The following is a 144,179-nucleotide window of genomic DNA, read 5'->3' on the forward strand; positions in this document are numbered from 1 at the left end:
GGAAGGCAACGAGTGGAGGTCACTAATATGACCTCCCACACACAGTAATGCACAGACTACGACAAAAGCATTCCATTGGCATCCTGTTAGTGATAGGTCTAGATAGGAACCACTGAGCACTCCAGTGTATGCAGCTGGCTAGTGGATCGGGAAAATGTTACGTTTCTCTGAGGCCTAACAACAATCAACTTGATGCAAGCGATTTAAATGTCTGGAGGCCGGCGCTGCTGTATGCTAAAATCAATGGCTGTGTCTTGAATCATCTACTGCCATACTTATCCATTTGCTGTTTTGAGAGAATAAGAGTGAATATTTTTCAGGTAGGCTACAGCTTTATGAAGTGTACCCAGAAGGTATACACAAAACAGTCAAACACTTCAGTATGAAACACTGTAAACTTTTCACAGTCAGCAGCTGCCATCTTCGCCACACATGGAAAGGGAGGGTCCACCAAAAAATATGTACCGGTATCCATCAGAAGTAGAATATATTGTCAGCATGAATGATGTCAACAGGTATCGAGCTAACAATGGCAGATTTTATATCACATTAAATGGGCTGTGACATATTTTAGTATTTACGTGTGTTAAACTGTCATCTAAATGTTAGAGGAAAAATTGTATTATGTGCGATCTGAGGCATGTTTTTGATAAGTTCATAACTTGTACATAGAGTATAGTACACAACATGGACATATAGCAACTAAACTATCTTAACTGAGGTAGTAAATATGACTTCTATACAGTCATTAGTCACTTTGTTAGGTACACTTGTTCACCTTCTGGTTAATGCAAATATTTAATCAGCCAATCACATTGCAGCAACTCAAAAGACAATAGCCAGGCTGCATTGAGCTGATATAGAAGAGCAACAAAAAGCTCAAATGGCCAGTCGTCACAACCAAGGTATGCAAAAGAGCATCTCCAGAACACAGACGTGCTACAGAAGCAGAAGGCCATATTGGGTAACACTCCTGCCGAGTAAGAACAGGAAACTGAGGCTCAATTTGCCCAACAAAATTGGACAATACAAGAAAATGTTTCCTGGTCTAATGAGTTTTGACTTACATTGCAACATCAACTTTTGTTAAACACAAAGTCAAAAATTATAGTTGTATAAAATCTGTATATAAGCATTAATCATTATAACATTAATCTAATCTAGAACATGAATGGACAGTTTCCTCTAGTCTTTAAAAATGACTTGTTTAATACCACATAAAATGAAGTAAGAAGGCGGGCATTTAGGGAAGGCAGAGATAAAATCCACCTCGGGTTACCTTATTACTTCCTGTCATAACAGCTGTCCCTCCGTCCTCACAGACACATATTTGTGTATTGCCATAAATGTGAACTAAAATGTATGTAACTGCACATCACATCGCAAAACACCACACATAAACATCCAACGTAACTGGATGAATGTAAGATTTTTAGTACTTTTTTGTCCACACTGAGAATACAGCAAAAGGGATTGTGAGCATTCATGGTTGTAGAAGCTAAACACAAGTATACAGCCACAGCATACTGACGCAACTGGATTCAAATTTAAAGGTTCCACTCTCACATCTGCACCAAATGGTCTTCACCAAACCTTCCTGCTCTCCCTTCACCTCTGCTGATAGCAACTCAAGGACTCTCAGCCAGCTGGCGGAACCGATGGAGGAAGAGACGGAGAAAATACCAAGAGGGTGTCTGTGTTGGAGAGGTAGGGTGGCAGGAATGATAAACTGCGACCTTCTCCTCATACTTGCAACATGCCTAATGGCTGTTCTGAGTGCCACAGCTCAAGGTGTCTGAGCCTCTAAATGGAGGGGTATTTTTATCCTCATCACACACTCACTCACATATTAACAAACACTGTGAATTGTGTGCATATCCATGGCTGATGTCCGGGTGCACCACAGGGTGAACGAGGACTGGCGAGTTGGCACGCAGTGCTGGCAGTACTCAAGTTCCTGATAGCTTTCAGGGGCCTTTGATGTTCTTTGCATCCCCCTTAACCGCTCCATCCCCTGGGCCTCCCCCTTGCAGGAAATTGCATTCTGTCCACTGCCATAGCAGATAAATGAGGCAGGAGAGGGTGCTGCACACTGTCACCAGCCGACCTGGCCTGTCTCACACCACACCGCAACCTGTGTGTTAGCCGCGTGTGCTCTTATTCAGCACCCATGGCAGTCCTTGGGGAAAGAGAATGTATTTAGACACATAAATGCAGTCCTGCACCTACACACTGAAACATACAAACTGCAGGCAAGCATGGCGGTGTATACAATACAAAACATTGTGAGTTTAACGTTTATGCTAGCAAGTGGATCTTTGCAGGCTTAAAACATACAGTATATTATTATTTTTACAGTACAAGGTCCCGATCACACCACAAGCACATGCTCACTTTGACTCTGTAAGATTAGCTTTAGCATCCAACAAGGATAACAATGCATTTCACACTTCAATCAAAAGTCAGTGATATGTGATTACATCATTGTTAGAGTCCTGTAATCCCCCCATTGACATTGTCTGGGAATGTCAAGAAATAATACAGCTAAAAAGGAGTGCTCACGCAATGGGGACCCCAGTGGTACTTAGAGGGATGGAGGCGGCTAGAAATTTATGACAGGTTGAACGTACTTGGATGTGTGAGATCATGCTTTTTGTTGTATGCAATGACGTGTAAGTGTGCACTTGCGAATATAGGTGCATGTCATGGGCGTATGTGCAAATATGTTTGATTAGTGTTTCACTACATACAGCACAGTTAGTGGTAACAGAATGAGTTAGAGCTATAAAATGATGTCAGTCCTATTGGTACCCAATGGTACAACCCCACCCTAAATCCTGTAGGTTTAGATTCCCTACACTTAACAACCACTATGTCAGAACGAAGAAAAAAACAAACTGCTGCACTGACATGCTTAAGCTGAACATGTACAGTGTTCATAGATGTGCATAGATTTCGCAACAGCTTTAGCCACCAAAATGATGTAAGAATCCTTTCAGAAATTGTGCCACAAATATTTTTATTTTTTGCACAGAGAACAGTACATAAAAAGGGGAAAATGGTATGACCATGATTAGCTGCGACACAGCACCAGTTATTTGAGGTGAACTTGAGTACAATGGCCAGTTATATGAGCACTTTGCTGAGTTTCTTCTGTGGATTTAGCCTGTCTCAGTTGCCTCTGTCCCTTGACTTATCTACAACCAAGTTAGGGCTCAGGACATCTGTGTTTTGGACTGCTTTGTATGTTGTTTCAGGAGACAATTCTTTATATTTCCTGATGTACAGTTTGGGATTTTGACATGGTTGCTGTGAAACCAACCAGATGCCTTCTGTATGGTGCTGTATATCCATCAGATACTTCACTGAAATTCCATTTTTAGGCCAGTTTCTAATTACTCTTATCTTCCTGAGGTTTTATCACAGTGTTTCAGGGTGAGTCGTTGTTATTACACTCTCCCACATCACACATTGTGCACATCAGTATTTACAGAATTACTTATATATTGTAGTTCATTTGTAACTTATAAAAAGTGAAGATCTCAAATACGTTTGGCTTATGTTCCCAACCATGTGTGGCCTAAAGCAAAACAGGAGGCTCCAGAGTTTTCAGTCATTCTACTCTCTGTGTTGTTTTCCTTTGATTGATCTCTGCCCACCATGTCAGCATTAAATAAACAGGAATGCGAAGTAGACCTCTGATCAAAGGTAGAGTTTTTCTTTCATTCTAAAACCCTATGCTGTACCCCACCCTGTTGTGTTTCTTTTCCATTTAACATGACAGTAAAAGCAACACCAAAATGTATTATACTACATGTCAGTTACAGTAAGAGTTACAATAAGCCTTACAGTAAGCCTTTTTTCTTCCCTACGTGTAGCTTCTGGTGTTTCTCAGGTTTTATGTTTGTAAGAAAGCAGGTGTCCGAATGACACAAGCACAAGTCATCTAACCTAAAAGAGCTGTGAGTAAGATAATGTAGATTTCATTGCTCATTTTTCAATGATTTGTGATCTTTTCAGTCCAGGTTAATTTGAAATTTTATTTTAAAATCTGAAAAAGAGCAACAAAGTCAAGATAGGTTAAGTCTATTCAACCAACATCTTTCCCTTTTTCCATGCCAGCAGCACGCTACTGTTGATGTGAGCGATCCTGCGTGTGGTGAGTGAGGAGAGCAAGGACACCATGTGGTTCTCTGCTGTGTAACACACATACCACATGCACACGCACACATTTATGTACACATCCACCCCATTACCCACCACCATCTCCACAAGTGCCCCATGTGACCCTTCATCCTATCCTGAGCTGTAGCAGAGCCCCCCTACACATCAGCAGGCTTCTGATTGACAGGCCGTGAAGATACACCAACATGGTCTCCATTTAGCTCAAGTACCACGCCACCATCACCTCAGACACCCCCACCCTGTCCTCCTCTTTGAGTCCCAGGAGAAAACACACTTGAGCCAAAGTGTTTCAGAGCAGGATGTTTCCTGGGGAGAAAAGGTTTCGTCTCAGGTCAGTGTGCACTGCTGTGATGGAGGGTGCTTTTTCACGAGGGTGTGGGGGAGCGGGGGAGGCGGCGCGTTGGGGGGGGGGGTCAGCTTACGATGAGAGGGAAACGAGGAAGAGGAGGCGCGGTGAGAATTAGAGACAAAACTTGTGGATGTTTGAAGAAGCAAACTGCAGCACAGGCAGGGTGGCAGAAGTTTGTGTGTGTTTGGAAAGGGCCAGAAGTGGAAGTTGGGTGATTGTGTGATGAAGTAGTGGGGTGTATGGAGGGGGGGTTACAGAGTTTGGAGAGGCGAGGTGGTGGCGAGGGGTGCTGAGGGTGTTCAGTCCTGAGAGGAAACATTAGCAAAGCGAAGAGGAAAAGCTGCCAAATTAACTTCTCACCCTTTCAATCACACCCCTGAGAATTCTTGCCCCACTTTACCTCTGCTGATCTGGCTCCACTTTTTGGATGAAGGAGTTTCTTTTTTACTCTTTTCCTTTTTCCTTTTTCTTTTTTTCCCCCCAGCTGCACACTGTGGAGAAACATCACACCCTCACACCAACCCAAGCGCAAACTTACCCCTCCCCATGCATCTTGTCTTGTTCCCTCAGTTGCAACCCTGTTTCATCCATTGGCCAAAACTACAAACATGAGTACCGCAGCCAATGAGTTCGCAGGACCTCCCTCTGCCTCCGTTCCCAATTCGGCAGCAGCAGAAGGGCTTCAAACATGTCCCCCCGGAATAAGACTAATGTATTAAGAATCAAACCCGTACCTTGTTAAGTATGTCCACTCCCAAACACCGGCCAATAGAATGAATCAAGCCCCAGAGAAAATCTTTAAAAAAATCACTCAGTGTATTGCATCATTCTGTGAAGAAAGAAAAAAAACTGCCTTTATGTAGGTTTAAAAGATCACCAGAGAAGTGGAGCAGATGGTCTGTCATGACTGGTGCTTTTGTAAAGCTATCCATGTACATTCAGCTCAACTAGCTCCAGCCTGTAGAGCAAGATCTGGAGTGCGGTAATAAAGTTCAGACCTCGGTCCTCCTCTCTGTCATTCCCTCCCACCCTCCCTGGCATTCCTACATAGAGCCATTCTGCTCTAATTTGTTTGTATTTGTGCATTTTCCCCCCCAATCATCTCCACTTTCTGTTTTGCCTCTTTCCTTTTCTCTCTCCCCCTCTATCATTTTGCATATTATGTGGTTGGTTCCTCCTCTTCAGGTCCTTTCAATCTAAAATAGATGATTAGAGTCATTCTGCAAGACAAATGTAACTTTTCTGGACGCTCTAAATCTGTTTAGGCACATTTAATAGTGTCAATTATTGTGGGGCCAGACAGGGGACTTGGGCCTTTCTGTAGTCAGGGCCCTTAATAACATTGGCTACAATGAGAAGCAGATGCTGACCCTCTTGGTCCCTTTGAAAAAAGACATTTGAGTAGCTCTGCTTCTAATTTATGAGCCCCCCTCCACATCTGGAATTCTTTATAATTAAAACATAAACCCCAAAGTTCTACTTCCACCTGTCAAATGTTGAGAAGATGAACATAGTAATAGGCTTCTCCTGCACTGGTTGAGAGATGGAAAGACTGGTTTTGCTTGTTCTTTCTTAAGGGAGGGGATTGGGCTGAAAAGGTGGTGCAAAGAGAGGCCTTCTTATGTGATTGTTTTGCTTTAAGCCCAGGTCTGGTGTGCCACATGACTTTTAACTCTACGAGTTTAACCCAAAGCAGCTACATATGCATTCAAAAGTGAGCTAGCAGTTAGCATATTAAATTACACTCTGGTTGCGGGAGTGCATAAAATCATATTAGTCAAATAATTTCCGGGTCAACAATGGGCAAAAAGAAACAACAACAAATGTTGAGCCATTTTTCTTCTACAGTCTTTTCCTCTGAAAGGTTCAAAGTGATGTGGGACAGACGTATTACAGCCAGACGGAAACACAGATTTCCGATCTCACACCCAAAGTGAACAGGAAGCATCACGTTCAAGCTTAATAGAGTTCCTTTCCATGTATTTGCAAGTAATAAAAGCAAAGGAATGGATTTGCCACGGCTTGCGAATAACATAATTGCCCATAATAGGTTTGTTCCAACAGATCAATAAGACCTACATGAGTGAGCGTTGAGTGTGTGTGTGTGCATGCGTACGTGTCCGAGGAAGTGTGTGAGCATAAAGCCTCTCAGACTTCAAGCTCCCTTCATTAAATCGAATTAAGATCTTGCACCCAGCAGATTAATTTTCTTTGTCTTTTTCTTCTTTCCTCTCCTCCCACCTCCTCACACCCTCCTTCTTTTGAGAGCAAGACAAAAGCAGCTGTGAGAGGGGCCGTCAAGCTTGTGGAGGTTGGAGAGTGCAGCTCGTGCAGTTAATCCTGCTGTGGGTACAGCCATGAGGACAGCATTCCTTCTGTTTTCTCCTCTATTGCCAGATCACCGTAATAAGGTTTTTGGTGTTAAAGGTGGAACACGCCCTGAAAACACAGCTGATCAACACCAGCCTCTTGTGCCTGCACACCTGTAACACCTACAGTAGATATAAAAGGCTGCATAGATAACACTTTCAATTCCCAAAGAGGGGTTTAGCATACTGCCGATTTTGTGCTCTTACAAGGGGTCCCTACAAATCTTCTTCAACACTCACTGAAATAAACTACTCTCTGTTTCTGCAGGTAACTCATGCCATCAGCTGTGATGAAGAGAGTCAACGTTATCTGCAGGTGTAAGGCAGTTAAAGTACTTCCCAACAACAAGCATAAAACGGAGAAGGAGGCGGGTGTTTTTAAAAAAAGAAGGAGGTTACGCTGCTGTCCTGAGGAAATGAAATGAGCACAGTGTGTGACAGGTTTGGGAAAACAGCAGGGCAGCAGGGAGGGGAAAATGAGCTAAACAAGGCAAACTTAGAGGAGAGGGTAGACTGCACCAGAAAAAAAAAAAGGGGGGGGGGGGTAAGTGGCAGAAAAATAGGGTGAGAGGAGAGCATGAGAGGGCAAGCTACTACACAGAGAGGAAGAGGGAGAGGGAGTAAGTGAGAGGAGGGCCTCTTTGTGGATCATTGGCAGATAATGGGCTCATTAGGCCAAACGTAGCTTTAAAAGGCTCTGGCTCTCTAAACAAACAGAGCAGGCGCTGAGGAGACGGACTTAAGGGCCCGACATGGAGAGAGATATAATGAGGCCCTCCGCCCCCATCCTGCAGAGCTTACCAACTGGCTGCCTGCTCAAATTCTCCAATGATCAGGCAACCTGCATCAACCCAAGTAGTCTTTACCTTCCACCTTCAGAAATTACCCTCTCCTGATTTAAGCTTGTCTGTACTTATTTCTTTCTCTGTTTCGGGTTTTAAAATGAGCATATTTTTCCTCTTCCTTTGGTTTTGGCATTCTGTCTACACTAAACTTTCCGTAATTAAGAAGTCTGGTGCATGTTTCCTGTAACATTGCTCTTTCTGGCTATGTTAGTCTATTGAAAAGGTTATGACTGAGCGCTGCGGAGATAACTGGTTTAGATTAAGGGTAGGCTGGATTGAGTACATGCATTACAGTAAATGACTGGTTTTGGTTAGGAAATAATTTGGGCTCAGGTTGAAGTAGAGGAAAACAGAAGTCTGTGTCGGAGCAGATTCCAACACAACAAAAACTGTGCTTTATTGGGCATGGGACAGTTTTGGAAAACTATGGCATCCACCAGCAGCCATGTGGCATTACACAAAAACTGGTTAATGGTTTTGCTTTGTTTTTTCACTTTTACACCCACCTCTGATCCTCTGTGTGATCACTTATTGTAAGCTAATGACACATCGTTATTGTTTACTTTACATTATTTCCATTTGTGTTTGTTCAAGTTAAGACGCATTTATGATGATAAACTGTTCACCTGGTTAACAGAGGTTAAATCAAATCAAATCAAATTTCAATAACTCTGTCACACAGAGAAAACCCGGATGAGTGGGAAAATTATTACGTGCTTTGACTGTGTTAAAAGAGGTGATCACATATATAAGTAGGTACTCATATCTGTATGGACAGAAGAAGAGACCGCCTATTAAAGTAGAGGTTGTTTCTAAAAATCAGAAAACACTAGTGTGGCTCATTTAGTGTGCCAGATCACCTGATCGCACTAACAGTCGACATACAGTAGTCTAAGGGTTTAGCTGATATGCTTTGACACATCTATTAGAGAATGTCATCTAGTGTGGACTCCGAAAGCCCCTTTGCAACCCGTCTCTTCCTTTTTCCACTATGTTTGACTTAGTTGTTAGTTGTAATTTCTGTCATCACCAATGCCTGTCCTTTTCTCAGACTTTCCATTATAAAAATGGAAGGGGGAAGAGTTTTCAAACCAGAGCCCTACCTCCAAATATAAATTGCTGCAGATGGAAATAACAGTTTTCTTTTGACCATGCTGGTCCTTACTGAAATAAACACTTTTCATCTCCTTTCACACCACTTAGCGGTTTGGCCCATGCACCATCCCCCCACTTGGTTTTACTCACCGTAAGCAGTTCGGTTTGTTGATGAGTGAGAACTACTCATATTGACTCATTGGTACTCAATTGCAAAACACATAGTTTCAGTCACCTTATAAAATGCAACAAACACCCCATGCTGTATTTTTCCCTCATTTAGCTTAGCAGTCCAGCACTATCCTCAAGCCCTCCCCGAGGACAATGCTGCAAAGAAAGAAAAAAAAACTCAAGCGATACAAATAAAAAGTTACTGAGAAGTCACAAGAAATGTGAGCTGGAGTGTTTAATGCTTGTGGTAAAAGAGTGCTGTTCCAACAAAGAGGTCTGTGGGAAAGTTGAATTCTTATTAAGCAATTGGGATGTGAGCTCCATTGCCGGGAGGGGATGGCCTTTAGTTGAGCTCATTTGGATGCCACTCATAGCAAAAACAAAAAAAACAACCTCTCTTCAGGAGTAGCTTTGGTGAATAACATATTCCCGTAGAGGTCCAAATTGATATTGTATGAGAGTGCATGCGATTGAAGTGCTTCACTGTAGCATATTATTAGGTACTGTGGCTGTAAGCAATAACAGAGCAGTTTTCCTTGAACTCCTTTGTAATCAACTGAGGGAAACAGTGCATGGCTATCCAACCATTGAAACTGCCACAAGATTTATAGTGAGAAAAACTAAAGAGACTGCCGTCTGGTTCTCCAGGAAACCAAAATATCTTCCTCTCCCATTACAGAATGTTTGCCTTTGTTTGCCTTTATTAATGCCAATATATTACAGTGTGAAAAGCAGGAGAACATTACTTGGAAGGACTGAAGTAGGGATTAAAAATGGAGGTATTGTTGGGGGCGAGAGGCGGTTTCTGTTCATCTCCAGCTGCTTCCCTGCTCATCATGCTGAGAACTAACATGAAACACACTCACGCTATGGCCTCCTCTCACACACATCTGACATCCATTAAAAATACTGTGATGGAGGACCAAGCCTCTGAGGGGACTTGCGGTCCCATCTCTCAGCTCTTCTCATAGAAAAGTAAAGAAAGGAAGGGGGAAGACGAAGGAGATTGAAAGAAGGGGGTATTTCTGACAACTGGAAACCAATCCAAACTTGGACTGTGTATGGGGTTTTTTTTCTGTCTCTCTCTCCTCTGAACAGGAATCCAACCAATTCAACATGTGCATATGTTTCCAAACCATGCTTAGATACCAAGATATGTACAATTCACATTCTTTGTATTGAAAACACCATTACTTACCATTAAGATAAACACTTTATCATATCATCATAAGCACAGACCATGAGACTAGGGGAAACGAATATTGTTTTGGCATGTCTTTTCAGCTTTACCAGCCATCACGCCAAGATTTGGTGGTCTGACTCTACTTGAGATTATCAGGTTAAATATTTAAATTGACAATTTAAAAAAAATGCCTGATAACTGAGAAAACGTGTGTAACACTTAAGAAACATCTTCTGGACAACACAACTCTTGCCCTGATTGTGATCCCCGTGCCATAGTAAAAACATTCCAAACCTTTCCAGAGGATATGTCTATTCCCTGGTTCTTTTTCCCTACTCAGATAAGTTAACCCTGACAGTGTGAAACATCATTTAAAAACACAGAGGTTGGTCAAACACATGTAGGTCTCCATGTAGGTCCACAGAGGTCCTAAGGGCAAAGTACTCACCTTGTAAATGACAGCCAGAGAAATTTTACTCATGGACTGTGTAATAGGCATCATTTTCTGCACTCATAGAGTCATAATCAGGGCTGGAGAAGAAAACAACAGGCACTTTCTTGGAAGTAACAAACCCTAAACTTTAATGCAGGTACAGACAGTAACAAAGAAAAAAAATGTGTTTGTGTTTGTAGCGATACACCCTGAAGTGTGCATTAGGGTGTATCGCTACAAGCACAAGTGAATTTGGAATACATATTCAATATATTCAATAAAGTATCATAGCAAAATATGAAATAATCACAAAAAAGCAGTATCGTGAAGAGGGTTTCAAAAAAAATTTTTCTTCAAACCTAACACAGTAGTTTTATTGCCTAATCCTAACCAGATTATTTCTAATTCTCAAACTAGAACTGCATTTGTGATTAATAATGTATTAAAAATAAATACATATGTAATATGAAGATCTGTTACATGTATGAACTGAATTGCCTGGTGTGAGTGATTAAATAATTCACTCCACCACCACTTCTTCACCCTCCAAATGTGACCTTTTTCACTCCATGTAAGTGGAAAATATAAATTTTGTGTGCACAGAGACAAATTGGTGCACATGAGACTGAAAAGATGAGCAATCACAAAAGAACACAAAAATAATAAACTATAGGTTGAGTATTTCATGATCTGCCACAATATTCTGTTGCCGCAGATTAATTACTGTGCTTTATTAAATGTACTTTATACAAAAAAGAGAGAAAAAAACATACATTGAAGCTGTAAATATATCAATATTTCACTGTTTCTATTGGACTGGCTGCTTGCTGTGGTATTTTGATTAACAGACATGTGCTACACCTGTTAGCAAGAGTAAAAATTAGCCCATTTTTGTCACGGTCCTTGGTCTTCGACCCTGTTTTTGAGTTTGTTCTGGACTCCTACTCACTTCTTTGGATTTATGAAAAGTTTACAATCATGTTTTGTATTACCTAGTCTTGAGTTTTGTGTTCTCTAGTGCATCTGAGTTTTGTTATCTCTAGTTCCTGGTTCCTTTTTATTACATTAGTTCGCCTTCGTGTCCAGTCTGTTCCTTGTCTCGTCTCTGTATCTTGTCATCTGTGTCTCCTGTTGTAGTCTGTCTGTTCTCCGTGTTTTGTTATCCTTTCTGTCTCCCCGGTCAGTCCCCTGTGTCTGTCTGGTCTCTCCCTGTCCTGTCTCTGTGGTTGTCTGGTTTGCCTGTCTTGTCATGTATATAGGTCTGTTGTCCTGGTCCCCGTCTTTCTCCCTTCCTGTTTCTGTAATCATCTATGTTTTATCCTTTTCTCACTCGTGTCTTCATGTCTGTTTATCTCCAACCGCCATATGAAGTTCACGTGTCTTAGTCCGGTCTCAGTGTGTGTTATTTCCTGTTTTGATTGTCTGTCTCCTGCATGTGCTGTTCAGATTTTGCTTCCCCTGTCTTATCAGTCAGATTCTGTTTAGCTGTCTTCCACAGGTGTGTCCACTCTGCCCTATTCTCCTCTTGTACATATATTGTGTGTGTGTGTGTTCTTTTGTTGTATTCTTCCTCATGGTGTGAGAGTTTTAGTCCGGCAGTCTTTTTATCTCTCAGTCTATTTGGCTTTCTTTCTTTTTTTTAAAGTCTGTTACAATCCTTCTCAGTTACTGTTACTGTTTGTTTTCTCTGCCTTTTTGCCAGCATAAATAAAGCTGTGATTTTAAGTATGCTTCCATCTGTTGAGTCCTGCCTGCCACACACCCAACTCAAGACAATTTTCCAAAATATTAAATTATTAATGTGCTAATTATTTAATTTGGGGAATAAATGTATTTGTCTGGTGAATACTAAACAGTTTTGTTATTGTTAGTCCAATAAATTAATGCATTACATCACTTACATTTCTACCCAACATTTTAATGACGTCAACTTTCTCCATTTAAATCTTCTTCACTTAACTAAACCTACACTAAGTGTGTAATAAGGTAGAATAGCGAGGGTGCAGATTGAAGATGCTACCACTTGGAAAAAATAAGCTAGAAAAGATGTCTAAACAAGGAAACACAAGCTTCTTGTTTGATGTGCATAGAGCTAAGTGAGAGAAACATCACCCTGCTGTCTTCGCTGCCTGTTTACTTCAGCACGTTACCCCTTACGGCCACCCTACATGGACCCCCACACACATCGACCCATGGCCTGCGCACTTAAACAGAGCGAATGAGCGAAAGGCACACCTCATTAATCTTCCTGGCACTTTCCTCTCTAAGGCTGTCTATTTTACCAGTAAGTTTACTTTTACATGGAGGTGAAAGTGACAGATACTCAAACGGCGGCCTTAAAACGCGAAATGTCCAACGTCACCCACAAGTAATAACTTACACGGTTTGTAATTTACCCGGCGTTCTTTTTTTCTGAATGCTTCCATTTCCTCTGCATTGTGCTTGTATCTTAAAATGGAATAAGGAATTCCAATATGTTTGGACACATAATCTATATTCTCTTGGCTTGGTAAGGAGTGAGGCTAGTCTCATGACATGCTTAAGAGAGTATATCCAAACTTTTCTTGATAAGTTTCATCGTCTAAAGACAGCCTCGGTGAAGTATGCTGACTCACCCACACCAAAAGGGTTCTGTCTGCAGACACAAACCAGGCAGGCTTGGACGTTCAAATATGTAAAAAGGTGCTTTCTGTAAAAGGAAAATGTTTAAGGAAGTGGTGGTCACTCGACATTTAAGGTAATATGTTCACTCTGTTTCTTAGCAATAGAATCCCTGCCCTTTATACATGTTAAGAGCCAGATTTCTTAACCTTTGTGTAGAACCAGGGTAGCTGTTTCCCCTCTTTCCTGCCTTTATAGAGAGCTAAGTTTTCCCTCTTTTTAAGCCACTTTGTTTCGGTTCCAACATAAATAATTTTGACTAGAGAGGAAGAAAGTATTTCTCAAATTGTCACACTGTTTCTTTAACGTTGCTTGCATTAAACTTACTTAAAGTTAAGCTTTGAACTAAGTTTTCCAAGTCAGATAACAAAAGTGACACCAGCACTGACACAACAACAAACAAGAGGCTTGAATATTAAAAGGTGTCACTGCTCTGTCATTGTAATTAAAATCACACATGATGTAAAGACGTCTTATTCTCGACAAGCTCACTTTGACTCACACAAGCAAACACAATGACAGAAGTCAGGTGACAGTGAACTGAGGCATCAGACTTATAAACTGCAGCAGGGAATTTGAATGACAGTGGACCCTAAAGAACCCCAGAGGAGAGAGATGTGCCTGCCGTGTGCTGGTCCTGAAACCTTGAGCCCAGACAACTGGGGGAAAGGTGGAGCCGCTGGCCTGACCTCATCTACAGGCTGCTTGGATGGAGAATCCCTGCCCAGAGAAAACAGCCTGTAGTATAATATGCAGCATCTCTGGCACAGATCTATTCCCAATAAATCATATTAGCACTAAGAGAGACCTCGAAGTTCTTTACCCATGAAAAGAATGATAAATGTAATGAAAAACAAAAACATCTTTGTTTAAAATAATACCTAAAAGAGGCTAACTACTCATTCCACGACTGTAATTGTTGCAGCACAGCATTAGCCTAACCTCCCTATTTGCAACCCTATTCAAATGTTAATTATGGTTCATGCTGTTAATAGAGGAGGAACCGTCATGCCAGAGAAAATCTCTTTTGTTTCAGGGTGTGGAAAGCAATTACCTGACCTGTGAACTCCCTTTGCATATGCAGTCTAAAAGACCATCACCACACCCATTCCCAGCTCATGATCCCAAATCTGCATGAATATGCATTTTTAGAAGAAATTCCAATTCACAGCAGAGAAAATTAATGTGTTTGAACTTTAACAGAACTACCTACCATTTTTTTTCTAATGCAAAAACTTAAGATACTGCTTAAATAACATTCTAGTTGAACTTGGGCTGAATTCCAAGAAGCATTTCGCCAAGACTGCTCGTATTTGTTTAAATTGACAGCAACTAGTGCAGCACCCAGTGTCACAGATGTCATTATGAGCTGACATTCTTGATAATGCACTACTTACTTTGATTCCTGCAATATGTCCGCCAGGTATGAAACGGATCAAATGAATAGTTCTTAAGACAAGCAAAGCACTTTGCAGTTTTTTAGGCAGATATCAGAGGATGCCAACTTTCTCAGAATTTCTGAAAATACTCTCAAACTGAGCCCAGGTCCTGCACTGTTGGTGACCTGCATGAGCCCACCTTTTCCATTATATTTACCCCAAATCAGCCCAGTTAAATTCCCTTCCATTTTGCTCATCTACTGCCAGCTCCACCTCAAACTGCTGGGCTCCAGTTTAATCACCTCTGTATGTGTGTGTGGAGGATGGTGGGGGTGGAGGCAAAAACCACACATTACATCATGTATTTACTTATCCAGGTTAGCTAGCGAGTGACATGGAGAGTGGAGCTGGGGGTGAAAGGTGAAGGATTCAGGAGTAAATGAGTCATGACCAAAACCAAAGGGTTGGATTCTGGGGACAAGGTTGCTTAAACACCAAAAGGCGCACAACACCGACACAAAGACTCTGGCGTATCTGCGGTTTGAGCGTAAGAGCGCTAAAACTTTTCACTTGAGCTTCATGTGATTGTTGCAGACAAATTTCTAAACTAATCCTCTGAGACTTCCCAGATGTACACATTTTCAACATAACCCCATAATGTTTCCCAGAATACAGAGTAAGCACTTTGAGATTATTTGCTATTAATGAGAACAATTAGGGGCTCAGGCTTTTGGTAGGATGCCAACTACTGTTTCAACATTTTTTCCTTCCTTGCAAGTGGAATTTGAGCTCTCCAAATTGCTTCCCTTTAGTAACAATGCAGTAAACACCCTCCAATCCTCTCTCAACCATCTGTGCATGGTCAACATCACCTCAGTAACTGCTCGTGACATGTGCTGAAGCTTGGCCTTGTAGCGCATCCAACTGCTCCGCTTTAGCGAGGTGGTGCAACTCAGAGAAACCGAGCAGATCCGGGGAGGGCAATCTGCAGACCGTTCCATTTAGTGTGAGTGTGGGAGTTCTTTATTTCAGTGGGGGGATCCATCATTATGATGCAGTTGGTGGCTAACAGTGTGAAACAGAGTTTAAAAGAAAGAGGGACGGGATGAAAAAAGTAAAAGAAAGAAAAAAAAATTAGGTCAAAAGTAGAGATCAGTGGACGAGCTTCCACTCATTTGTCTGCTATGTCCCAGAAACCTTTCCCTGTCTGTTGGAGTGGCGGTGTCCCCGCGCGGGAAACATCAAGCACATTCCAAGAGTAGGCCCAATTACGGGCAGATGAGGGGCAGTTCTCTTTGTTTAAGAACAAAGCCAGAAGTGACACAACTGATCTTTAAAGGGAGCTCTCGCAGCCATGGCTGGAGGGTTGTTGGGGGTGTGTGTGTGGGGGGGACATCAGTGGGTAGAGGAGGTGACCAGGTGGTTATAAATATCTATTTGGTCAGTTACTGGAAGGGAAAATGTGCAGTTTGTTTGTCATCCACTCATCCAGGTGGTGGGCCTGGTGGTTGCAAAACATCAAGACAGGGGGAGAGAGAGCAAGAGAGAGAGAGAGAAAGAGCAACCTGTTTAGACTAATTCTTATATGAAAGCCACATGTCATCCTCTAGTGTAAACCTGCAGTAAGAGAAAGCTCTTGGCAAGATCTGGTTGCATATTTAACCTGGTAATTATTCTGGTCATACACATTACCACAAAGGGAATTATCCTTGCACTTATGATTACGCAATGTTTGAGCAATTTTTAATGATTATTACCAATATGAGAATGCTCATGTGGAGTTGACTAGAATTTGGAAGGGGGGGGGGGGGGGGGCAATTTTCCATAATGCAATGTATAAGTAAGCAACAAAAATGACAGAAAGAAGTAAAACACATTTATGGTTTTATAAGACAATGTGTCGTGGCTCAAATAGTCTTCATATGCTCCTTTTATATGTCTCTATTGCACTCGGGAAATCCACAGTTCCTCCGGAAGCTGATTCTGTGCGGATGCCCCCCCTTTTACAACCACCTCTCAAGCCTATAGGGGTTGTTAATTTGATACTAAAAAGACAGGATTTGGGTGGAGTAACACTTTAATAACTCACATTGTGCAAGTAGTTGTTGATGGCCAGAAGAAAAGAGTGCAGAGGGGCGGGACGAGCTTAAAGTTTAATTCCCACTCTGCAGTAAATTAGAACACAGCAGGGTAATGTCTGTTTATTCCAAATACAGCTGCCTGGGCCTCTCTCCTATCTCTCTCTGTCTCTCTCTCTCTCTCTCGCTCGCTTCTCTCCCCACAAACCGCACCACGGCCCCAGGATCACCTGGACCAGCAGTATACACACACAAGTATTGCTAAACAAAACACACATTGTGCAAACACGCGCACTCTGCCTAAATAAACAGGCACATGCATACATGCACGCATAGGCAGATACAAACTCACACTGCACTGATGCACTCTCATACAAACACACCAGTTAGCACTATAACAGATATATTATAATCCATGTTGAGAAGTAGCCAGCAGTCCAAATAGTTCAACTCCTTTTTCTTTTTTTCTTTTTTTTGCTGTTTTCATGTAGTTAACCACTGAAATGAAAAGCTATTGTGGGCCATAAAATTATTATTATTATTTTTTATTTGCTTTAGCATTAATTCTCTGATGTAATCTAACTGTCTTTGACAACCCCCGCCCTCTCCGCCTGTTATGATACTGACCATAAAGGCATGAAGACATGCCCAGGCAGTGCATCTTGGCAGACACCACCACCCTATGTAGAACATGTGCAAAAGGGCAGGCACTAAACGTTCACATAGTGAAGATGTGGATGAATGGGTAAACTCCTCAAAAGTATTGCTTACTGCTGGGCTATTCATTAGCAAATGTTCAGAGAAGCCATTGAAGAGAAGTTACCTGGCTAGAAGGACATGCTTGCCTGATGGACATAGTACAGAAAACTAAAACTAGGATTCCTTTCGTGTTCCTATAAATAAATAGGTGTTTGATTTTATTTCTTTTGCATTTATTTCCCTGCAACATGGCCAGGGTGTGCCCCATCCCTTGGCTGGTGAAAGCAGGGATCCAGCCCACCAATTCCCCTGAATTGCATAAGCATTTTTAAAAAATGGATGAATTTATTTCAGGTTGTAATTTTGTTTGCCTCCACTCTGGTAACAGATGTGGCCAGAGGCCTTGTGCATTCATCTCATTCTCATCAGTGTGATATCTGTTTGTTTGTTTTTTTAAAGAAAAAGAATGCAGCTAAATTTAAAAAAAAACAAAAAAACAAAAAACTAAACTAACAGCATGGTACCAAGATTTCTGATTAGATACATTTAGCTTTAAGACTGACTTGAACTCAGGGATGAAGTGATTAGAACTGATGGTCAAAGGTCAGGATCACTGATACTTTATATTATTAAAAAGAGATATGAACACCATACCTCTAAAAGATATTCCCACATGCATTATTTTGAAGATGGTGGTGGAGATAGCTGTGGACACATTGATGCAAAAAAAAAAAAAAAAAAAAAATCATATATAGGTGTTCAAATGACTAGAGATCTGATGACTGAAAGGCAGTCAGCAGGCACCATTTTTGTTGTAATTACTTTATTAACCTATATTTTGCACAGACAACAAATAAGGCAACATCTGAACTCAGAGTCAGTGTAAATTAGCATAGACTTGTTCAGAGTGATGACCCGATGGTCCTCTTTCAGGATAACAATGGCCCCATCCACAAGGCACGAGGGGGGTACAGAATAGTCTGATGGATCTTAAAATTAGGTGACCTGCTATGTCCTTTTCAGTCACCAGATCTCAAGTCATTTGAACATCTATATATGATTTTTTTTTTTTTGCATTAATGTGTCATATGTGTCAGACATATGCTTTTAAAGGGCCTTCAACACTGTCAACTGTTTCTATTAATATGTCCCTATAATAGTTAATTGTGTATAGAAATGTGTTTTGAAAGTGTAAACTTGCAGTTCCTTAAACAGTTCCTAAAGCGGTGATATTAGGAATCTCTTTAAAATGAACAAGTCTTTACTGTCATCTAGTGGGAATTAGAGCATTGTCACGATCATTGCAATAGACTCGTGCCCAACGGCTATTATAGGTTTCTATCTCCATCTAGTGCACGATAAGAACAATTCAGTTTTTAAACAGAGGGCGGAGTGACGTAATGTTGTCACAGTTTCTACGTGCGCGTTCATGAATCTCGTGACCTGCTGTCAAGCACACGCATGCTAGCGCACTATGCGAGATTTGTTTGTCAACGAATGAATCGGAAATTCCACAGTGACCCGGAACACTCAAAGTATAGTGACGGTAATATTTACTCTTGTCAAGCAGCCTTACAGCAAGTCGATAACAGGAAAGTGGTTTGACATGTTTTTATTTCACTTAAAGGACAAGAAAACTAGTTTCTCGTTTTATCGCTGCAGATTCGCTAATACGCAATTCTCCGAGTTCTCCAGCCGGTATTAGCTTAGCCAGCTAGCAAGCTGGGCTAACAAGGTGATGTAGCGACAGCTGTGGTGCGCTCAGGAAATGTGATGGAAGTTGGTCTAGGCGTGTTTCTTTATGAAAGTTTCATTTTTGGACTAATATGAAGCCTGACGATAGCTGCCGCGGAGCAGTAACCGCTTTCTGAAGGTGCAGTGAGCACAGCGCTGAGGTCGGGTTTCTTGGATAGTTATGAGCAGCATCAACATTACAACCAAAATCCCTCAATTAAGCTCTTTTTATACTAAAAGGTCAGCGCTGACACTACCGGCAACAAAGAGTGGGTTTTGAGAAGCGATGTGTTTTCGTGCTGTCACGAGATGAGTCTCGACGATGAAACACTGCAGGCTGGGATGTCCTCAGTCCAGTCGGGACTGGAAGGGCAGCTGCCGCTTTTACACGCCAGACATCACAGCGCTCAAGGCGGTCTGGTGTTGGATCTGAACTCCCAGGAAGACTACCTCAGCAGCAGCTCTCCTGAGTATGACAACTATGGGAATAACACCGGTCCTCTGTTCGAGAGAAGAAAGAGATCTAGATCCAACAGCTCCAGACATAGATTCAACGAGGTGGTCACGGAGCTCGGTCCGGAGGAAGTGCGGTGGTTTTACAAAGAGGACAAAAAAACTTGGAAGCCCTTTTTGGGCCACGATTCACTTAATATTGAGCTAATGTTTCGGAAATACTGCGAGCTGAACCCCGGTGCAGCATGCCCCCAGGCCAGTGGAGGAGAGGAGGAGAGCGGCTCTAGAGAGCTGGAGAGCACAGGGATGAACGGTGCAGTGCCAGCAGAAACGAGGACCAGCAGTGTGCACGGAGGCCGCGGGTCCTTGGACACATCCACCGTGTCCTCTGATGAGAGGGACGCTGAAAGCATTGAACTCAATGTAGAGTCAGTGTGTGTGCGAGGAGGACTCTATCAGGTTGATATAATACAGAGACAATGCTATCCTGTCTACTGGAAACGTAAGTATAATCACCCCAATGCAACCCAAATTAAATCACCTCTGCATCAGTCACATGTAAAGTAGCTCCTGGTAGAGAATAAGAAACACAACTTCTATTAGTCAAACCTCACGTAGATGTTATGAAAACTACAGAGATCTGCAATATATTAGCTGCCAAAACACTTCATACTGTTCTGTAAAATGTTCTAGTTTAAATGTTAAACCTGTAGCTGAGTATACATTTTCTGTAGACTTTTACTGTAGACTGTATAGTTGTCTTTTTTTTTTTTTTTCTTGCAAGCTAAGTACTTCATCTGGCCTTTTTTTCTGGATGTCAGTGTATTGAGCTCAGCTGATCTGCATTAACTAATTCATGGATATTTCCAGGAAAAAGCAGGGAACAAAGGAAGGCAGTTGCTATAGAGCTTCGGAAAACCTGACCTGAATGAATAGGGTTCATGGCTAACTGGGTCTTTTGAAGCTTAATTTCAAATGACATTTACAGAAGAGGTTATTTTCACAGTTGTTGATGCTGTGGATGTATTGAGACCCTCTCTGTACTCTTTCAGTGTGGTCTGACGGCTACGTTAACAGTTAAGAATGTGAAATAGATACTAAAGGAGGACGTTTGAATAGTCATCCAAAGCATATCAGTTCACAAGTGAGAGATTAGTTTACACAACGGAACATGTATAAAGGTCATTGATATACTATAAGATAGAAAACATCAGAATATTTAGAAAATAAAAAAATAAAAATCAAGGTTGTGTTAAATAGTTCTTAGCTTTAGTTTGGCATATTGCCAACAAGCCTAACAAACTTACTTGACTGAACTGTACCTACTGTCAGTCTATGTGTCTACATTAGCTTTAGAACACTTTGTCTTTAAATAGAAATAGACAGACTTTGAACAGGCTCACTCTGTAGAGAGAGAGAGAAGTTCTCTTTCTAAGGCAGCCTAATTTAAGATCCTACACTCTTATTCACCACCAGAGAATTACTTAATGATGTCACTCAAGACTGTAATCAAACATGGCCTCTCTGCATTAACCACTGAGACTTTGCCCCCCAGGATTTGTCAGACTTGTTGAGTTACAACGAAAGGATTCAGTTTCCAGAAACCGACTTACTTTCATTTCTACTTGCTAAATAAAACAATACATTTATTCCTTGCCAAAAATTGAAATTCCATGATTCCCATCCATGCAGGAGCTATTTGTTTTGTTTTGGATTTGATACTAGATAATGGCTGTTGTCCTACAGAACAAGACCATATCCCAGTGATGAGAGGCCAGTGGTTTATCGATGGTACTTGGTTGCCATTAGATGAAGACGAAAGCGACCTCATCGAACGGGAGCACCTTAACCATTTCCGTGGGCAACACGTGCAGGATACCTTTGAGATGGATTTGGTTCCCAGGACCATTGATAGTAAAGATGGTGAGCTCTGGGGAAGGGCAAGGGCAGGACAGCCTTAACCTTGGTGCAGTAAATTCTGTAATATAAAGCGTTTAAAGACAAAAATGCGTTAAAGAACACAGCACTGAAGCATCCATTCTTATAACTAACACAGTAAATGAACTTATTAACTAGATCATAGCTTAATCTGATGCTGATTGTTGCAATAGCCAGAATGTCGTTGAGTAATAACCTTCCAATGCATCTACTGATGACTGCGAATGCAAGTGAGAAGATTAAATGCTCTCATAGCCATTGCTGGTTATAAATTCCTTTAAAAAGTAAGTCAGTGAAAAACGCACCAAATCTGTGAAACAGTGAAACTAGAATAAAAGTAACCAGAGTCATAAATGAGCAATTTTGAGACAGCTCAAAATTGCTAGTGTAGATGCACGTTCAGTTGAAATGAATGAGGCAGGTGTGTCCATTCATGTGGGTGTAGGTTTTGTCATGTCACCCTTCTAGTATATAGCAGGTGCAACTCGTACGTTCTGGCTGGTCCTCCTCTGAGGGCTGGCTCAAGCAAAATGTAGCAGCATTTAGCTGTGAAAGGCAATAAGAAAGGGGTTCTTTGATTCAGCAGTCTCCTTTACGCAGCCAGATCTACAGGACCTTCACTGGTGATAAGTGTGTGGGTGTGTGATAAATAGAGCAAAAGGCAGAGAGAAAAGCATGCAGCAGCTGATAAAGATGGTGGGAAAAGTTTAGTCTTTATTGTAAAAACAAGACTCACAATATCACCAAGGTAATCTGGGACTTGTGTACTACATTGCATACCTTGCTTCAATCTTAGTGACATTACATGTCACTATTTTTCTTCAATTTTTATTTAATCTCAAGACATATAAGAGAAAACGATATAAAGTCGCTCATGTTTGACACGCATTGTGTATACGGACGCTAAGAGATTTAGAAGTATATGGATGCAAGTGTATAAAGTCTTAGTGGAAAGAAGGCTCAAAGTCCAGTTATTTGCAAGGTGAGAGAAATAATGTACAAGGCCACACAAATTGGTTTTGTGACACTTGGCAGACTCTCCATTACTCAATGCGCAGATCATAAGACTTTAACTTGTCTAATGTACTATTGCAAGGGAGAATAACCTACTCACCCTTTGAAAGCCATACGTAAGATATATATGTTAATAAAACCTAAAGAACCATCATTTGCATGTGCATTCATGTAGTGCGTATCTTGGCAACGTTCAAGATCTGCATGGGGGGAAAAAAAAAGTATTTTCCTCTTATATTTGTAAAAGCATGAAGGGAAAGTGAATGGTAGCTCCTGATAATTCACCTTGTTTGAGTTCCTCCTTCAGGCAGCTTTTAAAGAAATATGTTTTATCTTGAAACTAATCATTTGAAGCCCTGACAACATTAAGGGCTAGCACCACGATCTATAAATGCGTCATTCAATAAGGCAGCAATCCCTGACAGTACTGCAGTAAATACATTCCCCAAGATATCACTGTCTCCTTTACCTATTGCTACTATTTTATTGTGTTCCCTAGCCTAGACTAAAGGTTAGTGCAGCAGAAGACATGGTAGGCATACCAGTATGCTCTGCAGGTACATTGTCATCAGTGTGGTGCAAGTGCAAAATATGGGCTGATATACTGCTTCTGCTGGTTCTTCTTAAATAATAAACAAGGAAGAGTTAAATCTGATGTGTCACCCATGCGTGATATGGTGTGTTTTATGAAGTGAAGATTCATTGTGATTTTTACTGTTATAGAAAATTAAACAATGGCGTCACCCCCTATTATTATTTTTTTTTATTGTTACCGTTTGACACTTTCTTCAAAGAGTGCCTGCTGTCATTTGAGTCTTAAGCTGACAGGAATCGCAGATGGTGATCACTGGTGTAAGCCAGTAGTAAAAACTATAGGGCGTGTCCAGTATGTCAGCCTTAAAAGACGTCAGGGAAAAAACAAAGCGTGCAGGCTGGACACTGTGTCATCTTTGAGCAATGCAGTGTGTGTCGTTTGACGTAGGCAAGCCTCATAAGTTAGTTTGTGTGCTGCATATTCTGCTACATTTTATTAAACACCAGAGTGTAGGAACACCATGGGATAATTGATGACTGATACATACTTAAAAGAAACAGAAAATTCACACTTAATAACATAGCGTACATTTGACAGATGTATGGTACTGACTTGTGCTTAGGATACAAACAAAGAAGTCATTTGGCAGGAAGAGTCAGTTTTACAGTGTTTACATTCACAGCCTACTGTAACAAAGAGTTGGTAAAGGGATTTGTTTTATCTTATCTGCAAAGATAGTTTTATATTATATGATGCAGAACAGATGAAGGTTATCAGTTCACTGTGACCTGTTTGGACTGCTTCCTCTCATACTCGGTATCTCAATCATAAGGAACCACTTAGTTATGAATGGATCCATCAGTGCTGTAATGCCCAAATGCACATTACTGGTAGCTTTTATAACAAAACCCTCCCATACACTCAGCAGTTCTGTCCTCCACAGCTTTTCACCTCTACCAGTATTTGCAAGTCTGATGTCTGTGTTGTCTTTGATTGAATGTTTTAGTGAGACATGTCTTGTGCACTTGCTGATTTGATTAACAAATTTGAGAAAGCCTACATGTTTGTGGAACTGATTTTGTCACGTAGCATTTTTCTTACTAATTAAAATACTAGCATAAATTTAGTAATAAAATCAATAGAGAAAAAATTACCCAGTCATGATAAAATATTATGAATAACCAAGTTTTCGTTTCTATCGAACAGTTGACATATGTGTGTGGTTTTACATGGTTGTTTTCACAAGCTGACACTCATTTATTGAAGGAGAAAATGAAATTAGATCAGTCGTCCAATAAGATATGGCAGTAAATTATCCTCATTCTCACCACTTCTAAGCGCTTGCAATTAAACTAAAACACCTACTTATCTCTAACTAATTAAATCATATAGAAAGCAATTAGATTATTCACAGTGGAAAGAAATACATCTTCTAATCTGTGCTCCTCCAGGTAAGAGAGGCATTGGAGATAATCTTCCAGATACTTATTCAGAGCTCTTTGTAAAAATGTAGTCAGTAGGTTGGTTTCAGCATCACCTCCTCAAAATGGTTATAAATAGGAACGTATGAATTATTCATTAAGTGAAATGGAAAAATAAGTACTGTTAATGCTGTTAGACATGAACTTATGTAGTACACGTAAACAAAAAGAAATAATGGGGATTTGTAGCCTGTATAGTCAGAGTCATGCCATGTGTAGATATTCTCTGTACTTCTTTGATAAGTGTAAAAATGTCGTCTATAGCACATGTCAAACAGTGCTGCATTTTCGGCCTGAAGACTCACAATAAGTTCGCGTTGTATCAGGACATTTCCTATAGCCACCAGGTCACTGCGGTAACCAGCGCAGACTCTTAGTCTGTCCTGGTTAAAGTGGTAACCTGACTGCAGCACTACTTGATAGAGCTACTTGTTCAAGAGTGATGACAGCAGTAGTCTGTGTGACACCAGGGTAATGGCCATTACTCACTCACTGTTGGTTGTTAGTTCTCTCCCACCTGCCCCCTTTCTACCTCCCTTTTCTGTTCAAATGGAGTGGATATCAGACGAGTACTAAACCTACATGTCACAAGCGCAAACGCTGCCAAGGTACTGTAAAATACAATTTTATTTTTTCTTCCCCCTAAAAAAATCTGGTGTATTAGATCTAGCTTGTATCCCCTTCTTATAGCAGCTTGGTCTCTTTGAAACTTGAGTTTTCTTTCTTGTGTGGTTCAAACTTTTGAAATAATTTGACTATTTAAAAACTAGACCTAGGCTCAGTTAGCAGTTGTTTTAAAGGGAATTTAGGCTGCTTTCTGTGCTGCAGCCTTAACTGGGCCTAGTTGCTAGAACATCTTCCTTTGTGCATATACTTAGAGTTTTGTGCTATAGTTGTTAGCATTGCTGCTTTTTGGGGAATCCTGCATATGTGTCTTTCATCTCCTTGCTGGAATAGTGAGTAGACAACAGGGTTCACTCAACTACCAGAGCAAGATCCCTAATGCCAGTAGACATGGAATAAATAAGCTAGTCTTCAAAAAAGCCTTTTGAAGGCTTCTGCTGTCTTTAAAAAACAAAACAAAAACAAAAACGAAAAAACTCCTTTCCTCTCCATTTCTTACTCACTCTTTCTTTGCTCTCTTTATCTCAGTCCTCTGGCAGTATGACTGTACCATTAATGAACCACCATCATAAGCTCCCACTTTAAGGGCCATGAACAAAGCTCTTTGTTGAGAGCCAAGCACAATTGATGAGCCAAACAGAGAAGCCATTTATGAACAGTTACTATTATAACCCTTAACAGCTTCTTTCAAGTCCATCACTGTCCTAGTTCTGGATTTATAGAGAAGTCCAGGGGTCTGTGTCCTCATCTTCTAGTAAATCCGAAGCAGCCGATCTAAAGCCTAGCTGCTATATTACATGAAAATTGGATTGTCTTTGCTGCTCTGAGGTGGCCCTGGATGAAAGGAATGTTATTTTTGTCAAGACATAGTCAAGAAAAAAGTTGAAACTTTTCGTCAGGAACAAATGTCACAGTCCCAGGCCAGTTTATTTCATTTTATTTCAATTTTGCCTTTTATTCTTATTCCCATTATTTATTTTTTACCTCTCTCCAGATTTGAGATTCTTGCATACATGAAGTTTCTTTCTTCAAGAGTTTCCCCAGTTCCTTCACTCCTTGCCCATCCCTGTATAACAAATACTCTCATCCTGTGTTTCTTGGTAATTCTTGACAGGCTGTTAGAGATCTAGCTCAGTGAGTTCTTTTTTTTGGGTTGTCTGTCTGTCCCTGTGTACATTTTGATCCCCTCCTCTTTTACCTTCATTTCCTTACCTGCTGCCTTTCACTGTAAAACAGGAAGTGTTATTTTACAGCACTAAACATCAGTCAACAATTTTCACTCAAACTTTTGATATTAATAAAACCAGTAAAGTGGAGAAGTTAGGCATACTTCCTAGTTTTTTCCTGTTATTATCTCCTGTTTTACTGTGGATTTGGCTACAGATAAGTCTCAACAGTTTGAGTTGGCCTCAAACTAGTTTGTTTAGAACTGTGCAGCTCTTATAGCAAATGCCACCCTCCTTTTCACCTGTATGGTGTCTTCTGAGTACAGAGATATGAGGTAAGGAGTCTGTTTGAGATGAAACCAGCCTGGTTGGCAAAAGGCGCTCTTCTAAGAAGAACTGCTCGTTTCCCTTTCATGTTGATTACTGTCAGTATTTGGTGATGCAGTTTTAAAATGACCGGAAATATATGTGACAGAGAAAACTTTCTAAGAATTGCCTCAAATGGAAAGAATGTCACAACAAACTATTTTTTATCTGCCAAATAAAAGTGACAACCTGTCACTTTGCCTGTTCTTTTCAACAAACATTTCTTTTTTCAATCTCTACAAGTTATCCTCATTTCTTAGAGGCATTCATTCAGCTTGGGACTGGTTACATTCAAAGTGAACAGGTCTTTAGTACAGTTTAATAAGGGCTTGTCATCACATTACCCATAAAGCAAACCTACCCACAGTGAAAGTATCCTGCCAAGCAACAGTAGACGAGTTTAACAGATGCATCAGCACATTTTAAATTCAGGTGTATTAGAAGGAGCTGATAAATTCTCAAATTTATTGACAGATGTCTTATTTACTATTTATCTTTCCATTTTGTTAGGAATGTTTAATTAATAAAAATATGGAAATGATGCATAGTTGTGACACATGTTCATTTTTTTCAGTACTCTGTTATTAAGTAAAAACTGCATTTAAACTTTAAGAAATTAGATTCTCTGCGTAATAGTAATTCAGTTCCATTTTTTCCCCAGGGTTTGTGTGACCATATTAAAGAGTTTGAAACTAGAGAACACAATCTGGAAAATGGCATTTTTCCAAGTACTATACTTTTTTGTTCTTAAGGGTTTTAATTCCCAGTTTGGTTCCGAGCAATGTGAAGAAATGTGACCTTCAGCTGCTGTACAATAGTGTGTGAACCAGACAATAGACTGTGCACTGGACCAGTGCATGAGTTTTCCACCAGTCTTGTTCAAATTAATTTGATTGCACAATGCACTTAAAGGACAGAGACATAAATAACTGTTGAGTGAACCAGTCTCACCTATTGCTCTTAGCTTCTGTAGCAAATGGTGCCTGCTCTCTAGTCTACCTCTGCTCTTACTTGCTCTAGTCACTGCATTACACTTTGAATTGAGAACCAGGAGGGAAAAAAAATAACAGTAAGAGAACTAAATGTAGATATCAGTACCAAATATATCTTCAGCTGATGATGCACAAGGAGGGCAACAAGCCAGAGCTGAAATCTGCAAACATAATTTGTGTTGGTTTGATGTGTTTTTCTGTCTGCAGATCAATGCTCTGTGCTGCATTTTATCAAGCCGTTAGACTAGTTTGTTCCTACTTTTGCTAATTTGCACCACATTCCTAATTACTGCTTTGTAAATTTGATTTATTTTGATTTTTCCTGTTACCTAAGTTTTCCTTCTATCCCCCCCCCCCCCCCCCCCCAAAAAAGAAAAAAAAAAAAACAATCTCCTTGTGTCCTGTCTTTCCTCTAACTGTTCATGCTGTTCATGTACTCACTCCTCTCTCTCACTGCCCCCTGCAGCCATCCATAGTCTAAAGCTGAGTCGATCACATGTGGATTGGCACAGCGTGGACGAGATCTACCTCTACAGCGATGCCACAACTTCCAAAATTGCAAGAACAGTCACCCAGAAACTGGGCTTCTCCAAAGGTCTGTAACCACTTAAGGTTTCCTTTATTTATTTACTAGCATTTCTGATGAAAGCACGGTACAGAAACCCATCATATCTGCTTAAATGATTTCAAACTACAATTACTAGGATCCCTTGACTTTACTTGCATGTGTTCTACTGTGTGGTATTCAGCCGACACTAGCTTGCTAACACATTGTTATGGTAAGCATATCTGCTAAAGGTTAGCATGAAGTAACTGACTCAAGCCTTACAGATTTCGACATGCACACTTGCATAGGTGGAGAAAAAATTTATTTCAATAAAGTTTATCCTCTTTGCTAAGGATATGCCTATAAAATGTGTGAAGCCAAGTGTTTAGTCAGAAAATCGAATTGATTTCCTATTTCGTGAGCTTGAACAAGCGTCCAGTGCACACAACGACCTGTATATTAATGCATTTGTAGTTTGCATCAGGTATTTAAACGCAGTGTCCTAACTGGATTAGCCCAGGAGGTCACTCTGTGTCCATCTGCCAAGTGCTTAAAGGGCCCATGTGCTACTGAAAAGATAACAAAAAGCAATTGATGTTTGATCCGGATGGATGACTCTATTCTGATCTACAGTCTTCAAGCCCTACAGCACATTAATGTCTCCTGCTTTCAGGTTATTGGACAAAATGGACCTGGTTATTTCAATTTTACCTGAGATGTTCATTTAGTGCTAACCAGGCAGCAGTCCAGTAGATTCTATTACCCTGCTGTGTAACACATGACTAGACTAGATTATAGATTCTAAATAAGGTGACACACTTGGCCCCATTGACACATTGGCAGCCACAATCACAGCAGGGTTCCCAGGTTTCACCTACTGGCCTCTTTGGACTCCATCACTGCAGCTTTTTATAGCTTTCTGGTGAACATAGTTGTAATGTGTTTTTAAATAATGTTCTACAGAAAACACTAAGTTTAAATAGCTGGGGGGTTTTTTCTTTTTAAAGCTTGCTTTTGTAAAATGAAACTCCAACCCCGTCCTTACTTGTCTTTTAGCCTCAAGCAGCGGTACGCGGCTCCATCGGGGTTATGTTGAGGAGGCCTCACCCGAGGACAGACCCCCTCAGACTACGCACATTGTCTTTGTGGTTCATGGCATTGGACAGAAGATGGACCAGGGGCGCATTATTAAAAACACTGGAATGTGAGTTGATACCTGTATGTTTGTTCTTTTTATGATAGCAGTACTTTCAATTTCATTCCAATGGAATCCGGAATAAAATTAAAACCTAGTATAGATGAAGTCAAAGGCATTGTAAGAAAAGTCTTCCTGGGACATACTGTGGTGTAATGTTGGAACTGTCACAGTTCATGTTCTCTCTGCTAAACACAAACAGTCTCACTTCTTGTTCCTCTTTCATAGATTCATAGTTTCTCTGTGTGTTAACGTTTCTGTGCTCCTAACTAAGCTTACATCGTTTTGTTGTGGTTTTTTTGTAATGTGATATGATGGATTTGACATAAACCTGACACATACCTGTCTGTCTTCTTTTGTTGCCAATTATGTAGCTAGTGCATTTCTGAAGTGTCAGAGTGCATAACTGAAGCACTGCTCATGCAACAGTATCCACTAAATCATTCAGTTTTCCCCCCTCCACTCCTGCAGACTCTGTTTTCTTCTCCTGCCTGATTTTCTCTACCCATCTTTCTCACTCTTGGTCTGCTCATGCCGTTCTGTTAATTTACACTTGCGTTGTTAATGTGTGATCACACAGTGTACCAAACCTTAAAAATAACACACATAGACACAACAGAACAGGGAAATGCAGTTCTATAAAAGTAAGTAAAGAAAAATGACAGGATTCATGTTGCAGAATAAAACCAGCTGTTTCCAGGACTGGAAACATAGGCAAAAATGTGGTTACAGTTTTTGCCCATGTTTCCAGTCCTAATCAGTTCCTAATCAAGTCGTGCCATTCTGTCTCAGTGTTTTATATACTCATTGGTTATATAACCTTCATCTGTCCAGATTTCATGCCAGTGGGAAGATGTATCTCTTTTATTTGGATCTTCTATAGAGCACTCGACACATAAAAACAAAACAGTCAGCTTGATGCTGTGTTGATACTTTACTTGAATAAACCTACTGAGTTTCTTTTGTCTTTCAAAAGTTACATCTTGTTATGAGGAACTTAGAAAATTGTAAATTATGTAGAGCTTAAAATGACAGTGCACAATAGACACTTCTGTCTATAGAAATCTGATAAAGTAAGTTATCACAGCATCAGTTTCTCTTTTAAACTTACTGGAGTTCAGCTGTGTATACAGTATTGATCATATGTTGCTTAAGCTAGATGCAGTCCTTTCATATGTCTGTTTTTATCTAAAGGAATAACTGAAATAGCCCTGGACCATAGGTGTGGAAGCTTTAATTACACTTGTGCAGAACTGTCACTGTGTCACAAACTAAGGAGTTAAAGCAGATAAAGTACACAGAGTCAAGCTGCAATGTAAATGTTTACTGTAAAGATACTGTAAACATTTCTTCTATCTTCATGTAGATTATAGCGCACACACTTTCTCAGCCAAGAGAAACAATCATCCTGAAAACTTGATGTATTTGTTTGATTTTTGGTTGCTTCTTTTTACCTGAAGTAATATTAGGTATTTGTCTTTTCAGTCTCTTACGTGTACAGTGGGGCAAAAAAGTATTTAGTCAGCCACCGATTGTGCAAGTTCCCCCACCTAAAATGATGACAGAGGTCAGTAATTTGCACCAGAGGTACACTTCAACTGTGAGAGACAGAATGTGAAAAAAAAATCCATGAATCCACATGGTAGGATTTGTAAAGAATTTATTCGTAAATTAGGGTGGAAAATAAGTATTTGGTCAATAACAAAAATACAACTCAATACTTTGTAACATAACCTTTGTTGGCAATAACAGAGGTCAAACGTTTACTATAGGTCTTTACCAGGTTTGCACACACAGTAGCTGGTATTTTGGCCCATTCCTCCATGCAGATCTTCTCGAGAGCAGTGATGTCTTGGGGCTGTCGCCGAGCAACACGGACTTTCAACTCCCGCCACAGATTTTCTATGGGGTTGAGGTTTGGAGACTGGCTAGGCCACTCCAGGACTTTCAAATGCTTCTTACGGAGCCACTCCTTTGTTGCCCGGGCGGTGTGTTTTGGATCATTGTCATGTTGGAAGACCCAGCCTCGTTTCATCTTCAAAGTTCTCACTGATGGAAGGAGGTTTTGGCTCAAAATCTCACGATACATGGCCCCATTCATTCTGTCCTTAACACGGATCAGTCGTCCTGTCCCCTTGGCAGAAAAACAGCCCCATAGCATGATGTTTCCACCCCCATGCTTCACAGTAGGTATGGTGTTCTTGGAATGCAACTCAGTATTCTTCTTCCTCCAAACACGACGAGTTGAGTTTATACCAAAAAGTTCTACTTTGGTTTCATCTGACCACATGACATTCTCCCAATCCTCTGCTGTATCATCCATGTGCTCTCTGGCAAACTTCAGACGGGCCTGGACATGCACTGGCTTCAGCAGCGGAACACGTCTGGCACTGCGGGATTTGATTCCCTGCCGTTGTAGTGTGTTACTGATGGTGACCTTTGTTACTTTGGTCCCAGCTCTCTGCAGGTCATTCACCAGGTCCCCCCGTGTGGTTCTGGGATCTTTGCTCACCGTTCTCATGATCATTTTGACCCCACGGGATGAGATCTTGCGTGGAGCCCCAGATCGAGGGAGATTATCAGTGGTCTTGTATGTCTTCCATTTTCTGATGATTGCTCCCACAGTTGATTTTTTCACACCAAGCTGTTTGCCTATTGTAGATTCACTCTTCCCAGTCTGGTGCAGGTCTACAATACTTTTCCTGGTGTCCTTCGAAAGCTCTTTGGTCTTGGCCATGGCGGAGTTTGGAGTCTGACTGTTTGAGGCTGTGGACAGGTGTCTTTTATACAGATGAGTTCAAACAGGTGGCATTCATACAGGTAACGAGTGGGGGACAGAAAAGCTTCTTACAGAAGACGTTACAGGTCTGTGAGAGCCAGAGATTTTCCTTGTTTGAGGTGACCAAATACTTATTTTCCACCCTAATTTACGAATAAATTCTTTACAAATCCTACCATGTGAATTCATGGATTTTTTTTTTTTTCACATTCTGTCTCTCACAGTTGAAGTGTACCTCTGGTGCAAATTACTGACCTCTGTCATCATTTTGAGTGGGGGAACTTGCACAATCGGTGGCTGACTAAATACTTTTTTGCCCCACTGTATATTGATGAAGCAAATTGTGGTGAGATGTTCCAGTTACAATGTCCTAAAACAAAATCAGACAGTGTAAACCTGCTAATCCTCAAATGCCAAACCTGACTGTCTTCATTAAAGCCAATCTAAAAGCAAGGAAAACCTTACAAAACTTGGGAAAGCTGTAAAGCAGCACTCAGACCTTTGAGCATTTCCCCTACACTGAAAGTCCTGTCAAAACCTGCATTAGGTGCTCTATTCACAGTGCAGTCATTTAAAAGCCTCTCCCAACCTCCATTTATCCATGTCAACAACTGCCTCACCCCTCTCTCTTTGTGTATTTAGTGTATCCTGCAAGCTAATGGTGTCCCATATAGGGCTAATAGCAGTGTAGCCTTTGTATGCATGCTGCACAAGGGAAGCAGCTGCATCAGTAAAATGGGCATCATTCTTTTCTGTCTGACAGTCGTATGACTAAGACTATATAGATTTAGACTTCGAATCTGTCGTTATAATAAACTGCTCCTGAGACAAAGTGACAATGACATGGTTACTAAACAGCATATTCCCAAATGCACTCTTAAGTCCTTCAGTTGTATATCTGCAATATTGTTGTTAAATACATTATATGCTGTTTTGGTATTGTATGTTTAGGCTGCGGGAAGGTGTGAGGAAGATGGAGGAGAAACATTTCTCAGAGCACAATGAGGAACATGTGGAGTTCCTGCCTGTCGAGTGGCGCTCCAAACTCACACTGGACGGAGGTGTGCATGCATGTTGTTGTCTTTTGTGGAAGAAATACATTTTTGATGACTGCATATATGAACAATAGTCTGTTGTCGTTAGCTCTTTTTTTTGTGCTCAGATGTGGGTATGTTTCTGCAGATACGGTAGACTCGATCACACCAGACAAAGTGAGAGGACTGAGAGACCTTCTCAACAGCAGTGCCATGGATATCATGTATTACAACAGCCCTCTTTACCGGGATGAAGTAAGAGTCATACAGATTCAGTAATTAGAGTCCCTTGTGCTCTCTCCTTCGTCTCTTCTCATTATTTCACATTCTCTCCCTCTCCAGATTACCAAGGGTCTAACAGAGGAGCTGAACAAGCTCTACTCACTTTTCTGTTCACGGAACCCTGATTTCGAGAAAAAGGGTGGCAAAGTGTCTATCGTGTCTCACTCTCTTGGCTGTGTCATCGCGTATGACATCATTACTGGCTGGGATCCCGTGCGGTTTTGTTTGCAGGAGCATCGCGTTGTGGAGGAGGACCTAGACCTTCGCTGGATGTCTTATGAAGAGAGGCACCTTTTAGAGCAGCAGAGGCAAACAAGGAACAGGTAGAGCTTTCCTTTGTAGGTTAATGACTCTCAGGGGCTGTATGTATAGTTGTGTTCAGTTCAGTTGTGTCTGTTTGGATCCTAAAAGATATGAGTTTAAAGCGGTTAATGTCAAGGAGCCTTGAGAATTGAGTTTTGATACTTTAATGGCAACCCCCTCCCCAATTCAGCTTTGTAGTCGAATTAGATAGGTTAAATTTAACATGTTTATTAAAATATTTTTAAAAAATAGCCACTCATACTGAATTTTAATGAAAAGCTCATAATTAAATGTTTATTTTGCCTCCAAAAATCTGATTAATTGAACTTTACTTTACTCCGAATGTTTCCCTTAATCATCTATGCCATAACATCAGTGGCTCAGTGTTACTGTCACTCAGTTTATATCCTTAAATTTAACATCAAGCCTAATATTTTTGTGTGTGTGCGTGCGTGTGTTGGGTGAGCAGTTATATATTTATTTAAAATAAATACGCCATGTGCTGCATGCTGCTCTTCTCGTGCCCTATTTTAAAGTTTTATTTTTGCTTGTTTGTTTTGTGTGTGTGTGTGTGTGTGTTTGTGTGTGTGTGTGTGTGTGTGTGTGTGGGCTGCAGAGTAATACATCAGCTGGCCACTGCCCATCACGCTGTGTGCACAGTGCCATTATTGTGTGCACCATTAACTTTGTAAGACAAGAAAATGCTGTAATAAGGTTTATTGATCTGACTGAAAAGGGGACTTTTTGATGACTGGCCTCTTTTGTTAATGGGGCAATGGGTATCAATATTGAAAGAGATTTTCACGCTGGAGTTTAGAAGTTTCAAATTTCTTTATAAGGTGTAGTTTGGGCTTCTTTACTTGCTTCTTGTTGCAGGTTACAAGAGCTGGAAAATCAACTCGCCACACTTGAGGCCTCTAAACCCTCAGCCCCCCCAGCCCTCAAATTTAAGGTACTATATTGCTTTGTAAAATATCACTACTGTAATGTGTAAGAATCTTTGACAAACTTTTAGGTGTTAAACTAATATGTTCTGTACTCCTAAAAATAAATGAATATATGTCCATATAGGAAATAAAACGGAAATTAAATGTGGCATTTACACAACAAATAAATCCTGTCTGTATAAATACGAAAGACTTCTACATTTACAGTAAATAATCTTGGCACCTTTCATTTCTCAGGTAGAGAATTTCTTCTGCATGGGTTCTCCTCTGGCAGTATTTTTGGCACTAAGAGGAATCCGCCCTGGTACCAGTGTCCACCAAGACCACATCTTGCCCACCTCAATCTGTAGCAGGCTCTTCAATGTCTTCCATCCCACAGACCCTGTGGTCAGTACTCTTACTGTACCCATCACTGTCTTGTCCTTTATAGATGAGCAGGAAAGGAAATCGAGAACCGGTTCCCAGTAGTTCAGTTCCTTGGAATTATCGGTCTGCTTACCTATCGCGTTGGCTTATCAGTTCCATTTACACTACAAACAGCTGATTTCAGTTCATGTGTCTGAGGAGGAAATTAGTGGCGCAGTTTACAGCATGGATATGGACGATACTTTAATTTTTATTTACATTCAGAGCAAAAACATCGGCATTATGCTGCTAACAGCACTTTGGGTCTTTGCAAGCATCTGCACAGACAGCATGCTAATGCTAAGCTAGCCAAAATCCCAGAGTGATGATAAAGCTTTTTTTTTTATAGCAGGTGCATTTTTCCCTTCCGATTAATCTGAATTGGCCTCCATTTGCTGTATTAATTATTAAAGTGAATATATTAGCTGATGAAATTGTTACATTTCAAGTTGATCAATGTACATACAGTCCTACAGCAGTCCATCTTGACACTTTGGCTGCTCTGTGTCTGGGAAAGTGCACTTAAAGGATAAAAGTTATCTGTGAGAGCAAACTTAAACTCTGCTGGTGAGCACACGTTTTTTCTGAATGCACATGAAATGTGGTGGATGTAATGTAACTGTGCTTAAGTCAAGATTTAGTTTTGTCTGCATGAATTTAGAGCGCGCTTTGTTCTGAAGAGTTTAGGTTTTTTGTTTTTTCCACTGTGCAATGTCAATAACTCCTGTTTTACTGCCTTTTTAGGCCTACAGATTGGAGCCACTCATCTTGAAACATTATAGCAACATTGCACCTGTTCAGATACACTGGTAACAATCTGAATTTTATCACCCTGCTATTCCTTGAATGGACTCTTAATATTTTATAAGTAATTATTCTCTGACTATTTGTGGTCTGTGTATTCATCAGGTGTAGCGCCACTAACCCCACACCTTATGATGAGATCAGGCCTACTTTTCTCAACCCTGTTAAAGATCCCACGTCGGATACAGAAAGCATCCCCAGCCCCAGTACATCACCTGTCCTACCCCGGAGGCACTATGGGGAGTCAATCACTAATTTGGGCAAGGCCAGCATATTGGGTAAGTCCAACACAAACTGAGCACATGTGTTTATGTTATTACAAGTGTTTGTTATCCAGCATCAGTTATACACTTTGAAAGAATTTAAAAATAGTCTGTAAGGAAGTTTAGAGTAATGACTGTTCAGGATCAAAGTGTCTGTGGTTGTTCACTACTTCAGGATAAGATTAGATGAACCTGAAGGAACAGACTACTGTGGTAAAAGGTAATTGATGTGTTAGTCTGAAAAAATGCTTAAGTGAGTTTTCGCTGTTGAATTAATAGCCATGTGAATGCGAGGATCCAAGGATTTCCAGCTGAACTTTGCATTGTACTGAGATAATTTTATACACTTCACTCGTCTATGTTCGTAATACTGTCGCTGATCAGTGCAGGTTGTTGACTGTTCTTTTAATTTCTGATGACAACTATGTGCTCAGAGTGAGAGCTGGGAAAAAAATCCCTGTGCTATTTGTACTCTGTAATTAATGAATCTATTTTATCCTAAGAGGTCGTTGTATGTAGGTAAGATGAGATTTTTTATTTTTATTTTTTTTTAATTTTTAAATCACAGTTTTAGCTCCACAGTGCCATCAAGTGGAAATGAGAGGAATATGCTCCTTTTATAATAATGAATGCATTTATACTTTGAAATCATAATATAGGCACTTTACCTTTATCTACTGTCTTATTCCGACACTACAGGAGCAGCAAGCATAGGAAAGGGCATTGGAGGAATCCTCTTCTCACGTTTTTCCCGCTCCAACAGCCAGCCTTCAGTGTCTCTGGGACTTGAGGGTGGAGCAAGTGTTGAAGAAGAGGAGCAAAAGCGCACAGAAAGTCAGTCAGCATACGGCCTCTCTATGTTGACTCGACCCACCTCACCCACTGCTGACACATCCTGTAAGTTCACTTATCCCTCGAGTAATGTTTATATTCTTTTTTTTTTTTTTTTTTTTTTTGTTTGTAAATAAGGCAAAAAAGTATATCATCCACATCCATCTGTTAACTTTCTTATTAAGTATTTTGTTTTTGAAATGGCACTGAGGTTCACTGTACTCAAGATTAGATTAAATCTAATTAAATTAGATTTAAAGATAAATAAATAAATAATGCAGTAACATAGTTATAGTATAGTGTAGTAATATAGTAATGTTTTTTGTTTTTATTTAAAAGAAAAGGATGTTTGTAGCCTCCAGAGAAAGTGACAAATGGCCTACACCTGCATTCTTTCTCATAGCCAGCAGGGGGCGACTGCTCTTTGCATAAAGGAGGAGGATAGAGTAGATGTCTATGAAAATAAACCTACTGTTCTCTTGATTCGTGATATTAATGAGTTTAGTCAAAAAATATGAAAATGTGAAAAAATACATAAATAAAAATGATGTCTTCAGGGTCATGGTAGTTCTTTTTAGAACTGAAGAAGCTTCGTGGATGAGAGGTGATATGTCTTTTAAGAAATGTAATGAAGTCCAGTCACTTTCTTTCCAAGCTCCTTAGACTAAATAAAAATGATTTTTTTATTTGTAGTAAGTGAAGTTAATGGATACTGGATAAAGCAGAGTAATCTAGGGCATGTCTGCTGTGTGATGAACAAGGCACTACTATCAGCATGATGTGCCCTTGGTTTCCAGGCAGTTTCACACTTTCACTCACTACGTGCTCGGTCGACTAGATGTCAGTGTGGCTATGGACATCTTTTATGTGCAGGCTATTGATGTCATGTGGTGTCTGTTTTTAATCATGTATTATTATGCATTTGTCTCGATACTTCCTGTTTTTACTCATTTGTTTTTCTGTCTTGCAGTGGAGCTTGAGCGTCGCATTGACTTTGAGCTCAGAGAGGGTCTGGTGGAGAGCCGCTACTGGTCAGCAGTGACCTCACACACAAGCTACTGGTGCTCACATGACATAGCTCTCTTCTTGTTGACCTTCATATATAAACAGAAGGCGACACCCTCTAACCCAGCAGATACCCCGGATCCAGAGTGAGGCAGCATGCTTTTTAAAACGGAACACAACACTGAAAGAGTGAAAGCATCTCTTGTGACACATAAAGTGACTTTGTTCATTACTTTTTCTTGCTTACAAACTTAAATACACTAAAAAAATCCTGTCTTTGTTTGGCTCCCAATCAAGCACTTTTAATACTTGGGAATCATTACTTACAGACTCAGAACTTTCTTCCAAACTTTTCATCTTTTTTGTTTGTTTTTTACGTTCTGCACAATTGCTTACCCTGATGGTGGATCCGGTGGACCAGGAACTCTTATTTAGGAACAAAAGCACTGATGCATAGGTGATTGTTGCACCCAGAGGAAGAGACTTCTAACTTCATTCCCAGTGTGAATTTCGACAGCTGAACTGTGTCTATCATGTCCATCGATTTCATGTAAAACAATACCTAAGTCAATTTGCTCAGCTACAGACTCGGTCTGAAACTTTGGGGCACATTTGACTAAGCCTCAGTCACGAAGGTGTCAAGTTATGTCTGATATTTTTGTTTGTTTGTTTTTCTCTGTTACACAAATGCGCGCGCACACACAAACATAAAGAAAAGAACATTTTTGGCAAAGTTCTCTTCTTCAAGTTGAATATTTAGCTACTGCATGCTAAGAAACCCATGGGAGCAAACAAAGGCAACGTGTAATATATAATATTTCTTTACTTTCCCACATAAAAGACACATAATGCATTATAATGAAATCATATTATTTTGGCAAATTATTATAATAATTATTATTTTGGTACTTTTTTCCCCCTCTATTTTTTTTAAATTTTCAATTATTTGAGTCTTGAAATAGAGTGCACCAAATAAAGCCCAAGTAAAACACTAGTTTTATACTGCACAAATAGAGTATAACATTCTCCTTTGTGTTTAATCGTCACTGATAAATAGTGCAGTACCAAGGGGGCAGATGTGTCTTACAAACACAGTGACTAAATTGTATTTACTTATTTTCTTACAGTGTAGAGATCTAAACCATAGTCTAAAATCTAAATCTTACATACTCACTCGAAACAATATCACTATTTCCTCCTCAATACAAGCTTCTATTTTGGGGATAACTTATGGAGATGATTTTTGCCCGCGTGGCTTTGTATTGATGAATCATTGGTACTAGATGTATTTTTACTTAAAACAAATACAGAAATATTTTTTCCTAGTAACTTTCGGACACTTTGGGGATCTTAAACTGGATGTTACCTCAGAAAAAAAAAAAGGGATTTGAGCTTGTGGCCAAATAACTTGTATGTGTCACCTTTTATTAGATGCCCTGCTCAATTAATGCTAAGGCAAAATTGTGGTTGGCCTGGAGTTAAAAAAGTAGAGTAGATTATTTAATTTTTAAACGTTACCTTCATTATAAAAACAAATGTCTTGTTTGCCTTTTTTTGTCCACAGTTCACACTTTGCTAGCTTGATCGTTCACTTACAAATTCAGTTGAAATAGAAAAGAAGGATGACAAATGATGGAAAATCATTAAATTTTATATATAAAAATATAATAGTAGTACTGATGGGGGTTATTGTAGCTATAATTCCAAGTACTGATTCAGCACAAGTTAGTGCTTACTCACTTTGCATGGTGTCAAATTAATAGTAAATGGATTGTTGGGACAAGAATAATGCTGCGTGCCAACACACATCTAAGAAACTTTATTCTGACTAAAAACGTGTGATTGCTTTTGGCTTTTCTAATGAATAGATTTTATTTGCTGTAGATTATGAAATGAAACTGTCCTCGTAAATATTTATGTGACAGACGAGCCTTTCTGTCATTGTCAACTTTAACTTGTGTTCTGCTTATTGTAATGTAGTAATCAGTTGTTTTTGAATTTGTTATGGTGCAAGCTGCAGCTTTACTGTGCCACACAAGGGCTGTCGCTGACTGTCGTTTCTTTAACTTCTGTGTTTTGTGTACAAAGGCCTACTGACTTAAACCAGGCTGCCTTGTGGAGATCACCTGATAGGTAACCAAGAAGTAGTGCAGAAGCTGGGTCTAATAAGGGAGGGGGGTAGTTAAGTGTTACTGTATTTGATCTGGTGGCTCTTGAACATTCATGGGCTATAAATTGCACAGAAACTATTTTAACACAGCCCGTTTTTGACTTTTTATTTATTCTTTACTTCCCGTCTGTTACGATGCATAAAACAATCTGGATATGTATTTCAAATACACAGTGCTGTTCTTGCTTTGCATTCATTCAGTCAAACATTGTGAGTTTCAACACAGCAAATACGTAGTTGTAACAATAACATTGTTTCTAAAACTTGTGTGAAAATTTGCACATTTTCATATTTAGGCTTATTTTCAAATGTGTCACAGGCAAGAAACTGGAGCGCATTAAAGATAATTTTGGTAAAATATGCTGTAAGTTTCACTGTATGAGATTTTGATGTACAACATTTTGAATGACAACAATACATTTTTTTTATTTTTTGTCAAAGATACCACAAGTATCAGGGAAATGTCTGCTTGTACATGTTTTGTAGGTTCAACACTCTTGTCAATACCAGATTAAAGCCATAATTAAACAGTTTAGCACAGGTGTCCACAGACTAAAGACCTTTATAAATGGCTTTCGGGGAAATGGATGTACATTAAACTGTGGGTGTGTTGAATGAAATGGGATGATGAGGGATATGGTGATCTGGAGAAATGTCCCAGGAGCTGTGCAATAACTCATGCCTGTATTGGATTCTAACTGCCATCCAAAACACTGTATAAATGTCCTTTTTATAAAGTATTCCAATTTGGATGTAATCAGTACTTCATTAACTGTCTTTTTTTTTTTTTCTTTCTTTCTTTTTTACTTTTAATAATCAGAGGAAAATATTGAGATTGGAAACTTTTTTTGTGGAGGAGGACGATGCTTTCATTTCTCATTTCCAGACTGAGGACAAAAGAAGCGTTTGTTCATCTGAAACTCAGACCAGATTCTTTCCGAGGCGCCCCCTGAAGTGAACAACAAAGCCGACTTATAGATTGTGAATAGCCTGCATTGTATTAAAGCTGTCGTGGCTTCCACTGGGGGCGAGTTTAATGCAGTTTAGCAACATCTGCAAAGGCGAGGCTCACAGATGGGACCAGTTAGAGGTGACTCACAAAAGGCCCTGTTGTTCTGTGTTTGACCACAAGAGGTCAGTCATTGGTCATCTAATGATAATACTCAAAAAAACAGGACCACAGTGACCAGCTGTCCAGTGTCCTTCCTCTTAAGTCATTTCCATCTATTGCTCTTACCTAGTTGAGCTATTTTTGGCAGTATTAATGTGCTTAAATATATTCATGACTGCTCTGTTGTGTTCACTTATATACCTTTAAGGAAAAATGGAATGTACTACAGCCATCTACAACCACAAATGCCAAAAAAACCCCAATAAATGTGAATCCCTGAGCACCCCGCTACCTCCTACCCTTACCTCCTTCACTGCTCCGCTTCCTCCACTATACCTCCTCTGTCCTCATCCACATCACCAGCAGCCAAGCCAGCTCTCCATCTGACTCTCCTGCTCTGCATCTGGCTGACTCAAATGTTTACTCTGCAATTAAAACACAGCCTATAAAAGGCAATGGGTCGACTGCCAGACACTGACGAGGGGGTCGGAGCTGCAAGGAGAGCGGTTATAAATCGCTTTGATGCCGACCGTAGTCTGAAGGCCCAGATTCCTGAGCTGGAGGATTGGAGCTCAGTGAGTTCATCAGAAGACAGAGCCAGAAACACTGATGATTCATGGCCCTTTACTGCATCTCACTTGGAGAGCGGGTATTGTTCTGCTGCTCTGGAGAGAAAGGAGATGGCTGACTTTCTGATTCCCCCCCCCACAAAGTTTTCATTTGATCACCTCACAGAAAGCATGTGTAAAAGCTCCCAGTGTTCCCTTTTCTCTGCAGTTACTGATGATTTATCAGCACTCAACATGTGATGCTTCTGTAATTCAATTAGTTTCTAATACAGTGTAATTAGTGGTTTAGAGACAGTTAAATATAGTTTACAAAAGATAATATGTGATGTGGAATTGGATAATCTAATTAAGATTATTTATTCACTACTGAACTATTTCTTCTTTTTTAGATTTCTTGTCTGGAGTTTTACGTCTTATGCTCTGGTATATTATTTTCTATTAGATAAAAATAAATATTTGTGAGGAAGTTTTCTTCACAGGCTCAAATTTTACAGCCAAATGTTTCAATGTCAGCAAAGAACAGAGGGATCTGCATTGCTTGGCTAATTTCCACACTTCATATTAATCGACTGGCTGAAATAGTGTTCACTTAAAGAAAATAACAGTATTTATGGCTATCAGTAAAGTGGGATTTTGGAAAAACACATTGGAAAAGTGATGAAACCAAAATTCCCTGTTATTCTGTCCACTTACTCCCATGAATAAAGAACCAAAGATCCCTGGATGCTGCTGCAAGGCTCAGCAGCACTATTGCCATAAAAGGTAGCTTGAGATCTTAACTGCATGTCTAATAACACTACCAGAAACGGATGAATTTCTTATTCCAGAAAGCAAAGCTGTAATAAAACAGCTTGCACATATAGCTCACATTCACACATGACTTATATTTTTAGATGGCGTGATTGTCAAATAAATGTATGGATTTGTCAGACAGCTTTTTAAAACCTGAGCCATTATGTTGGATTTTATGTCTCATATGCTGCATTTAAGATCTAGAATAAGGAAGATGATATATTTGTAGAAGTACATTTTTTTTCCCATTCCTGTTGCTTAAAGCTCCAATCTGTAGCTATATAAAGTAGGCAGAAATACATAATGAAAATCACATAGACACACGATTTTCTTCCATCATGGATTTACTAAAAATATTAAAATACTGTACTATATATATAGGGGATATACATTACTGGTATATCTATCAGCACCGCACTTTTAGTTTTGAGTTCATTTTGATGCTATTATTTTTACCTTTTTTAATGTCCTGTTTTATTGCATTTTAATTAAGTAATAGTTAAATGTCACGCTAATTATTATTTCTACAACGTCGCATAAAGTATCGGGAGGGAGGCGACTCTCTCTCACACACACAGAGGCACACAAATCATTTGAAAGCTTCGAGTGTTACGTGTGTGAGAGGCGACAAAGGGACCAGTACGCGACCAGAAAAGCTCCCAGTATGAAAGGAAAAGTGGGATTGGAGAAGTGACGGTGACGTTATACTGCTGGAAAGAGAGGGAGGGAGGAAAGGGGAAGGCTGGACTCCATTAAGCCGAAGCCTGCGGGAAAACAGTTTGGGATACTTCACTTCTTCAGCGAGTTCTTCGGGGATTTCTTTCTTCTTTTTTTTATTCCTTTTACAGACTTTCTACATGATTTAAGGACGGGGGACTTATTCTCTACCGTGTAGACGACTGCTTCAGCGTTTTTTCGTCTTTGTGAAGGTGAGTGTTCAGAGTTAAATGCTGACCTCAAAGCTGTGCCCGTTCTCTGCTGTGAAATACATAAAAAGAAAGCCTTTTTCTTTTTCCTCCTACAGCCTGTGCTGCGTTCAAGAAAACGTTCAATATTAATAACTTTTCCGGCTAATTTAAGAGGCTTGTCTGCTTTTAGAGACACTTTCTTCTGAACTTACCGCTTTACGGACCGACTCGGTGAATGTGCAACACGGGGCCGGGTAGTTTGTTGTACGAGCTCTGCTTACATAATTTCCCCCTCTCTCTGCCTATTTGTAAGGCTGCTTTTACCGTTATTTTTAACAGGTGAACCGGCACTTTTGTGGAAATAACCGCTGCCAAAGGCCTCTGGTTAACTTGTAGCCTCGGGACTATAGCCTTTGTTCTGTTTTTTATTGATTGGACGGCTGTTTTGATCTGTCGGACACTCTCCGATCAAGGAATGACAAATTGGCTATACTGTAACTTTTTGGCGGTCCTCCAACAGCAGAGCTCGTCTTCTTCCCAGCGAGAGATGTGGCGCGATGGAAAAACGGTTAATTCCGTCCTGCTTCACTTAATCATCCTCCAAGGGTCAAATGTTCACCACAACTGTCAGAACTACAGCTTTGCCATAAGCGTGGAAGTGTTTTCAAGAAGTAATTAAAAAGTGGCTGAATGGGGGTTAACTATTATACCAACATTCAGATATTTGTGGCGATCGGTAAACTCTTTAATCACAGAAGGTAACACTTCCCACAGTGACCTTGCACACTCCACTGGAAACACTGTATCCTGGATTTCCCCACAATGTGCACCAATTGTATCTCAAAATACCCCCTGTCCCTTGTAAATGCCTGTGTTGTTCACCCTAATGACATGATAATGTCATAATTGAAAGCACAGTAGGTTTGTGCTTTCAAGAACTGAGCAAGTAACATGTTTTTAGTAAACTACTAAAGTAAATGTACCCATGCTAAGGAAATCAGCCTTCTGTTTGAAGCATCTAACAGGCTTCTTACTCAAGGTCTTGAAAGCATGCATTGGGGGTTGCGACACATGCATTTACTTACAGTGGCCAAAATGCTTCTCTTCACATCAGTGTGACAAAGGTTAGATAAGACCTTTGCCCCCCTCTCTCTTTCAGTCCCTCAAACTTTGGCTCTGTTTGGCAGGATGGCGCTGGATGGGATCCGGATGCCCGATGGCTGCTATGCCGACGGGACGTGGGAGTTGAAGATTCATGTCACCGACCTCTACAGGGACGTGTCGCTGAGGGTCACTGGGGAAATCCACATCGGTGGAGTCATGCTCAAACTGGTGGAGAAGTTAGGTATGCGAGTGTGCTGCTTGCTGGAGTGGTTGTGACTATTTTAATCAGCTAATCTAAAGTGTAATAAACAGGCACCGCGTGGTCTTAACACAAGAAAGCAATCCACAGTCAATAAGCAGATACATAATTAGATGTATTCCTGTTGTAATAAACCTTTCCTTGTGTCATCCTGCCACTGGTGAATTTCTGACGTGTGGCTGATTTGTGTTATCTGTTCATGTTTGCTGGGCAGTAAATACTACTTCTCTTCAAATTAGATGTGAGCATCCACACAGAAACACAGCTCTTCTTGTGAAAGCACAAAGTCTATATGGGCAAAGCTTAAAAGTATGGATTTAGGAATCAGAAGGAAAGTCAGAGGAAGGGGATCAGTTTAGAGTCTGGACACAGTTTGCTATTGTTTTTGAAAATAAAGGGCAGCCTGTTGGTTTGCCTGTGCAAATTGCTTAATGAGAATAAAAGTTGCTTGCAACCAGCTCAAACGGGGCTTACTGTTGCTCTTTGTTACCCTGCAGCATATATGGGTCAGTAACCCAAAGTATAAAATGAACCATACACTGTTTCCCTCCCCCCACTCTTTCATGCACTGTTGTGTAGCTGCAGTTATGCACTTGACAAGTTTGGGTGAAAGTAAGCATAAGAGTCTTCTGTTCCAGCCACTTGAACACAGCCCTGTTTCATGCAGTCTGCAGAAAGGTCAGTAGCGGTGGTGGTGGTTGCAGTGCCATTTGGGAGTGACAGTTTGTTGTGTGTTGACGACGCTTGAATGCTCAGAATTCCTGCAGCGCTCCAAGGTTTTATTCCCTGCCCATGGTACTGTTTTTAGCTCTCCTGTTAGAGCTCCACATAATTGAGGTCTTTGTTCGCTGTGGTCGACTGTGCGGAGTGGCATCTCTGCTAGGAGAGGGAAGTGTTGCTGAGCGTGGGACGAGATGAATTCATTGGTCTTTCTGCTCCGACTCGACTCAAGGCATGGCTTTGTCGCTTTCTCTGAGTTAACTTTTCTTCACCTTCTTGGCCATGTAGTGTACGGAAAGCACATCAAACATTTGTTGGTGTTTGTGCGTCATTACGTTTCATACATGGGATATGATAGGTTTATATCGTAACATAAAAGGTGTTTTAGGTTAGACCAGTTTTATTACAGTGAAATCATCATGTATCAGAGGCAGCATCAAGGCTGATTGTCTATCTTTTGTTTTCTCCATCTCTAATTTCTGTTTTCCTGTTTGTAAGGATGTTGTCATTGATGACTTATTCTTTTATTCTTCTAATCTCCTAAAGAATCCAGTGACTTGAGGTCTTCACGTCCACAACTGAAAATAGTTTTGATTTGTTAAGCTTGATGTTGGCTGTAAAATAGGAGGACGTGGGTTCACATATTTGTTTGTGCCTTTGTCACATCCCATCAAACAATAAAAAAGTGCTGTAGCTTCAGCCTTGTTTACATTCATAAAATATATTGGAATCTTTTCCATACTGTCATGTTGCAAGCAACCTTTTTGCAGTTAATTTGGCTTACTCAAGTATACTTCAAGGTAGAGCAGAGCTTGTGTAGTAGCATTAAATTGCTTTCTGATGGTTTGATGTTTTTGTGCTTTCTAACATGTTTATGGAGACTGTTGGGACTTTCTTCTATCCCTAAACACGAGTTTGTTTTCCACTGTAATCATTAACCAATAGACAGTATAAGTTATCCACATGACTGCACTTTGCAGGACAGCATGCACTATTATTGTCACACAGAATTTTGGCTGCTTTGAACACGCACTTCTTATCTTAGTTGAAGTTTTGTTACTGTGTTGGTGTACAATATGAATTGTTTGTTCAAATTACATTCTGAGTTTGGGGGAAATGAAAAGCAAGACGTTTTCAGTAACCTGTTTCCATATCTCGCAGCTCTCGGTAGTGAGAGTGCTGCACACTAAACACCCTTCAAGTGTTGTCGGGTACTCGCTGTTGGATTTGCTGGTGGCTTGGTCGTAGTGGTTATACATAGATAGCATTTCTCACATGGTGCTTTGAGAAAGAACACAGGTGTAAGAGTGTTTGCAAGCAAGGCCTCTGTCTCACACTCCCTCCTCTTTTCATATTTTGGTCTTTTGCATTTTAAAATGAAGGAACCACCTTTTGACTCAGTTTTTTCAGCTGCTTTCCACAATGATGACAGCACTGTTTTGTTTGCTGTCAGCACCATTTGTTAATATGTGTGATAGGGTATATTTGCACACACAGTACGTATAATAGTTTTATGAGCGTGTTTGTGTGTGTTGTCTGCCTGTTATGCAAAGAACAACAGGCTATACATTTATTCCTATTAGTAGTATTTGTCCATGTGTTTCCACATGCGAGTATGGTTGTGTGGGTTGGTGGGTGTGTGTCAACCGCATGCATCCTGCTTTCATCATTCAACCCTTCCTCTGTGCTGCAGGTCTCCCATCCACAGTGCAGGCTCAGATGGCCTTCGATAATGGATTAAATAGACAAATGCCAGGAAGGCACTCCACTATTGATCACAGCAGCGGACACTGCTTCCATTTCCCTGCAAAACTCCAGGAGAGCAGTATTTAAAGCCAGCTGATTAACCAACCCCTCGTCCCTTGCTCTTATAATCCTTTCATCCTGCCATTGTGCTCAATCATTGGCGCTTTCTCTGACTTTGTTGATGTTTTCTAAAAGTGCTGCACTCCTCTCTAAAAGGCAATTCTGCGCCATTTAGGAGGCAAAACAAGTATTGTACAAACAACATTAGGAAGTTGTGCAGCTTTTAGTTTGGGTAAACTGGGGTAAAGTGCATAATCGATTAATGTTTTAGAAGTGGCAGGCCTATACTCTATACAACTTCTTCTCCCTCACTTTCCACTCTAATTTCTTCTTCTTTGCAGGAAAAAAAAAAATAGTTTCATCTTTTTCCTGCAAAGAAGAAGAAATTAGAGTAGAAAGCGAGGGAGAGGAAGTTGTATAGATTATAGGCCTGAACTGTCTCTCCTGTTGCTGTCTGTCCTCATTGTGACGTTAGCTACGCTGCTAAAATTCCATAAAAGTCTTCGACGAAGCAGGAAATGACTCCAAAGGTTTGGCATGCTGCTCTGGTCGCTGCCGTCATTGCTGGAGTCTTTTCTGCCTGCTTCAACCACCTACTGCTCTGTTTCTGTCTTTTCCTTTCTCCATGTTTCGCTCTGACTTCACCCTCTTTTCTCTGTTCCACTTTTTTCAAATATATTTTGATTATTGTCTGAATATTCAAAATCATCCACTTCTCTGGCGTAGCAAGGCTTAATAATCAATAGCAAACACAGAGGTACACAGGTTTGTTCATTTACATTGACTGTTAAGTGTTACAAAAATAGAGCTTGCATATTTCTGATAGTTAATGTGATTGTTTCCAATGAGTGACCTGCAGTTTTTGGATCCCTCACCACAAACCCACCACAGAAAACCTTTGCTGCATGTCCTCAATGCATTTGTGATGATCACCATATTCTTCTTTTGTTAAGTGTTGAATTAGGATTGATTTGCAAGTGACTGTAATGTTTGCATTGAACAAATTTGGTTTTCAAGATAATACTTTACTTGCTCAGCTATTTAACTTTGGTGTCTTTAATAAAACTGATCTTGCCGCTGCTGCAGGTTGTGGTGACCAGAAGGCCCTGGTTTAGGACGGTGGTGTCCAGGTTTCATTGGGAAACAGCTGCCGTTTAGCACAGGATGTTGACCTTCCGCTATGGTTTTTCTTTTTTAAATGCACCTTCTCCTGCCTGTGTGCCTTGCATCCTTGCCTTGGGCTGAGGAGAGAGAGAAATGGGTCTGCAATATCAGTTATAGCTTTCCCGAGGAGAGCGAACACATCTCTCACATCTTTTACTTTTATTACAGTACACAAAGGACAACACTGATAGGTGGTTATAACCACCTGTGTTCTGTTTTCTATCATCGTGACCCGACACACGGTTTAAACAAATTGCTATACTTAATGAGACTCATTGATTGTGGCTGTGGAGCCTTTCGAAAGGTCTGCCCTCATGAAGTGAGAAATGGCCTGGCAGGCTGTGTGTTCATCTTACTGTCTAATCTCTCTGGCAGGAAGTACTTATCCTAAGTGGTGGTCCTGCCCAGGCTAGAGCTTTCCTGTTTCACCGGTAAGATGCTGTGATTGTGTTGCTCTGTACTTAGACTTGCAAATGTGATCATATGCTGGCCATTGGTCAGTATAATTCTATACATACTCTGTGTTGGCCATATATAGAAGTGTTTGGCAGCCCAATTAGGTCTGCTGAGCTACTTCTTTTTTCTTTTTTCCTTTTAATATTCAGCTGATTATACAGTTGAAGTTGATGCAACCAGAATCTCATGAGTGCTAGGTTCAGAGCTTGAGCTATTAGTGGATTAATTTAATAATGATTCATGTAATGCTATCAAGATTATGATTTACCCACTGAAAATGGCTGGTAATCTGATCCCCTTTACAAATGTAGATTTGAAAAGTGCACCATTATCCAGTTGGATTTTAATATCATTGTTTTCCATTGCCTTCTCTCTGTAAGCACTTGTATGAAAGGACTGCTGTTTGTTATGGATGATTTAATTAATTATGTTTGGCATCTGAAACATGCACCGGAACAAAATATTATTGGCTCCTCTGCGACACTGATGCCAGGTTGTTGGTTTTTTTTTTTTTTGCCCCCCCCCGACCTTTCTGTAGTACAAACAGCACAAAGGATCCAGTGGAAGGAAATGTTAGCGTTCCACATTGTTGTTGTAACACCACACACCTGTGTGTCAATGGAGTAAACTGATCTGGAGTTTTTGTTCTGCTTCTCAGCCCACATTCATTCATTTTAAAGCTGTCCCCACCTCTTTTTTTCCCCCTCTGCTCTTCCATTCATAGAGAAAAGTTTTGTTTCAGTGATCAAATCATTTGAAATAAGAGTTTCTTAGCTGCCTCCAGTATTTAGAACTTTCACTTTGGTATGTTTGTTCTCCTGAGAATTTCTCATGATGTTGCAATATAGTTTTTTGCCATCCAAATCACAGGGGCATCAGCGGGCCAGCTTATCACAGTCCTGAAGGCACGTCTGGTAGGTTTCATACATGGAGGACAAATGAGTATTGTGTATCTGTTCCACTGATCTTAGTCCCAGAGTAACTTTGTAATGTCATTATTCCACCGGGTCCCTGAACACTTAATTGCATAAAGCTGTGTTAGGGTGGAGGAGGAGTACCCTCACTGTTTTGCTGTGTTTGGATTATGACACAAATGGATACAAACTATCTGTCTCTAAGGAGTTTTCCTTTAATAGCCCTCTGGCCTTTCCTAATGTATCAAAGCCAGCGCTGTTACACCCTTTTTACTCCTATCAGTAAATTTCATGTTAGGATATCTCATTCAATGTTATAAAAGCCTAGTTCAGCAGCTCTTACACTACCATCTTACGTGTAGGCCTCCATATTGTCTTCTTCATTTATAGTTGAAGCTGCTTGATCTTGTCCTGCAGAGTTGTAAGTTGCTGAGATGAGACTGGGATGTAAAGCTGTAAGGCCTTGATTTCACTTCATGTGTCAGCGAGTGCACGAGGGTCTGCTTGGTTTCTGAGTGACCTAAATTTCATCATTAGGCAGTGAGCACGAGGGGTAATATTAAATGGGCTACTTACGTGGCACTTTTCTAAGTGAAATTCACCCATTTACACATACACATTCATGCAAGTGCTTTTTCCCTATATGCCTAAGCACTTTTAACCTAAAGCCTAGGTTTTACCGCATTGCAGCGATAGACATCTAGATACACGACAGACGAGTAGCCATTTGGGTAAGCAGGAATTATACTTTCCACATCCGGGAGTCTGCTAGGGTCCACTTTGGTCCCAGTGGCGTAAATTTTGACATCAACGAGCTGGGGTTTATGCAGACTTTAATGTGACCATGACTCGTTCGCAGAAAATTTACATTACAATGCTCCAACTACTCATTCTCATCAGGTGGAGGACCTCAAGCGCACGTCAAACAAGTATAACAGCAATGACTACTTGATCGTTGTTGTTGTTGCATCTGCAGTGGAGTCTAATCTAGGCGTTATATGTCTTTGATGTACGCTCGAAGACCACTGCCTGGGGCACATGCGTAGTTTGTGTATTCTAATGTAAATTCTACATGGACGAGTTGGTGTGGTCACAGAAAACAGGCAGGCACAAGGACTGTCTGATGACAAAATTTATGTCTCTGGGACCTGAGTCAATCATGAAGATCTTACAGACACAGATAGTATAATTGCTGCTTAACATTCACACACTTTTATTTCATTGGAGGCAATTTGTGGCTCAATATCGCCCAAGGATTCTTCAACTTTAAGGTTGGCGAAGCCAGGTATTGAACCACCATCCTTCCCATCAGTAGACCTGACCGTGATGCCTGCCAATTATATGCGACTCTGGGGTCTTTTCTATAGATTGTGTAATGGTTCACACGCGCTGCAGGCAGTGTACTTCAAAGAAGTACAATAGGAGTAAGTACTTGGGTGTGCTATTCATGTCTATATATAATCAAAGGTTAACTGAAGCAAAAAACTATCCTGGCTGAAATCGTATCTGAAATCTTATTTGAACTTTTTATTTTTAACTGAAATCATAACAACAGACGCGGCCAGTTTCCTGTTTGCAGGAGAGACCAGCTTGGTCTGGTTTTAGCTGCTGCTGACAAATGCTGGGGCTCATGAATCTGTGGCTGTTTCATTATAAAAGTATTATTACTGTGATGTGTTCACACCCACGACCCTAAGTGGGGTAAGTTTCCATGGATAGATGGAAAGTCCAAAGTGTTCTGCACCAACACTGGTAAAACATGTTAACAGAGACAAGTTACCGTACAGTTCTTTTAGACAGTGTCACTGCCAATTAAACTTTAAGCCAACGATAAAAAAAGAGTTCAGTAAATGTAAACCTTAATAAAGCTAGCAGCCATGAAAATGCAGGGTAGATCTTTTTCCTTCGGTGATTACAGACCAGTTCTTAAAGGCCACTGTTGTGGTCATTTTCCTCCTTTTTAAAGTAAAACTTGTTATTGTCTAGCGATTTTGGTTGAATGAAAGGGTGTTGACCAAACAACCAACCAGGTTACCTCTGTACCTTGTACACAAGCGTTCAAGTATATACCAGCCTAATGTGAAAACCCAGAGGGCCTGTTTATGCTTGAAAAGATGTAGTTTGTAGCATGTGATGTAGGTAGGTGGGAAGACAAAAAACTACAGACCTTTAAAGGCGTGGTGAAACCGTCATGAAGATGACGTCAGTAATGGTATAGTTTCGAGTGTTGTTGTGTAAATAGGAGTCTTCTAGGCTGGGTGTGTGTGTTTGGGGGATTTATAAATTCCAAAATACATCAGAATGCACTTAAATGGTTTTTGGGCACTGTGTGTATTGCATATTTCTTTCCTTTGATAAATGGCATGTTTGAGGTATTGGAAGAATTCTGTGTTACGTAACAAGAGGCTGAAGTAATCTCAGCTAATTTAACTTAGCCTGTCAATGGAAAGCACTGCAGTTTTAACAGTGTTGCTTTGTGAATAGCAAAGGGATTAACACTGCATGTTTGTCTTATTAACTTTACACTTTTCTTAGTTGTGTATCACATGGAACATGTGCATCGTGTGGCTGTCTTCTGATGTGTAGTGATTAACACTGTTTACAACTCCATACATTGTCTTTAATACCAGCTGCTGAATTCATTGTATCGCTTTGATCTTTAAATACAATCCACCGTGACTTTGTCTGATGCCCTGCATACAGATACTGTCATCACCTCTCTTTTTAACCTGTTGTGCACATGTTGGCTATCTGATGTTGATGCTATCCAGCGTGACCGTACGAGCTACAAAGAACCTAAAAGCCATTTGCTGTAACTCTATTTTAGTGCATTGCAGTTGTTGGCTGTATCTTTGCTTGTCAATACCAACCTTCACCCTGCTTTAGATGTGGAATATATTTAGAAGGGCTTTCTCTTTTTACAGGGGGAGAAAGTGTGTGTGTGTGTGTGAGATATAAGGCTGACGAACCTGCTGCACTGTCTTTGTTGTGTATGAAAACAAATTGTCACCCTGCACCACTTCCCCGTGGCGTCAGCCAGAAGTCACCAAGGAAACTACATGACCGAGCTAATTTTTATCAGCAGCTTAAAAAAAAAAAAGATACAATCTTGCACTGCGTGGCTTTGGATATCACTGACAGCTAACAGATTTGTTGTGATAGCCACAATCATTTTGTTCTTTGCTAACACAAGAAATAGTCTAGAGCTGTAACCATGTCTTCTCTTAAATCATCTCCATCAGTGAAGCTAGAAATGAGCCTGGATTTTGCTTTAGGCAACAGCTGACTGTCACTGTGCTGGTTGAAACCCAATAAAGAGAGGGCATGAGTCACTGAGTCCACAGAGACCACATCTAAGAATGACTTGTGTGGTTTTTTTGTTGTTGTTGTTGGCGTCCCATCTACTGTAGAGCTGCAACAATTAGGTAATAGGTTGTTCATCTAGTGATCAATAGAAAAATAATCAGCTATTTTCAGATCATTTAGGTTTTTAAAATTCCGTCCTTTGTGGGCTTTTCCTGCTCTTTTCAGTCTTATTTGTTGGTAAATTGGTTTGTTAATGGAAGAAAATTGGCAGTTTCATCATTTCAGGTTGAGCTTCAAGAAACCGAGAGAGACACTTTGTGACATTTTAAAGACTAGCTGATTAGTTCAGAAAATAAATATAACTGTTAGCTGAAAACATGGTCACATGATTGCAGAACTGCTGGTTGTTTTTTTTTTGTCGTCATTCTGTACATTTTAGAAATATAGAAGCATTATTCCAATTGAGAATTGGTTTCCATTGATCAGATAAGATTTATTTATGAGCTTATGACATTGTTCTGCAACAGATGCAAACATGAATGTTTTAGTTTTTGGAGGCATGAGGACAATCGAAGATGTTTCTGTATATTTAGTGTTTTTCACAGATAGACCTTCATTTTGAAATTCCTCTTCCTGATGCTTCCTATCACTTGTCCTCTCACATTGTGTCCCTAGACAGAGCTCCTCCCCGTCCTCTGCTCATCCTCCTCCACTCCTCCTTTCCATGACCTTTCTCTCATTCCCTTTTTCTCATGCTTTTCTCTGTTGTCCCGTCCTCTCCCCCTCACAGACGGGCCCTCTACACACAGTCACTTAATATAAACTGCACCGATGCTGACTAAAAGAAAATGGATGAAGAGGCAGGATGTAGAAGGGAGTGGCAGTTCAAGCCCTTTAGAGTACAATTTTAGCATTGTCTGTCTGTTGTCTTTTTTGCTAAATGCCTCCTAAAACAATGGCACTATTAATCCGTCCTCTTCTTTCTTTTCTTTTCTTTTTTTTAAACCAGTAATTCTGGTTGTGGTATCTGGTGCACAAAGCAGAGGAAGTGGTCTTGGTTGAAAGCTGCGGCAGTAAGGGTGACGAATGGGGAAAGAAGTTGGTTGGGCACAATTTATGAATTAATTTCGCTTGTTAAATCATGAACACGCACATAACACAGGGAGCTAATGTAGTTAGTGCATGCATAAGAAGACCACCCTCCCCTAGACTAATACCCACACCTCCTCACACATACTCTGTATCATCTTTCATATCCTGCAGAGGTCATAAAACACGGTTTTCCCATTCTCTTTTCCCTCCTCATGTCATTCAAGCTGTACACATGCACACACACACACACGCACACACACACACACACACACACACACACACACACACACACACACACACACACACACACACACACACACATCATTCTGTTAAGGCGCTGTGGGTCCACATTTAATGCAGCCAATTACTTAGGCCCCCCATTCCTCTGGCTGCTGTATTACGTCAGGCTTGGCAGACTGCATTTTTAGCTGGTGGATGCCATTGGCCCTCCCTCTATCTGTGGATTGAGTTACCATGTTACAGCTTTAAGAGTCCAATGGAGGCCTGCCCGAGCTGCCCTTATCCAATCACGACACATCGACCCACTGCGTAATGATACAAGCAACGAGACGGTAAAGTCGTGTCCAGGAAGGTTTTGGCATAAGATGGCAACAAAGAAACAGAAGCAGGGGCCGTAGAGAGCTTCTTGAGGGTAGCTGAGACCAGCCAAAACGTGCACTCATGTCTTGCCACAGATTGTATGGTGGTCATGCATGCCGAGTATAAGGATATTTCTATAGAATGTGGTCTGTGGTGAAGACCTGAGTGCCAAACGTTAATGCTAGTTGTTCTGCAGGGCTCCCAGACACCAGAAATTACAAGGTTGAAAGAGGAAAAACTGTGAGCAGAGTTATGAAAATACATTCAGGATTATTTTCAGATTTTCTCTCTGTGCTCCCTCTCATTATTTCAGCCTTTAATAGCTGTAGAAGACTTAAGGGAGCAGTTTCTCTAAAGGTAGCATATGAAGTTGTTATCTGCACAGCTGAGGCATCAGAACTGCTTGATGACAGCTAGACCCCATGCTGCTAAAGCAACTCACAGGGCTTCAGAAAGCCTGGAATGTTTTCACTCAAGTACCAAGTGTTTGCCCACTGGAGTAAACAGTATAAAAGCCAACAGCCTGACAAACAACCCCTCCCCAGGAGAATTCACAGAGCCCTAGGCTTTCACAATGCCATCTGCATTGACATGCTGGTGGCCACTCTTTTCCTTAAACTTGTTCTCCCCATCTCTTGTAATCCTTTCCTCAGCCCAGTTTGCTTTACTCGCATCTCAGCAGTCTTGCTTCCTTGGTCTAAGGAGAGACAATCTGTTGTTTCACTTCATCACCCACTAATCCCATTCATTCAGCTTTTAGGCAGAGTCCGCAGGAGTGTGTCAACAGTGTGTATAGATGCCTGTATGTAAAGGTCGTGGAAAACAACAGCAGCACATGGAAACAAAAGCCCACCATGGTGGCACCAAACTGTTTGACAGAGAAGGTCGTCAAAGAGAAACATTCAAGATCATCTTTGCAGTCTTTCACTTTGATGTACTTTTCAATTTATAGAATGAATTACCAGCAAACATCAACATTATAAAGGGAAAATGGATGTGAGGTTTTGCGCTGTTCTGTGTGTAACTGCTGCTTGCTCACAGTGTACTTGAAGGTAATTGCAATCCATTATGGCTCCAGTTTGTGCATTATTACCTGTGTCCTTCCTCGTGTCATAACAGCAGAAGATGTAATGAGCTGACGACGTATTCTCTCCTGTGCTACCAGCCTTGAATGCAAACTAGGTCGGTGTCCTTAATGAGGAAGAAAGCACATATTTTTTTCCATTAATGTAATTAATTGAATTAGAGTTAGTTGAGATTAAATAGCACAATTGGAAGCTTCATAGGGGTATTTTGTGGTAAAACCTTTCCCTTAGTCTGCATATGTAAACTTTACTGAGCTTTTGTATTTTCTAACTGAAACCTGAATCATGATGTGCCAATATATTGTATTTGCACTATATTCCTGTGATCTGACTATTGGTTTCTTATCTTTGTAGGGATATCAAATGTCTGTCTGACAATAGGTTGTTGACGAGCATACAGACCTTTTTCAAACCCCCTCACTGACCCCGCAGTATCAGTATCGAATGATTTGATTAAACGGTGACTGAGCAAACTGACGTCTCTGTCTGGGCAATGACTCACTAAGAGCATAGAGAGACTCAGAGTGAGACTGAGAATAAGCTGGAGAAACAGTGAATAGGTATGTGGGTGGAGGAAATGAGACCGATCTGGGAAGTGCCTTCCTGAAATAATGTCGGGATAATGACATCACTACTCGGGGGACATCTGAAAGTAGTCAAAAAAAAAACAACTTCAGGCTTATTCACATCATTTCAACTATCAGTCTGCTAACAAGACTGTTAAATTTTACACTTGATCATAAAGGAACACGTGCACAGTGTGGGGTACATAAATAGCCGGTTGGTATTTTAAACACCGTGTAAAGTTATGAGCCTTTGAGCTAACCGCTTAACTTGTGTGGCTAATTTGTGAATGTATCCCAGTCACTGATGAATCGCATTAATACATGAGAACAATGGTTTTAACAGAGCTACCACTATGTCTGTGAATATTCGGTTTTGCTCACCACTTTGATTTGCAATTCAAATAGAGCTTCAGCACATTGCTGAGCTGCTCACATACAGACGAGAACCAGGTGATCTGCAAAACAGATGCTTTGAGTTCCCTCAAATCCCTGTGGTTTTCACCTTCCCCTTGAAGTGAGACACATACACCATGAGACTACAGGTCAGTCGCTATTGTTGGTGATCCCCTGCAGAGCAAAAGCCTGGAAGCAATGCAGGGTTTTGGGTGCCTTGCGTCTGCTTTAAAGGGATCACGGTGTGACTCTGGAACAAAGAGGGCGGTATGAACCTGATATTCCCTCAGCGTCACACAAACAGCCACGTCTTTCACACATTCAGTCTTTTTCCCCCCTCCTCTGTCTTTGACTTCACCGTCTCTGCAATAATGTGCTGGTGCCCCTTTTCAATCAAGTGTGACCTCCAGCTGGGAGGGGATATACTTGGTTGGGTTATCAGTAGAGTGTTATACAGTGTTCTACCATACAGCAATACAGCAATATAAATGCTCCGTTCTTTGCTTAGTTTTCTTTGCAGCTTTTCAGTTTACATATTGATCACTGTAACTTCTCCATCTTTTTCTGCCTTCTCTTAGATGTAAAGAGGGACTGGTCGGACCATGCTCTCTGGTGGGAGAAGAAGAAGACATGGCTGTTAAAAACCCACTGGACGTTGGATAAGTACGGCATCCAAGCTGACGCCAGGCTGCTCTTTACGCCGCAGCACAAACTGCTACGGCTCCAGCTCCCCAACATGAAGCACATGAAAGTCAAGGTCAACTTCTCTGACCGGGTCTTCAAGGCCGTGTCGGACATCTGCAAAACTTTCAGTGAGTGAACGATCGACTCCTTTTCAGAGGAATAGAATGAACAGTTTGATTTTAAGTGGACATGTGAAAAGTACTCATGAAGCCAGTGTGAGATGAGGTGTCATTGGCAAGTAGTTATGTATTTGAAATTGTTTCACTTGCAAAATGGGGCATGCAGTTTACTTATGCACACCCTGTTTAACTGGAAACTTCCTGTGGTAATAGTATTTTTGGAAAAGGTCTAAAATGCTCGACATCAAACATAGCTAATCATGCCCTTCCTCCCTCTTTGTTTTTATCCCTGGCAATTTGTTGTGTTTATTAAACACAGTCTAAGCTCACAGAGCCAAAGTGGTGTCTCCTGACTTTCAGCCCAATCTAAAGTCATGTCCTTGAAACCTGGGCTCCAATCAGTCTCACAATAATGTTTCGTAAACAGAGATTATTTATCTGTCTCAGAAACAAAGGTGTGCAACAAGGTACACAGAAATGACTCCTACTGTTGGTCACAGTCTCCTTCTTATAACATCAGTTCTAATTTAAGTGTCCTCCATGGCGTAACTAATGCCTAAAGGTCACACGCACACACTATAGATATCTGCTGATCTGCCAAAGATGACTGAGGTCACATGCTGGACTCCAACAACCCCTGACCTACTAACATCCACTTTTCTTCAGCTCAGATCTCAACCCTTGCCCCTTGCCTCTGCCTCTCAATCACTATCTACAGTACAGTTTGAAGGTTTGAAAAAACTCCCACCCACGTGTATCCTTAGACAGGATCATAACACACCTGTCGTGTCCTGGTCACTGAACTGTGTTCGGCAAGTAGGATCCGGGGCTCCAGTGACAGGGTCTCCTTTTGGTATCGCTTGACTTAGCTTTTAGTTTAGTTTCTGCAGAGCATTTTATTTAGTGTAAATATACAAAGAAGCTTTTTTTGAAAATACGGGGCAGAGACATCTGTTATATTCACATTTACATAAGCATACATTTTAGAAAAACTTATTTTAGCTGACTTTGCAGGTTGCAAGATTTTATTTTCAAAAATAGAGAGTGGGGATGTTTTTTTTCCTTTTGCTGTAGATGTATGACAGTTTACAGTTGCAGTGACCTGGAAGCATTTTTTGTTATTTGGGCAGCTTTCAATTTGACAGTTTCCTCTGCATAGTTTCTCCTGCCTGCCTGTGAGCTGCATAGTGAATACGAGGGGACAGGAAGAGTGGAGGCCTGTCCAGCTGGCCTTTGTTTCAGACAGCAGAAAGGGAGGAGCAGGGATAGTGGAAGACAGAAACCAGATTTGATTCTTCTTTTTTTTTTCCAGTGATGATGAGCTTGGCTTTAAGACCAGATCTAGTTCTCGTGTTTAGTTCTTCAGTCATTGGGTTACTTGTGCAAGTCTGCAAAACAGAAAGAGAAAACAGTTTTACAACTACCTCATGCAACAGTCTTTTACTTTGCAGTATTAACAAACATTATTCTTTCCTCCAAACTAATGTTTTGTCTGTTTTTTAGTCTCGCTAGAGCAATTGAATTCTGTCAGTGAACATCCAGCATAAGAAATCAACATAACACTCTCATTGTCATTACATACTTCTCCCATGTCCAAAGCAGCTTGTTCTTGACAAATGCACTCCATCTGGTAAGACTGGAAAAGAGAAGAGGGCTCAGCAAAAGGCTGATGTACTGTAATACACAAAAATCACTCAGTTCCACTCCTGTTTTGACCTTACATCCTGTCCTCTACTGCTTAGTTGATAGGAAAAAGAGGCATTTGGGATTTTCCACAATTAGTTTAAAGATAACAATTTTGAACTCTGTAAACAATTCAGAGTTCTCCAAAATTACATTTTTTCCACTTTTTGTAATGTCTTCTGTTTTGTGAAGAAATGCAACTACAATGCTACAGGGAAAACTTCTGTCACAATTTCCTGGCCCAATTCACACCAAAAGATACTCAGCTTAAAGTTTTAGAGAACAGAAGAAATTGTTGAATCTTCATTTGCTTAATGATGCAACCAATAACTTCAGTATATTGTGTAATTAAAGTTCAGACAAGTCATGAAATCCAACTCTCTCCCCAATCCTGATGGATCAGCTAATGTCATCCCACAGTAGGGTGTACTGTTGTTAGCTGCCTTTCCTGCAAGCTGCTTTGCACCCCACCAAAATTCCAGCTCCTCCTTTTGCTCACTGTGCCATCTTCACAACCTGGTTTCTCATATTGACTAAATATATATTCAGCCCACACACACACACACACACACACACACACACACACACACACACACACACACACACACACACACACCCTCTAACACCATTTGTTCTGTGAGCCAGCAGACAGAATGTACTCTTCATAACTGACTAACACATGACTGGGGACATTGGAGCCTGAGGTGGTGCAAATCTGCTGCCTCCCTTAGAAAAGCGTCATTTCAGACTAACCAGAGTCAAGCTGCTGCACTCAGAGCAACTGTGCAAGCTCTTTTAAACTACTGTGCGCTTGAAAACCAACACAGAGGGTTTTCTATGGAATGGCTAATAGGCAGCACCAGTAATGAAGTGTTACAGTGAGCCATTAAATAATGTCTGGCAAAACAGATTCATGAGTAATTTGTCAGTAGCACCTCACATGAAGAGTGACTTTGAAGCAGACATCTGTAATTTTTTGGTCCCACCACTTTGTCCTCAAGAAACCTTTCTGATTTTTGTATGGACCTTAGCTCTGTCGTTTTGGTCCAGCAGAGTTATGACCCATCAACCTGTGGCCTGCTTGACTGGGCCCAAATGTGCTCTCAACTGTTGTCATAACACAGGAGTACTGTGGTTTGGCCTCAGCTCCATCTCCTAAATGTAAGTGCATCATTATCCTTTCTGAGTTGCCTTTTAGCACATATTTAGCCTTGTGTCTGACAGAGAAAGAGAACTGTCACTCTTCCCAAGCCACTAAGGCAGTTTGGTATAGATTGTCAAAGCCAGAGTGAAAAATAGTACAAGAGACTTGTGCCATTTTAAGAACTGAATGAACTCGTAGTATGATTTGACTTAATATAAACACCAAAAGTTTATCATTCCTTTATGTGTAATCAGCTCAATTCTTAAAACATATAATGCAAATGGTGTGTGTGTGTGTGTGTGAGTCTTTAGACCTGTGACTCAACTGCAACATCTAGCTTCCATGTGTGGTGACAGCAGAGCCTGTTCTGAAACTCATGTGAGCTTGGCTTGGAGCTGCATGAACCAGTTCTCCACTCCACCTGTTACAGGTGCAGGTTTGAAGTGCCCTTCAGCGCTCAGTAGATCTTCTGAGCTGAAGGACTATCCTCGCCACTTGTAGTCCTTTCCACTGGGAAAGGTTTTCCATATTTTATATGGAGGACCGCTACAGCACCAGACTGGTAGCATGTGAAGCAAAGGGCCCGGCTTGGTGGTGAGCAGCTAAAAAGAACAGAACTAAAAAAAAAAACAAAAAAAAAAAACGAGTCGCCAAATATCCTAGGCCTGTTGTTAACATACCTGGGCAGCCCGCCCAAGTAAAGCCTATATGTGGGAACTAGACCACCTATTCTTAACATTTAGGAGTATGCAAGGGAAACACAGGAACCAGATGATTCCTTTGTAATTTTTTGCCCATGTAGGTCTATATCAGTTTATACGGCAAACTTAAGTGCTGTAAAATTAGACTGTGATGATGTTTGTGATTCTTCTGCGGCTGGTCTTACTCACTGCAGTGAATCATCTGTTCCAAAGAGTAAATCTTGCAAGCGCTGCTGGCTCCCAGTCAACCCTTTTCCTCTGGCTTCAGGCCTGGTTACTGCCACAAGTCAGCAGGACAGAAGATTGGGATCTTATTGTCTAGGTGTCATTTCTGCAAATGAAAATCCACCAAGCCTTTGTAAGCATTCTGACCATCACCCTCCTCCTCTTTCCTCCTCCTGACACCAGCCAAAAGTGGTGAGCGTAGGAGTATGAATATGTCAGCAAAAAATTAACTACAACACTTGCCCGGGATGAGAATTGGCATTTCCAAGACCATGGTTGTCAGCCAGAAAAGGGTGTACTGCCTGCTCTGAGTTAAGAGTGAAGTATTTCTTTAAATGGAGGCATTTAGCTGTCTTGAAGCCTGGTTGCCAAGTACGAGGAGAGCTGAGCAGAAGATCAGCAGGGTGATTGATGTAGTTTCAACAGTTATGGAGATAATCTACATTCCTACCACCTATGGCCACTAACTGTGGTGGGTAGTGACCTAAAGAATGTAATCATGCATACGAGCAGCATAAATGATCTTCTGAGTAGATAATTTTTCTGGATGTCGGTGCATTTTAGTGGAACAAATTTGCACGTTATTAAGCAGCCACAGATTTTTCCAGAAATCAGATACACTGCTGCATACGTGTACATGTTTATAGTTCTTAATTAAATGAAGTTTTTGAGCTGTCTGGTTTTGACAACAAACTCAAAGTAGTGTAAACAATTGAAAAACATGGCGTTAACTCATTTCATTGAAATAATAGAGATCGATTACATCAGATGCATTATCTCCCCCAGAGTTTGTCATGCTAATATTTATAATATGGAAAAGTTCCCAGTGTTGATGATAGGCTCATAACAATTAAACAGAGTTAGGTTGTAATTAAATGCCACATGGTTCTGCAATGTCTCACAAAAAGACACAGTCCTATTCATCTACTTGCCGTTTGATACACACTTTACTGTGTATATTTGCCTCCTCGGGGGCTAAAGCGCAGCAGCAGGCCTGGAACTCACATGGCTGTATAAGGGCACGGGGACTGTGCTCGTCTGCTACAGCAGAGTGAGACTGGGGGAGGAGGGAGGCAGAGAAAGGGTGAGCTCCCATCTGGTAGTTCTTAAAACTCCTGGAATGCTTTTGCTTTAGTTACACAAACCAAACAAGCTTGCACACCAAGCCAAGACGTTCTCTCAACCCTTCTGCCTGTGCTTTCCACAACACCTTCTTCAGTTACTTGAAAAAAATGATTTGATTCAATAGATATGAGAAAATGGATAGCTATGCACTTGATTACATAAAAATATGAAATATTGCTCTCAAGTATCTGCGTGCTCGTCAGTTAATACGGAATCCTCGAGAAAACCAAGTCCAGCTGTGGGTCCAGCTGTGCGTTGCTTCTAGACGAGCTCCATCTATTCTAGTCCTGACACATTCTGGCCGTCTCACCGCCTATATCAGAACCGCCCCAAGCCATCCTAAAACATCATTTCTGCTGCTGCTGAGTGATGGTTCCCTGGCCTCCAGGCCCAAGGGAAGGAGGGAAAAGAGAGAGAAGCCAGGGAATAAAGACTGCTCTGTTTTAGTCATTATATTCAATATGGCGGGTGTCTTACTGTCCGAGTTGGATCTTGCACACTTCTCTTCCATTTGCATACATGCAGTTACAGTTTGGTTCATTTCATCTTTATTACCTGTTTGTTGTGAAGAGTTTTGGGAGGGTTTTTGGCGGGCAGGGGGGTAAAAGTAACGCTACCTTACTATTCTCCAATGTCGGCTGAATTGTGTTATTAATGTGTGTTGGAGGAATTGTCTAAGGAAGAGGAGTAGGAGGGCGATGGAGGATGTCTGCTCAGTCTCAGCTGGGGATTAAAGTTAAAGCAAGATTTGTTAGAGCCCTGAGAAAAGGGATTTACAGTATTCCACCCTATATGTGCACAGCTGTCTGCATCTGTTTCCCTTTGCTTTTTTGTCCTTCTCCCCCCCCCCCATCTGCCTCTCACCTTTTTTTTTTAGACTTGGGTTGGTTTAGTGTCCCTATTTTCACCTACTATACAGCTTAAAGTCATTGAGGTCATGTGGTTTTATTTCAAGCCTATAGTTGAAAAAACACAAATTACTGTATGGTTTTGGGGACTCTATGACATCCAAGCCTGTCTGTCTTTGTGTCCAAATGGCTTTGTTGCTAGTCAAGGTTTATGCTTATGTGACATTGAATGGATCTTCTTAATGTTTCTCCCCAAAAGATATCCGCCACCCAGAGGAGTTATCTCTACTGCGCAAGCCCCGTGATCCCAAAAAGAAGAAGAAAAAGTTGGAGGAGACGGAAGAAGATGATCTGGAACTGGAGGGTCCGATGTTAACACCTGGATCAGGTGAGCTGCTTCTATGGCTCGTTAACAATGTTTCCTAAAGAACTCCAACTGAGTTTGTTAACATAGGAACAAAAATATTTCTTGATGAATAAAGCCAGGGTATTTTTGAGTTCATATTCCCAACCCATGAGTTGAAAGTTTGTATAAACCTAACCATTTAGGTTTTTACATTCTGATCTGTTTTTAGGTAATCAGGAAGAATTTTCACTTTCTTTTGTTGTGAAAAACAATTGCTCCTATTTTCCTGGGACAGCAGGTTGTATGGCAGGTTGTGCTGGCCCCATGAAGCTTCTTAGATTCTTTTTTGTATTTCATGCACTTGCGATTTAAAAAAAAAACAAAAAAAAAAAAAAACACCCACCCAAAACACTAAGATGACCCGAGTTTGGTGCGCCCTGCTTCTCGTGACCAAATATGAATGTGTGAGTTTGAGGCCTGCATGGGATCTACAGCCCTCGCTCTCAATTCCTTGGCAGGGAGGACTAAAAATGGCTGAGATTCCACACATAGTTGGTCACGCTGCCATTTTAAACCCAAACCAGGCTACAGGAGTGCAGTCATACTGACCCTCCTCCCTCCTGATGGGAGACTTACAACCATCTGAGCAGGGAGGAGCAGAACAAAACAGACTGCTGTCACAGAGTTAGCATTAAGCAGAACTGCTAACACCATCAGACAGGGTGAATGAGACTCTTTGTGCGATTAGTCTTTTCTGCTCTGCAGAGTCAGCTCTGTGTGCACTGAATGACTATATAGACTCACCAGTTGCAGGGATAGCAGCCTGAACACTCATTGTGAAAAACAAATTCTCCTGAAATACAGATTTGGATCTAGGGTTGTCAAAAAAATTGATACTCGGATACTATTTGATACTAAAAATGGCTCTCAGATTAGATACTCAACCCGGCAGTGCTGTCTTTGCCTCCTCTAGTTGACATAGACCTTCAAAAAGCACTGCTGCAGATAGGCAGGCACACAGCCCCTCCCCTCACTAGTTGAACACGTGAACAGTAAGTTCAACACTGGACAACACTTCAAGGAATTTCAAGACATTTTAAACGGTTATCAGAAACATTAACCTGGCTACTGGACTCATAAAAGTTTGCTGTTTAACTATTAGCATTTACCTGGTAGCTACATTAGCCTGCTGTTAAGTTATCATTAAGGTGCTAATGATGATGCTAATGGTGGAACTAGGCAGGAATCGTTATCAGTACCTGCCCGACATTAATAGGCTGTGTAAATTGTGTTAGACTAGCACAATTATTTGTGTCTAAAAAGTGTGTTGCTCTACCCCCTAACAGTACGATTTGATCAACAATGAAAAGATGGTGCCAACTCACCAGACGCACAGCACTACATCAGACAACCTCAAATTTTGCACTGCTTAAAATGATATAAGATAGTGTTAAATATATAAAATAACATTGATGTTATTGTTGGTTTAGTTCTTATCTTGTAGAAAAGATTCATGTGTCTTATTTTATTTTCCTCCCATGGTACTAAGAATGCTATTGAGCATTACTTTGTATCAAGTTTAAAATTCTAGTATCATTACAAACCTAAGTGGATCAGAGTGAACGGTGTATTTATTCACTCATATATTTAAATGTAATGAGTGATTGAAACTGCAAAAAGCAGTTACTTCCCAACACATCGATCACGCCCAGAGTTGCATCACCACATTTTAAGGGGTGTGCTACAAACTCCTCTACGCCTTTGGTTTAGATACATTTTGTTCCCAGTGGGTGAATGTGGTCAGAGTATTAGGTGGTGAGGAGAAACAGAGTTTCAGTAGGAATGTGGAGAATCTGTTTACTGTCACCAGTCTCCTTGTGTGAGAGAGTGTGTGTGTGTGTGTGTATGTGAGCGCACACACACACACACACATCAGATCGCAGATCACATGCTACAGTCAAAGTACATTTTATGGCCAAGTTGTAAGATGTTATTCCGTCCCCTCGTGAGGAAGGGCTGGCCTCTTGGCCCAGATCTCCTGATAGAAATCACAAGGCTTTGAAAAGATGCAATCAGTACCACAGAACGACCTTTATCACATTTAGAACTGCAATACTTAGTTAACCAATTATTCAATCTACAGGAAATTAATATGCAACAGTTTTATTAGTCTTTTCACAATCCACCTTTTTAAATGCGATTATTATATTTTCTCAATAAGCTGCTAAAACAACACATTTGATTATAATACCATTCATAAGAACGCGACAGTTATTTTAACACTTTTCTGAAGTATTTGAGTCCGATTGAATGTTTTGGAGATACTCAAGCTTTAAACAGATCATTTTGCCTTTTTCTCAATGTCTTTTTAACTGATTTATTACTGCCGAGAACGGTAAAAGAAATACATACAAGAAATGTGTGTCTATAGAGTACCTAAACACATGCAAAATAGCCTATGTGTACTGTACAGTGAGCTCCACACTGATCTCAGAAGCAAATGAAATGGGTGGATGTCTAAACAACAAGTCCATAATGGGTACATGACCATTTATTTCCACTTGTAGACTGGCAATCTTTTTCCAAAACCTCAATCTCTATATTTAAAATTACTATTTAGGAAATGTCTCCGCGCTCGTTTGACCTGCCTCACGTAATTGGTCATTTTTGGTAGAAAAACCATGTTACTCATCCTCAGCTGTTGTTGTTACACGAACATAGACACGACGCTGCCCGTGATGCCAGTTCAGCAGCTCCCAGTGGAGCGGCTACGCCTTGGCATGCCTGCTGTTTGTAATAGTCTGTCTTGTCAGTGTTGAGAATGACAGACCTCGAACGGTCTTTACTTTGTAAAAATGTGCTGCACTTTATACATGCAAGGCTGGGTCATTCTGACCAACGCCTTGCCTGGGTTTTCAATCAGTCATGCTGCGTTGGATGGTTATGAATGGGTGGATGGAAACTGCAGAACTTCACTAGTCATGCCAGGGCGATCTCCCTCTGTGAAGAGGGTAAACTGAGTCATCCACTCTGAGGCTAGCAGTTGGCAGTGTCTGTGGAAATGCCAAAGATATACCCCATTCTTGTATTCCTCAACTGTTGTCTTTTTTCCTCTGTTTCCTTCTATGCCTGTAGAGTTTTCTGTGTCTTAAATCTGTCCACTTGAGTTGATTTCTACCCATTTCCTTCCTTCCCTCTACATTTTCCTGTCTTTCTTTTTCTTACTCTTTCTCTTTTCATCCTAGCCTCTGAGATAATATACATCGGACCTGTGAAAGGTAAGCTTTCCCCTTCCTCTGTCCTTTCTTTTCAGCACTGCTTCCTCAGCATTGCCTCCTTATTCCTCTCTACACCCCACAGCTGGTGTGTTAAGGTCACATGACATATGTAGCATTTGGGACTAGCAACCGAGTCACCTGACTGGTCCTCCTAAGGAAGTCAGCTGATTCGGGTGGTGTCATGACAAAGGCTTTGCGCCCTTTTAGCGATTAGCTCATTGCTCACTTTTCTTAAAGCTACTCCAGGGGCCTGCTCACTGTGCCTGCAGGATAGCCAATCACTTGCTTGAGTATGCAGATATGAGATGGTTGTTATCGGGCAAGTTATATGTAGGACTAGAGCTGGGCGATATGAGATTTTTTCATATCACGATATGTTTTTTTCATTTCAGGCGATAACGATATCTATCACGATATAAGCCAAATAACTATATTTGTAAGATTTAAATGTGCCGTTGCTCACAAGTAAAATGTGAAATAACCAGCAGCTTGTTTTTATTTAAATATTTATTTCCCATAATAAGTTCAACAGGGTAGATGTACTTAAGGAACATGAGACTTTTTCAGATAAATAAAGGCAAATATTGCAAACTACACAAAAGGCAGCCACTAAAGCGTTTAAGTTTCAAAATAGAACAAACGAAACAGACGACTAAATTGTCAATTCCACTTAGAAACAAATATTAATTCTAAAAATAAATCTTAGTTTGTTTTTACAGAAGAACAGACAAAACTGACTAACTTTTGTCAATATCAAATAAACTGAGAACTAAAAGGAAATTCTCAATCTCTCCTTGTTGTATAGCTTAGCTTTTCAAACAGTTTTAACAGTTACTTTAGTCTGACAAAAGCCGAATGACGAATTAGCGCTTACAGTCAGAGACTGAGGCTACGTCCACACGTACACGGGTATTTTTGAAAACGGAGATTTTCCGTTTTCGTTTTAAAAAAATAATCCCGTCCACACATAAAGGCAGAAATGAAGGAAAACGCTGCTATGAACATGCCAAAGCAGCAGGTGGCGCTAGATTCCTAACCGTGCAGAAATGTTGGCCAATCAGAAGTCTAGAAGCCTCGGTGGGAAAAAGTAAACAAAGCTGGGGCATAGAAGCAGAACCGAGTCGTATGTGTGGAGGGACAGTAACTGTGTGTATATGTAAGCATTTAAACACTGCAGAGAGTAGAATTAACAGTACCAGTATTGTAGAAATTCATTTCACCGAAACAATAACGTGGCGCACAGTGTGACGCATGCACCAGTTTATTGTATTTCCAGACTTGCTTTCGGCACAATTTACAGTGCACGCTACTCTGTTTTTTGTCAGACTTGAAATAGCCGAAATACCTTCACACTACGGAACTTGTATGGCTCTTCCGTTCGACAATCTCTCCGGCATTGGAACCATCATCTGTTTTCTCTTCGGTCACGCTCGGTTGATTTTTCTAGTCGGCACACTCATTGGCTCCATTACCCGCTGGCTGCTTCCCAAACAAACACACGTGCGGCTTGGCACTTGTGCTGTACGTAACAAGTCACGCGACGTGACGCTGCGGCTGTGACTGGTTCGGCTCTGCGCTACTTAATTTGGATTGGCTGACCTTTTGTCCTCTTTAAAAAAAAAAAAAAAAAAAAAGAGCGGCGAGGTCTATCGCGATAGCTTAATTTCTCTATCGAGTAAAAGTTATATCGCGATACATATCGTTATCGTTCTATCGCCCAGCTCTATGTAGGACATTTGTGTTTTTACCCATAAACTTGTGTTCAGAATTAAAATCACATGCTTATAATCCTATCTGCATGCTTCAAATAGCAGCCCACACAGGAGCGCTGTAAAAACCAAATCCATGACAGTTCATTTATTGACCACCATCCCATGGTTTACTCGTAGTCTCAACAGCTGATGGTGGTCCTGCTCCTTCCATCTAAGCCCTCTATGAATCTCTAGTGTGGGAGTATTAGGGAGTAAAGTCATGTTAGCATTCTTTGTTTTTGCACCAGCATTTGAGATTCAATAAACAGAATGGAGGAGGCTCCTTTGTGTTATTAATGGAACTCCAGCTTTCAATTTATACACACTTTCCCTAGATATTTGGCATTCCCCAGGGGACCCTACGGGTGATAGGATAAGTCTTCTTGACCTGATGAACTTTGCATTGGGAGGAAAACCTTGAAAGAACCACTGATCACCCTCCCCCACAAGGAAGGGGAGGCCATAGCCAGCAACATGTTCTCATGACCTCAGTTTGCAAACATAAACATCCACATGCACACTCACATACAGAAACCAAGCCCACTTCCTCATTTCAGAAGGGGTTTAATGGTTTAGCCAGTGTTGCTTGACCCTACAGAGGGAGAGTTGGAATGGAGGGGAATGAAAATACTTTGGAACTTGGACTAACAGGAAATGCAAATAACTTCACTTTGGGGGCTTTTGTTTGTAGCCAGACTCCCAAATTAAAACACTGCAGACCAAATATACATATAACTCAGCATTTAAGTTGCTTAGACACTTAGTTTATCAAAGGTTTTTTTTATTTAGTTATATTCCTTTAACATGTTTAAAAGATATTCAATGTATTCTCCTCCATTATTTTTGTACTCTCTTTCTTTCTCGTGGGTAAATTGTGCTGTAGTTTGCTGTGTGCAGTGCATTCCTGCTGGTTTTTCTTTTGGTCTGTAAGTAAATGGGTAAACCTGATCATGTTGTGCATCATCTGCATGCTGATCAACATCTACCCCACCATCAGCAGGAGGGTGGTGTTGAAGTCACTCATCTGCAAAGTTTGTGCTGGTAGTCACATGGTGTTTTTGACCACTAACTGGTCAAGCTAGGCTGCATTTGCGTGTGCTGAGAAGTCTTCACTCTTCCCCCTCAATGCTGTGTTAGTGACTTATGTGTACTTAACTTGATTGTGAGTGTCAGTATTTGGAAGTTTTTTGTGTTAGGTTTGTATTTCTGGCTCCTCAAGGGAATAACTGATGGTTATCTTTTTTCAGGGAGCATCTACTCTAGTCCAGGCTTATACAGTAAGACCATGACCCCCACCTATGACTCAAGGGACGGCAGCCCTTTGTCACCAACTTCCGCCTGGTTCGGAGACAGTCCCCTGTCAGAGGGCAATCCCAGCATCCTTGCTGTGAGCCAGCCAATCTCCTCACCAGACATTCTGGTCAAACTGTACAAGCCCCAGTCCCTGCTGGACAAAGCCAAAATCAATCAGGGGTGAGTTAAACTTTGCCTAGTGGTTTAGTTAAAAAAAGGCCGTTAACAGACAACATTTACAAGAGACTGCTTTCATGTTGTGTGAAAAAATAACATATTCTAATTAGCTGTAATCCCTGTTTGTACAGGTGGCTGGACTCGTCCAGGTCTCTCATGGAGCAGGATGTAAAGGAGAATGAGGTGCTGCTGCTGAGGTTTAAATATCACAGCTTCTTTGACCTCAATCCAAAGGTAAATCACACAGAAAAAGCACTACAGCACATTGTAGTCAGTTGAGATAATTATTGAGACCCTGCCATGCCGAATAGCTCTGTATCATCATAACCTAAAAGCACCAGATATAAGTTATTATAATCATAAAGTAAGCAGGCATACATCCAGCCATTAGTTGGCATGATTTGGGTAAAAATATTTGTTTAACACTGGCCTGTAGAGCTTACGTTCTATATCTGGTACCGATGACCTGAATGGGGCGTTTGAAAGACTAGTTATTTGATACTTTTGTATCATTAATCTCATACAACCTTTACCTTTGACATCACTGCATTCAAAGTTGTCCAGTTTGCTCAATAATATGGTTTGATGTGCCCACAGTATGATGCCATTCGAGTGAACCAGCTCTATGAACAGGCCAAGTGGGCCATTCTCCTGGAGGAAATTGAATGCACAGAGGAGGAAATGATGATGTTTGCTGCCCTCCAGGTAAGAAGGTTGAGTGTTTGCGTACTGATACAGTTTAAGTTGGCAAGGTATGAAATTTAAAGAAACGCTGACCTTTTTTTATTGGGTGGAAGGCACGCTTTCTTCTCAGCTTCAAGGTAATGAATTGGATAGGATTGCAGCTCAGAGTGAAGCTGTAATGCTGAAAGCCCTGTTGCAGCATGCAGGCTAAATCTTGATTATTGTGTATTGTTTCCTATTTAGTTCATACTAATAACAAAGTACTTAGGCTTTTAGATTTAAAGAGAGGTTCTTATTACAGAAGTGTACTCGTCAAACAGTTTGAACCCAAGAATTATTACGTGACTCTCGGTAAAACAGAAACACAATTTTGGTCTGGGTGGACTTTAAAGGCACTGGTGGCATTGGATTATTGAGTTTTGAGACAAGTTCAAAGTAGATCAGTAGAAATGACAGTCGCTAGAATGGATATTGGCTCGAATGGGAGTGATGTACAGATTTGAAGCTCTTTTACACCCCTAGGTTTCCTCATGTACCATTGGGGTGGTGTTCCTTCTATTTCTGACCCTCATAAACTGTGGGTGCCAAGACCTGAGGACGCCACCCTGTCTTCACCCTGAGGGTAATTATAGGGCATCTTGGAGCACAGGACCCCATACCTCAGACCACCCACCCCAGAAAGACAAGGTCTTGTAGACCTGTTCACATTCCTTTTCCCACTCTTTCACTCTGAGGTGTTAGGTTTGTTTCGTCTGACCAGTTGTAATTACACTTCACTGGTTTCTTCTTACACTGCACTGGGAGAGATGCTAATCTAAGTTGGGTGTTTGGGCTGGTAGGTAGACTGTTGCTGCCTATCTTTTAGCACTTTAGTAGCTACTACTGCGTTTCAGTCTTGGCTTTTAGCTAAGGTTTCACTGTTGACAGATACTAAGGTCTAAATAAAGAGCAATGATTGTCCAACTCTGGTATGCAGCTGGCTGGACTTAGCATGCTGTCACCCGGATGTATCACTATGGTAGTTCTCAAATATGAGGTAATCAGTGGTCAAGATTAGTGATTGACCTCATAGTCATGGACTTGGGACACAGGTTGTAGTCAGTACTTCAGCAGATAAAGAAGTAACACACAAACAAACAGGAAAATGGGAAACACTCCTTCACAGAGTTGCATTTTTTAAAGATGAGCCAGAGGATTGGACATCATGGCAAGCCCTTTGTCCTACAATATGAAGCCTTAGCCAGCTAAATCCTCACATCTCTATCAAACGCTGCATTGTATCGCTCACTTTCTTGACAGCTGTTCATTCATATATTGGTGGGGGTTGCTGATGGGGTGACATTATAAATACCATTTATCTACAAGCTAAATTTGGTATCTGTGACTCACTGATGGGTTTGTTTGTGGGGGGTTTGTAATAGAGAACAATCTCTTACTACAGTCTTGCACCAGTCCTACATTCAGTATACACTTGATAAAAACAATTTCATTGCCTATAACAGCCTGACCTCAGTGAATCTTTACCAGTAACTTTAGCACACTTCTCTTCTTTAGACGACTTTCTTTATCTTCAGCTTCTTCCAAAAAAAACGGCATAGCTGGTAAACTCAGTGGTGTATGCTGGCAGCACTTGCTAACATAAATGCCATCACATCTTAAAGTATTTATATGGCAATTATCGCAGATTGTTTTTCCTTTTTATAAGATGTAGCTGGAGCGTTTATGCACCGGTAGCACACAGCAAAACTTTATAGAAAAAAGCAATACTGTTGACCATGTTGGTGCAACAGATAACAAGCTGCTAACAGTCTATCTCCACCTCACACTTTCTTTAAATCCCCGTGTCTCAAGTGTTTTATTTTAGACCTGGAAGCTTTAAGGGAATAGACACTTTAGTAATAGATTGCAGGTTTCATTCTTTTTAACCAGAGCATCGCTCTTTGTTTCATTCTCAGTACCACATCAACAAGCTGTCAATCATGTCATCAGACAACCACATGAATAATAGTGAGAAGGAGGTGGATGAAGTGGATGCAGCCCTGTCAGATCTGGAGATTACCTTGGAGGGAGGGAAGACTTCCAACACACTGGTATGAGACAAAACCACTGGTGCTTGAGTGTGCACTGGGCTTGCCTGCATCCTTTTTGTCCAAATGGGCGTCATTATGTGAATTTGTTTTTCCCAATTGTGAAATCTTGGCATCGGTTAGGTGCTTTTGTTTCTACTTGTGACGAAGTCTCCTTTCATCAGCACTCATAAACATGACAGGAAACGCACAAAGACAATGCAATGCGCTACAGTTTGCTGGAAGTGCAAAATTTCACAGTTATTCAAAAGCTCTGCATCTAACAAAGAGCTGGGGGTTCTAAGGCCCCACTGAAAATATGTCTCTACTGTTACAACAACTTCTTGAAACATGTATTTAGCTTATCAGAGGAAACTGACCTCTGAGATATTACATAAGAAGCCAGCTTACTGTGCTGAGCAATGACATTGAAAATGTACAAAGTCAAGTGTGAGGTCATTGTTTTGTGTTTAATCCTTTCCCTTTTTTTCTTTCCTTTTATTCACATATATGTATGTATGTTAAAGTGTTCCAGGCTTATTTTAACAATAGCTTTCCCCTTTCTCCTAGGGTGACATCACATCTATTCCTGAGCTAGCAGACTATGTTAAAGTCTTCAAGTAAGTCCAGTGCCATGAGGTTAAATGCACCTTTACTATTAGCAAAACCACTAAACACTGCATGTTAGTCTATGCAAGATTACATTTTATCCAAAAGCTGTTGACTATGGCGGGACCATTCTCTGGCCAAGTAAGCCTGTTGCCTGTTTTTCTATTTTTTTATGAGCTTAAAAGGCAACCTGAAAGCTCAGCCTGCAAATATTCTTTGGCAAAAAATCTAGAGTGATTATAGTTGGACCAAGCTTTCGAATCATATTCATTTTTGGCTTGAAGCTTTTGCTGACAGGCAGGTGGCCCCTTGGGTGGTTGTCTCATAAAATGTATATGCTGGGGGGTATGATATCAAGAGGCATTTCCTCTTTTAATGGTTTTCCACAGTGCTGGCTTCTTTCCTATTCATCTCGCTGACTTTGCACTTGAGAAGCTCTACTTCTTTTCCTCCCCCTCCTTTGTACTTATGATCTCCCCTCCCCCGCTGTTCCTCCTCACCACCAATAAAGAAAATGGTTGTTTTTTCCTTTTTTCTTTTTTTCTCCCACCTGAACTCTGACATGTCTTCCGCTTTTTTTCCTCTCTAGACCCAAGAAACTGACGTTGAAGGGCTACAAGCAGTACTGGTGCACATTCAAGGATATCACAATTTCCTGTTACAAGAGTAAAGAGGAGGCACATGGGACACCTTCCCATCAAATGAATCTTAGAGGTGCAGAGACATCCCTAGTTGCATAAGAGTACACACACACACACAAAAAAAACCCCCTCAATGTCATGCTCATTTATTTTTTCCCTGCAAATAAAAAAATCTGAGGTTGCATGTCTAAAGAACAGGCTCTGACACTTGACCTCTTTTTCCTGCCTGCACCATGCTTTTCTTTTTGTAGGCTGTGAGGTAACGCCAGATGTTAACATCTCTGGTCAGAAATTCAACATCAAGTTGCTAATCCCTGTGGCTGATGGCATGAATGAGATCTGGCTTCGGTGTGACACGGTGAGGCTGAAGTTGGTGCACCCTTTAATGCGCTGTCTTATTCCTTTTTAGAGTTGGTTAATTATGACTTTTCATCTCCAGGAGAAACAGTACGCCCACTGGATGGCTGCATGCCGCTTGGCCTCCAAGGGGAAGACCATGGCGGATAGCTCATACAACCTGGAGGTCCAGAACATTCTGTCCTTCCTTAAGATGCAGCACATGAACCCTGACCTACCCATTGAACCAGTTGCTACTGATATCAACCCAGAATGCCTGGTGTCTCCGCGCTACCTGAAGAAGTACAAGAACAAACAGGTAAGCCATGTAGTCCAGGTTGGATCTGTTTACAGCAATGTGGAGGTTAAAATGGTAGAAATGTTTGGTAAGGGGAAAAAAAGGGTTATCATCTAGTCTAGTGTGTGTTTTTAGAAAAGCTGATTACATGGTTGAAAGGTTGAAAAGCATCTGATTCATTCCAGGTGGGGTCCTCCTAACATCTGAGTTGTTTAAATACCTGTTCCTCTACTCCTCCTCTCTACATTTCTACCCACCACGTTCTCAGCTCTGTGATTGTAGACAAAAGGACTTAAAGAGCAGAGAGTCATATGGATACATATCAGATGCAACGGATCAGAAAACCCGTTATTATGGACTGGGCATTTTGGTCACAAGCAAACCTCGTTATAATCTGGTGTAACATTTAATCATTAACGATGAATGTTCTCAAGTGTTATGTAGATTTGTGTGTTTGTGTACCCTGGAACAGCTGAGTACACAGCTGCCATGGTCAGGGATGGGTGAGGGAGGGGGTTCCCTTCTCGTAGCTTATTCACTCAATCTGGATTTGTTCTTATCGTAGTAGGAAAATACAGTGGTGCTAGGAGGCTAGAATGATGTTGGGAAGCTGCTGCTGGTACAGCAGGTGACAACTCAAATATTATCTGAAGCATAACTTTAAGTATCATTGATGTCTGGAAAAAAATTGCTCAAAGAAATGAGGGAATAAAGGGGTAAAAATGGACGTAGAACAGGAAAGGATCTAGGCAGGTTTGAACCATAGGAAACCAGGAATGTTATTAAAAGCAGTTGAAATAGAAATTATTGACACTCTAGGAGAAGTTAGACTTTGTTAGTCTGTGCTGCAAACTTCCTATAGGTTACCACAGTACAAAGCAGTGTTTCTCTTTAATGCTCCTTTCATAGAGGAAATGTGCATGTTAAGAGATCAAACACACAGCAGTACTAAAAGTCAGCAGTTAATCCCGAATTACAACAGCTCAAATTTAAAGTTTCAGTTCTGTCTTTCTATTTGAGCCTGACTCGCTATCTTCTTAGTTTAGTCAGGAAATCCCTTAAATATATTTGGGGTCACCCACATGAAATAACTTCCACATCTATAACAAAACCTACTGATAAAAAAAATAAAATCAAAGAGTTGATTTAGTGTCAGGTAAAAAATGCCATAAATGTGTGTTACTGCCCAACCTACAGTTTACCTGATGTCACTGAGAGACAGAGAAGAGTCCTAGCTCACTTTGGCTCATCTTTTCCTGCACTATTTTAGAGTTCTTTACATTTTTTTTACATGCTTGCTGTATAACTTAATCAGAGCTGCAGTTGTGGCCAGTGACAAAAAAGGGGTGTAGAAATAGATAAGGGGTTTTTTTTTTGTTGTGGGGGGGGGTTACAGAAAAGAAACACTCTGTAGCAAAATAATTGCATGGAACTGGGGCTAGCTTAAATAGGAAGGTTTTTTTTCCCTTTTTGTTTTTTGAGTATTAGTAGTAATAGCACAGGATGTGTGTCTGTCTGTGGTCCTTTCTGGCACAGATCCAGTCTCGCACTCAAACACAGTCTAATAGATGATCTCCCTGGGCATAACATTAAAGCGTAATGGTGTACAGTCCCTTGTTCACACACACACACACACACACATATGTAGTGGGCGTGGGACATCCGGAAATGAGCCATGCTTGGGAATGTTGCGCGGGAAAACTGTCTGGGATAAGCCCATTAACTCTTTGGCCAGCTGCAGCCCCTCCCCACCTCCCTTAAACTGGACTTCCTGTTGCAAGATTTGTCAGAGTAGACTTCTGTGCTGCATCTCCAGCCAGATACACGCACACAGGAGTTTTGTGATTACGTGAGTCAGGGTGGGTTCTGGATAAATGGGTTTATTTTAAACAGAAAATAAAGAGCTTGGAGAAGCCCAACACCTTTCACTGCTGCTGTCACACATCGCCATCTTGTGGCTGACAAAGATATTACATAGAAACTGACTTCAGGGTTTTTTGGTTTTTTTTTTTTTAATGGCTCATTGTGTTTACAAAGAACAGGCAGGCATGATCTGACCTAAAATCTGCAGTTACACTGCCCACTTCCTTTATGTGAAAATGTGTGATTTCCTTGATTGCAGCTGTACTTTCCTCCTCCTGGCTGAACGCTGCATGCCCCTTTAGCTCCACAGCCTTCCTCCCCGCTTTCTGTTATTACAGTCATGTCCTGCATTGTTGTTGTTGGTTTTTTTTTATCTTTCCTCTCTCAACAGTGATCTTACTGTCTTCTTCTCTTTGTCCAAACGTTGTGTTCCTTCTGTCTGTATGCATCTCCTTCATTCCCATCTATCTTCCCATACCTACCTCTCCTCCTCAGCCAGGCTATATCAGGGACTTGGTAAGTTGTGTCCACTGGCTGCTGTTTTAAGCTTTAGATATTTGCATGATTGTTTGAACTCTGAACAATTTATGTATCTGGGTTATCAAACCTAACAATAACTATAGCAAGTCATAGTGGCCGCCATAGTAGAGTAGATGGTATAGTTTCTGTATGTCACTTGTTATTAACTCTAACAGTGTTCTTTGGGGTGTACAAGATAAGAAAGTAACACATAATTGTATCAAGTGAGCATCTGTGTGGTGTGGGGCTATAAATATACAGACTGAGTGAAACAAATGGACCATGCAGGTCTTTTGCATGTTTTAGCTCATTTAACACACAGTCCATATGCAGCATTTAACGTTAGCCTCACTGATGTAATAGAGCAGACCCTTGTGAAAATGTTTTTAGACTGATGAATAGTTTAATGTATTTTATTCTTTCTTTTTTTTAATAATATGTTTAGCCTTTAGTTAGATGTTTATTTTAGTTCATGTATTTCTAATATATGTAAAGCAGAGCCCAGACTGCTGAAGATAAGTGATCCATCACGGTAAATCTAATTTACGTATTTTATTGTAATGCAGTCCGGCAGAGACCACTAAAGCTTTTCAAGTGCATTAGAGAAGCTGTGATGTTCAGGCAGCTTCACTGCAACCTTTTTAATGTATAAAATGATCAGTCCATGATGGATTACTTATCTTTAGGGGAGTTTAAGTGTGGCTGAATTATATTCTGTGCTCACATTAACTGAAACTACTCATTCTCTAAATGTACTGACAGAAATGGTAGAATCCTTGTTTTGGGCTATGTGGTCATTTTGACTTTCTGCTCCTGTGCTCATGGTAAGGTTTAGGTTACAGCCTTAAGAATCATGTAGCACCACTGGAGGGAGGCACACATGTGTGAATACATGCATGCCAATTCACACAGTTCACCCTGAAAGCTTCCTTAAGTTGGCTCATTAACCTCAGTCTGGGCTCTAAAGCAGACTCGGATTCATAATTGTTTTCTAGCTGTACGTAGTAGACATTCACTGTGAACGTTCACTGGTTATTGACACCCTGCTCTGAAAGCTTTGTGGGGTTAACCACAGCTTGTTTACACTTTGGGTGTGTGTTAAATTGGTGCATTGGGTTGTTAGAGTGTGGTGTGTGGGATGCATTTGTTTACAGTCATTAGTGTGTCTGTTTGTGAATACTTTAAATGGTGGGAGTAAATAAAAAATACATTTAAAAAAAAAAGTCGTGTGTGTAATGAGTGCGGTTTTGTTTCTGTCAGATTTCAGCCCGGATTCTTGAAGCCCACCAGAATGTGGCCCAAATGAGTCTCATCGAGGCCAAGATGCGCTTTATCCAGGCATGGCAGTCCCTTCCTGAGTTTGGGATCACTCATTTCCTTGCAAAGTATGTTTGTAACAACTGACTAAAGATGTGTCTTCATCCAAAAAAAACTCATCATACATACTGACAGTCACATATTTAGTAATTGTATCAACACACTTTCATTCCACAATAGATTCTAACTCTTTTCTTCTTTGCAGGTTCCAGGGTGGAAAGCGGGAGGAGCTGATCGGTATCACTTATAATCGTTTGATCCGGATGGACGCCAGCACCGGAGATGCCATCAAGACATGGCGCTTTAGTAACATGAAACAGTGGAACGTCAACTGGGAGATCAAGATGGTAGGAAACCCACATAACTGCTTTACCTTTAGTATTACCTTCTTAAAGACATTATTGGAATATGGCAGACACACTGATTCGATCAGATACAAAATTAACACAGTGTTATAAAACAAAGAGGCAAATTTAGCTTCCTTTTAACCTTCTTGGATTTATTTTGCTGGTTTGTTTAATTGTGTTTGATAATTAAGTGAATGACTTGAATTTGTTGATCCATTAATCTAGTAACAAGGGTGGAAGTCAACAGTGAAAGTTCTTTGCATTGCTTGTTGTGATGTTAGCTTAGCTGATCACACATATAAAACGACTATGTCAGCCAAAAAACGACTGATGTGACTGATGTGACGTGCTCTGTGTGCACAGGTGACTGTGGAATTTGCAGACGAGCCCAGTCTTTCATTCATCTGCGCCGAAGTGGACTGTAAGGTGGTCCACGAGTTCATTGGTGGCTACATCTTCCTGTCCACGCGTGCCAAGGACCAGAATGAGTCTCTAGATGAGGAAATGTTCTATAAGCTGACAAGCGGCTGGGTCTGAGCTGTTCCAGGCTGCCAGGGTTCAATGATTGTAGGTCAGGGGCCAGGAGGGGGAGTGGCTGGAGGTCGGGGGGAAACCTCAATGTATGAATTTATTTTACTTTTTCTTTTTAATTGTTTAGGTCTGCGCTGAAAAGCCCAGAGCAGCATGACTATTGCCATGGCTGACGCTATTTTTAAGGTCATAGTTTTTTGGAGGTTTTTTTGCATTAATGCTGACAAGGTCATTTGTTGCAACACTAATATTGTGGTGGATGCAGTTCAGATGAACTCCAGTGGTTGAGCAGAAAGCTAAGTTTGTCTGTTGTCCTACAACCACCTGTCTCCTCTCCTCCTGGACTGGCCACCAACTTACGTCCATGACGACCCTTTAACACCATTCAAACATCAGAATAAATCCCAAAGAATCTTTTTTCCCCACTTATTCTTTTTCACTTTCCTTTTTTCTCTCTCTTTTGGAACTGGACTAAAGAGGCTGACATAACAACGTAGATAAAAAATGTAATTGTAGTGCCTCAGGGACCTACAGTTACTCATCCTAAAAGGTGGTTATCAAGAGTATCTATAACAGCAGAGGTCAGTCGATCGGATCTGCATGTCCATCCTGTCCACTCTGTGAAAGGTTTTTCTTTGAAGTCACGTGTAAGTGCACTTGTGCAGTATATAGTCCTGTTTATGAATAAGCTGTCCCGAACTTTCCGTTTATTTTTTTGCTTCTGATTTCTGTCGTTGCCTCACAACTTGTGTCCTTCCTGTTGAGTCGCTCTGTTGATTATGCTTTAGCTGACAGGTTTGACATTGTGAGATGTACTCTGTATTTAATAGACCGCTAAAAATGAGAGCACACTACAGTTCAGTGCGACAGCATGAGCATCAAGTGGGTTTGAGTTATCTGGTTTCCGGCTGATGTAAATGTCCTTGCTGCAGAAATGTTGATAGAGTGTAGCGCTGACTACAACCACCTACTAGTTTTTTTTTAAAGCAAGGTGTAAAAATTTTCAGTTAGAATGTTCAACTAAGGTAATTAACATGCCTTTAAAACATGTCTTTTTATATTTTCCAAACTGTAAGCAGTCTTCTGTTTAGACAAAGCTTAAAGTGCACAGATTTTGTGCCAGAGAGCATTAACACATCTGTTTATGGCTCTTTTTCTGACCACAGTTTTAGGTCAGCTTTGAACGGCATCCTCAGATCTGAAACCACTGATGTCTCATAGCGTAGTGCATGTACACTACATAACAGGAGGGACATTATCACATATCCCTTGTACTGGCTTTTACATTAACGCTGTTTTGTTTGTCACACCATATAGTATTATTACTATTATTATTATTATTATTATTGTTGTTGTTATCGTTATTATCAGTACACACCAGCAAAAGGTCACAGAGTTTAAAAAATAAATATGCAAACTTTTTTTGTTCTGTCCTCAGTATGAAGGATCAGTAAATGAAGTATTTTTTTTGTAACTAATGTAAAAAAAACACAAACATTTTTATAGAATTGTACAGTTTTGTTTTGTTTTTCTGCATTTTGGGGGTTTGCAGGTAAGCCATCTGTCAACACGTGTAGTAAATGTGCCTGCTCATGTTGTAGTCTTACTGAGTTTCAGATGAAGATATATGTGAATATATATGAAGATAACACTAGTCTCAAACTCCAGGTTTGGTTAAGAAGTTCTGTTGAGTATATATATTTTTCTAAAATACAGATACACAAGCCTTTTTCACTGTGCCCTGTCTCCCCCCATTTCTGCTTTCTCTTCTACATTTCCATTTGTAGCTCTGTCATTTTTAGCTCATTTAAAAAAAGAACTGACATTGTCATTGATGTGCTTTTTTTGCTGCAAGTTTGACTCTATGCCATTTTAGGTTACTTCACTACTTACTATTTGTCTGGTATTTGACACAATTGAAGTGTGCAATTTAATAATGTCCATATGAAGGAGAGACAAATCAGCAAAAAAAAAAAAAAAAAAAAAAAAAAGAACAGAGGTAAGCGAAAACTGTTCTGTTAATTTTTAATTTCTCTGACTTTTTGTTTGCCTTCAGTGTCAAGAGTAGCAGTGCATGTCCTGCTGTTCTGTTTTCTGACTGTAAAAATGCATTTATTTAAAAAAATGAATAAAATAATTTTTATTTAATTACCTGTATCTGTCCTTGATTTGACATAATTTGCCATTACAATATAACATTTGCACAAAAGTAAAATATGACATTAAGGCTGCAACAATTCGTCGTTATAATCGACGACGCGGAATTTTATTGTCGACACGTCCTATTCTTAAAAAAAAAAAAAAAAACCAAACAAAAAAAACCCCACAAGTGTGTTTCTTGTACTTGCAGTACACTGCAGTAAGCTATGTTCTGCTAAGACTGCACTCAATACTAACAAAGAAGAAACTAGGGAAACAGGGTCCAGTAACCATCACGGTGGCAGACATCCAAGCAAGGGTCTCTAGTATGAAGAGCATGAACCAGGCCCCGACATAGTTCACGCCTATTGGCTGAAGAAGCTGACTGCACTCCACGAGCGTCTGGCAGCACAAATGAACCAGCTGCTAGTTGACCAGCTGCGAGAGATACCCGGAATGGCTAACCGAAGGTCGGACGGTCCTGATCCCCAAGGACCCCAAGAAGGGACCGGTCCCATCCAACTACCGACCAATAACCTGCCTTAGTACTACATGGAAGCTCCTGTCAGGCATCATATCGGCTAAGATGAACAGGCACATGGGTCAATACATGAGCGGGGATTGGCAAGAATACCAGAGGCGCAAAACACCAGCTACTAGACAGAACAGTCAGCTGAGACTGCAAGACAAAGAAGCTTTTATACATTACGTGAAGTTGAGAAAGATTATACTTACGGAGTTTCCCATTGAAACATAAACAAAAACTGAACCTTGTGATGAGGATACAATTTCCAGTTGCCGAATAATATACCCAACAAACACTACTTGAGTTGCAGCGTCATATACAAGTGTACTGATTATATTTCTCCACCAGAGGGCAGTCTACAGCCATCTTTACTGCCCATGTTTCTCCTGCAGTCCAGTGCTGGGTGCATTCTTAACCAAAAAGAGCTGCTTTTGCCTACATCTGACTGGTATACCTGGCATCCCAACAGAAGCCAAATGCCAGATTGTGGAGGAGATTAGATCAGAGAACGCCTGCAGACAGTCTGCCTATTTGCAAGCTTTTGCCCATTCCTCTATAGTGGGTACGGTGTATGTCTGTCACCTGCAGAGATGCTGGGCGATGGAGGTATTAAACGGAGCTCCTACCATGATATTTGATGGAGACTGTAAAGATGACAGGGACTGTGAGCACATGGTTGGATGAAATTATGATTTTATGATTAGAATTAGGTGTGGTAATTAAAAACTGCTTTAAAAATCCAGTGATCATTATGAATTTTTTTCTTTTTTTTAAAGTTAATTGTTGAAAAATACTGGCCCTACTATAGAACCCTGTGGAACTCCATAACTAACTTTTGTATGTGGAAAACTTTGGGCCATAGACTCACTGCCAATGCTTATGTTAAAAAATATAGAGAAGGTTGTACATCTGAAGTTTAGTCTTGGAAACCTTAAAAATATGTGTTTCACAAAAAAGTACCATAATTTTTTTTTCTCTGGTTGCTGAGATTTCAGCTTTAATGATCCCTTAAAAAAAAAAGAAGAAGAAGAAGACTCTCCAGCATTGGCGTTGAGTCCTCAACTCCTATCCTCCCACATTTCATTTAATAATCTTACAGTGTATTTTAACAGCCCTGCGGTCATTTGTGCGATCAGATGAGGTGTGTAGCATGACAGCAGGAATAATAAATCCTCCAAGAACATCTTGTTCTTGCTGAAAAATGTGTCACAATCCAACAGTTAAACTGGAAAGTTGGGCAGCGATAACTTCCAAGAAACCATTTGATGCGGTCAACAAATCAAGTTTCATTTGGCAACTGGATCTAGATATGGAAGCATAAATGTGGCTATTCTTCTAAAGCTCTCTGATGTTATATAGCCTATACTCCAGTGGGATCTTGCCCTATTGTGTTCAAAGTGTGCACTGGAAGTAAAGACGTCACAATAACGGCTCCAGCCAATGACGTGGAGTTCTTTGAACATCTAGACTGCCTTGATGTGAGAGAAGAATATGTTGCAGGAGACCTAAAGGTGACATTTATAGACTATATGCTTCTCACAAACATTTTTTTGCATTTTGCAGGAAGTAAACACATAAAAGAAGCAGCACAATACAGAGAGCAAAGTAGCACCTGTTGTCATTCAATGCAGCAGCTTCCTGGCTGTATAATTCAATTACAAGGAAGTTCTGCTCCGCTTTCCTGTAGTTCACAGCCAGTTAAAGTTATTGTTAATGTCATGGAGCTCTCTCTCTCTAGGAAACCCTTTCTGACATTTACCCTCTTTGCCTGCAGTGAGCAGTGTGCCACAGATAATGTCAGCTATGCCGGCAGATGTGCAGATTTTTTTTTTTTGCTTTTCAAACCAGTTTTTATCTAGATCAATAGTTTTTATTATCTTCCTCAAACTCCTGGCACCTGCTGTTAAAATGTCATTTTCAGGGAAAATGTGTGGCGATTCAACTACTAGCGGTAAATATAATGAGAGCGAAAACTGATTTTCGGGATGGCGATGCTGTTCTAATGGTTGGTACTCCAATATTTTGGATTGGTCCTGACTGTAATATTTTGCTTTTTTTGTTGTGACTTTTATAGTCACCGTGTCTTAATGGTTTTAGTTACCCTTTTTTACCATCAAAAGCCACAATGAAGTACAAACTTGAGTAGATTTCCATTGGATTTATGCTGAAACAATCTTGGCATTCTCCTAAATTCTTCTCCATTTTGTTCTCCAGCAGCAAACAAATATATTTCTTATATTTCAACTCATGTCAAAACCTAATTTTTAAAAAGTTTTAAGCATAATTAATCACCTTATTTATTTAGGTTTGTAAATCAACAACAAATGACTATAATCCCTGAAAGTCTAGTTTGTCTCCAGCATTATTTGAGTGTTTCTTTGTGCAAGCCAATTAATTTTGGAAGTTGAGATCCTACTCGTTATGAAAAGAAAATAATGTCAGATTCATCATTCTTTCCAAACCCTTTCAATTTCCTTATAGTATCTTCAGCGTACACACAGTCAGTCAGTGAGCTTCACCGTTCGGTTTCACATATTAGATGACAGGAATTCCACCCTCGACAAACCTCACATATGTTATTGCCATTATCTTGGACAGTTCCGTGTAGATATTTCCATGGAAAAGGCTCAGTCTGGGCTAAACACTAATGAGTGCCAAGAATCTTATCTTGATGTCATCCATTACACTCTGGTGCTGCTAACCTGACTTTAAAGACTTTATGAACACATGTTCTTTTGTTTCCAAGGCTAAAAAGTTAATTCAATAAGTTTCCTAAATCCTCCCTATTTTCTTTGTTACTCATAAATTCAAATGACACTGCTCAGGTCTTGGTTTACACAATCATACCATCACTGCTTTAACCTGTTCTGGTTTTGATGGAAACCAGAAAGCAGTCCCCTTCCATGACCAAAATTAGGCATTCCAATGTCTCATGTGTTGGATGAGCACTTTGAACCTTTGACCACCAACTTGTTAGCCTTGCTTTGAATTCCAGGACACCTCACATGCATTTGCAGAAATATAAGTGTGTCATTAAAGTCTCAGAGCCAATCCAGAGGGTGTCCTCTAAGCAGATGAGGTCATGTCACATGCTGTTTATTGAGATGAGATGGGCCTGTGGTGAGCCAAGACGCTTGCTTCATCACTTTCTGCAGGATTGCATGGTCATGCGTACAAACAAGTGTAAGCAATAAGGGTTAGAAACCATAGCTAAAGATACAGATGTTGTGTATTTCAGCTCACGTAACAGTTCAGCCTAAGTCTGCTGTCAGGCTATTTGCTGTGAGAGTCTTTAAAGTAATTCCCTTCTCCCTCAGGGATCTTTTGGCTTTAAGCACTGTTGCACTTAATTGGGTAATTTGCATCACCTCTCTCTCAAAAATGTATTTTGTGTGGCTAAATCATGCAATTTAAAACAGAGTTTTTGTCAGGGAGCACATATGGAACAAAAAGACAAGTGTCAGGTCGCTTTGCATGGCAGTAGGAGAACTTATGGTTGCCTGAGGCATAATGAGAGTACATCTATTCAGGTCTGCTGACTTGTCTAACAAGGAAAAAAAACAGAAGTAATCTAATGGGGGAATGTGCAGTTTAGAGCAATCCGAGAGCACTTTTTATTGCATTATGACCTATTCCTTTGAAAAAAAAATCAGGTGTCTATAAATCGATCCCTGTGCATCAATAGCATTAAAACAGCCTATCCGGCCATAACTTTTAAAGACCTCACTGGTGCGTTCTCCCTCAATTTCACCCTCATTTTTTATTGCTTGTTTGTTAATAGATCTGTGTTTGTCCCAAAGTCTCAGTGGCTCCCATGTCCGTCTCTGCATCACTACCTTATCTCCGTTTGGACTCATGGGTATAGCAGTGTCTTTTGTTCTGTTGACAGTAAAAACGAAATTGAAACGGCAAATTGAAATAGGAATCTTAGCTTACTGTGTTACCCAGGGAGCTTTGCACTTTGATAAGCTAATTTAGGTGCTTTTGACTGTCAGCTGGCAGTGAAACAGTGATAAGGGGTAGAGTGACAGTCAGTCACTGACAGCCAGAGTTAGGAGAAAGAGAAGACACAGGACTCTTAGAAGAAAACTCGAAAAGAGAGCTGAAAACCTGAAGTTGTCCAACCAATGCATAGAGTAAAATGATTCGCTAGTTTTGCACTGCTGTAAAGAAATAACTTACCTCATATTTATGGCACCAGGTTCCAGCATTTGTTAGACATTTAGAAACATATGTAGAAATGACCAAGAAAGTAGAAAGCTGTATATATTAAAAAAAGTAAAAGTGCTGTATTAAAGGACGTCTTTAATATAATGCATGAATACAGACAGAGTGACTCCTGTGATGCTTGCAGGTGCCTTTAAAATGATAAAGGTGACAGTGTTTTGAAGAATACCATACAATACCCCCACACAGAGAGAGAGAGAGAGAGACACTCACAAAGCTATCATTTAGCTGTCCCGCTGCTGTGATAGAGATGGATTGAGTTTGTATTGTTTAATGGTGCGTGCCTCCATTACGGAGTTTTTTGCCCAGTGAGCTGCTCTCAGATTTGGCTTCAGCACACCCCAGAGTATTAACTTTGATTCAGGATGAGCTCTTTTGAAAAATCATTTCCCCCCCCCAACCCCTGCATAAATCAGCTGCCTGTGGACAAAATTAGTTTCTAAAGTGTTTCCACAGTGGATGGTGGCAGGCAAATGCAAAACAGAGGCAGACTGAACCACGTTTCACAGTTATTAAGTGTTTGGCATTTCACATTGTGTTTCGTTTGTACTACTACTACTACTGCAGCGGCCTTAGAGTGACAGGCTGAATGGTTCATTTTGTATTCACTATTTATTTGTGTTACTCACCTCTGTCAGTGCGCCCCAGGGTGGCTGTGGCTACAATGTAGCTTGCCATCACCAGTGTGTGAATGGGTGGATGACTGGATGTGTAAAGTGCTTTGGGGTCCTTAGGGACTAGTAAAGCGCTATACAAATATAGGCCATTTACCATTTACTGATTTTCAAGGTTTTCATGGCTGATTTCTGTAAAAACTGCTAGATTTTCAAGCATTGTACTGGAAGTTTACACTTACACAGTAATATAAATTAAATTATTATTAATAATAATTATAATAGTAAACAAAATCTACAAAAGTAGTTTTCAAGGTATAGTAGTTTACCACTTAGTTGTGCTAAATGAGTGAATGAATAAGTGTGAGTGGTGCATTAGATGAGTTTGGGACAAATTCAAGCAACAGTGTGAGACTGAAAAAACCCCTCTGTTATACTATAAGACTGTAAAGTAATTTGTTGTTATTCTTGAACATTTTCTTTCATTTTTTTTCAACAAGTGCAAAGTTTGCCTTTCCCTCATAAGCTGGGTCTTGATTTAATTAGACTTTTTTTTCACACTAACCTGCGTCACTGATTCAAAAACCAGCATTTTATTAGGAATGCAGAATTCAAAACAGAGATTCAAAGCAAATATATTTGGCATTTTTAATAAAGAGACAAAGCCGCGCTGATTGATCAGAGCATGAAAGTCATTACTTGCGGTTGGCTGGGCATTAACATGATTGATGGTTAATATCTTCTGCAAATCTAATTAAAGTGTCGGTCTCTGGCAAAGGAATGGTCCTGTGTTGGTCCCAAAATTCAGCAAAACTGTTGTCAAGAATTATGTCAGTGTGAGCGGTTATACGATTAGCTGGTGAGATCATTTTTAAGAAGTGACGGGTCCTTATGTTCCAGCAGTGGCTGAAAGATCATATGGATAAGTCCTGCAATCAAAATAAACAAAATGAATGAGCAAATCATATGAAGCCTTTGGACAGGCAATGTCCTAAAATGCCTCACTGTAAAAGGATAAAGTCTTAGAAACTGTGTAATAACCATCAACACAGAGGTGCTTGTTTGTGTCTTCATGCTACACTGAGCACAACTGTGCACGCAGCCAAGCAGCTTGTTTACTCCAGGTGTATTAGAACTGGTTCTGATTACCAGAGGATTTTAACTAAAACTCACTCGTGCAAAGAAACTTAATTGTAAGATTCAAGTGGAAAATGCAAATGATAATGTTAGAAAGTACCTTAAAAACAACACAGGTCAGATGCTTCTCTTTCAAATGTGATTAGCTGGGCTACGTGTGCATGAAGAGTGCAAATATACACTTTTCTTGATAAGTGAAATCTAAACGAGGAGTTTCAGACACACCCTTTTCATAACCGTAGTCCTCAGCTCTGGGTGAGCCAAGATTCAGGAAGAACTACAAAACAACTGATGGAAGAGTATAAAACATACGCTGTCTTGGAACACAAAGCCATACATGGAAAAATCAATGCACGCCACAGCTCACACACTGTGCACACTTACTGAAGTAATGTATGCAGCTCCCATGCAGCTCTGTAACCAGTGTCTGATGAGTGTGTGTGTTTCATACTTCACACTGTGCAGAGTAAGCTCCAAACCACATGAATTCGGTGTTTGATTTAGCAGGAGTGAAAGAGGGAAGAATGGAGATGGCGGCCATCTGGCCATGGTGTGGGGAGATGAGAAGCAGAAGCGGTGGTTGGAGCAAAGGGTCCCTCGCATCATTCCATTCCTTCTGTAGTCAGATCCCTGTGTTTACCCTGCTCGCCACATGGGACTGAGGAACCTCCTTCTCCCTGATCTCACGAGTGAAGTCGCAGGCTGAAAGCGTGTTTATCTTTTCCAGGATTTTGGCGGGAGGAAAAGAGGGGGTTGGGGGGTAGTGATGGAGCCAAAGGAGAATAAGTGCCGGAGAGCCCTGACAGTAGCTTGGAATTGTATAATGTTCCTGGCTATGAGGAAATGCATTCCTCTGTGCTAACAATGAGCATAAAATGATGCACAACACATCTAAATGTCTACTTGATATAATGGTGCAGCTGAAAAGAGGGTTTCAACAGTGGTTTGAATATCACTCAGTATGACAGTAAAGCAGTTTTGAGGAAGCAATGTAAAAAAAACTGGATGCATTTTGTGCTTCTTGTGTTGTACCATAATGTTTTACTCATAAAACTAAGCATCAGAAATTACAAAAAGTATAGATTTTACAATTATTGACTGCTGTCTTGTAACCACCTTGATAAAACAGAATGATTGCCTCATTAATGATTGAAAATTGTTCCTCTAAAGAGTGAAACAGTTAACAATTCTGCATATTTGCAACAGACCTTACTAATGTTATATCTCTTTGCTGATAGAGTCTGTTTTTCAGTGAATGGCTGTAGTTTGTTATTTTTTTTTTTTTCCAACAGCCTTCCCTACGCAAAGATTCCACTCCTCTAACGTGTTTTGGAAACTTCAAACCACACAAGGGGAACCTGGAGGATGTGTCAGTCTCTGTGGTGTGTCATGCATCCAAAAGTTAACCTCGGCATCGAATTGAGCAATGAGCATAGCCAAGGTTTTCGACATTTTCGTTGGGCAATCAGTCTTGAGGCTTTTATTGAAACCTTGTCGTGGTTCAATGCTTTGCCTCTTTCATCAGAGAAATTCACTGACCAGGCTTTTCCTGGAGAGACTCAAGTGCCCCAAATCCCAACTCAAAAGCAGGAAACTAATGCCTGCTAATGCCCTTTTCACCCTCTCAGCTTGTGTGTGTGTGTTCTCATATATATGTGTGTGTGTGTGGATCAGTTTCTCGCCCTTTGGCCACTTTCTGCTTTTTCCTCCACCTGGAAAAAGGGAGTCGTTACAGTAAAAAGTGTTTACTCATGTAGGAGAACACAGAGTGTGTGCAGGGCAGTGTCAAAGTACCTTCTTGTACTTGTCCCAGAGGCCTCACAGCCACAGGAGTCAAGTATTCCCCTTTCAGATCACAATTTATACTCAACAGAAGGGTCTCTGTAACAGAGTGGATGGTCACAAGGTAGCCTCAGGTAGTCTCAGAGGATCAAGAGGGTTTTTTGTTTTTTTTTTCAAATTCCACATTCCTGAAATGAACTACATGTTGTGCCAGATTGCTAAGCTACCTGCTGCAAGGAATAACAAAGCCATACAAACAGTAATACGATCCCAAGGAAGTTTTGGGAACGTTCATATTTAATTACTGCTGTGCTGTTTGCCAAGTGAAAATGTCCTCTGTTTCTGCATGAAGCAGAGTAATCTGACTATCAGCTGTACCTGTTGTCAGTGGAATGATAAATAAGTTGCATTCTTGAATGAAAAACCAATTGAAATCTGCCATAAATACAGTTAGCCTTACATTTCAAAAAATAGCATGTTGTAGTAGATTCCTCAGGCTCCAGAATGTAAAGCCAGGCAAACTCCTGCAAGTTGTTTTCAATGATTTTTTCCTGGACAAAACAGAAACATGAATTTCTGATTACAGCGTTGCTGTTTTTCCAGCCACAAGTGGTTTTCTTATCATGCATTTCATCTCATAAAGCTGACCTAAGGACATCTGCTATAGTACAGCGGGTCCTCTGCTTATCGTGGTAAGTAAGGATAGCTTAACCGCTCAACAGCTCCCTCCGCAACATGTTAACGATCAAATCCTCAGAGGCAAAAAAACAGAAGCACATAAAATATGAGCTATCTCAGATGAAGCAGAGGTTTCCAAGTTTCTTCAAAATGAAGACAGAGCGTGTAAAAGAAGCCAGATCTATCAGGAGAGGAATTAGGGCTCTGTGGGGAACACGGATGACTCACAACCAGACAAAATCATCCACTGTTTGTGTGTGTTTGTGTGTTTGTGAATTCCCATGGAGCAGATTTCTGTTGGCAAGGTTGTAGAAAAACAAAAGATGATGGTCCTGAACACTGACACCTCCCACACGTCCGGCGGGGCGTTATTGGAAAGTGTTCAGTTAGAGTAGGCCTGTCTAAACGACTAATTCAAAGAACTTGAGCTTCTTTTTTTAGATGATCTTGGGAAATGCCCTAGTTAGCAGTCATAATGTGGGAAACTGCCGTATAACCACAAGTCTGTAATGTCTGCGCCACAGGCAGCGTGATGAGAGTTGTTGTATAACACCATTATATGCTGTTGTTTTCTCATGAGGTGATGCTATTAGAACTCTAGTAACCTGTTTCAGGAGGGGAGACATGTCTAAACAAATATGTGAAGGTGGATAAGCTAGATTTTCTTTTTCTTTTTTTTTAAAGAGAACTTCCTTTATAAGACTTCTTGAACAGTTACTGTTCATGAACTCTTACAGGGAGATATCACATACTGTACTTAAAGTCTGAGTCATACAGACTATGCAATAAAACCTATTGGTGTCATAACTGCCAGTATATCATCAGAGGGACTGTGAGGTTAACCTCACCAGGCACTGTAATCCTGTCCAGGCTAAGACCAGGCTAAATTAGTTGTAGAAGATATTTTGTAGGCTAAATATGATAATCAGTCTTCTTCAGTGTTTGAGACATAGAAAAAAACAAAAAACAATATATATAATTTCTCCACCACTACACTCACAATATCCTCAGAAGCCAGAAAGCTCTTTTTTATGAGCTCAGCAACCTTGGTAGTGTCATAATTATTTAAAGTTGTAACTTGGGGAAGTCCAAATCACTGAAGAGAAGCTACTTTCTGTTTTTTTTAACCCCTATAAACTATTAGTGTTTCATTCATTCACAGTACATTTCGGGACAATTTTGACCCGGGCCACCAACTTCAGAAGCTCTCGCTCCTCTAGCTTACCTTTTGTCTCTTTTTACCCTCTTCTCTTTCCCCTCACCCCCACCTGGTTGCAGCAGATGTCTCTCCTTCCCTGAGCCTGGTCCTGCCAGAGGTTTCTTCCTGTTAAAAGGGAGTTGGTCCTTCCCACTGTTGCCAAGTGCTTGCTCACAGGGGATTGTGTGTTTTTTGGGCTTTCTTTCTAATATTGTGGGGGCTTTACCTTGCAACATAGAGCACTTCCTGTTGTTGTGAATGCCATATAAATATAATTGAACTGAATTGAATAGGTGTCTACAACAAATTGACTAACTACAGATTAACTTGATTTTAACTTAATTTTAGTTTAATCTCACTTTAGAATTAAGTCGATTCTTATGTATTATAAATGTAAAAATGTAAAATCTGTTGGTGCTTGGTATGTGTTAGGGTCAAGGTTTATCCTGGTAAGTGCTTGTTGTACCGAATGATCATAGTTTGACACATTTCTATGAAGTATCCTTTTGCTTTCACTTTTGTGTTTGAATATTATACATATTATGACTTTTCAAGAGGCAATAAACATCCAGCCACCGCCTCCATTCAGCCTGGGAATTTTCTCCGTCTCGCGAAGCGTACAGACTCGAGGAGCTCACGACGTGGTGGTGTGATACTGTACGTGATTGGCGGGCGGGTGGGTTTGGTTTGTGTGTCTGGGAACCTGCTACTGGTCTCCCATCCATACACACTCACACACAGAGAGAAAGAGAGAGCCACGGTCAGACAGACTGGCTCTCCAAAACCGACAGCAGGGGAAAAAAAAACAACTCTCCTTTCGCGGCTCAGAAACCAGCAACTATCGCAGAAGTGAAGTCGACGCGATGTTAACCTCGAAATGCTCTCTTTTATTTTGAGAGGAAGGCTAACAATAGGGAAGAAGCTGTTTAAAAGTAGGTGAAGTGTGACAGCTGGAGACATTTAACCCAAGGATTTGTTGACTGCACGTGGAAACTGCTCGCTCAGACGCATCGGTGAGTATTCTCTGCGTCCCGCTTACTTCCCGCAAACAATCAAAAGTTGGGCAGATATTTTACACAGGCGTACGGGGGGAGTTTCTTGTTATTGATGAACGACTGGAAGACTGCGCCAACAACCTTTCAGCCACTTTGCGGTACAATCGATATAAGCGTGCGCGCGCGCTTGTTAATCATTAACTAGTGCACGCGACGGTGTGACTTACTTAAAAAAACAACTTGTGTATTTTTAAAATTATTATTATGTATCATTCTCTCGGGCTTTCTGAACGGATTTCTTTGTCAACATTGTTATTATTTGAATTGTTTTGCTGTTAGAAAATATTTTTTTTTTTTTGTATCCGCGTTCACGTCCCTGTTTTTGAGCTTTAAAGTGTACGTTTGATGCCTGTGTTGTAAATTAAAATTAAATAGCTCACATAGTTTCTGCCAAACGTTTAATATTTGAGCGCCAGCCCAGCATATACAAATATTCCAGTGAAATTCCTTTGAGCCCAACGTGAATGTGGGGAGTTGTCCAGCACGAGTATTATGATTGCAGGGTGTGCTTCTCTGTCATTTGTTTGTTTGCTCGTCTTCATGTCACAGTGGCAAGTTAGAGTATAAAAGCCTCCAGATATTATCCACATGCTAATGCACACATGTTAAAGCTGCAAAGGGTTATTCGTTTGAATTCCTTCCAGTGAACCGTACAGAGCAAGATGTTTGAAGGCTAAATATGTTCACCTCTTAAATCTAAAGCGTTCAGTGTTAATATTTGGATAATTTGTGCAATATCCAAAACCAGGTTTTTGGCATCTTTGTGCTAAAACAAAACAGTCCAAATGTGTATGGAAACTGTTTAGAGCCTCAGGGGCCACCTCGGAGCCTTTAAAAAGGGAATGATGAAATAGTGTTTTTAGTTAAAATGTGTATCAACCAAATGGCCTTTTTAAAGGGAAAAAAGACGTATGCTTTGGCTTTAAATATATCCTAAAAAATCTCAGGGGTGGCTCTTTACAAAGTCCAACACATGCTTGTATTTAAATACTACTATACCAAATCCCAGAGCAATTCCCACTTTTGTATCTCCAGGACATGCTGCAGACCTTGAAGAATGTTTATTTGGGATTAGCTGTGAGGCTCCTTATACTGCCCCTATGCTCCTGGTGGCATTAACTAACCCACTTACATTAAAATATTGCTTCTTGCTGCACGAGTTCAGGGTTTAATTTGCTCTGGCATGCCATAAAAGATAAGCTTATACCTTTCCCCATAATTCAGTGTCCAATTACAGTCATGATGTAAACTGTTGAGCCGGCTCCCTCCCTGTGTGTCCACTACCTTGGCTTCTTCTGCTGCTAGACAGCACATATCCTCGAAGGCAGACATAAAGAGATAAAGATCCTTGTTTCTGCGGTGCATCTCATATAGTGAACAAATAAACTCTGCTGCCAGGGTTTCTGATAAAATGACATTGAGGTCTGGAGTCTAAAGCTTTCCCTGAATTGCTCTGTTCTATGCTGTGTTTTAATATACTTAATGGAAAGGCAATGAAAGGAAGACACAAGAAAGATATAGGGGTGTGTCCTTTAAGTGCCCCCCCCCCCCAAATTGCCAATTGTTAACCTGCTAAAATTTGGGTAAAATACTGGCTGTCGTCCCTGTCACTTTTCCCCAGTCCAGTTAGCAGACAGCAGAGGAAGGGCGTGACAATCCTACTGACCAGCTGCCACATCCTACTTCTGCAAATCTTGAATGACTAAACAACAGTGAGCCTTATCTGCACTAGATGACATCTAGAACTAGCGCTGTATTAATATGAAAAATACTACTTAAAGAAATGTCAGCTAGAGTGAGTTAATTCCAACACATTACGTGATATTCTTTGTCATGGCAACCAACTCAATTATTTTCAGAAGAGAACCTGATGTTTTTGGCTCGCCTTCAGATTTTTAGTTTCTTTAAATTCAGAAATATGTAGAATTTCGTCTTGATGCATGCTCAATCATCCAGGTAGGTAAATCCACAAAATTTGATTGATCAGTTCATCTGTACGTAGCGTTTTCAGTGGGAGAAACGTTTCAAGGAACTGACCTCACAGCCCACTGTTCCTTCAGTGGTGCTAGTTTAAGTGATACTGTTTATAAGACTGGGGAAACCTGCAGTCAGCTGAGACTGAAGAAGTCACTTGGGTGAGTGACGAAATGTTTCTCCCACTGAAAATGCTACGTCCAGATGAACAGAATCAATGTTTGTGGATGTAGAATTTCATGCCTAACATCTCTCTCGCCCCATCACAGTTCACTTCAACTCATTGTTGCCAACTTAGTGACTTTGTCACTAGATTTTTTTTGTTTTTTCAGCATCCTGCAAAAAAAAAAAAAGTACTCAAAACGAAACACCCCCACCCAAAAAAACTTCAGGCGATACTCCTTCGTGAACACTCTTGTTCTCCTGCTGCTGGCGCAGTTTTTTCACCATCTGCTCTGTTCAGCGAGTGACACCGAACAACAAGGTTTCAGCTAGTGACAGACAGCTGTGCAGCTTATGAGAGGAAAAAAACCCATCAAGTTGCATCTGTTTCTCTCAGTCATCATTTTACTTGTAAACGAACACAAAAATCACAGCACAGCCATTATATCTAACTTTGGCTTTTGAAAGATGATGTTGAAAGATGATGTTGAAGGGCGGGCGCTGCGTTTATATTTTAAAAAAAAAAAAAAAAAAAAAATCCGAATTTTGCATTGAGGGATTGTTGCTCTTATTCAGCATTTTGGCTGTATGGAGCGGCATTTTTGTCTCTTTACCTTGATGTATATTTACTTCTGTACTGTTATGCAGTGTGTCATGCCATTGGTCCTCTAACAGTCATTATGCTCGTGATCTCTGCAGTGTTTGAGACATCTCTCAGTAAGTGCTCTATATCTGCTTTTCTTCTGTTTTCCCAGCCCCCTTCTCAAATGTTTTATTCCTAGAGGGCACTGGGCTCTAAAGAATGAGCTCATTTGGGGGCCTGGCATGTCATTCATTGATTCATGGTTAGCCCATGCTGCCCTGGCAATATATAACCTTCACTAACAGCTGACTTGCACAGGAAAATGGATGGGACCTTCCATATCTTTCTGTTTTAAGGGGAGAAAATAACATCCTATTCAGTCTGGTTGATCTATGGTGCTCCCTTTTAACACAAAATGGCCATTAAATGGCATGTGCACTATTCGTTCTCGTGTACATTGCTATATACACATATGCGCGCCATGTGTATTGTGACGAGAAAAAGTTTACAACTCATTGAATTAACAACAGAATTTAAAAAAAAGATCCTTATGCAAAAGATGTTCCTTACCTGAGTAAGAGCCTACAGTTTGAGCTTCTCTTAGATTAGGTATGCAGACACGGATGTCTCTGTTTATTTTCTCAAAATCGGTGCGATCCCTCTGCTGAGCATGAGCTTCTCAACTCTAAAAATCTAGAATGTGTGTAATATAATTTCTTGCCTTGCTGGCATTGTTACCCACGCAGTAAACGGTTGTTTAGGTTTGCATTCCTCGAGTCTTACATGTGACAGCTCTTCATTTGGATTTGGTTATAAGGAATTTGGAAATTTTGCTGCGTCAAAAACAAAACAAACAAAAAAGTGATGCCTCAGAAGAGAAGATATGGCAGTTCAGAGCCCAATGTGCTGGATGCAGATTTGCAGGAGTGGCTTTTATTTCTACTGGGAAAGTCTGACAAAGCTTTCAAAGCCTGGTGATATTGTTTAGTGTCATACTTTTGATTCCTTCTCAACAGTACTATTGTTTTTTCCATGTAAAGTACATTTGACTAAATAGATTATATCTAAAGTGTCTTATCTTGCACCACTGAAACAAACCCCATTGCTATTGGACTTGGTTTTTATTTGGCTTTAAATGAAACTTTTTGAAGAGAGGAAAAAAAAGATTTGATATTTTAAAATCTATTTTCAAAGTGGCACTACTATAGAGAGCAAACTATTGGATTCTCCAAGCTATAAAATGAGTCCATTCTAGGATCACTGACCCTCTTTCATTTGCTTGTCTAGGTAACAGCTAGGTGCTAATAATCAAACAGAAGTTTAGGCACTGGAACATTGAGGTGGGTCATAATAACACAATACCATGATGTTCCGATCCCAACAAATTCACTCCAAGGACATAGAATTTGCAAAAAAACGCAAAAAAACTCTACAGGCCTCAGCTAGCATGTTAAATGTTAAAGTTCATGATTGTACAATTAGGAAAGGACTAAACAAGTATGGCGTGTTATGAAGCGTTGCCAGGCGAAAGTCTTGTCTCTCGAAGAAGAATATATTAGCATTTGTAAAGAAGATTAGGCTAATATCCCTTTGGATGAAGAGAAGATGGATGAAAGTCAAATAGAAAATAATTGCTTTAAGTTACTTGAAGTTGTTCTACAAGGTACTGAATCATGGGGTCTACTTGTTTTTTTTGTTCTTTTTACTGGACTGGATGGAGTTCTGAGAAAAATCTTTCGCTTTCAAATGACTGTACATGTTTTTGATATATTGTGTATGCGAAACTGATTTTATTTTTTGTATTTGTGGTGTAGTGCTGCATTAATACATCGCAGGCTGGCAGTAACACCTCAAAAACAGCAGGATCGATGTCGTAATCTCTCAGTTATTTTATGAGAAGTAACATTCACCATCTGTTCGCGTGGCAGTGTTGGATATCGCTCAGTCAGTGACACGGGTGAATGACATCACTCTCTAAAGATCGAATCTGTGAACGTAGGTGCGCTATGGAAGGTTTCTTTTTTTTCCTGTTAAATCAAGGCCCTGAAAAGAACCGCGAGTCGATGTGAAAGATGTGCATGAAAGACTGCAGATGAGGGAGCGTGTTTTTATATCTTTGAGATATCTCCCACAGTGGGGTGTGGAATGAAAGAAACTATTTTGTTTCTGAACATTTCCAAAGCCAGTCAAATGTGAGTGGGAGGAGTAGATATGTACTTCTTTTGAAGGAGGACTTATTAGTTAGTTATCGCGTCAGATCAATATATGCGATATTCCCAGCTGTACTTATTTCATATCAGTTCAGCTGAGGTTCAGTCTGCACTGCTTTTCGTGTTGTTGGCTTATCAGGAATAAAAAAAAGAAAAAAGATTGTTGGCACGCCACTGCAGTGCACCTGTATGTTTAATTCTCAAATATGGCACAAGGGACCTGTTTAACAAACTGTACACTGTGTAAAAATGTTTGGAATCTTTTTCTGGATATTAGTTGTGGATTATTCTTACAACTTTCCATAAAGCTGAGTAAATTCCCCAATGTTAATTAACCTAGATTCCCAAATACGGCACCAGACTATATGCTTAGATTATTAAAGATGTCAGTCTAAAAAGAAAAGTCTTAAGAGTTGGATATACATCCAGACTATACTGCTTTAAATCAGTGATAGATAATTTACTAAACTTTTTAATTACACATACAGCAGAGTAAATATATTTAGTAATAGATGGATTTCAGATGGACTTGGTTGATGTATTTTCTTTTAATTAATAATCTTTTTTTAGCCTGTGCCACCTGCTGATCTGGCTTCGAGCTTTTATGCCTCTCCAAAGGAAACTAAAGACACACCTTTAGTTTAGCTTGACAAAGCCTGTATCATCCACCTGTCTTTTGGGCCCATTTTCTCAGCTCCTGCTGTTTCTGTTGCGGTGGAAAGAAGTTGGGGTTCCTGTGTGCTTGTGAGCACAGACTGGAAAGCGGGAGGACCGTGTTGATGCTTAAAGAAGAAGATGTGCAGGCTAGCTCAAAGACCGCACGCCAATGAGGTCCCATGAGAGCACTGAGCATTGACTGAACACATTTCACATTAACACAAGAGGGGAGCAAGGGAATGAGCAGGAACAGGGCTGGTCCTTTTACTGCTTGGCAATACACAACCACAGTTAATGAAGTGTTTTTGAAAGGTTTTGCTTGAAAATGGGGTGATAAGCAGCCGTAAAGTATATGTCCGTCATTTTCACTGCTACAACAGCTCCTTGGCCGTGACTGCTCGCACAGCTCAGAATTGCATAAGACTGCTCAAAGTCAGACCATAAGCTGTGCACTGGAGCTGGCTACATTTCGCTGCCTTGAGGCTCATGTTTGCTTCCTTCTCCTATTTCTGTTCCTTATTCTCTTCCTTGCATCCCCCATCTACTTATCCCCCCCTTCCCGTCATGCTTCAGCGGACCACCTGAGGGGGGCTATGTGCTGGTGACAGCTTGAGGGGTGATGTGGGCAGCCTTCCTTTATAGCTAGAAGATAGTGTAGAAGAGGGAGAGGTGCTGTGGAATAGGGCTTTGAAAGTGAACAAGTCCACTGCACTGATTTGCTACTAGGTAGCAACGAGACCAAACAGTTGATGCATATTTTCTGTATTTGCTTTGCAGTGTGCTATCTAGTTAAACAACAAGAAAATAAAATATTTGTGAGCAACTGAAAAGGTTGAACTAATTTAGAGTGGTGCATGTGGAATTTAAAGAAAAGCTGTGATATACCCCCAGTATTGTTAGCTAAACATGCACATGCTAAAAATAGAAATACCGCATCAATATATTGAAAAAGCTTGTTATATTGGGAGGATTTGATGCATAACTCTGGAGAGCTGTACAGTTTGTGCACATTGAAGTGGGGCTTCTGTCAGTTAATGAAATTAATTTTGTGAAGATTGGGTCAGTGTATTCAAAAGGGGGGGGGGGGGAGGCTAAACCGTGGCAACTACTCTGGAATTCCTGCTAAGTGTCTCGAGGCTGGCTCTCAAAGCAGGTCAGTCTAAAAGGATGTTGGAATCATATTGCAGTTATCTGGCAAAAATTATTTTCTGTGTGGTGACTTGCACTAACTTGTTTTGGTATCTCGTCTGTGCCATAGATATAACCAAGGTTGCTAATGCTATCTTGAATGATAACTTTGCATTTCATCCTTTCATCAAAATGTGGTCACTCCTGACTTTGAGAGATGAACATGCTATTGACCAAAATGCCAAAAATTAAAAATGCAGAGGCCATAAAACAGCTCTGGTCTGGTTCTGATTTTATTGCTCTAAAAGCTGTATTAACAGTATAGTAAGAATTATCAGTTAATGATTTTATGAATTAATTGGCAGATCAAAGACTTTCTGCATTTCAAATGGGACCTAATGAATGAACAAACAGGCTATGGATGTGCTGTCTGCATATGTAACAGTAGACCATCACTGGGGACAGTGTCAAATACATGAGGAACAACTGTTAATGTGTGTTACTCCTGTTTTTGTTGTTTTTCCTTTCCTTTTTTTCCCTCTTGTTCAATTTGTTGGTGGTCTTTTGGCCCCCTCTGTGGGCATAGTGATAGCGCTTCACACTGAGCTCTACTCTTGCTCTGTTTTCTTTAAAAGATGTCTTTTCAACCAGTCAGGGTTCTACCTACACACAGCATCACAGCTGTTGAAATACTCCCAGTTGGAATTTCTTGGGTGCACACAAACGCGTCTCCCTTGTTGCATACCCATAATCCTTTACCCAGCCAAGACCTATGCAAATGAACAGGATCATAAATCCTTTATTAGGAGAATTTGCAAGTCAGAAATTTTATTAAATATGTACACTTTATGTGATATGAGATTTAGAGTTAACAGGTATGTAAAGTAATAGTTAGCACTCTTTAATGAATCAAAGGTCTGCACATTGTCAGGAATAATCTGAAGACTAAGCTCTAGCTAATTCTTTATAAATAAGGCTGCAAGTTTTTCAGTCGGTGCCGGAGCTCAGAATGGCAGTATACTGTGCATGAAAGGTCTAAATTGAAGGAGCTGTCTTATGTTGAATGCAAAATAGTCCTGTGCATATTTTGATGAGAAACTGTGCTGTCTCTTAGCCAAAGTCTGCGGTTGTTGGACATCTCCAGTTCCAAAGAGAGACATATTTATTAGCCTCTTTAATTACTCTCTTGGCTGAAGTTTTTGTTTACTTTTAAGATTTGCATTGCTGAAAGAGCACACAAGAAGATGGATAGAAAGAGAGAATGTTTAATAAGTGCTGGCTGTGAAAGATTAAGTTGGAAATGTAGAATCACTACTACTGCTAGATTGTTACTTAAGCTTTCTAATCTTCTGTGATGAAAGTAGTATGTTTACCTAAAATAAAAAACATTGTCAGCACATGGTGATTGACGTTGTCATTTTAATTTTAATTTGTAGTTTTAATTTCTTCAAAGAAAAAAAGTCAAGGCCATATTAACATCTTCAGATTTTTGTGGGAGGAGAATATGGTGACCTTGGAATACATTATATCTATGCCGAGTGTGTTGCATTTTTGTGGGTGAGGTGCCTGTGACAGGGAGATGATTCATCTCATTTTATAGATCTTCTGTGTGTGATGTAATTCAAATGAAACCAACATAAAAGGATATATTAGAAATCACTTGGAGTGTGATGATGGGCTCCTTCCTCCATGACTATTTATTAGATTATCTTATATTGTAACAATGCTGTTGTGTCCAAGGCTTTTAAGTTCCACTTGTTTTGAAGTATTTCTTTTGGTATGATGTAATCCTGCTTTAACGCTTAGACCAGAGAACACTGAGGGTGCTTGGTAAAGTTTTTCCTTCTGCAGGTTTTGCTTTTGTGCTAATCAGTCAAAACACCAAACTGTACTTCCACTAAGCTGCTGAGCACTAATTTCAAAGCTTGTTGCATTGTTACAAAAGACTTTACTTTGTGGGAAGTTGGTTTTATAAGCAAGTCAGTTTGATGAAAATGGTGTTTTGCAGTCTTTGCCTCGCTGTAGAGTAATTCAAGCGCTACTTGAGGCTGACAGATTAGTTCATAAGCAGCAGGGTGGCCTGTGCTGGCCTGTGATGTATGCAGTTGTAAGTGGTCTGTGTCTGAAATGAATGTGTGTGGCTGAGAAAATGATTACGTTTCAGTCCTCATGAGGGGGTTTGGGCCTAATTAACCTACTTCTTTATGACTGTTTCTTGTGCTCACTCACGGTTAGGGCAACTAAGCACACCCTTCTCTGACACCATCACACGTACTGTTGTGTTTACTGTGGTCTAGTCTCCGTCCTCCAGAAAGAGATTGACTAGTAGAAGTTGGCTTGTTGTAATAGAAATATGATTGCTGTTCTGTATCTGTGAGACAGAACAGCAAATGACTTCAGCTTCAGCTGAAGTCATTTCATCTTTGTGAGTGGCAATACTTCCAAGGAGAATATTGCCAAAACATTTAGAGATATGCAATGCTAAGACTGACTGCAAGGGAAATGCAGCTATACAGGATTTTGGAAATAACCTAATGAGCTATGCACTGTGAGCAAATTCAGATAGTCTTGTGTGGATTTTTCTCTGCTGGAAAACAAGATTAACTGGTCCAAGACTAGGTTTGTGCATGGACAAAAGATCTAAACAAATCTGCAATTAAGTACCTCAGCTTTGTGCTACCATGGTACAAGGAAGTGTCTCCTCTTCTTTCCGAAACCATTAGAATTTTGTGTATAGCACAAAAGATAAGAGTTCCAATATTTAAAGAGCGCCTATAAAAAGTTACTTTAGGTAATGTAAAACTAAAATGTTTAGCAGTTATTTTATACTTTCAGTTTTTAGGAAAAAAAAACTACCTGGGTTCCTTTCGTGTGTACATTTGACTTGTGCTGTATATTGCCCTCTCACTGCCATTACACAATGCTGCTTGCACCTTGTTTCAGTAGATTCACACTTCAAATTAGGATCTGTGTTATTTATTAGAAAAGAAGAATGGGAAATGCCCTTAATGTACTTGCTAAATGAAAAATGTGTGTTTCAGGATATGTGAGATCTTTGCTTTTTCTAAGCACAGTCTAGTTGGTCCTACTTAATTTAATTAGCTGGTTTTCTTCACTCTCTTCTCTTCTTCAGTGAAGCCTGGACTGCTCCACTTTAACTGGTGACCAGCTGTTTACGTCTGCCTAAATCAGAGATGAGTGCCAAATCTGTAATCAACAAGGAGGTGTTCATACCTCACGATGAGAAGATGCTTGCTGCTGTACAGGTGAAGCGGAGGACAAAGAAAAAGATCCCCTTCCTGGCCACCGGTGGTCAAGGAGATTACATGACGTTCATCTGCGTCTCAGGTCAGGACAAATTAAAAACCTCCTTTTGTTTGCTTATGTTTAAATGCATTTTATGCTTTTTGCCTTTCTATTTGCGAGAGCGCACCAGTTGCGCCTTTGCAACCCACAGTCACATTTCCGCATGTCTCCCATAATTCTTCCACTAATGTTCACACTGATGAGCATGTTTACGTTTTCCCCTGCCAACAGAATGACACACTAAATCAATTTGCTGCAGGGCTTCATGTCAATCTTTTTAAATAGATTAGATTTAAGCTGAAATTGATTAATTGCTTCACCAGAAATTCAGGTTTCAGTTGTTTCAGTTTGGGGTTTTTCTCCCTTATTGTTGGAACACTAGCTGATGTATTACTTGTTAATTGAATTACCCAGGCAAATTGTTCATGAGGAGAATATCTAGATCCTCCTTAATTCCCGTGCCAGAAAAACTGCTTGTGAAAATCTGATCCATTTTTCATTATTAATCTGTCTTGAACGCTGCTCTGGCAGCAGTAGATTACATGACTGAGGGTTATAGTTAACTTAAGGATGATTATGAGGAATTTAAAGTATAACCAAGCAGCTCAAAGCCAGTAAAGCTCTGTCTATGTTGGATTCAAATTCAAGGTTGCCTTGCAGCAGGCAAGTTACTCAACAGTCAGCCTCTTTATTTACACCCTCAGATACATGTACATGAAAGGCAACTGTAGCGAGCGCAAGCCACAAATTGTCAGAGAGTGGACACTGTTTTTCTAAAGGGTTTACAATGAGTCATTTCGCCTTTCATGTGGAAATAAGTATTGCTTGATATTCACTTCTTGTAATGCCAGTCTCGTCACGTCCCTTGCAGCAGCGTTCACCTTTGTATCTCATTTGAGCTTGGCCACTGTGAAATATATTAAAATCACTGGATGTCCTAATTGCTTATTTTGCATGGCAGAAAAATGTGGTAATTATCCGATGTTGTAGCTTTTTGTTAAATTCAAAATTACTTTGTATCTGAAAATTGGGTATCTATGTTGTTCCTTTGCCTGACCTAACGTCATGTGTTTTAATCTATCTATATTGTATTTTCTATGTCTTAATCCTCACTGACTTTGATACTCCTTGTGTCTGCTCTACTTGTTTCACAAGAGCAAAATAAAAAAGAAATGCATGTCACCATGGGCCAAGGGAGTCCACGCGTTTGTAGAGACATTTGATTTAGGTGGTGAACATCCGTGTGTAAGCATCAAAGCCTCTTGCTGACATGTTTTCTAATGACTCCACACCTACGATACTGTGTTGTTGTCTAAGAAAAAACATGCTTGGTGTCATTAGTTGGCTTCCATTTGAGTTGCTGGAATTGCTGCAGTTGTTTGTCCTTTTTGCTTGTTAAATAATTTTAAGTTTGACTGGATATCTCTCCTCATTATCTTTTTCTGCATTCATTTGTTGCCATCATTGTGTTGCTACTACTTTATCTAAGCCAAAAAATGCCCACTATTACACATTTTACAACAGTTGCAATCAGGGCAGTTGAGTAATTGGTCAATTCACTGACCATCATATCCATAGATGACGGGCACATAGTTAATTAAACAAAAAATACCTCCAAAATTTGATTACTGGATTTTTTTTTATTTTTATTCATTAGCTGAGCATTATTCTCAGATTCTCAACTCGGTGTTCCAAACATAATCTTTACCCACATGGACCTCCTAAGTAATGGTAGTCAAAGTGTATTTGGTGACTTATTTTAGCATTTTTAAACATCCTCAAGTGATTTATTAGTGGACAGTCTGCCTGTTGTTATTGCGAAGGTTTGGTGGTTTTGCATGCACGTGTCCAGGACTGGGGGAAGAAAATACTTTGGATATATAAACCCAAGATTAATTTGTGCCACAGTGACTAACTGTACTTTTATAGAGATTTTCTACAGTCATTGGCTCCAACCTTGGTCTAAGGATGGATAGGAATGCTGTTGTTGAGTATGAGTAAAAGGACTGTGAACTGTTGCATTCCCACTTCTTTTATTCTTTTTTGGTAGGTTTTTGCATTGGTTTACACAAAATTTATGTGGACATAAGAAATGTTTCACATGCTGTCATCATTTTCTTGTATGTAGGAATGCATGTTGTACCAAAAGAAATCCAGAGAATACACTGTCTGAGAATTCTGCTATCACCACCATTGCACCCATTTATCTTCCCCTAGACACTCTGACTGTCTGCATTAGTGGTCTCCTGACTCGGCTGATGTTTTGTATCACATGTGGGAACAGAAGTAGTGCCTTCACTACTTCTGTTTCCACAAGTCATGTGGCTTTTAAGCCAGCACAGCATTGTTCTAGATTTTATGTGCGTTTTCCTATGAATGTGCTGCACAATAACACCACAAGTTTGAAACTAGTCAGCTCATGGCTCCCAGGGCATTTTAAACAGAGGGCAGCTTGTGTTGCTTACGTGTTCAGGATGTGTGTAACTGTAAAAGTACTGTGTGTGTGTGTGTGTGTGTGTGTGTGTGTGTGTGTGTGTGTGTGTGTGTGTAAGGGTGGGGGATGGTGCTTGTTGACAGTCTCATGGCGACAGTAGCATATACTTGAAGCCTGGGGGCCAAGCAGTGGCAGAGTTATGTAATCTGTGGGATGTCACGGCTAAAGGAAGCCTAAAGTACCAGAAGCTGTACTGTAGAGACAGCCACAAGAGATTCACTCTCAAACTGAGTAAGGTAGCAGAATGAAACCACATGACTTCTGCACTCACTCCAGGATCATATGCTTTTGTGTTGTCAAAAGAGGAGTATCTGAATACGTCAACAATCAAGATGTTTTTGTAATAAATCACTAACCACTCAAGTCTTTGACTTGTGTGTTTGTTGAGCACATGGCTGTTTGTCTTAGGTAGAGAGCTACATTTATTAATGGAACAAAAAAGCCTGGACACCTGCCAGTTGGTGAGCAGTGCCGCTTACTACAAATTACATGTTGCTGGAGGAAAAACGAAACTAGTTTAGCTCACATAGCTGGCTGTTGTTTGACTTTAGAGTGAAAGCTTGTAAATTAATCTTATGTTAGCAAAGAAGACTGATAATAATCATAAATTCCCTGTAGCAATAAACTGATTTCCACTAGAGGAGGGTTTTTTTTTTTTTTTTGACTGTTTCAATCACAGTCTAGATTTAGTATGTATATACACAATGTAAAACTAAACCAGTGATATCTGTTATTCATATTACTGCCTACGCTAGTTGTTATTCAACTTAATGTGAGGTTGCATAATTTCTATTCTTTCTCACTATTTAATTTCCTAGCTCTTTCAAGCACTGTTGGGGTCAGTGCATTGTGATTGATCCCTGTTCACATGCCAAACCACAGTGTCATCACAGTTTAAGTCACTGGTGGATCATTAACTTTCATAAGGGCCTGAATGAGAACAAGGTGTGTTGTGGAAAGCTCCATCAATATGATGAACTCAGTTCTGCTCAATACTGATTTTTATCTCTTTATAAAATTCCACTTTTAATAGTAGATTTTATAATTAGGCCATGAATATATGCAGTGGGCATAGTAAAATGCCAACAATTTATAATTTAAGTTTTTGCAAAATTTCAGACTTTTATCAGTACTGTTGGCATTTTGCTTGTAGTCCAATTGCTTCATCTTCAGTTTTTCAGTTCCTCTTTTCTTGTTCAGAGAGAAAAATGTTAAAACCCAAAACAGACTACAACTGCACAAGAGTCTGGGTCAAAGTCTGTGTGGAAAATCCAAAATACAGTGGAGAGGTGATTGTCATTGAGATTGGATCTGTAACTGGATTTGTTAAACTGTGGATATTTGTTCTCGTAGAACGGTGGATCCAAAGAGAACCAACATCTTTACTGTTGGCATGAGAGTAAGAATGTTGCTCTCAGGCTGGCTTGAAAGAAACTGCATTTCATCTGCAGATAGGCCTTTGTCCTGCAGTTTGGTATTTAGTTCATTAGTGCAGTCACATCAACAGCAAATGCATTTGAGGGCTCTAGAGTGTTCTTGCATTTCTTCTCACAAAACTCTTAAGTATATATGCTTTTGAGTCCCATATTCTTTTTAACAGTTTGCCCAGGCTGAGCCACCTGACAGCTGTGTGGTAGCCTCTGTCACAACGTTTAGTCTCGTGCTCCTCCGAAACTGCGAACAGACTATCTGTGATTCAGCGCTCTTGCCTTGACCAAGTTAACTATTCATTAACAACATGGTTAATTTTTAGCACTGACTTAGATCACCTGGAGTATAATACAGTGTAAAAATACCAGTTTCTGGGTTCGTTTCAGTCTTTTTATCTTGCATCTGATTCAAAAGTCCAACATTTTTCCCTGTCACATTTGGACAACCATCGGGTAAAACGCCCACGAGTGTGTCCCATTTCAGCCCAAGCCCATCAAAGCATGCACTTACCTTCGTGAACAAATCACTCCCTGTCGTAGTCCCTTTCACTGAGTGCATTGCTGTCAGCGCCTCCATAATCTCAAACTCTTTCATTATCCCACGTACAAAGATGAATAACTGGCTTGTGTTGCGGACATCACAGCTTTTGTACAGAGCCAAGGATAAAAAGGAAAAAACCAGTCTGCTCGATCTGTCTTGGTACAGTTCTTCTGAAGAAGAGTACATTCACTCGTGTTCATTTTCTTCTTCCTCATGGCATATTAGCATGGCAGAGTCCACCAAAAAGTCTTTGATAAGATCTCCATCAGAAAATGGCTTACTTTTTAAAAAGTTTTTATGGAAAATCACAAAAATAGTCTTGACTGCTCTATCCCTGAATATGTGAAGCTTGATAAAAAAGTTCTTGTTGCTTTTCTCTGTAATTTCATTTCCCATGAAACCCCAAAACAGTAAGTCATTCTCTGTTGGAGTTTATCCAAAGAGAAAAGACTGTTTGGTGGCTGAAAAGGGACAAACTGGGTGATGTATATTTGCAGCCTGTTTTGTTTTTTTGTGCATATTAAAGTTTTCAGGAGAACATGTTTGCTGGAACGATTGCAGAAGCTTAACATTGACCAATTTGGTTGGTAACTTTTTGTCTTAGATCACTGGGCTTCGTGTAGTGACACGAAGCCCAACCAGCTACAACCAGCTATCAGAGTCTCTGACACATCCTTTGTGCACTTGGGAGCTTTACATGAATTTCCATTAAGACATTCAATGGCATGGTTGTATTCATGAATTGCATTTATGCAGGCATCTTATTTTGTGGGTTGGATTACATGTTTAATTTCATATGTTGGCTGGCTCTTACACATGTGCTGAGGCTAATGCTGGTCTCCTGTTTGTGGTGATTGTTTTTAAAGTTTAAGCTTCTTTTTCATCACACCAACTTAATTAAATGTTGAATAATGTAATGCAGTAACACTCTAGTTAATGTTGTAACACACAGGGATCATTTACTTTGAATACTGTTAATTGGAGCCAGTGACTTACGACAAGTGTGTTTATACATTAATGTTGCTGTCATCTGTCTTGCATCCTTGTGGTGTTAAAAATGATCAAAACTCTCAGTTACCACACTTTCTTGCATATTGCATTTGTGCACTTTCAGCTTGACTCCATTCATCATCAGTGCCCTTGTGATTATTGATTCACTGGTGAGATGGGGCGAGTGGATTGTGTAGCGCAGTGGTACATTAAGCTGCTCAGACCAGCTAAAAAATCAGATCAGGTATGACCTTGGTTACCTGGTCCAGAGATACAGAAGTCTGAAATTCTCTTTTCATATACATACACCTTAGTTTCTGTCTCTATTTGCCAGGGTTTCTCTAACTTTAGCTGGAAGGGGATAGCTTAGGATAAGAAATGAATACTATCCCTAATAAATTAGTCAGCTGATTTCCAGCAATGCATTTGTTCACTTTTTTTTTTTTTTTAAATGTTTGCCTGGGCCTATAAAACAGACCAACAACATTAAAATGCGACAACAAGACTGCACATACCGATGATATGTTGTTATATTTAATTGCACCTTTAAAGGTGTCCCTCGAGTCCTATTGGTTTAACCTTTCCCCACAGAAATCACAGAAACTGGATTATTAAAATGGAAAAACATTCAGCAGTTCCCCCATAAAGAACCACTGAATGGTGAAAGACTCATTTCAAATTAAATTTGTCAATTGTTTACAATTATTCAGTCCTCAAAGGAAAATGTAGTTTGACTGTATCACGTTTGAAGGACTACTTCAGGTCAGTTGAAATTTGACCACTGTTAAATCTGAAGCCTATAACTGAGGCAGTGTTAGACAATGTACAAAACATGCAGTATTTATGACCTGATTTTAAGATATTTTGGAATAGATTTGGTTTTATTTATTTATTTAAAAAAAAAAAAAAAAGCAAATTGATCTCTCCCATCAAGTATGTTATGTATAAATGACAGAGGGGAAAGTAACCATGTTAACTGCTGAAACATGTTTTTAAGACCAAAAAGGGGAAAAAAAATCAATAGTATATTGAAACTGTTGTGGCCTTAATGTCGTTCTGCAGAATCAGCAAACACCTACAAGTCGCTTGACATGTCTTTCAACATAGACTAGCTGGAGGACTCCCACAGAAGCACATGTCTGAGGAAAAAGGGTGTACGAGAAGAGCTCTTCAGACAGCACAACTGAAATCAAACAGAAGAAAAAAAATGCACAGCTGTGCTTTACCTGTCAGTTCGTAGAACAAAATAACCGAGATACGACTTTGTTCATTTTAACTTTAAAAACAAAGTCATTTCTAGCTGAAAATAAGCCATTCCTACTTACACTTTTAAGACAAGAAGACAGAAAATTGTGCCTCTGGGGATGGTGCAAAGTTCAGTTCAGTGTACTTTACAGAGTTTTCTAGTTTGCTGTAGCATTCCTGCTGTATCTGACTGATATAACTTCTTTAAACATCTTGGGGAGTCTGGACAAATGTTTTTTAACGAGGTTCAGCCAGACGTGGGTGTCTGGATGACCTGGGTTCTATTCTGAAGATTGTTACCTCTGTGGGTTGCCAGTGGAGCAGCAGTGACTGATGCTAGCCTCCCAGTATTTACTGAGAGCAGAGACATACAGCCCACTCACGCACAACAGTAGATACATCAGCATGGCACTAATAACACAATCCCTGTAAGGAATGTGTGTGGTTATGTTCATCCATTTGTGCGTGTGTGTCATCCATACTAGAGCCTCTTTGTGTCAGTGTGCTATTGTGGGCTTATCTAGACTAATTAGGTTCTTGTAGTTCAGCTCATTTCATGGTAGGTTGACTACTTTCTTAAACATGAACTGTCTTCACCTTTCACTTTGCACCCTTTTTAATGTCAGCTTCCCCCTTATTTCTTTGCCTCTTATCTCCCCTAGGCCCTTGATGAAGGCTTTTAAAAGTTTTATGAAAAGTTCTGGTCCTCAAGTGTCCTGAGCTGAAGGTAATAAGCAAAGGAAGTGATAGGTAGATGAGGTAAAAAGATTAAGGAGATGAAATGGCAATATTTTGTGGAATAGTGTGCATAAGTATGCATGCACACTATTTCCTTTTTTTTGTTGTTGTTGTTGATCTGAAAAAAAAGGTTCGGTCAGATGGTCTGTAAAGAATTGCTGGATAACAGTTTTGCTCATGCAGAAAAACAGAATTTATTGGGATGGCTAAAACTCACTTGACCTTGATGCTCGATTGCTAGCAGACCTTGGGTTGTCATCCAGACTGATGAGTCTCCAGTGCAAGTTGAGCATCCAGCCATGGAGTGAGTGTGATTTGGGAAGTCTTTGTCCTCTTCTGTGACCTAAACACAAAACCTGATATCCCAACTGATTTCTTTTCTTTTTTGGGGGGGCAGAGTATTTGGATAAAATGGCTTTAATCAACTTCATTTTTTGGTATCCATCCATCTTCTTCCAGTGATGTGGTGGTTAGCTCAGCAACCTTACAGCAAAAAGGTCCTGTGTTCCAATCCTCTCCGCACCTCTCTAGGGTGTGTCCTCCCTCTTGCCCTATGTCAGCTGGTATGGGATTCAACCCCTTGCATCCTGATTTATTGTTACACTTGTTGAAGTTATCACTTTTTAAACTAAATATTTCTGATAGAAACACAGGGACATAATCACGCATACCCATAATGCAGCATCCTTATGTTTTGTTGTCTAATACATCTTCTCACTCATACAGGACATACACATGGATGCAGCAGGTGTAGCTGATAGATGAAAGGCTTAGGTGCTCTGCAGGTTGACTGTGCTGTGTTTGGTGTTGTGCATACAAAGCCATCCCCTGCAGAGATGGCCAGCCTGTTTGGTCCAAGAAAAATAGGAACATAATAAGCATGGGTTGGGTGTACATCTTTTTTTTTTTTTTTTAACCAGCACATACTGCTGAAGTTCTGAAAGCTGTATTTGTTGTACTTTTCTGTAACTAAACTGTTTATGAGGATTTCATCATCCAGCAGCTTCTTTTGTCCAAGATACATTTTATTTCATGTTCGTTCAGTTTATCATCCATTTATTCTTCATAAGTGGTAGTCCTGTGTGCTTTTCAGCTACTTGTGTTGGTACTGCTTTTGTGTGCGTGCATGTGTGTGTGTGTGTGTGTGTGTGTGTGTGTGTGTGTGTGTGTGTGTGTGGGGCTTTTTTTCCCCCAACAGAAAACAGTAGGGTGCTTTTTTTTTTTCACAGGAATCTGATGATTTGTGTGGTGGAGGCAGTGTGTAGCTGGCTTGGAAGACTCCCTTAAGCTCCCTGTAACTCTTCTCTCTTTGGCTGCTGCTTGTGAAACTCTGCTATGTTTAGGGCTCTTTGTTTAGGACAGAGTGTGCTAACACGTAAAGCAGATAGGAGATGGGAAATGAGGCACTGTGCAGGTTTTTTTTTTTTTCTTTTTGAGGAGGGAGGTTCACTGTACCTTGCAAGCTTAGACAATACATTTGACTGCTGCAGTTTATTTTTGCTGTTTCTGAATGTTGTGGAAGTGTTGGTGGCCCAAATACGCCAGAGATGAGGTGATGTGGCAGGTAATTATTTGTGTAGAGAACCACACAACACATGTTTTTGGCATCGTGTGCCCTGACCATATGTATTAGCTCTCTAACACAGCAAAGATGTCAGTGCAATTTCCTGTGTACATGGAAAAAGTAATCTTCATGGTGTTCTCAGCTTTTGTTTTGTGCAAACAAAGCTTGTACCCCACATCCTTCCTCTCATCTGTACAGTGTGAAATGAAGGGAGAAACGCAGAACGGAGGAAAAAAGAAGAGCTGTAGCACAGGAGTGAGCTTGCCCTCATAAAAGTCAACCATCCGTATAATTAGCTGATGTGCTGTTTTTTGTTAAAATCTGAGCTTTCACAGGTATTAATAATCAACTTTAGTTACTGAATGAAATTGACTTTCCAACAAGTTTATGTGGCTAAAACCTCCATCTGAAGATACTGAAAATAGAAATGCTCAAAAGGAGAAAAATACTTTTACGGCCTGTATCTGGTCTGAATAATAAGGGTCGTTTCAGTAAAATTCATTTTCATTACACAGCGTACCGACACTCTTTGATTACTAAAAAGTCTGCCAGTGCGTTATGATTCCGGACATTTCACAAAGCTGTGTTTCTCAATCTGTCACACCAATTTGTAGGTAATAACAACCCTCCTTTGGGGTAAGGAGTTGCCAGATCAAATGAAAAAGAAGCCAAGCACTGTCAGTGATGAGAATAATTGATCTTATGGAAATGTGTTATTTATTTAAAAAAAAAAACAAAAACAAAACCCTTTTCATAGACGGATCAGTTCATGATTCTTTAAAATCTGCCCCCACTAAAGACGTGTAATGTAATGCATTACAATCTGTCATGTAATCGGGTTTAGAATAAGAGAAGGCAACCAGGAAATAAGCTGCTCCCGTTTTGTTTTTAATAAAGCCTGACCAATAAATCTGCCAGGTCCACATCAGTTCATTGCCGTTACATTGGTGTCAGCCTGCACAGTATATCATCATTGACATGAAATTGAAGTAGAGGAAAATCTTTTTTTTTTTTTCTATAATCGAATGTGTAAAAAAAAATTCAGAATTGCATCGTGACATGTCCTTCAAAAAGATTGCTTTTCAGTTCAGGAATAGTCTATTCTTCAAGCACTATGGACCAAACAGGAGATTGTTACTATAGCCTTGACAGTTATAGACTAGTATTGTTTTCACCTTTTGAGTCCTACTGTAATGGAAGCCATCACAATGAGTACTGTGGATGGATTTATATAACCTTATTCTATAGACAGGCTTGTCATGGTATATATTTATTGTACACGTGTGTAATTAACATGAACGACTTCACTTATTGAATTCTCTTTAGTTTACTTCATGTTTACTTTGAGGTGATAAACAGTAGTTTCTTAGATATGTAGTGGCTGAATGTTAAATCAGAGTCACTGTAATTGCCAAGAAGGCCTTGAATTAACAGATCATTTTTGTAAAGAACTTTGTGGTTTTATCTTCAGGGACTCATTTGTATATAACAAGAACAGGACAATGCACCACACACTTCTCTGCAGGGGATCTCTGCTGTTAAATCCCTGGTTGCTTGATTCTGTACAGTTCCACCTGTTCTTTGTTGGATAAAAGTCATCATATATGGATGTACTAAGGTCACTGTTGGCTGAATGCTACACTATTATCCTGGCTTTGTGCCTTCTCTAAAGTTTATCATGTGTTTGGCTGCAAACTTTGGCACATCTGCAAAAAGTATCTAGTCGCATAAAAACATATGCACATAATGCTGCCAGATGGCATATTTTAGAACTGTGGGTGTAGTTAAGCTGCTTTTACGAGTTCAGTGATGTTCTTCGATACATTTTCAAAATTAGTCATTGATCATCCTTTTTTAAATGAAGCATATTGTTCTATTTTATCCAAAAGATGTCTTATGTATTTTTTTCTGTGTTTGAAGTGTTAATGCAAATTAACACTCCTAACACTCCCTGAAATTCTTGGCAGCAGACAAAAACTTGACACCTACAAAGTTTGACTAAAACAAATTTCAGTGGTGATAAATGACAGCTCTGAGAGTGGATGGGTCTCCTGTGTGTAAATTTACAGATGCAGCCAGTAAATCTTTTAGTCAAGAGCTCCTATGTGACTCTGTGTTGATGCTTCCTGAGATGCATGTCATTATTAATAATAAGAAAAGGAGGAGTATTTAGGGCTTCAGCTTAGACTGGGAGAGGAGCAGACCAGGGAGAGCAATGGATAGTGAGGCACAGATGATAGGGAGAAAAAGGGAGTGAAAGATCTCAGGGGTCCTGATCTCTGATAGTGTTTACTGGAAAGAATGAGGGTTTAAAATGGAAAGTAAAAGCTGGAAAGTTGTTACTGTTGTTAAGAACTTGAGCTATGAACTTTTTTTAAATGTGTTTTTTTTTTGGGGGGGGGGGTCTCTATGGCTTCAGTATCTGCAAAAAACAAAAACAAAGATGCTCTGCTAGGTTGAGATCAGGTGACCGACTTGGCTGTTGAATATAAGTTCTTTATCTAGAGAAACTTTTACTTTGCTTTTGCAGTGTGTCCTGCATCTTTATCCATTTGCACTGTGAAGTGGCGTCAGTTTTGCAGCAGCCGTCACACTATCAATAAACACTAGTGGCTCAGTTCTACTGGTCATACATTCATATGCTATGCTATATTATTGGCTCGATCATTTTAGACAGAGGATGTGGTATGGTTTGGATCCGTCCAAAGAGTTAGGTCTTTTTCCCCCTAGACTCTACATCCCCTAATTGGTGTTTCCCTGCCCAAGTGTAATCTGGTTTTCCTGTTTCTGTGTGCAGACAGTGGTTTAGACCTTGTTGTTAACTGTGTTTACATTCATGAAGGCAAGGATCTCTTGATTGTATACTTTGATAATCACATGCCTGACATTCTCGACTTGATAGATGTTGGGAAGGTGTCTTTTTTTGTTTGTTTGTTTTTTCCCTTCTTCTTTCCTCTTTTAAACCAACTATGCAATCGTCCACTTTAGTTGTCTTCTGTGGTCTTTCTGGCCTTTCACTGTTGCTGAGCTGGCCAGTGCATTCCTTCCTTTAAAGATTGTTGATTTGGCCACTTCTGAAGTTTTTGTTATCTCTGCATAAGGTTTGTTTTGTTTCAGCCTAATGATGACTTCCCTCTCTTGTGCTGACATCTCTTTGGCTCTCATATTGAAAGTTTCACTTAAGGATACAAAATCAAGTTAAGCACTTGGAATAAACTGTAGATCTTTTATTTGCTTAATTTGTGATGTAATCCAGTGTGAAGAGGCCTCACCCTGCCATGAACCTGCTTTTGAGTCAGTTGTTGTGTTACTTTGGAGTATTGAAAATTTGGGTCTATGGATAAAATCAACCGTAATTACCAAACAGTCGATGTAATACTTTCATTAAATCCCTCAAGTTAAAGTGTTCAATCAAAACCTGATTGTTTAATTTAAACTCCACTATAGTGGTTCACAGAGACAAAGTGGTAAAACTTGTAATTGTACTTGTACTCGTAACTGCCCGGAGACTTTTGGATCTAATTGCAGATGGCTTAATTATTTCCTTGCCACAGTTGATCCTTGAGTTGTACTTGTAGGATTCTTTGTGATTGTTTCACTTTGTCTGACTTAAGACTTCAATAAGCTGGTGATATCTTTGCATACTTAAGGTCATATAAATTGAAGTGTATTATCTGAAATTGGATGTTTCCTCCAGAATATTGTTATCTGTGGAGTCCTGGTTTTGTGGCAGTTAAGAGACTCGAGATTCCTTTGATGGTCAGAATAATTGCATAAATAAAACATCTGTCTGTGCCAAATGGGCTGATCAATTTGTGGATGTCCACTTGTACTTTAACCTTGTGTGCACACACAACGAAATGCATCCAATCTTCAGGGTGTCCAGTATTTTCTTTTAATTCCACCACCAGTTTGTAAACTTGCTCCAGGGACAGATAATGAGGCAACGTCATGAAAAAGTTCTTAGTACATTTTTTAATTTAGTTATATTTACACAGTATAGGATATACAATTTTCTTTATATTTGACTTTTACTATTCCATTTCTGAGACATCTGTTGTCATCTTTACATAACCTTTTAAGTGGGTGGGGAGTTAATAAAGCCAAAAGCATGCTGTATTCGAGCTAGCATTACAGACAAATACACACACATAAAGAGCTGTAAGAATGAAATTGCCATGCGATAACCCCGGGGGACTCGTCTGCCTGGCTGAAGAACGTTAACAAGAAGCATGATATTTCTGTTCTGCTTCAGCAGGCCCTTTCTCTGGAGCTGTCCAATTATCTTTTGTTTAAATGTCTTTACTGTATAGCAGCTAGTGTGTGTGTGTGTGTGTGTGTGTGTGTGTGTGTGTGTGTGTGTGTGTGTGTGTATTTAAATTGTGTAAGAAATTAGCTAAGTGTAGGATTTCTGAAAAATAAATGAAACTGGCTTATCAATGAGACATTAGAATGAAGCGTCTGGCAAGCAAAGATATTTTTATTATATAATAATACTGTTGTTGTTTCCAGTTTAGATCATGTTTGAAAATACAGCTCACCTCACTCAAAACTAAGACATTAACGTATGTGATGTAAAAACGTCTACTGTTATTTAAAAACAGTAAATACAGCCAATAGTTATATATTTTTTGGCTGTTATTCCCAAATTAATGCAATTACAAGATGAGTCCCAGATGTACTGCTGACCCCATTTTTATGCATGATATGAATATTTTAAACCCTATAGCTTTTCTAGAAATTTAAACTTAATGACCACAAGAAGTGCTGTTGATCTCATTAACTTTCCATCTTTCATATAAGACAATGTTTTAATAGCCCACAGCTAACTCTGTATAACTGGGCAGATGTCATAGTACACCGTAACATCCACACATCTCTTTGCATTGTTTTTAGTCCTACTGCTTCTGTGCTGGACTTTCCCTGTTGGTGCAACTCATGCAGCTCCTTCACACACAACGACTGTAGACAAAAGTAGTAACACAAAGTTTGTCCAAATGGGATTATTTCATATTCAGTCTCAAGAGATCAGCTGTTGAATCATTAACCTTAACAAGCCATATGCTGACTTTAGTTAGGTTAGTGGCATCTAACCAAGAAGCATAATGTGCAGCCTGAGAACTAAATCACTCTACAAGCTTTTTCTTTGTTTTCTTTGCCTGTTTTCTTAACTGACAAAAGTACAAAAGGTTGTTAATGTTTTGTGCATGGTACCTAATGTTTTAATTACTAGGACTGCAACTAACTATTATTCTTTTTTTTGTAGTCTGCCCATTTTTCATTGATTAGTTGATGATTATTTCAATAACTCTTATGTCCACTTCCTATGGGAAAACCTCCAGTTCTAGGCTCCAGTGCCTCACCTGCTCAAGTCTGCCCATCTGTAAATATCACCCTGTTTCTCGTCAAATGAAAATGATGACCCAGGAAAAATTTTAAAGCTGCATGAGCCTCTTTACAGGACAAACTCATCTATATGCTGGTGCCTAATACTAGTTAAACAGAACACAGCAGAGGCTCTGAAAAAGATCTTGCATGATCCATGAGAAGTTTCTGACAGGCAAGCTAACTTAACTCTCTAAAACTGTGCACTACAGTAGTTGTTGTCGTGGAAGGAAAGCTCCACTTTACACAGTCTGCAGATAACTGTTTTATTCTGTGAAATGCTTTCACATTTTTTAAAGTCTCTTTCTCCATTTTCTGCCATCCTCCTGTTTTGTCGTTTGCGCTATTTTTCTTTTTCATTAGTATTGAGTGAAGTCTTGGCAGACAATGTAGGCAATACTCTCCCCATAGCTTCCTATAGTTACAAAAGCACATTTCCGGGGTTTTAGAATAGGACGTGTCGACAACAAAATTCTGCGTTGATGAATTTTCATAGTTGACGATATCTCTTATGGTGGCAAGTTGTTGCAGCCCTTTTAATGACCTTGTGATCACGGCCTGGTCTTTAATGTATCAGCCTCTAGAGAAACAAGTAAAATCCTGGGACTTCTTTTTTTTCACACTTTGTTGTATCTTTTCTTTTTTTCCGAGAGGCCAATATGTTTATCTTATATTAGATGTTCCATTTCTTTGTACATTCCCTCATATCAATTCTGGTAGTTTTGGCCAGGAATTTGCTGACATCTGTGAATCTCTGACTGATATTGAGACTTTGAGACATACAAAAACTGCAGTGAAAAAGTAGCCAGAAAATGGGAGCCGCAAATACTTTTTGACATCTAAAATGAAGATAACACTGTATATATTGTTTTTTACCTTTTTGTGAACAACTAAGGTTTGTTGCTTATGAAATCCATGAAGTGCTACAGAGAAAATTACATTTTATTTATGTAATTAACACATTTTGAACTCTTAAAGAAATATAACACAAGGAAAGACACCCAGCTGAACTAAAATGATCCATGTAGCAAACAAAAACTGTTGTGAGCCTCCACCCTTATATCGCCTTTGGACTTTTGGAGCCTTGACCTGACACCCGCAATCACGCCTCGCCGCCTTAACGTCTGTGCTATCTGTGCTGTTGTTGGTATATGTCGGGCTGTGAGCTGAAAAGCTACAGCCGGCTGTGTGTGTACAGCAACCGTGTGTGAAAAGTGGTCAATAAAGAGATGCTGAAAAGCATGTTGATGGAAACATCGTCGGGTCTGCCGTGTTATCTTTATAATGGGACTTCTGCTCGTGAACCTCTGCGCACAGCGTCTGCAAATCGGGGCTGTACGAAGTCACTTTCATCTTTACGCAGGACTGTAAGCTGTCATCTGTGAGGCGTGAGCGGTGTTTGTTTTTAACATAGTTCACGGTGGAGAATAGCTGCTGACATAATGTGGATCCGAAGATCCTTAACTGGCCTACCTGGGGTTGAAAGTCTCTATAAATGCACGGCGTTTCAGCGGTTACTCCGGCTTCCGCGAGTGTGACGCCTGAGCGATGAAAAAATAATAAAATATAATTTTATTTTTATATTTCAATGTCACAATAATCTTCCAATTTAGAACTACAAGTTAAAAAAATAACTAACACAAATAAAATACACTTCAGCTAAATACTTCTAATTTATTTTCCCAAACCGCACAGAGCCGCACTATAAGGACTAAAGAGCTGCATGCGGCTCCGGAGCGGCATGTTGACGATCCCTGGTGTAGGGTCTCAGAAGGGTTTGCTTTACCTAAGACTTTGGATTTATACTTCTGTGTTAAATCTATGTTAGGCGAATGCGTTACCCACTATACCTATGAAAAAATAAAATGCTGCTATCAGCGTCTTCTTCTTTCCCCCCCCCCAAACTGTCGGCTGTAAAAATATGTTCTCATTGCTCATGGAGAAGAATTGGCTTGTTAACCTTCTGTAAGTGATTGAGGCTGGGACTGAAAATTATTGATTAGTTCTTTTTGCAGAAAAGCCCTTTCAGCTCTCACAGTAAATATTTGGTTGGCTCTCTCCAGCCAGCCCTGAGTTTAGAGAACAATGCATACAGCATATGCTGAATAATGCTGTGGCAAAGCAAATATTTAACATTCGGTCTCCGTCACTGCCTCTACACATAAATAAATAGACTTAAGTAGAACTGCTGAGCTATTCATTCCATCTCTGTGAACTGTAATCATTGTCTCAAGTTTTACCTTTCAATTTCCTTTCTTTTTTGTCTTCTTTTGTTTGGGGGGGGGGATTCCCTGATAATTCATAAATTAAGAACTCCAATATTAATGTACATCATCTTGTATTCTTTTGTAGGTTGCACTCTGCTACAACCTTACAAAGCTGTATCTCTGCAGATATGCTGCTGCTGCGTCTCCATACTCTTACTTTGTGCTCCTTTTAATATCTCCTCAGTGCATGCAAAATTTAAAGGGAGTGGGAATAGTTTAACACAGTACATGCAGAAATATAGTGATATGTTACAAATTGTGGATGGATGGAATGATAATCCACATATCTCTACGACAACTCTACTCATTATTCTACTTGTCTTTTGATGTATTCTAATTATTATTTTTTATCCCGTACTCTGCAGAAATATTCCGTACTTTGATATGCTCAGCATGTGGTGAGCCATAGCTGTCTTAGAAGGAGCAAAGAAGGTTTAAAAACCTATAGAAGGGAAAGCTTCTCTGTGAAAAGCTGGAATAATGGATAGCACGGTTGATACCATCAGATGTAATGAATTCGGAGGCGAATTTGATTCCATGGTCCTATGCTTGCTGAGCCTGATGTTTCTTACATAATTTTAAAGCTGCTAAGTATTGATTTTGAAGTGAGGCACGTGGAATTGCTGAGCCAGTACATGTAGAGTTAACTCTATCAATCTCTTTAAAGAGAGAATGGATTTATCTTTGGCCCCAAAATGGAAAAGAATTTTGCCTTTTAAGCACGTCCGATTGTAGCTACAGTCTTTGAGAAGATGCAAGGTTGAATTTGGAACTGTGTGGTGTTATGTATTTTTAGCCCTTGCTGCACATTTTCTGTATGTAATAAGGAATTGCACCACTTTATATTTACAATAATGATGCACTATTTCAATCAACAAATTTTATTTTGAACATGCTTTGCTAGGGAGGTTAACATGGAGAATGATTTGTACTCCCTGAGTAATATGTGCTTAAGGCTAATTCTACGTGAGCCAGCTTTAGCTCTTAACAGTGTGCAGTGCTTATGGCGGTGATTGGGACAGTATCCAAAACAGTCTCCTAGAAATTCTAACTTAGTCTTTAGTCTTTCTAATCCTTTAACTCTCGAAGGCCACAAATGAGCTGCAGACTGAGTGAGAGAGTGTAAGCAGGAACAAATGCTGGAGAGAATGAGTGACGTTATAGAGCAGTCATGCTATGCTAGATTCAAGCAGCGCAAGAGCATGGGATTCTGAAGTACTGCAGGTCGCCAGAGGTTTTGTGCACATATATCCATTGTGCTCCTTTACTAATGTTTCTAATGCTGGAGTATTTGGGCGTTGGTACTATGTTTATTTGCTTGTTTATGAGTCTATCCTTGTGAGTTCATTGCAGTCAGCCCATTAGATGTGGATCAGCTTTGATGCAAATAGACAGCACTGAATCTACTAAGCTTGAGTAATTGGACCTTGTGGGGAACATCAGACCCACTTCTGGAAAATGCACACACTCATTACAGCACAATCACACTCATGTAAATGCACTGTTTCCCATAATATCACTCTTTGTAACGGTTATCTGACAAAAGGCTAATCTTTTGAGATTAGAATAATGGCTTTTTTGGACAAGCACTTTCTTTTTTGCAATTGCAGAAGACACAGAGATGTCAAGGTCATTGAGATTGCTTTGATACATGCTTAGGGAGTGCCATGTTGCCACAGAAGGTGAGCAGGACATAGTCAAGTTCCTCCACTAACTTTCAACCTATTTAAACATTTTGTAATTGTAGAATTTTTATACAAGGGCTGCACAATTATGGCCAAAATAAATGTGATTGTGATTATTCAGTGATTTGATGGTAAAAAAGTTACACAAACATTACATTGCTCTCACATCCACGTGAATCCAGATGGAATGCGAACGGTTGGTTATTTCAGTGCATTTTTGTGAGCTGTGCAGCTCTATACAGTGTGCAGGCTCGGTTTTGTGGACATTTGAGTTGATGTTAGGCGATTCAAGTCTTTATTCATTAATTATACTGCAATTTGTGCTGTGTTTTCAGGTAGTTGAATTAAGTTAGCTGTGTTTCTTTTGTAGCGCTGATTTCTTCCTGGTTAATGTCCCTTCTGCTAAATCTGCTGTATTTCCAAACAACAGAACATTCTCCACTTTGAGGACATATCTCTGTGGCTTCTGCTCTGCTGCACATTTGAGTTTTGTCTGCTTTTTAATACAGTATTACTTGTCCAAGCCAGTCCAGGAAACTTGGTGAAGCGTCATGGTGAAGGAAGCCGCTGGGATTGACTCATGCAGGCGTGTTGTTTGGTGGTGATTTTGGAAGTGCTTGAATCACTTTTGCTTTTATTTTCAGTATCACTCAAACGTGTTAATCTAATTGTGGGAAACCAAGATTTTGATCAAGATTAAAATGTGATTACTTCTACAGCTCGGCTTTGTATTATATATTCCATTCACCTCCATCATAATGGATAGGTCAGTATTTACTGGGAAGTAATTAACTAACTATTTAACATAGAAGAGAGCTAGGTTTGTGTATTCATTGTTCCATGCTCTGAATGTGTCTCTTCATTATGCAGAGGCAAAGTCAAAAGCAGAAAATATGCAAAAGGTTTCAGAAACCTTATTACTGTATATTAGTGTCAGAATAATTGTGGTGGGTGCACAGTTGCAGTTTCTTAGACCCATCTGTTTAGCCACAATTTCCTTTTCTAATTCTGACTTCCAATATTAGCCCCATAATGTTTTATTCCACTCTGTTGCATCTGGAACGCTGAGTTTTTATTTAATTGGCCAATTCTAATTACATTTGAAAGTTTGAAAATAAGCTTTTAAAAAATGTTAGCATAATCTTATATGAAGTTGGGGTTACAAACTTGAAGCATATAAAGGAAAACACCTTTTTTATGCTCTCTCCTCCTCATAACTAGCACGCTTTACTGTGTCTAACATGCTCATTTTTACCTTGCTACTTTTGAACAAGAATGCTCTATAATCAAGGCATTTCGTGGTGGTTGTGAAATGACTGAAATGTAGAGTTGCCAGAGAAAAGCATGAAATTGGAATTTGGCCTTGTCTGCTGAACTTATCAGAGTTGCAAAATGAAATGGAAAATATAATTGAAACTAGGCTGTTAGTTTTCTTTTCTGCGATTATATCTAACAAAAAGGCAGAACACCTCTGGGACATTATGACACAAAGCTGGTTTTCTGTTTTCTGTTTTTTGTACATGACGATTAACAGTTTTATTTCCAAGAAACTGTGATGGTTTATGGTTTCTTTCTAACTGAGCTGTCGTGCTGTGTGACCTGACTCAATAGATCAAAGTTGAAAGGGAGTTTACTTTGCATTACTCCATCTTTCAATGCAAGCCATACTCTAACTGAACAAGTGGGGGTAAAAGGAGATAGCTAACCCTGCTCGTGTCTTTGATCACATCATATTGAGTTTTCCTTTTCTGTGATGGCTCTTTGATCGTCTTCTTTACTCTCCCCACCCATACCCTGACATCTTTTTTTTTTTTTTTTATTTTTTTTTATCTTTGACCTTCTTCTTGTATTCAACATCTGTTGGCCTTCATCTCTCGTTTATCCTTCATTCAGAACTTTCTCACTGTGTTACTGAGGAAAATGACAAGTCTTTTGATGTAAAGCAAAAACAGGCTTCCCTTAGAAGCACAGTTAGACCACCCGTTAACTTTTGATGAATCACAGATGAATGATTATAACATGTTTAACACTTGAATTCACTTTATGAAATGGTTTAATTGTCTCGTGATTAGTCTATGATTAATAGAAAGGGTTATAATACATTTAAATTGCTGAAGTCATTACTGAAGATGCAGAGGTTATAGGGCATGCAAAGTAACTGTCAGAAAGTTATTGTAGATTTGCTGTAGTACACCCTTACACCACTAGTTGAAGAATAGCTATTAAATGATACGGAGAACTCTTGCAGTACTCTAACTGCATCTTGATTTCTGGAGAGATTTACAAGTTTTTAAAAATTAATCTTGAAAGGATTTAGACGGTGCTCTTCTAACTAAAGTGCAGTAAGTTGGGTACACACAGCATCCTCTGAGCAACAACTAGCCTATGAAGTTGTAGCAATGAGCATATTTTAGGTGTAACAGTATATACAAGGTACTCAGTAAGCTAATAGGTTTTTTTTGTTTTGTTTTTTTTAAAGGTAACAAGCTTCCAAGTGCATCAGTGTAATGTTGAAGGTTGTTTGACTGAAATTGCATCTCCACTTCAGCCAGTTGGTTTATGGGTGAAAACAGCTCTGTTTCTTAGCTCCTAGTTAAATAAACTGGCGACAGTGAACCCTGTGAGCTCTCTCTTTGTCTTGCGTTTGTTATTGTAAGCAAAAGCTGGTATGCACATGATATTAATTTATTATATGTTGAAATGATGAGAGACTCAGAATCTACCAGTGCACACTTGCCTATATTTGTATGATTTCTTGGTGTAAAACTGTATCAACTGAATAACTACTACTGAGGAACAGAGCCTCATGACCAAAGCAATACAACGACTTCCACCATGATATTGGTTTTCCATTCTAATGAGACATTGAATCCAGCTTGGCATGTGTATAGCTCCTGACATTAGCAGACACTGCCAGAATAACAAAAACAGAAGAAAATAATAGCATGCTCTGCTGCTAATGTGGAAAGCTGAATAATTGATTTCTAGAGCCAAAAAATATACATTTCTGTCACAACAGGGTAACGAAGGAAAAAGTTTCTCTGTGCCTGGTTCAGCTTACCAGTCACAGGTTTATTAAAACCTTAGCGTAAAGCTGTGAAAATTCCTTGCATTTCTATATAGTGATGGTCTGCTGTAGGGAAATATCTGAGACATGCTCATCCCAAAGTTGGAGTGACTTGGTTAATACAGGCTCAGAGCTTGGTGCCACCTGTTTTTCATATCTAACTATACTAACTCTGAACACTGGCCTTACTCCAATTACACATTCTGCCAACAAAATAGAAGCAAAACTACCAACCAGTTTCAGAAATGCTTAAACTTTTAAGTATTTCACATCAAAAGTTAGGTATGCAGTATTTGCTTTTTATTTTGTGTGCAAGCTTTCTTGATCTTCAGGATTTATGATTGATGCCTAAATGTTGCTTTCAGCTGAGGTGCTAGTTCATGTGTCTGTTACACATGAACTAGCAGCCAGTTGCATGTCAATGAAAGCTTATAGGTCTAGTGTGGAGACAGTTAATGTAAACCAGAGATTTGTTTGGCATCTGACCTTGTGCTGCTACTTATTGCAAGCCAGCTTTTGCAATAAACAAACTGACACTGAAACAGTATCCTGTAAATAGGCAATTTTTTTTAGTTGTATGTGAAAATATGCAGTGTATACAATGTAGGGCTGCAACAATTCAAGTAATTTGACTCTAAAAGATTTGCAACACAAATGCTTGTTTTTAAAACATTGCTCGCCATGGAAACGCAAGCCACATTTGGGACTAAAAACAGACATGCAATACAAACGTATTTAGGAGCAGCATGTGAATAAAAAGTTTGGCAACATTAAGCCCACGCACACTGATAACTCAACAGCAGCAGTGACCATGACACTAGCACAGTTCAACTTGGAGTTGGTTTACAAACACATTGCGAAGAAGCGGCGCCGTTACTGAGAAGGTGAGCTCAGACTGAGTGATAGAAAATGTGTTTCTCACGTCCAAAACAACAGTGCTGTTCCTGTAATCACCAATAAAATCTTCACTGGGAAAAGCCTGGCTTCATCAAATCACCCGATCGACCAACGCTGATGTGAAGAAAAGCAAACTTTGTCGTGTGATTGTGTGGTGACCACTTACAGAGCCGGTCCTCAATTGCCCCTTTATAATGTCTTAAGAGTTAGCTGGCCAAATCAATACACGTGAGAAGTTGGCTGCTGCAACAACAAAGGAGCCTAGCATTGCTCTGTTCTTGTATCATTAGAAATGTGACACTATCACTGACCAATTAAGCTTTGTTTTTGTTTGCTTTTTCCCTGGAACATGAGAGCTGATGAGGCATGTAAATGAACAAGTCTGTTGAGAAGGCAGTGAAAATTGGAAGGTAATGGTCTCTGTTTTCACTTTGCTTTGATCGATTAGCTTTAGAATAACAAACAAAAGTTCCTGAGTAAAGTGCCCGTTAGCTGTTGTGCAATAAGCTGACTGTTTTCTCAAATTGATTTTTTTCAACATCCAGGATTTTTGACAACAACCAAAATGATTTGTAAATAAGATTGTAGCGCTCTCAGATGACCTTCAGCTCTAGACACTGAATGATGATGGCAGATTTGCATCAAGACGTTAAAGCCAATGTCAGAAAAATCAGTGCATATGTATAATGGCTTTGCAGCTCCATAAATATAGTTCATTATTCATTTATTTTAATGACTAATATAGACTGAGTGGTTTTGAGTGATACACATAGGCAGTGATAGGCAATATAAGACCTGCACCACCTTGCAATCTTAACCTTTTAAGAAGATTCACCAGACACAACTTTATTATTCTCAGAAAGATATTTTTCATTCACAAACATTAAGGATGAATTTGATTAATAGCATTGTTGTTGAATCCCACCATATTTATTGGTAGCCTGATTTTATCAGCAGTTTTCATCTGTTTTTATCAATGTTTATAATGGCCATAAAATGAGAATTCAAAAAATAAGAGATGAGAGAACCACCCTTGAACTATGTTATAAGTGCTGACGTTACCTATGTTTTCCAGTTGAGTGCACTTCCAATGTTTGCAGCTCGTGTTTGGAAAGCCACAGATGCAACAACTAGTTGACCCAAGCATAATCAGACAGGCTGTAAATGAGTAAAGACATTTATTATACATAACAAATGTTAGGAAAATCTGTTTGTTTTGTTGTTTCATATGTCTGATAATGCCATATATTCAAATAATATAGATTATTTATCTGTTATTTGTGCAATTGGAACCCAGTTTCTTTCACTTTTGAATACTGGTGTAGCATTTTTTCCTGTTATCCACCCAGTTTTTACATCTAGAAAATATGCAGCTTAAAAGGTGATGTAGACTACAGTTATGTCAAGTAAAAATGAGCTGACTTGAAAAACAGTGGAAATTCCCGATCAGCACAAATTTTTTTATTTTGTGTATGTGACATAAAATAAAAAATTTTATGTCAGTAGCTTCATTATAAAGTTAAACTTGTAACAGCCTATATTTGAATGCTGCTCATTTTGTCTTGATTTCACTGATATAAAGAAAGGTATTGCTTGTTTGTCAGTGACGGCTAAATTAGTAAGATTGTTGGACTTCATTGCATCTCTAATTCAGCAGCTGGAGGGGGACTCCAGCTTTATGAATGCTTTCATTTATATGATTGTCTTTTGCAGTGTTTTATTGTGGAAATAAATATTGCAATAACGCTTAAAGAGACAATACAGTTTTGTCTTCTTGGGATTTCAAAGTTTATGCAGCAGAACACCGGTAAGAGATCTTAATAAAACTAATGACACACTTACCCTGAAAGCTCAAGTATCTAATTTGACAATATAGTTCACTCTCTTAAAGATTAATGGGAGATGAGCCTGATCTATTATACAGTTTCCAATTGCACTGTGGCTCATTACCATAATATAATCTAAGGAATACACAGGGTATAACCAAATAATGTTAAGCACTGAATGATACCACAGTTTCAATTGTTTGAATAAATACAGTATAATGTAGTATTAGTTCCCATTTCATGAAAATGCTTTTTGATTGTGTTCTGTGTTTTTCTTAGTAATTCAGTAAAGCAAACACATTTACATTTACATTTTTGAGATGGCCTCTGTGGAACCTGCTAAAACTACCTGTATATGCTTACAGAAAGAATGATTTGCAATGTATTTTAAGTTCAAACACAAAAAGGTGTTCAATATGATGTTTATTGTATATACAGTTCTTTATGTAACATCTTAAAAAACAACTACAGAAGTAGAAATTGTTCGAAACACGCTTTTCTATTCTACCTGAACACTGAAAATTCTTTATCCTTCCAAGAAGAAACGCCCAACTTTAGAGCAGAAACAAGCAAATAAAAGAGCATGGTACAAAATAATCTGAATTACAGCATCTGTCTCAAATCTACTTTGGGTTGACTTCACAGTCCACAATGTCCATCTTTTATGTACGGTATATGGAACAGACATGTCATCTTGTTCCAAAGGTTTCTTTGTTTTTTGTTTTTTTTAAAGAACTTTTTATCAGTTTTGATTTCCTCCCATTTCGATTGACCCACTTCTTAAACTTTTTTTGGCTCTCCACTGCCCAGCTGTGTCAGGCCTTTCGGCCATCCCTTCTCTCACTGTGCTTACAGTGCAGATTTGACTGCAGTATAGTGTGCTTGTGAGTGGCATGCATGTTAATTGTGATAATGAAGGTCACCTAGAGGAGCAGCTGGAGTCGCTCTCTGAATTTACAGTACTCCCTGTAGGGAAGTCGCTGCCCGGTGTGAACCTCACCAAGATATCGAAAAACACCATATGCTCCCCACCCACCACCTCACACCTTTTCCAGGCCTGCCACTGAGAAATTCAATCATAGAGCCAAGAGCCTTTTGAGATATGTGTGATATTGTGAGCTCTACTGTCCAGACTTGCATCAATTGAAACAAAGAACAAATTGAACTAAAATAAGCTCTAGAAAGCTTGCCCTAGTCAAAGTTGCAGTCATTCCATTTAATCATGATTTTGCCAAGTAGGAATAGAAATTAATCAATGAAACGCCACCTTGAAATCAAGCTGCAGGACATGTGGCAGAAATGATCTCGGCATTTAATTTGTACCTAGCAAACACAATCAAAATAGCTCAGAGTAATCCAGATTGTACACCTGCAGCAAACAAGTTAATATTGATGTTGGTGGAGCTCGATACAGACTCGTGCTGACATTCTTGCCATAATCACTGTTTTTGATGTGGATCCAAGTATGTGGGAGGGTTTTTTGTTGTTGTTGTTTTTCTTCTTTTCATTTATTTTCTCTGGTGGAAGAATCCTCTCTGTATATGATGGAAAAACTCCTGGGATGAATCTCACCATAACTTTGTTTGCCAGTGTGACTTGTATCTAATTTTTTGTTTTCTCAGATCCAAAAGTAGGCAAGAATACCTTAGTATGCACACAATGAGCATGCAATATTGAGATAATTCAAAAGATTTTATTTCATAAACCAATACCCCCCACCCCCCACCCCCAAAAAACCAAAAAACTGTACTAAAATTCAAATAACAATGGATATACTAGCTGGTATATCAGCTGCATTGAAACAGATTTGACTTTTTCTTCCCAGTGAGGGGAAAGATCAATGTTTGTCATGAAAAGAAAAGTATAATAAAATTCATGGATGTAATAATGTTAATGACTTGTAATAAGAATACTATTGTACATTCTTTGGATTTGCCTTCTGTTTAAATCTATAAATGTTAGTTTCATTAAAACAGTATTTGCTTAACACCAGAGCTTTGGTATACTAATAATATATAGTGAGATATCTTCTGTGCATCACGTTTTCATTGCATGTGTTAAGGCCAACACCTGGCAGTTAGACAACTTGATGTTTAGTGCTTGTCATGAGTCAAAGGTTAAACAGGATATGGACTGGCACTTTGTGTCCTGTCACCAGGCCAGAGATGCCAGTCTTCTGTTCAGACTTCCTTTGTCAGCCCTGGGTGGTCTTTGCTGTGGTATTTCACATTAAGGGCATGGCATAGCACCCCTGCAGGCTCCCTGACAATGCGGTATCAATACACACTGTGTCAGTAGTGGGATGCCAAGCACACACACATACAAACAGGAGAAAATGCACATTTGTTTGGTTTCTCATACACTTAAGTAGAATGTGAGAACACCTGAGGTTACTTTAAAGACATGTTTCTTTTTAGTTGTTAGGGTTATAAGATTCTCTCTTTTTTCCTGCACGACTCCATGCTAAACATGGAAGGAATGATCTCATACTTTAATACCAATCTCACAACCCCCAGCTGTTTTCCTACTGCATGGAACATCATTCATGGGAAGACCAGATGGAAAGCCATTGACTGCGGAAACAAATGAAACTTTTTTTCCTGCATGCTCACGCAATCTGTGCCCTTCAGTAACACCGTTTACATGTGTGGGTGTTTGTGACAAACCCTCCTCCCCCCCAGGGTTCATATTCACTGTGTCCTTTCACTCAGTGCTCTGGAGTGCAGCGTCAGCCTTTGCTCTACAACTGCTATTCAATTGGAGATGGGTTTCAGCTCAAGATGCGGTACAATGTCATAACACTTCGGTTTACTCTTACAACCTGAGTCATACTATAAAACTAGCAGTTTCAATTAGATTTGTGTTTGGTTTGAGACTGTGAGCTGGAGGGAAGCTGTTTTTTTTTTTTTTTTTTTTTTTTTTTTTTACGTTGGACTGAAAGTCAAAATAAATATCCAGCGTGTGTCGTCAAGCCTAATGGATACTTAGTATTTCAGGTCTGCTGTTGTTGATAGTGTCCCAGTATTCACCCTGTTAAGGGTCTCCGATTGATTGATTTGTAATGTCTTTATTACACTTGTGGTAAAACAGTATGCTGCTTGACTTGAATTTACTATTATTTTTTTAAACAACTCAGAGTACAGACTCTTTTACCTTGGTGTTTTCATTTTCTTTACATTTACAGCACTCTCCAGTTGAGCTGTGCACCTAATTTATTCTTTGGGTATATCTCATACAGATCTAGACTGTATTACAGAGCTGTGTGTCAAGCTGAAACCTGGTTTAATGTATCACTGCACACATGTTCACAGTGTACTGTTGTATGTGTTTATGTGGCCAGATCACCCTCTGTTTCCTCCCTTGACACCTCTGTTATGAATCCTGCATTATTAATCTTTTTCTCCACTCCTCCTTTGTTCCTGAGAAGAGGGATGATGAATTTAAACGGAATGAAGGGGAAAAACAATTAATTTTCTCACCCATGTAATTTGAATAAACTTTCCCTTTTCAATTGACTTTAACTACCGAACAAATGGGCGAATTATTTTATCATTTTGAGACTCCTGTAGTTAATTGTCTATTTCCATTTTCAATTTGGTGGTCAGGTTTTGGGTCAATTAGAAAGGAACATTTGTTTTTTTTGTGTTTTGCATGCCCATTTCTAACAATGGTCTGCAATTACTTGCAGTGAGGGCCTATATTTAAGTGAAAAAAAGTACTTTGAGAAAAGCCGTTGTAGTTCTGACAGAAAAATTCTTTCTCATATTTGCTTGATATAGAATTTTAGCTGCTCAACAGTCTGGGGCCTCCTTTGTCATATTTTTCTTTTCATAATGCACCAAATGTTTTCATAGGATGATGGATCTGGACTGGGAGACTAGTTTAGCACAGGGGTTCTTTATCAGTGGAGCCATGCTATTGAAAATTCTTTGCAATATGATGTTGAAAAGTGTTATTGCTATACTCTGCTTCTGAAATGCTGCTTCTGTAACATGTTCATTTTGGACACAATTGTGTTACTAATTAACCTCATTAGATGTTTTGTTGCCACCGTCCTAACTTTTCATTATAAATGACAATATGTTATCAGATTAATAATCATTTTTAATGACTATCAACATACTGAATGTGTTACAATAACATGTTCCAAGCACTACAAACTGCGTGCTGACTGTAGCCATATCTTTTTATTGGAGACTAACTTCCTTTTAGTACTCAAAAAAAAACAGAAGTTTTGATCCAATTGCTTCTTTTGGACTGCTCGATTATGGCAATTTTTTTTCTTTGTTATTTGTCTTTAAATTTCAGCATCTTTAAACTTTATATTAAACAGGGGCAATAAAATTGGTGGAGGTGGAGGACATGGGTGGGGGCACAGGGTTGTCTAGTCGGTGGTTAGGCACAGACAAGGCGTAGTTTTTGATCATTAAGCTTGTCTCACAAGGGCAACCACCAGTTCCTGTCAGTCACAGTGTCCACCACCTGAGGTGTATGGGAGCATAAAGGCGTAATGGAGGCTGCCGCAGACTTGCACGCCATGGGAAACCAGTGTGAAAGCCATGGGAAGTGTGACATGGAGCTAGGCTCCCACAGAAACCTTGTTAAACTTATTGACTTTCTTTAGATGAATCTCATTTCATCACCACATAAGGTGAACTAAACAGTAAGTAAGTCTGGACTTTTAAGAGGGCCAAAAGCATGTGACTGAAGACAGAATGAATTCTTCTCTTCTTGGAGGCCAAAATCATAACTGAAAATAAAATCTGACAAATTAGGCAAACTTACTTTTACCATTATGGAACAATGAAAATTGGCTTTAATGAATAAGAAAGAGAACAAGAAGCATGATTGAGCAATATTTTAAGAATATGTGACATAATAAAAAAAATACAATTATAAAAATGTAATTAAATTATTTAAAAGAATATTTACTACTCCAGGTTGCCTTAATTTAAAAATGCCATTTTAATAACTCATGAGCTTTGTTGTACATACATAATGGAGCCTTCTGTTCTGCGCAAAGTGCATTATTTGCTAATTGTTTAGTTTTTTTAGCTGTGTTTATGACAGTTGTGGTTACTACAATTTTCAAAATTCATCTATGGTATTCATGCAGTTTAATAAGCCCTACTAAAATATATTTGACAGTGAAAATATTACATGTAGATTTACATTTTCGACTTTGTGGACATGTACTGACCTTTCTCTGTAAAACCTGTAGCCACATAATTAGCAAGGATCCTGTCTGCATCAGTACAAGCCAAATCTAAACTCCTGATGTATTGAACCGCATAAATTCATGCACACACACACAGATCCAGGTGTCACACCACATCCGGATTCACATACAACTTGTAGATATGCTTGTACATAAGATTTATACTTTTGAACAAAAGCCTACACACCCTTTTTAAATGGGAACATCAAACAAATGCCAATCCCTTTTTTGTTAGCTTTAATCTTATAACAAGTAAACGGTGTATCAAAGCAGAAAGAAATAACCTTGTGGCATTGTACTTGGCATACTTGTACTTTAGATAGATTTAAAAAAAAAAAAAAAAAAAAAAAAAAAAATCAGACAAAAATCATCTTTTGAATGTTGTCTTTCTCTCTCCTTTTTCTCCTTATAGCTTTTTTTAAAGTATACGAAGAGTGAACAGTATGGGTTCTTGGATATTTGGAGGAAGTGCAGTAATGTGTACACCTGCTTTTCAATGTTGCATACAGTCAGTGCTTTACTAAACCTTGTCTGAAAGAGAACAGATGGGCTGGGAAATGAAATCTGGCAACAAGCTTGAAAAACACTATTTTGATTCATTTGATTTCACTTTTTAGTGCCAAAGGTAGAATACACTTGCTTGACTCACTCATATTTAATCCAAATCCAACTGTCATTTCAGCTGTGAGCAACTTAAAGAGCTGATGGACAATCACAGAATAGAAAGTCAGACTACCCAGACAAGTAATAAATACTCTAGTATTTCTAAAATCAGTGGATAAAATTATAGCAAGCTGGACTTGCTATAAGAGGACGATTTACATAATAAAACTGGTGGTTTTACAGCATTTCCTCAAGAGGTGTCTCAGGATCATAAACAACATATTTGATTTCAGCTGAACGCACCGTTCATCTGGGCTCACAACCCGGTTATTACTAAATAAAGAATTTTGTCAGATCTTATTGAACCCAAGTTTGACACAAGATGTTTTTACTTTGAGCGCATATTTTCCAGGGAAATCATTTTAGGTAATCCTGAAGGAGTAAGTGTGGAGGAATGTGCCTTGTTTTGACTGTTTGATATACCAGTTCTTGCTATTGTGTGACGATATGCAGATTGGGTTGCGATGAGGTCTTTGCCTATTAATGTGCACCAGAAGGTTTGGCACATGCAACTCATTTCGTATGCGTTTTATCTTTTTCTACACAGAGATATGAGAATGTATTACAAAACCTGACGACCTTACTTTATGATCTCCCTCACTCTCGCTGCGCACTTCTTACTTTTTCAGCAAAGTGGAATATAGAATTTTTTTTAAATCCCATAACATCACCACTGTAGGTAAGGCCTCATTGTAATAAAATGTTTCCTTGTATCCCTGGTTTCTGGCTCCAGAGGAATGTCTGCTATGTGGATTGGAGCCTAGCCTGAATAGCGGAGTCCTTGGAGCAGTGGGTGGTGGATGAGCTCAAGGGAATACAGACCTCACAAGAGGCTTTGGTTTTTTTCCCTGGATGTGTTCAGGAGTAGGAGAGAAGATGAAAAAGACAACTGCTCTGATCTGTCGCTATGGAAAGTAAAATGGGTTTCTTTTACTTAATATTTTTTGATAATGTTTTTCTTTTGCAGTTACTTTATTGGAAAGTAGCACACAGAAAGTACACTGATTTCCTGCAATTGCTTCTGGAACAACATGGTCTTCATGGTCTTTGGTGCTCTTTTGCGATCATTTTGAAGCATCCTCTCTGCAGACACAAGTGCATTCTAAGCATGGCAGTAAAATGCTCTCACAGCATAGCAAATGCACTGAATTGCTTCACTATACAGGGAGTGCAGAATTATTAGGCAAGTTGTATTTCTGAGGAATAATTTTATTCAACAACATGTTCTCATGAACCCAAAACCATGAATATCAAGCTGAGTTTTAGTTGTTTTAAGCTATTTTGGGGGATATCGGTGTGGCCTATATGTGCTTATTAGGCAACTTAACAAAAAACAAATATATACCCATTTCAATTATTTATTTTTACCAGTGAAACCAATATAACATCTCCACATTCACAAATATACATTTCTGACATTCAAAAACAAAACAAAAACAAATCAGCGACCAATATAGCCACCTTTCTTTGCAAGGACACTCAAAAGCCTGCCATCCATGGATTCTGTCAGTGTTTTGATCTGTTCACCATCAACATTGCGTGCAGCAGCAACCACAGCCTCCCAGATACTGTTCAGAGAGGTGTACTGTTTTCCCTCCTTGTAAATCTCACATTTGATGATGGACCACAGGTTCTCAATGGGGTTCAGATCAGGTGAACAAGGTGGCCATGTCATTAGTTTTTCTTCTTTTATACCCTTTCTTGCCAGCCACGCTGTGGAGTACTTGGACGCGTGTGATGGAGCATTGTCCTGCATGAAAATCATGTTTTTCTTGAAGGATGCAGACTTCTTCCTGTACCACTGCTTGAAGAAGGTGTCTTCCAGAAACTGGCAGTAGGACTGGGAGTTGAGCTTGACTCCATCCTCAACCCGAAAAGGCCCCACAAGCTCATCTTTGATGATACCAGCCCAAACCAGTACTCCACCTCCACCTTGCTGGCGTCTGAGTCGGACTGGAGCTCTCTGCCCTTTACCAATCCAGCCACGGGCCCATCCATCTGGCCCATCAAGACTCACTCTCATTTCATCAGTCCATAAAACCTTAGAAAAACCAGTCTTGAGATATTTCTTGGCCCAGTCTTGACGTTTCAGCTTGTGTGTCTTGTTCAGTGGTGGTAGTCTTTCAGCCTTTCTTACCTTGGCCATGTCTCTGAGTATTGCACACCTTGTGCTTTTGGGCACTCCAGTGATGTTGCAGCTCTGAAATATGGCCAAACTGGTGGCAAGTGGCATCTTGGCAGCTGCACGCTTGACTTTTCTCAGTTCGTGGGCAGTTATTTTGCGCCTTGGTTTTTCCACACGCTTCTTGCGACCCTGTTGACTATTTTGAATGAAACGCTTGATTGTTCGATGATCACGCTTCAGAAGCTTTGCAATTTTGAGACTGCTGCATCCCTCTGCAAGATATCTCACTATTTTTGACTTTTCTGAGCCTGTCAAGTCCTTCTTTTGACCCATTTTGCCAAAGGAAAGGACGTTGCCTAATAATTATGCACACCTGATATAGGGTGTTGATGTCATTAGACCACACCCCTTCTCATTACAGAGATGCACATGACCTAATATGCTTAATTGGTAGTAGGCTTTCGAGCCTATACAGCTTGGAGTAAGACAACATGCATGAAGAGGATGATGTGGACAAAATACTCATTTGCCTAATAATTCTGCACTCCCTGTAAAATATCATTTCCCAAAAATGTGTCCATCTGCATACGGGTTTCCATTTTTCTCCATCCATGCCGTTGACAAATGGCTCCGTTACAGCGGAGTTCACCAGGAATGGAAGAAGTATGGGGGGAAAAAAAAAAAAAAAAAATCAAAGATTAAAAATACAACATGAAACGTACAGACAGTGGCTGCAGTGGAAACTCCTGATTTTACTCTAGGTTTTTGTATGTTTGATGCTGCCTCCATTGACGGCAAGGACACTGCAGGTAGGCGGGATGTCCATGAATGCATGGACTGCCTTTGCTCTACTGCCGGCCAAGCATAAAACAATCTGGTCAAATGTTTTTTTTTTTTTTGTTTCGTTTGTCACCTGCCTGTATATCTTTGCGTGAACAGAAAAAAACTGGCATATATTACACACAGAAGATGATCAATTTCTGTAGTCTTGCAAAACAAAAGGGGAGCCTAAAGTTCAGCCATACTCATGAAAACGTCTTCAGTGGCTTTGATTTGAACTGAACTAAAGAAGTTTTGGTGCCTCTGAAGAGAGTTTGAGGTTTGAATAGCTGACACACAATTTGTTAAGCCTCCGGAATCCTTTTAATGTGTTGTCCTTGGGTAAGTGTTATAACTGGCTGGATAACAGATGCGACTCCAGGCAAGAAGCATCTACAACAATGTGCGTTTTTAAAAAGCTCATTTGGCTTTGGAATTCTTAGCTTAAATGAAAGAACAAGTTGACTTTCAGAAGCTCCTTCTAACAAGGACACTTGTTTTATTCTGAACATATTGTTTGAACATGATGGATGCACACATTTTTATATAAATGCTATCCATTCATTCTCTAGTTAGCATTCAGTTTAAGCAGACCTGAAAGTGGTGCACTGTTGTATTTTTTTCCCCAATATAAATCCTGGTCTCCTGTTTGCTGTTTTAGACAGCAAGGGACCCGACACTAGCAGGTATAGACATATCAGATACCTATTCAGAGGTTTTTTTTTTTTTTTTTTTTTTTTTTTTTTTTTTTTTACATGTTATTGCATTTCTGCTATTGTAACATCCCAAGCAATAAAATATTTTCAGTCATACAAGTTGCTTTGTCACTTAAAACTGAATCTGTGTTGTGATTAAGGGCATTATTGTAATACTATTGTCATGGGATGAACTGCTTTATTGTTTGTGCGATGTTAATCTAATGGTGTCTGTATCTGTTGTGTGAGAAACTTGTCACTGATAAGAGTCGAAAGCTAATCTGTATAGCCGATATTCATCATATGGTCTCCCTTTTACTGTTGGTGCCTTGTCACTGCTAGGGCACCGTCATGACTGAGAAGAACTTGTAAACAGCACTGACTTTGTTTTCAAAGCCATGAATAGACTATAGAGGCCTTTGTTTCAGGCTGGTGTTGCCAGTCTAGCCTGTGCAGTGGTTCACTGGCGTGACAGCTTCTTTCTCAAGATCACAGTGTGTTCCAACTCGAGCAAAGTGGGGGCAGCTTTAAAATAGACCTGTAATCACGGACCCAGATGGAGAAAAAAGTCTTAGACATGCCCTCAGACGACAGCTCTAATAAAAAACAACAAAACTGAACCTGTTGACCAAACTGCTTAAATGTTTACCTTTCATTCTTGATACCAAGAAAGAGGATGGTCCAGTATTTGAAACCCCTAATCTGCAAATATAGATCTTCTTGTCATGAAATATGTAGTTCACGTACACTCATGAGTCACTTTATTAGTCACAACTATTAACGGCTTGTTAACGCATTTATAAACTAATCGCATGGCAGGAACGTGGTGAATTTGCATGGTCACGATGGACTGCTGAAGTACACACCATGAGTACACACCAAAAGTGTAGAGAATGAAGTGAGAGGAGCTTGGTCGGAGAGCTTCAAGCTGATAGGCAATACCTGAAATAACTGGTCATTACAACCAAGGTATGCAAAAGACCATCTCTAAACAGACAACACATGAAACTCTGCAGCAGATAGGCAACAACAGCAGAATGTGGTCTGAATTGGAAATTCACATCATGAATGAGCAGCCAACAAGTCTGCAGCAACTGCATGATGCAGTCATGTCAACCTTTTCCAGAATCTTTGGGGAATGTTTCAGATACTTCATTAAATCGCTGCCATGAAGAATTAACGAAGTTCTGAAGGCAGAAGAGGGGAATGAGCAGGGTGTATTGTAATAGACAGTTTAAAGGTGAAATGAGCTAAACACCCAGCTGAAAAATGCCAAATGTTAATTGCTGAGATAAATGAAAACTATGCGTTTAAACAGTGATAAACAAGTTTTGAACTTTTTCCCAATGTTTTTTTTTTTTTTCTTAGTTGCCTTGGGGTTTAATAATGACTAATGTGGCGTCATATGTTTAGTATATCATCTATCCCTGGAGAGCACTCTTTTGTTACAAACAGAAAAGCCCTAAGCCAAGACAAACAAACTGCTGCGCTGTATTTCTTTGTAGTCCAGCAATTAGCATCCATTAGCTTTTCTTACTGTATCAATGACTGTGTCAAAAACTTGCACATGGACATCTAGAGTGTCTTTTCTTTCTGCCATATAAATGTAAATCGCTATGGCAACTGCATGTGCCTAACGCTGGAGTAAATAGACAATTGACTGCTGATGGAAAGAGCCTCATTTTCAAGAGGTCTTTAGCCGACCTGTTTGAGATGGATGCTGCAATGGGTTTCTTTGAAGAAGGGAAACAAAGAAGTGAAATAATTTAAAAACATCATGACATTGATATAACAACTATATAACAAGATGACTACAGCCTCTCAGTACAAAGTGAAGTAGACAGAATTTTGTTTATGGACGAAGCTGAGTGTCTCATCTAGCCACACTTTAGATTCTTCTTGGTGGGTGAGTGATGAAACACTCGACTACAACACAGCGTTTCCCAGACTGTGCACATTATCTTCCATATCTGATGTGATCTTTTGTTATTCTCAGATTTTTTCGTTTTCAAAGCTTTGCTGTGCTGGGCCAAACTGTTGATGCTCTTTGCCTTTGGCTGCACGCTTTTGATAAGTGCCAGTGTTGACATGACGATGAAGCTGTGTTTTTATAAGGGAAGGAAGGTTTTAATTTTATGCCTATGTGGGTGGCACTTCGTTGTCTGCTCTTTTCATTTTCTCCAGCTGTTATAATGTTGTTAGTTTACCAAAATATTTCTGGATAACATTTGTTTTCATAGTACTCTATTTGATATTTCCAACAATGCCGATATGCAATCAGTAATGCACACAATTATTGCATGATCTGTTATGTCGTTTACAGCCTGTGCCAGAACACCACCTCATGCTCACATTTCTATATTAACAACCACAGCTGGGGTCATGTTTCCTTGAAGTTAAGTTGATTCCAGGAATTTTTCCTCTGATCTCTGCAGTCGGTGAAATGTACAGTACGGGTTTCCCTTCAGGCAGCACTACTTGCACATAGCCAAACACAACAAGGGATCCACTGGAGGAAGTGAAAGCATGTCACCATCAGAGCATGAGAAAATAGTCAGACAGGAACCTCAGCATGGCCTTCCTCTGATAGCCAGCCCACATAGAAACAATGTGTTTGGCTGCTTTTCAGTGGTTGTGGTCATCTCTTGGCTTTTACTTGCACTAGTTAGTCAGGTGTTATTTGTTCGGTCTCAGCTTGTGATACAAATAATGTTTTAAGGGTGTGACTCCTGCAGTAAAAGTGAGAGAAATGGATCACATTACAGATTGTTCATTTTATGTTCAGGAAGGGATAATGTATTCATCCATCTTTGTATTATCACAATAACTCAAACTCAGTGAACAGAATAATTGAGAAACCCAACATAACCACTCATCTAAAAAATCCATTTTTTTTAGTTTTATAATCAGCAGAACAGTGATACATGATACTGTACAAAAAGACAAGCTTACTGACACTGGATATTAAGTATTGATAAAATGGGTTCAACACGCTTCATAAATTCCTTACTTTTTTACTTTGCTAAAGTGTGCTGTTCTCCAGACTTGGTGTCTAAGTGAATATATTTATTATGAGAGCTGTTTAAAGTTCATTTATTACAAGAGCTTCAGTATAGGTTTTCTCGTCCTTGATTGCTATTTCAATAACGCCGGCTCTTCGAACTTTCAGTAATTGTTTTAATATTCCAGGGAGCCACTCAGACAAGGTGGGAGTCAACAGCTGAATATGAAATTGATTTGAGAGGCTCAAAGGTGTCTGGCAGTTTGATTAAGATCTCTGTGTTGATGCCTTGACAATTTAGCTCCATGGCCTTGAGACAGCGGCTCTCTTTCACACATTTCAGTAGTTCAGTCACATTGCAATGTCATCGTATAGTGAAAAAGATACTTAGGCAAACAGTGCCACCCAATTAAATTTGCTGTAATTTTTCTCCCCTCTTCATGTGAACCAGGGATGATTAAGTATGCATTTGGTGTGCATTTCTCATGTGACATATAATTTTTTTTTCTGCGTTATTCTAATCCTGGAGTCAGTGTGATTACTTTGAAAGCAGCCTGACTAGAAAAGCCAGTGATTTGTCAGTGTATACGCTAATGCAAGAATGTGTCAGTCAGAGCTGCTCAGGCTTGAGGGGTCGTACTCATTCATATACATGATTTTATTTTTATCATCGTTTGTGTTCTACACAGTATGCTGTGGGTGCAGAAATTTACAATCAATGAGCCTTGACATCAGTGGCTGCTTCAGTATATTGTAAAGCTACTGTTGGTGTATGTGTTTGGTGTCTTTTCAGCATGTTGCATTCTCCTGCTGTGACTGACTGTTCAGCTTTGAGTCAGAATACATTTTGTGAAAAGGATTTCTAGTCACATTTCATTGTGGAGCTTGGCATCTTCAGCTAAATAAAGAAACAGATCGTGCTTAACATTTGATAGATTAGTAATTTATCAATCTTGAGCCAACCTTAATTTCTTTGTATTTGCATCTAAAATTTAAGTTTAATAAAAAAATCTTTTGAACATTGGCTCAATTTTAGTCCAGTCCTTGTAACTCCACTTAACACTGACCTGTGAACCAACCATCCATCCATCCATCCATTCGCTTCCGCTTCTCCTTTTCAGGGTCGCGGGGGGCGCTGGAGCCTATGACCTGTGAACCATTCAAGCATAAAAAAGGCACCTAACTCAAGGGAAATGGACCAGTGTTGTGTTCACATAACAGAAAACCTGACCAATTTTGAACTGCATCTATTGCAAAAACACATTCGTTCACATTTCTTTGGTTAAATCTATTGAAAATGCCAATAACAACAAAGAATGTTTGCACTAACAAATTGATTCTGAAAGACCTGTTGACCTGTGTCTCAGCAGGGTGTGCATTGTGTCCTTAAACAAAATAAAAAAGAGAAAGAGAAATGAAAGAGAACAGAAGAGGTGGCAGGCCTGAAAAACTATTTACAGCAGGTGAACGGGATTTTAAAAGTCATACCCTTGAGAAATAAGAAAAATATAGCAAAGACCTGACCCAGGACTTGAGAAGATGCATGTGACGCTACATGGGGAAATAACGAAATTGATTAAATTAGAAACACAGAAGAGATTTTTATTGTCATGCAATGCTATCTGTAAAATATCTGCATGGCTTCATTTTTCATCATGGCAATGAGCCCAAACACACTGCCAATGCAGTAAGTGAGTACCTGGATAGAAAAACGCACAGTGGAACACTAAGTAATCCATTGACCTCCCCAGACTTCAACATTATCGACTCATTGTGGGATCATCTAGAGAGAGAACAGAACAAAAAGTAGCCAACATCCAAAAAGGAGCTTTGTCCGTCACGAGGCTCGGAGAACTATTCCTGAAGACTCCCTGAAGAAATTAAAAGAACACTTTCCTAAGACAGTTCAGGCTGCGTTGAAGGCATTTAAACCAAATACTGACTTTCAAATTCATTGCCATTGAATCTTTGCCCAATACACTGGATTTCAGTGTATGTTTCACATTTCAATATATCATTGCACCATTCCCATTTTCCAGCAGAGCACAGAGAAATGAAGAGTGGCTTAAGATTTTTGCACCGTATTAATCAAAATGCTGAAAAGATAAGGATAACCCACTTTTCCCCATTTTAAGATGGGTATAAATTTGAAATTACATTTTTTTTAGAAAGGACATTTGAATTAATTCGGGGGAAAAAATGACATTCATTGATAATAGAAAATAAGGATTAATTCCTGCACCATGATGAGTAGGCCATTTTCTACAATTTCTACTTGATAATTTTCAGGAGAGTAGTGGCTCTGTATTATAGCCTATCATCTGCCACCAGTGTAAGTAAAAGATAAATTATTCTCGCTGGGAAGTGAATGACCTTAGGTTCTGCATTTCTACCCTTCAGCATATTGGTTCATTACACCGAGCCTGTCGTCTGCTTTATGAAATTTTCTGCTTTCAAGAGCTCCTATTAGCCTTCACTGTGACACAAGACAGATGTGATCATTCTGTTCATCTGTTAATCATGGTTGTGATTCTCTATCTGATTGAAATTCTCAAAGAAAAGATGAGGAAGGTGTTGTAGGAAAGAAGAAGAAATGCTTGTCTTCCTCTATCTGTCTGTTCCACCCGGGCCAGCAACTCAAGTATGAACTGCAGCTGTCTAAATGGATACACAAAACGTATCCAAACATCTCTCATCTCATGGGAGTTTGCTTACTGACCTGACATTCAGCCCTACCTTTATTTTCCATTTCCAGAAACGGGTGTGGAAAATCTTTCAAAAAGTGAACCAGAACAACAGGGAAAATGGAACAGCATAGTCTTGTTTTGTTTTTTTTTGTTTTTTTTGTTTTTTTTTAAAGAAGTGTAGGGTAAAAAACTGGAGAGAATGCAGAGAAAGTGACCCACACACTTCCATCTCTCTGACATGACACAATGGAGGATGTGAGAGAGCGGAAGCAGACGTTTGCTGCCTGGGTTAAAAAAGCAGCGCAGGACCAATTGTCCCTGAGAATGACACAGAGCTCCAAAATACGGTCTTTTAGTTTGAACATTTTGTCCAAACTAAAAGCCTTGACGCGCTACAGAAATCTGGTGGTCTTATTCTCAAATGCCAACCTACAGTTAAACACAGAAGTGCAATATAAACATATGTTCTGCAATGCTTGGATAACTGGAGGGGAAGCTGAGGACAGGAGTTTGAGTGAAGCCTTAGTCATATATACTAAACTACACATAAAATACCTGAAAGAATATGCTATCAACCAGCTGGCAATTAACTCTGATTTGTACATACTAAAGTTACTGATTAAAAATCCCCAGCACCTAATAAGCACTTTTAGATTATATTTTATTCATTTGTTTTTGGCGAGTTGTTTAAAAGCAATGCCCCTCACCCCACCCCCACCAAGCTCATATTATGTCTTTCAATTAGTTTTAGTCAGCAGTGCAGAAGAAATACATCACATCAGTGCAGAGACCGGAGCTGTGTCCCACACTGTTTTCTGATGACAGAAACAATATAGCCAAGCCTTTATGTTTTTCAAAGTAGTGTAGTAAAAAATATGGCATTATGTTGTTAGAGCACAACAGAAATTTATAGCGCAGTTTACTGTATATAAGATTACTGCACACAGATTGGTATGAATAATAAAAAAGCCATGTTTACAGGGCGTATCTGTTCAGGGTTAGGCTGTGTCTTCTAATAGGAAATGTTTATCATGGTCTCTGTTGCTGTTGGCTCTAGAAGCGAAGTAATCATTGTTAATGGATCCCTTTGTTTCTGCCGCCTACAGAAAGGAAGCTCGTGACTTTTGCTTGACTAATATTCCACATGTGATGACCTGAGCTGTCCAATTTTCCTAATCAAAACTTGTCTGGGAATCATGTGCATGGGGTCTACAGGTTACACAGAAACCTCATACTCTGAAATTTAATGTTGTTTTAATTATTGCTCCATTAGGCCTTACTCTTGTTTGGCTTTTGTTTCTACAGTGACGAACAAGAAACCATCCCACGTTTCAATCACAAAGGTGAAGCAGTTCCAAGGATCATCTGCCTTTGTAAAAAGGTCACAGTGGACAATTGACCAGCTACGGCAGGTCAACGGCATTGACCCCAACAAAGTATGTAATTTCCCTTCTCCTTTCCCAGTGAACACAAGTATTGCTAATTCAAAGCATGTTGCTATGTACTCCGTTCTCAATTTTCTTATAGTTACTTCTTGTTCCTTTTCCCTTACTACACACTCTCACTTCTTATTGGTGTCTCCCTTTCACTGCTGTTCCAAGGACTGTCCGGAGTTTGACCTGATGTTTGATACCGCTTTCGATCAGTGGGTTGCTGGTTCATCAGGGGAGAAGTGCACCTTTATCCAGATTCTCCACCACACCTGCCAGCGTTACAGCTCA

At 39.8% G+C, this 144,179-nt stretch overlaps 3 protein-coding genes and 2 long non-coding RNA genes across 10 annotated transcripts in view; 3 read left to right on the forward strand and 2 right to left on the reverse strand.

Moving 5' to 3' along the window:
• Positions 1-18,876: 18,876 nt before the first annotated feature.
• On the forward strand, positions 18,877-41,078 carry ddhd1a (DDHD domain containing 1a). 2 transcript variants are annotated; one of them, XM_040041489.1, is made up of 14 exons: positions 18,877-20,136; positions 21,381-21,557; positions 25,109-25,210; positions 28,217-28,345; positions 29,354-29,501; positions 33,223-33,332; positions 33,454-33,560; positions 33,648-33,910; positions 34,767-34,842; positions 35,075-35,224; positions 35,987-36,051; positions 36,152-36,324; positions 37,009-37,206; positions 38,111-41,078. In XM_040041489.1, exons 1-14 carry the CDS (start codon positions 19,491-19,493, stop codon positions 38,293-38,295), a joined length of 2,529 nt encoding a protein of 842 aa, XP_039897423.1. In that variant the 5' UTR covers positions 18,877-19,490; the 3' UTR covers positions 38,296-41,078. The 2 variants fall into 2 exon arrangements, with proteins under 2 accessions (XP_039897423.1, XP_039897425.1); XM_040041491.1 differs by lacking the exon at positions 25,109-25,210 and having other exon boundaries at positions 18,878-20,136.
• LOC120739645 lies at positions 30,602-33,741 on the reverse strand. Its single transcript, XR_005697264.1, has 3 exons — positions 33,631-33,741; positions 31,873-31,876; positions 30,602-30,613 (listed from the first exon to the last, which is right to left on the reverse strand). It is a non-coding gene; the product is annotated as an uncharacterized LOC120739645 (long non-coding RNA).
• A 2,354-nt stretch (positions 41,079-43,432) lies between the features above and the next one.
• Positions 43,433-81,893, forward strand: fermt2 (FERM domain containing kindlin 2). 4 transcript variants are annotated; one of them, XM_040041492.1, is made up of 17 exons: positions 43,433-43,716; positions 44,883-45,040; positions 57,739-57,972; positions 63,949-64,077; positions 67,281-67,313; positions 70,312-70,537; positions 70,666-70,768; positions 71,132-71,239; positions 73,174-73,308; positions 73,855-73,904; positions 74,483-74,607; positions 74,786-74,892; positions 74,974-75,189; positions 77,527-77,547; positions 78,811-78,935; positions 79,073-79,214; positions 79,578-81,893. In XM_040041492.1, the coding sequence occupies exons 2-17, from the start codon at positions 44,884-44,886 to the stop codon at positions 79,749-79,751; spliced, it is 2,085 nt and encodes a 694-aa protein (XP_039897426.1). In that variant the 5' UTR covers positions 43,433-43,716; position 44,883; the 3' UTR covers positions 79,752-81,893. The 4 variants fall into 4 exon arrangements, with proteins under 4 accessions (XP_039897426.1, XP_039897427.1, XP_039897428.1 ...); XM_040041493.1 differs by lacking the exon at positions 77,527-77,547 and having other exon boundaries at positions 43,437-43,716; XM_040041494.1 differs by lacking the exon at positions 67,281-67,313 and having other exon boundaries at positions 43,437-43,716.
• LOC120739644 lies at positions 59,100-59,656 on the reverse strand. Its single transcript, XR_005697263.1, has 2 exons — positions 59,546-59,656; positions 59,100-59,351 (listed from the first exon to the last, which is right to left on the reverse strand). It is a non-coding gene; the product is annotated as an uncharacterized LOC120739644 (long non-coding RNA).
• Positions 81,894-92,687: 10,794 nt separating the features above from the next.
• Positions 92,688-144,179, forward strand: part of stxbp6 (syntaxin binding protein 6 (amisyn)) — a 65,292-nt gene continuing 13,800 nt past the window's right edge. The window contains exons 1-4 of one of the 2 annotated variants that reach the window (XM_040041730.1): positions 92,688-93,059; positions 102,949-103,163; positions 143,764-143,894; positions 144,060-144,179. The exon at positions 144,060-144,179 is cut by the window's right edge and continues 46 nt beyond it. In XM_040041730.1, coding sequence (XP_039897664.1) covers positions 103,010-103,163; positions 143,764-143,894; positions 144,060-144,179 — 405 coding nt within the window. In that variant the 5' untranslated portion in view covers positions 92,688-93,059; positions 102,949-103,009. The remainder of the gene's footprint in view (positions 93,060-102,948; positions 103,164-143,763; positions 143,895-144,059) is intronic. The other variant, XM_040041729.1, reaches the window with a different exon arrangement.

The sequence above is a fragment of the Simochromis diagramma genome, unplaced genomic scaffold (assembly GCF_900408965.1).
Source record: "Simochromis diagramma unplaced genomic scaffold, fSimDia1.1 OVJJ01000304.1, whole genome shotgun sequence".
In the NCBI taxonomy this organism is placed as follows: Eukaryota; Metazoa; Chordata; class Actinopteri; order Cichliformes; family Cichlidae; genus Simochromis; species Simochromis diagramma.

What these genes read in the sequence shown, in the direction of transcription:
- ddhd1a (XM_040041489.1), top strand. Translation starts at nt 19,491, where the DNA reads ATGAGTCTCGACGATGAAACACTGCAGGCTGGGATGTCCTCAGTCCAG. An exon ending in GAAACTGGGCTTCTCCAAAG is followed by an intron (nt 28,346 to 29,353) that starts GTCTGTAACCAC and finishes CTTGTCTTTTAG; the next exon opens with CCTCAAGCAGCGGTACGCGG. An exon ending in CAAACTCACACTGGACGGAG is followed by an intron (nt 33,333 to 33,453) that starts GTGTGCATGCAT and finishes ATGTTTCTGCAG; the next exon opens with ATACGGTAGACTCGATCACA.
- fermt2 (XM_040041492.1), top strand. Translation starts at nt 44,884, where the DNA reads ATGGCGCTGGATGGGATCCGGATGCCCGATGGCTGCTATGCCGACGGG. An exon ending in GGAAGACTTCCAACACACTG is followed by an intron (nt 73,309 to 73,854) that starts GTATGAGACAAA and finishes CCTTTCTCCTAG; the next exon opens with GGTGACATCACATCTATTCC. An exon ending in CAGGCTATATCAGGGACTTG is followed by an intron (nt 77,548 to 78,810) that starts GTAAGTTGTGTC and finishes TGTTTCTGTCAG; the next exon opens with ATTTCAGCCCGGATTCTTGA.